This window comes from Ylistrum balloti, unplaced genomic scaffold, assembly GCF_031769215.1.
Source record: "Ylistrum balloti isolate Yb309-2 unplaced genomic scaffold, AGI_CSIRO_Ybal_v1 Utg369668, whole genome shotgun sequence".
Taxonomy (NCBI): Eukaryota; Metazoa; Mollusca; class Bivalvia; order Pectinida; family Pectinidae; genus Ylistrum; species Ylistrum balloti.
In genome coordinates, this window is record NW_026781915.1 from 529,243 (window position 1) to 673,421 (window position 144,179).

Genomic DNA, 144,179 nt, shown 5'->3' on the forward strand with positions numbered 1-144,179 from the left:
GACAAAAGTATACAGGAATCACCTTTGCCATATGTAATACACCTTTTAGATACAAAGTTAGTTTTTTTTTAATTACATAAACTTGCGCCATCACTGATACTGTACTGTGGATAGTTCTGATTATGTAGATGTAGGATTTAAACAGCAGGAATTTCATTATCTATTGTAAATACCAGTGTTATTAACAAAACCAAATAACATCGTTTCCTTGTTGATTGAGAGTGTAGTCGTTCATTCGTTTGATAACAATCAAGCACTTGCCAGACAATTATGGACTACATTGCATTCCCACAACGTATGCACAGTTGTCTCCCTTCCTCTATCATAGAAATTACTTGTAGGATTATTGAAAGCCATATTCTGTGTGCATAGGAGTTGGTTGTTAAAATATAGTGAATTAACTGAAACTAGAATATTAAGTTGATCGAAAATAAATATTGCATTTACCTCCGTTTCTGTTCATGTGGGAGTTAACAATGAAAGTGCTGTTACCCTTTTTCTTTCTGTATGATTAGCATAATATAAATAAAAAAAATGTTTCGAGAACATTTTCATTTTTATTGTGTTCTTTTTTTTAAAAAAAGAATCGTGTTATGAGAAAATATCAGCCAATGTGTACAAATCTTCATTTAATCAAATTGCACATTTGATGCTGTTTTGAATGTCTTATTTGAATTAAATGAATTAAACATATTTGATTTGTAAATTGTTTAAAAAAAGGATCGGGCACAAAAAGGGATGACGTCATTGGAAGTAAAATTATAACAGAGTTTCATGGTTAAAACCTGTTGCTACTTTTTATAAAACGTTGGGCTCGTAAAAAAAAGATTAGAGTTTGTTTCAAGGGACAGTTGATCATTTCCATTAAGGAGAAGATCTAAGTCACAGTGAACTTGTAAATTCATATCATTTAAACGTTGGAAAAGGACATTTCTGTGAACATTATAACGCTGGCATTCAAAGAAAAAGTGATAGACATTTTCACACATCGGTTCATCCGAAATAAGTCGTAATTAAGGGAACTGCAATTATGTCTAAGCTTTGTATGAGTAATGTTTAGTTTAAGGTCACCAATACCAAAGTAAAAAGGATACAAAGGAAGATCGTTAGGTATTAAAGACTTTTTGAAGAAGTTGAGTGAGGCCGATGACCTGATAGAGCTATCAAGTGTATTCCAACTCCGAAGAGTAGACGGCAAGAAAGAAGACATGGTAGTTGAAAGACGAAAGAATGGGATTCTATGATTATTATTCTTTCTCGAAGTATAACGAATTTCATCTTGAACAGTAGAGGAAAGTAAGGAAGATAGATATTCAGGAGTTTTGTTAGTATGCATTTTATATAAATGATGGAGTTTCCTTCTCTTTCTCCAACCAGACAGTGATTCTAAACCAGTTTCAAAAGTTAAAGAATAAATATGTGCATAGGATGGCAGACCTGTGATAATTCTTGCTGCCTCACGTTGGGCCTTTTCTAGCATTTCAGATTCAGAAATTGAGCACCCGTCCCATAATTCATACGCGTATTCTAATACAGGTAAAATAAAAGTTCGATAAATTCTTAAAAGAGCATCTCGCTTTAACACAAATTTCAATTTTCTCAGAACATTATTTTTTTTTCATAACAGAAGAATAGATAATTGGTATATGATCACCCCATTTGGCACTAGAGCTGAAATTTACGCTAAGGTGCCTATAATTATCTGTAAAATCTAAAAACTTACCATCAAACTCTTATTCTAATAATTCATCAATTTCGTTTCTATTAGAAATAAAAAGAACATCAGTTTTATCTGGATTAAAAGATACTAGCCATGCTTTAGCCCATGCATTTAAAGATTCCAGATCATTGTTAAGAATAGTTTGAATTTCGTGACAGGAAGATGAAGAGTATTGAAGAGATGTGTCATCCGCGAAAAGACGAGAGGCTGAATTAAATACATCTGCAATATCATTACTATAAATAAGAAATAATAACGGACTTAGGATAGAACCTTGAGGAACCCCAGCATCAATAAAACCTAAGTTAGATAGATAAATAATTTTTCAACCAGGCCAATAACTCTCCTTCTATACCATAGTATCTTAGCTTAATACACAAACCATTATGCCAAACACGATCAAAAGCTTTTGTTATGTCACAAAAGACTATACATGTATGTGTTTTTTCTTCAAGAGATAAACAAATAGTATGATACATTTCAATCAGCTGAAACAATGTAGAATGGCCAGGTAAAAACCTTATTGTATTTATAGAACAACGAATTTTCAATAAAATAATTGTGGATATGTTTGAATATGACACGTTCAAAAACCTTGCCAACGGTAGAAAGGAGAGATATTGGACGATAATTTGATGGAGAATGTCTTTCACCCTTTTTGAATAGTGGCATAACTAACATATTAAATAATAACTCAAGAGGTTTACAAACTGAATTACAGACATTCTTTAACATATGCTGACTGATTTCATCATGGCCCGAGGCTTTGCCAAGTTTCAATATTTCTAAGACATCTTTAATTTCGGTATAGTTCACTCTGATAGAATTAAACTTTTTATTAATTTTTGGGGCAATGGTGGGGTCTGGGACATTATCCTCATCAATACGACTTATACTACAAAAATAATCTTTAAGTACATCAGCTTTATCCTTATCACTCATAATTATTTCATCCGTCATTGGATCTATGAGAGTTGGAATTGTATCAGATGAACCACTAGATTTCATTAGACGTTTAATTAATATCCAATATGCTTTTGGGTCGGACGAAGAATAGCTATCTATTAGCCCATGGACATTTTCATAAAATATTTGTCTGTAGTACTTCTTCATATTTTTGACCTTATTTCTCTGAGTTTTAAACTGATTGATATCATGTTGTGTTTTTGTCTTTCTAGCTGTTTTAATTAAATTATCTTTTATTCGTATATTTTTTCTGTTCTGTTGTCATCCATGGCTTATCATTTGGTCTGATTGTTACAACTTTCGAAGGTATTGATAATGCTGCAAATTTCATAAAAAAAAGCATTAGTTAAAGTTTCATAAGCAATATCGACTGATTGAGAATTTGTAAAAGCTTCACTCAAGTCAAATTGATTTATAAGATAATTGAATTTACCAAAATCTGCTCGTTTATACAACCAAACTTTACGTTTGTAAACTGATTTAAAAGAAAATGTTAGTTTAACACTAACTGTACAACCAATATGATCGCTAATTGACCTTTCAATATCTATAACATATGAGACTATACAGGAAAGAGATTCACTTAAAAGAACTGGATTAAGTAAACTTGATCTAGTATGACCTACACGAGTGGGTTCTAATATAACATTTGACAAAATGAGGGGATTCATTATATCTACAAAAACATGCGTTGGTGCAACAGTTAATAAATCTACATTGAAATCCCCTGTAATGATAACATTTGATGACATGTAAAACGCATTATGAATAGCTGATCTAAAATTGTCCTAAAATGGTAAAACAGAATTTTCAGGTCTATAAATGGTGCCAACTATATAAGTGATTTGTAGCCAGATGGTTTCATTGCTATTATCATCTCCTTACACTTACATACTGTCTAAAAATAGCCCAAACAGGGACACAGTTGTGACATCTTTTTTGATATCGACATTATAACAGGAAAAAAGTACAACGGAATAAAAGTTTTTGAAAATATATTTTTTTGACATTTATGGTGACAAGGAAGTAAGGAAACCCACACATTCAACAATCTTTGCAGTGTTATATCTTCTTATTGTGTAACACTTTGCATGAGAAATTATATAACGCAGATTTGACAAAATGCTTTATCTCGGGTATTTAAATGAAGAGGGCAATGAAATCTCAGTATGACTGACAAGCATTCTTAAATATACGATATAGGCTGTTTAATTATCTTACATGACTAATGGTACATTCACATTAAAAAATATATTAGTCATAAAATTTGGCAATTTGTTCTATTTTTTGTGTCATTTTTTTTTGTCCAAATTAAACGAAACATATATTTCTCCAAGAGGTTATCTTAATAAGAAAAAAAAACAAACGCTTAAAGCATTTTTATTTATTTAAAATGACAATTGTGGTAAGATGGGCTTACAAATATGTATAAGTTTTCATGGTGAAAACCATGCAATTTTGGTTGAACAGTTAAAAAAAATTGCAATATTCACGAATTTGGACAACATTTCTTTTATTTTGTGCAGATCATGTCAAATGACACAATGATTTTGCTAGAAAAACCCTCATGGTATCGATATTTTCACGACACAAATCTAAAGTTCATCTTCATGATTTTATTAGAATTTACATATAAAACTCTCTCTACCTGCACTGTACTAGTGTAGGAAAAGGAGATTTAATATTTTATTAAATATGAAATATATCAACCATGACAACTCACAATCACAAGGACCATTTTATTGTGACAATTCCTTTTCCTTACGATGGGCAATTCTTCAATATTTTTTCTGAAATGTTTTTTAAAAATGCTAAGCGTATTATGGATATTTATCAGTAATGTTCCTGGCATGATCAGTTCACGAAGATGTTTTTGTGAGGATGTTTCAGAGGTAAAAAGAGTTCTTTCAAGTTGGGGGGGGGACCGGATAATGATTATTGTTTATCGTTTACTTGTTCAAGAGATTATATGTTTAGTCAGAGTTGAAATCTCACTTACCATTTGGATGACCATTCTTGAATTGAAAGAAAGCCATTTTGCTATACATGTATATAAATCAAATGCAATGATTCTTTCCCGGTATCAATGGTTATGGCGTCTGACTGTCTTCATCATTAGCCTTCACATGCCTCTGGGTAGCGGAGCTCGAAGCCTACATCGGACAGTCGCCTGGTACTTACATGGATAGTGTTAAGAAAATGGAACGGATTCTGGAACGTGCTTTGAGGTCTATGTATTAAGACTGCCTGTTTAAGTTGAAATAATCAAATAATTTTAAAAATGTGAAAAGGTTTTTTGTACATGTAAAGATATGACTTCCGAGGTTGTATAGGATCTGATCTCTATCAAACAGCTTTTTTCTTATAATTTCAGACATGAAAGAACAACAGAGGTAATGAGAATAAACGCAATAAGATTTGGACAGAAATCTTCTAATTTAAAACATCTTGAGTGTGGAACAGTCTTCCAAACGAATTCAGGAGGGTGGATAACTAGAAGGTATCCATGAGATGGATGATACCTGGTAGGGTCCAATTCATACCTAATCATTTTTTTCGCAGCATGATTCATAACAGATACATCTCCATTTACAAACACTTAGATTGTAAAATAATCCTTTGCATATTTGTCAATACTTGCTCATTTGGTAGCATTTTTTCGACTCAGTAATTTTCCTTTTTAGAAAAAAACCATTGCGCGACTAATAGTAAGCTCTTTCAACCTGTATGTTTCTAAATAACATCATTTGATCTTCAAAATCCTTCACCAAAAATATTAACTTTTCAGTATGTCGAAGTATCGAGATTTTTGTGCAAGATAACGCAGGTTTCGAGAGATGCAAAGTGATGAAGATTATTGAAAAGCTTTACTGTCGGTCTTTGTGAAATATGAAGCTAGGCGTGTTTGATGTTCTTCGTATATATTGTCTTCATTAGGGAACGTGACAAAACTTAATTGGACCAAGATTTACCTTCCGGAACATCTGGTCTATCCCCCTTGTACTTTTTCATGATTCTACGTGAAATAGCTTTTCATTTCTTCGTCGATTTTGTTTTTAAATCATGATTCTCACTCTTCACCTACATTTGCATGGAAATGCTTACTGAAAAAAAGCTGTTTGTATGTTAATCCGTCACCTGGTTGAATGTCATGCAATTCAATCCCGGAAGAAACATAGCAAATTGATATCATGAATTTAGGTAATAAGTGTCTTTACATGGCAAAATGTATTAATAGTAATACAATCATCGTTGTAATTCAAAGCAACTTTTTACAATACCAAACCATGCATACATTCTAATACATTTTCCCCAAAGAGCATCCATAAGATCAAGTGAAAACTGCAGGGTCTTTTCCTTGGGGGACCATGACTCCGGATCGTGTTCCAGAACTAAGAATCACTTGTTTCAAAAGCGCAATATTTTGACAGAATAACTTGAGGTATCTTTTTCAAAGTCATTGAGATAAAGTAGGTAACAAAATAGCTTCAGTTCTACGTTTTTGTTGTCATGTAATAGAATACTTTCACCAAAAGTAGAAATCCAGATTTATACGATCTGTACAAATCCATGCAAAATCTTTTCTGTTTTCTCTGCAAAGTCCAGACGTGATATCAACATTAGAGTTGTTAACACTGTAATGATATAAAAATAAATATACCCCCTTTCTCTCTCTTCTACTCCTATAGACAATATACTATTGGTATTATTGTTTTTTTTCTCTTCTCACATAGTATGGTAGTTTATGTTCTTAATTTCGATTACGTTTTCTTTAACTGGAGATGGATTTGTGTAAGTTGTAAAACTAGTTTCCATGTATAATTTCAATTACGTGTTTGATGTTACTACTGATGCTATGTAAAGAGAAATTAAATAAAAGTTTATAGTAAAGATAACTGGATGTAATACCATGATGCGTATGGCTTCAAAATTTAGGTCATTAGCATCACTAACGAGTCCTAGAAACAAAATTAAAAAAACAACCAATAAATTGCAGCTTAATTCATTCTTAGCTCTACTGTATTTAACTCTATATATGTAAGCTAATATGGTTTTCACTTGTGTGCGCGTTGTACCTTCTTATGACTTCATATTTCAGCACTTTGTCGTACTTACAAACTGTTGATAAACTCGAACTCCGTGTTATGATACCAATAAAATAAGTTTTTAATGTTTGCATAATTTAGTACCTTTCTTGTTAACACCCTGTAACCAGAAACAGGAAACGAATGTTTCCGTTTCTACAAAGTTGGAAACAATTTTAAAAAAAAAGAGTTGAAAATTGTGTGTAATTTTTTTGCTAATTGGCGTGTTATGTACTCATTATCATATTAATATCTTTGTTCATGTATATTGTACACGCGATGTATTACTAGTACAAAAAAAAAATAATAAAAAAACCAAAATACAACAACAAAATACATTTATATATCAATTAGACCTATAATTAGTTAAAAAAGGAAATTTCTATAGATTTAACAACTTTTACGAGTCACTTATTGTTATTGACAATTTGTTTATCACAACCTTATCCAGTCTATAGTTGTTGCAAAACTTCCTATACGGCGTTTTACTTTCGAGATGATGACTGAGGCTAATGTGACAAATCTGAAATATGCCCCAGCAGTGTCCATTGTCCTGGGACAAGAAAAGTTATGTCCCACTTGTTCTTTACTTTGCTTGGAATAATCGGATTAAGTCTCCGACCAAGTTTTAAATGGTATAAGAATCCGGTTTAATTTCTAGCTGAATGAATGGTACGAAGTGCCGTGTGACCGGGTCATTATAAAATTAGCTTGTCTTTCACAACGGATATGTCTTGCTGTCATGCTAATACAGGAAAGTGGTTCTAATTCCTTGGTAATTTTCACATGACAAAATAATTTTCAAGTGAGTAAGTATGTATCATCTTATAAAAGAAAATCTGAACCATTTACACTAAAATAGACACTTTTCCGATATTCTGTGCATTGATGTAATTTCACCATGCTATGGAAGGAAACCGAAATACCCGGTGACCCCAAAAAGTTTTCACATCCGTTCTGGAATTGAACCCCTGACACCTAGGTTAAAGGCAAATGCGTTACCGGTACCCCACCTGATCATTGTTGAGATGATACAATATTAGACAGGAAAACCCACGTAAGAAACCATATAATACCAAGTGACAATATTTCAAGACAGTTTTAAAGATCACAGATTGATACCGAAGTCACCTTTCTAATATTGTTACTATGATGTGTTTATTGTACTTAGGTAAACTTCAACACCTTTTGATTTGCACTAATTTCTCACAATAACGCGCCTGAAAACGATATGCGAGAATATCGTTGAAAGAATGTCTTGTAAGAATCCTTGAGTAGACTGAGGGTGTAGCAAATCCGATTTATAGTTTTCCTGAAACTGGTATTACATCCGTTTTGAAAAGCATCCATAAAACCATTGTCTTAAATAATCTTAAATATTGTATTAAAAGAAACACTGTGAGAAATGAAGAACGAAATAGTTTTAACAAATTATTTTCTATTCTGTGCAATATAGGGACAGTTCGGTAATATATTCTTATATACAATGTATAGACATACCAGATAAAAACAAATCATAAAATGAATTTGTTTCAAAGGTTTGTTATTGGCCCAAACGTTCGGCGTTTTGGCCGACTGTCCAGGATTGCACCACGACACACCCACGTCTGAAATAATGGGAATATGTGGACAACTGGATGTTTGTACTGCGAGAGACCCCAATCACAGTTCTTCTCAGGTATTCGACAGAAACATAGCTCTGAGACTTTGGAGGAAAGCTAAACGGATGGACAGAGCGTTTGACGACCTGGTAAGTTGTAGAGTATCGAATACATAACGACTAATCATTGTTTCCCTTTGGCCTGTTGCTGCTTGTTTTCAATATTCGTTACTCTGTGAAGAACAAGCTTTGTAATGAACGGGTTAGGCTTAAGCATTGTGTTGGTTATGCAGAATGATAAAATTTATTTGGAAGTTCTGCATTCTTAATAGCAATCTCATCGAGATTTTATTGAAGCGATATGGATCTGAACGAGTTTGATGCTCATTATTTTGCGTGTTGGGTCAGTGTATACGTTGTTCTCATTTGAGAACATAACATTACCAGTACTATGTCACAAGCTATCTATCTGAGCCAGTACGATCATCTCATATTTTTTTCATGGATACAAATGGATTTGTCAAATGTTATACTTTGCTAGTATGGCCGATGTAGTCCTAGCATCATACCATCTCCGACTGAGGAATGTCGCTCATGTATGGAAACACTCCTCCCTCATAATCTACCTTATGAGAACGTCACGGCAAAAGAAGTAAGTATATGAATTGATCAAAGAAGAAAAGTCTTGGCATACACACACATTTGTTTTTGTAATTTACTTTCTTCAGTAAATCCGTTGACATTATCACAAGAGTTTTAGAATGGAGATTTAAAAAAAAGTCAAATAGTTAGATGTTTCATGTTTGTGTGTTTTTATATAGTTTCACGTTATCTGAATGTATATAGTCTAACAACGGCGAGTAAATATTATTCAAAGCTGAAAATCTCTTAAATGAAACATTTGCAACGTTTAGTATCGCACAGAAACGTTTTTGAAAAATACAGCATTTTTTACTGAAATAAACCATTTTCAGAGTGACCTATTCACTTTACGTTATCATGCAGTCTTTGAAAAGAGAGAACCATGGCTCTTTCAAAGCTCCGATTTCAACTAGGTATCTGTAAGAGTGTAAATTAAATACAAAATAGCCAGCGGAGGGACAATGCAAACAGTTTTAAAATAATCATAATGTGTATATATATATTTTGTTTCAGATGAGGGATAGTTTATTAACAGATTATACAGTATTAGGAAAGGTCGTGGGAGCCCTCACGCGCATGCACGAAGGTTGTTCGCGATATCTGTATGTCCACCATCATATCACTAGGGCTGAAATTGCGACGAAACAGCTCATGTGTGAGATCGGTGTGTCCCTTCCAAGTGTCGGGGGTGATCAACCCTGTGGCCCTCTGTATCCTTTACTGACCTCATGGTGTCATACAAACAACTGTTTTGATTGGTATGATCGCAACTTTCTAGTTATGGACAAGCTCATCGATACCTCACAAGCCGTGAAGAGCAAGTATACCCATTTATTGTCAAGCCACGTGATATACGATGCGAAATAAGGTCGCAGGTATTTCAGCTGTACACGAATGAGGAGCAAACAGTTTCGATGTGTCGTTTCAACATGTAATGCTTGTTCTGTACATTAACTTATAAGGATTACTTTATACAAGGAATAATGACATGTCAAAACAATTGCATCTAGGCCAATTGTTTTGGTGAAATCTTATTTGCTTTCTATTTTTCGACTTAGGTTCCTAAAGCATACTACCTCCAGCACTTGGTCGAATTAATGCCATCGTTGTATTAAACTTACACACTTTGCTATGATTATGTATTTTATACCATATTGAAGTTTATGTATCAATATATACGTGTTTTTTTATCACAAATACTTATCTTATATGTTGAATTGATATCGTCACTGGGCGGTATCTTTTTCTGTATCCTTTATTTCCACTGGATAACGTTTATTTTTTTTATTGAATGATACCTTTTTACGTGTTACTATTTTCATTGGATGCTAACTTGTCACGTATTATAATTGCCATGATAACTGTTTACGTTTTATTATTTTCACTGGATGATAACCTTTTACGTATCTTTCATTGGATGATAACTGTTTACGTTTTATTATTTTCACTGGATGATAACCTTTTACGTATCTTTCATTGGATGATAACTGTTTACGTTTTATTATTTTCACTGGATGATAACTTTTTACGTATCTTTCATTGGATGATAACTGTTTACGTTTTATTATTTTCACTGGATGATAACTTTTTACGTATCTTTCATTGGGATAACTGTTTACGTTTTATTATTTTCACTGGATGATAACTTTTTACGTATCTTTCATTGATGATAACTGTTTACGTTTTATTATTTTCACTGGATGATAACTTTTTACGTATCTTTCATTGGATGATAACTGTTTACGTTTTATTATTTTCACTGGATGATAACTTTTTACGTATCTTTCATTGGATGATAACTGTTTACGTTTTATTATTTTCACTGGATGATAACTTTTTACGTATCTTTCATTGGATGATAACTGTTTACGTTTTATTATTTTCACTGGATGATAACTTTTTACGTATCTTTCATTGGATGATAACTGTTTACGTTTTATTATTTTCACTGGATGATAACCTTTTACGTATCTTTCATTGGATGATAACTGTTTACGTTTTATTATTTTCACTGGATGATGACCTTTTACGTTTTATTATTTTCATTGGATGATACCTTGCCACGTATTATTATTTTTTCATATACGGATCCTTTTGTCAGTTTCTATTTTACCTCATTTTTCGTGGACAATATCGGCCTATTATAGCATGTCTTTTTGATATAATAAATGTAATTATAAAGCAAATGTGTTTGACTCTAAGTACTAGATGAATAACACTACTTTGAGTATCAAATGATTTGATTTGATTTTTCAAATGTTTTGTTGACAAAGACATCGTTGTATAGGAACAATCACGAAGGACATGTCCCAACAAAGGAGGGCTGTCATTTAACAGACATCAACCACACTGTCATCATCCACATTGTCATTAATTCTTTCAATAACATAAATACATGTATCTACACATAAACATACATTATATTGGCTATAACAATTTACAAAACTTTTAATTAATTTATTCAATGAAATTTTCAAATGTATCCTCATCACCAAATCTTTTTTCTATACTACTAACCACCATTCCAATTACTATCAAAACTGGGTTACACTCTTCTTGTGATACTGTTTACTCAAGAAATGGAGTTAATAGTGTGTGGATTTTGAAGAATTCCAGAGAACTTTTGACCAATCTTTAACACCCTCTTCTAAAAACATTTCTTCTATAATAACATTTTATATTTACACACTGTACACAACCTTACCCCATTCTAAACGGAAGAGGCGCCTTCGTTCTCTTGTTATGAGAGCTTGCTTCTCCAAGAAAGGTGAACGGCGGTATAAATATGTAGCTGTGAACTATACAGAAGCGTATTTCGTAAAACTTACGTCAAAATCAAAGAAGTAATATACGGAGGACAAAATAATCATTGAGTTTTTTGTTGACAACGTCTTCGTCGAGTTTGGTGGAAAGACTTTGAAAATCCTTTAATTCCACCTTCAGATATATTGATGACGTCTTGTCTTAAAATTATAAGAAAATTTATTGACTGCGTCCATCGTATATATCCATCAGAAATGGAAGTCAAAGATACGACAGACTCTTCTACGGCAGCTGCTTATCTCGATCGTTTTCCTACAACGAAGCCAACATGGACAGTTGTACGATAAACGTGATGATTTAAATTTCCCTATTGTGAATTTTCCATTTCTGGTTCCTAACACAAGAGTTCAAAAGATGCAGGCCGGTGAAATTTATGGGAAAGTTTTATGGTCGCCATAGTGATCTCATTGAGAAATATTCTGTTTCTTTGTGGGATATGAAGCTGGACGTATTTGATGCTCGTTAATTTGCCTGCTGGGTACGTTGTTGTATATCTTGTTTTCATTTGAGAACGTGACATTACTTACTGGGATTGACCACGGTTTACATAGCGGATGTCGTCGATGAAGCAGAAAACGCTTACTCTTCCGAAACACCTGGTCTTATTCTCCGTGTTAATATTTCTTTTGTTAATATTAGGCCCTAGTTTTATGGAATTTGAGTTTGAAGTATGATGATGTTGCCATGTTGGTATTTTCTGGATGCTTTTTTTTCAACAGAATCTAGAAGTATCTTGAAATTCACATTCCAATTAACAGACGGGATTTCACGATATCTAGGACCCTTCATGAAAAGCTCTCGTACTTAACATTTTGAATAATGGTTAAATCACAAGTTACCATGTGCCCAGTTAGACCATAGTTACAAGTAGATGTAGATCAAGAACAAGGTGACGGAGGACAAGTTCTTATGTTATCTACATTCAGTTGGATGCCTTGAGTAACTATAGCAAATTACAGGTTTTTTTTCTGCTTTGAAAGTATGGCGGTATTTAGCCTGAACAGACTTCTGGTATAAAATATTGCTGATGTTTATTATTATTATTTTCATACTTGTTTATACTGAAATACATTATGCAAATTGATAATAGTTATAAAAATAAAGACAAAATATAAATAAATCTTTATATAAAAATGAATGAACACACAAAAGTAACATTCCGGAGCAATTCTTCGGATTGGCAATGTCATTTGAATAGAAGTTCTTAAACGACAGGAAGTAGAATTCATATTCACATACTATATACCCTAACATGATATATGGATAATTCAAATATAGCTTTCCCGTTAGGGTATATATCAGCGTCATTATTGGACAACAAATGCTCTATTCTAATATGACGATGCTATGATTTACGTGTTGGTTTTAACTCGATATAACAAAAGGTCTAACGTTTTAAAGCAATGTTATTATCACATATATTCTTCTCATATAATAATTGTATTGTAACAAAAAAGAAAAATACTACCGAAAAAGTACATATCATGTATCATATCAAGTTTTTAAAATTAATTATTTAATTTTAATTGTGCTTTATTGGAATATTACTTGTGAATAATTTTTTCCAAAACTAAAGTATCTGGAGATTGAGCCTTGCTGACGTTCTACATATCACATCTTATTCTAATTAAGAATGACACCTGCACATAATATGCATTTACATGAATATTTATTTTAACATTTGATTCCAATGATCTGCATCCATATGGATTCTTAACTTCACTGAGGATTTCTAGTAGAACAAAATGTTGCATTTTGAGGTGATTTCCCTTTTTATTTAGTTGTATTTGCTATTTTTAACCCTCAAGACTACTATGTTGACATGCTGTTCGATGTTTGCGTTTACTCACACAAATCAATAATTACAACAAAAACACAAAGAATGTAATCTTGTTTAAAATTATAAGCAGATGAAAACAAATACTAGTCATATGGCATTTTAGGACCCAATCAATTGATCACGTACTTGTCAAGATACAAGAATCTTTTTTCTAATTTTATTGAATGTCGTTTTGTTCAGTAGAGCTGTTTCTCTGTCTTTCTATACTGATATGACCTAGACCGTCAGACAGATGTCAAACAACAACATACCTGAATAATATACAGAAGAACATGTACATAAACTGTGTAAAGGATCTCTTATTTTTGTTGTATTTATTACAGCTTTCACCCTTGCTTTAGATTGATAGCAAAACTAAGACAATTAAAACCTTCATTTTGATGGTGAGGAAGCAATTACAAATATTTCCGATTGAAAAAAGAAACAGGGGGGAAGTGCCAATTCTATAAAAGTAAGGACTTACCTCTTTGTGAAAAGAAAAGAAAACAAGAAACTTTCCACGATAACTTCAGTAACATTTTTGTATCATAGGTTTGGTATACACATAAATTACCAGTGATATTTCGGAGTACAACATTATTCAAATTGTCATTGGTCAGAAACGCTGATCAATTCAGTCCCACTTGAAAGCAGGAAAAAATGTCAAAGGGTGACATTGACCCTGGAGTATAAACCTGTGACTCATTAGTTCACTCATTGTTACAAATACCTATTGGGATTATGGTAAAGTACAACTACTACAATCGCGTGACAATTATTCACAAGTTGAATACAAAGCCATAAAGCAAACAGTCACAGTATTGGTTTCATGGGTAAAGAAAGAGGTATTTAACTTTCTTTAGGGTAGTTTCTATTGCTATACAAATTACTGAGTGCATAGCAATTACTTCTTCGATTCCATTGGCATCTAAAGGAAAATGGCTTGTAACAAAATAGAAAGGCGTGTTATTATTCGTGGGATTAGAGATGACTAGTTCTACTGGGAATAACCACAGGGTTTCCAATTTTAGGAAAGTTTTCCCCAGTTTTCTTTATAAAAGCATTGCGTTCTGAAGAATCAGATACATTAGTAAGTACAGTGTAGTGATCTAGAACATGACAACATTTAGTCGTAAGTAACCTAGTTATCCCATTGCAATGTATCATTTCATTATCAGCCAGTGTGATAAATATTTGTACCAGCTTGACATTAGAAACTTATATATTTTTAATCATCTCTAGCTTTTCCGATGATAATATAACTCACGCATTTGTGACCAATTATAGCGGTGCTCTCTATAGTCACTGAGTCAGGTTTTCTTGTTAGGACACAGCTGAAGAGAAGATTGAATGCGTTGGTTTTCAATCAAGTTATTTGTCTGTGTTCTCTAATTTAGTGTGTAAAATAATTATGTATAAATATTTCGTACCAGGTAACAGTACTAAAAGATAAAGGATCAGGTAAGGCATTTAATTCAAATTGGCGACATCATGTTGTCACTTGGAACGTCAAATCATCTTATGTTTTTCATTTTGAAAAGAAACAGGAAGAAAAGTGTTGGTGTTAAGTATCATATACAATACTATTAGTGCGCCAAATACTTTCAAATAGAGGACACGCTTTTAAGGAACAAATGACAAATTGTGGGTTTCATACTTCAGTCCTAAAGAGTGTTTTACATCAGAGTAAGAAAAAATACAGACTAGGTTTGGCATTTATCTGCTAAATCATGGTAACATCTTTATCACTCTTCTTCATTTAACAGAGTTTTAGGTTTTGTCTTGTTATTCATAATAAGCCTTTGTAATGTGTAACCACAATATACATATGACTTACTGTGGTTCCTAGGATTATTGATGGATGGTTTGATGTAGAGTTTTAGTTCAATATTGTAAAATTTACGGAATCTAGAAATATTTCGACGATCAAGTGTTGTGACTTTTTTTTTATCGAAGATTCCTGTAAACTATCGTATAGAAAAAATATGCATATCATACAGGTATGTTCCATCTTCACAGTATGGTTGGCTTGCCTGTGCGTGGCGTCATATTTGCTGCCGTCGATGGGAGAACTTTCTCCTGCGTTTTCCGATCTTAACATTGGCACCAAGAACATTTGTGGAGAAAATGTCCCTCCTCAGTATCCAGCCGACATCGATTTCCCATTCCATGAGGTCGTTATCCCGCCATCATTCAGACGGAACATCCATCGTCTAGAGAGGAAGGCACTCCAGCTGAAGCACAGTGTGACGAGCTTGCTTCGTCTATATGTAAGTTTATTGTGAAAAGCATCATATTTGGTTTGGTTTTCTATGAGATCAAAATACATTTAAATGAAACATAATAATAACAATTATATGATTGTGAACAGCAAGATGACCGTATTTGACGTGAATAAAACAATTTTGGTGCTATTTTAAGGAAGCTGAATTTATCTTAGTTCTTCCAGATGTAGATTTTTTATTTCATCCTCTGCGTATCTGCCTTTCCCTAGTTTTCCCTTGTATTTTTCATTGCCATTAACTTTCAAACAATTGAATTTTGACCGTTTTGTAAACTTTCCTCGCCTAGATAGTTTACTGTTTTTTCTCGGTTAGTATCAATCCTACCGAATGATTAAAATCGTGAGTAATCACCACTCTCTGATATTACAGGAGGAAGACAGACTATCCAGATCTGCTGATATCGATGAGATAACATACTTTCCACCGTGTTTTCAACTCATCAACAGAACCAGTTTTGTTGTGATGTCGGAGTTGTCTCCCTTCACGGTAAGTGTAAACTGAATATTTCATTTGTACATATTTTGGCATTGTTTCATCTATTTTAAGTTCGAATGAAAATTTTATTCACATGTTGGCATTTTTGTATTTATATAAATACTTATTAAATGGGTTTGATAAGGACTTGAATATTCACGGGACAATAACAGATCTAACAATGGTTTATTGAAACACACGCAGTCTAACCAGATTTTATATAGTATACACAGGGAATCTAACAAGGTTTTATATAATATACCCAGAAAAACTAACAAGGTTTGATATACCCTGAGAATCTAATAAGGTTTTATATACCCTGGGAATCTAATAAGGATTAATATACCCTGATAATCTAATAAGGTTTTATATACCCTGATAATCTAATAAGGTTTTATATACCCTGATAATCTAATAAGGTTTTATATACTCTGATAATCTAATAAGGTTTTGTATACCCTGATAATCTAATAAGGTTTTGTGTACCCTGATAATCTAATAAGGTTTTGTATACCCTGATAATCTAATAAGGTTTTATATACCCTGATAATCTAATAAGGATTTATATACCCTGGGAATCTAATAAGGTTTTATATACCTTGGGAATCTAATAAGGTTTTGTATACCCTGATAATCTAATAAGGTTTTATATACTCTGGGAATCTAATAAGGATTCATATCCCCTGAGAATCTAATAAGGATTCATAACGTCTAATCAAGATTTATATACTCTGGGAATCTGATAAGGGTTTACATAATCGCACTGTTACTTTCTTTAATTAGATAAGTGACAGTGTCATTTTTCACAAAGGGCCGAGGAAGCATATATCCTGGGGAACTGGGAAAGTAGACAAGGTTTCTAAAAAGGGTTTTAAAATTATCCAGGAACGCTACGCGGGGTTTATATATTCGGGGAAAATTATGTAATTAATAAAATTCAATTTCTCTTACTTTTATTTTATTATTTCTATATAAATGTATTTCAAAATAAAAAACATAACAAAATGGCAGAAATCAGATATATGTAGTAGCATCCCAAAACATTATTTTTTTATATTTATTGGAAAATTTAAATGTTTTAATGAAAATCAAAATTTTCGATAAACTTAATTCTAGCAAAGGTACTTTTCCTCACACCGCTGACTTCAATTTTGTCAAGTTTTAGTAACACTTTTTTCTTTCAGTTCATGAACTTGATGTTTTTAAGGAAAACACTCGCCATACAAGTTTATTTTTCTGCTTAACTAATGAGTCGTCTTGAACGGAAGAGAAAATTTCACTCTCGTTTCTTGAGGTTTTAATAGGATTTTAACATCTTTCTGTTATATACGCCTTTGTGTTACAGATATATCGATCACTGAAACGGGACTTTCATACTATGACAGACTTCCTTGGTATGTTGGAACTTATGAAAGAGGACGAAGCAACTTTCGAAAATTCCGAGTTAATTCTGAACTTTCTTCAGATAGAAATCAACACAAAGAGTCTTCTCTGTGAACTTTCTTTCTCCATTTCTGCCCTAGAAAGTTCCGTCCCCTCCACAGTGGTTAGGCTTCGTCTAGACAAATGGTGCGTTGCTGAGGGAGCAGACGACTGTTGGCGCTGTAACAGAGATTCCATGATACTGAGTATGATTGATAAGCTGTGTTTTACACTTCGAGATAAATACAGACACATCAGGAGAAACATATTCTAGTGGCGGGAAAGGTCCATCCAGATATATATATTTTTTTATTGTTGAAAGTCATTCTAAGCAAGGAACAATATACAACAATAAACTACTGGTAAATTTGAAATGGCGCTGTCTGCTGGTTAAAGTCAAGTGTATAGATCAGATCCGATTCTGGTGACAGGGTTGGAGTCATTTTAATTCTCTAAGTTACATACCTTGTACTACCCGGTTATCATTGATATTCGGGATTAAATAGATAACATTTGCGCCAAACATTGAAGAATGTGTGTACGGGTATTTGAAAGAGTTGTTTCATTTTATTTGTCAGAGGCTCGGTTGAATTTTTGTTTTTGTTTTCTTTAATCTTGATCTCGTTTCAAATACACGTGAAATCACGTGAATGTAATTATAATCTGTATTGTAGAGTATATAAGTATTTACTATAATAATTGGCTATATAAAAGTTTGTACAACTATTGAATGCATGTCTATATTAAATCCTTTACAACTTCAGCTTATATCTTGAAGTTTGTCTATCTATATTACATAGATTTGGACAGAAGATGGTGCATGTAACGAGTTTACATTTATTCTACATTGAGATATTTATAAATAGAGAAAACATATCTTTACAATTTAGAACGTCTTTTGAGTCAGTTTGCTGGCTCTAACTTAGGTTTGTTGGTTTATATTGAAGATTATACAGTATATGTGTGTCACTATTTGGTATACAGACATACACTGAATCACGTACGTGTAACTTTTGAGAATTTTCAGCATGCACAGAACGTATAACACAAATCTTAGTCATAGAATAATATTTTCAAGAAGCGTGAAACATGATGAGAACGACGGGAATATAAAAGATAGCATCCAAGTCAAACATACTGACCAAACATCCCAAACATAATTAATGATGACATAATTCTGGAGTAAACACAGAACTGACGATGTAGCAGTGATGGTGAGCAAAGATATTACCGATAACGTTAGAAGTTTTGTAAACAAAGAATTTTAGTCTGCATGAAATTATTTGACCTGGATTATTTCCAAAACAAAAAGTGCAATTTATTTTAAGCGATTAAGCATTTCTTATGGCAAGGAATTTAGGCAGACTTGTTTAACGACTCCTAAATACTGAACACACCAGTGCATATGTAAACTGATACTCATGCAGAGTAGTCTCCCCTGGATGCTGAAGAAGAATTATTGCCAACAGTAATTCAAGGGTATAAGGGCATAGCAGAATGGCGGAGGAACTCGAAGACTCGGATATGGAACAGTTAACGCTGGTGGGTTTCTTTTAAAATCACTATCAATTATCATTACATGTCAGCCAAGAAATGTAAGGAAATTGTTTAGAAACAATTCAAAAACATTTGAAAATATGTGGCACAAGCAGTATGTATCAGACTACGCCTAAACAAGTGAACGGGATGCTGCGTCCACCAGCGTCAATGCTATACTGCGCAGTTGAAGCGAGGAACGACGAAGAACGATCACGTGTGCTCTTTGTTATTGTTTACATTTTATATATAGGTTATTTCTGTAAAGCACGTGCTGACTTCTGCGTACCTCACTCGTGATTTTTTTTGCTCCGTTTCATCACCAACATGTATGATTACGGCACGCTGAGTCAAGTATTAAACATCTTGACGATTTTTAGGTTTGATCGAAGGTAACATCTACAAGAATATGTAAATGAATATAATCCCGACCAAAATAATTCACCCTTCAAATTAATAGTTAGTGGACGGGCCATAGTCCGTTTCATTTATTTTTGGATATTCAAACAAAAATTCACTATGCATTCAGCATTGGTTTCTGACCGGTATATCGGGCCATCGTTTGGAATGACCGTGTAAGACCACGGGTGGACATTCGCTCGAGATTTTATCTTCAGTCTCGGTATCTTGTTTCAGAAAGCAACAGTGTAAACTGTAAAATCCTAGCCAGTAACACTAAACCTTTGATGTTAGCTTCTATTACTCCGCGAACCGGCCGGGGATGAACAGTATGATCCTCGTGATGATAACATGAATGAACAGTATCTATTTGATCTCTCGGGTGATCCACATTATATTAAAATGAGTGATACCATTCTATTACTGTAAACACTGTAGATTGTTTCGTGAAAACACCAGTGAGATAATATGATGTTAAATATCGGTGATATAACCATTGTAATTCAGATAGAAGTAAGATCAGTGCAGACGTTGCAATCAATTAGACCTGAGAATCTGTTGAAGTCTAAGTGGAGATGGGCCTGTCCTGGTCTGTATCACAGGGGCCTGGGAATATGTTACAGTCTAAGTGGAGATGGGCCTGTCCTGGTCTGTATCACAGGGGCCTGGGAATATGTTACAGTCTAAGTGGAGATGGGCCTGTCCTGGTCTGTATCACAGGGGCCTTGGAATATGTTACAGTCTAAGTGGAGATGGGCCTGTCCTGGTCTGTATCACAGGGGCCTTGGAATATGTTACAGTCTAAGTGATGATGGACCTGTTCTGGTCTGTATCACAGGGGCCTGGAAATATGTTACTGTCTAAGTAAAGATGGGCCTGTCCTGGTTGGTTTGTATCACAGGGGCCTGGGAATCTGTTACAGTCGATCACAATAACCAGAGAATCTGTCACAGTTTAAGTGAAGATAGACTTGTCTTGATATTTATGACAAGGATCTGATTATCCACTACACTCCAAGTGAAGCTGGGCTTATACATCACAAAGTAGGGCCACTTGTACTGAATGTCACTCTAAAATTTCTTTCTCTCACAACATTCTTATAACGAACCACTCTATTCGGCTAGACAGTCAGACAACAGATTACCAGCTACTACAAAAAAAGTCAATCTTAAATCTGAAGAGGTCCGAATCTTTCCAAAACATGCAGGAAATAAAAACTAATGACATTTTCGTCGTTTACCAACAAGTAGGAAAGCAAATTCAGGAACTTTCAGCAAACGGCTGTATATCTTCGTTCGTAAGTTGCTGAGCAATATGGCTGGTTGCCAAAGACGCATATTCCGGACATAAACACGGATGTATGGTAATGTGGGTTGAATATGAAAAAGAGGTCGAAGTGGTGTCCCCAAATCAAAGCCGGCACCATATGTATCTCCGAAACAAGTGACGTTTTGTTTACAAATAACTTTACAGAACGCGAAAAAGTGAAGTGCGCGCGGGTATGCATTCATTGTATATAAACTTGTACACGGGCACGTACAGACCAGTGTATGTAGACTGCTGTAGTAGACGGTAGTAGATAGATACAGGCATGCTGTCTTCAGATCTGTACCATGTGAGTACTATACTCAATCCATTTTTGTTTTTTTTTTATTTATATAATTTTTTTTAAAATTTTTGCTTTTTCAAAAAAGAGTTTTCAAAACGATATTATGTTTGTTAGATGTGTCAGATATATAATTCACAAAATCTTCGATTTAACAGTGATCGTACAGTGTATTACGGAATCTATTGCGTTATACATACATGTTCGACACGTTCATAAGCATCAGTAGAACTCGGATTTCTTGTTCTCTCCTTCATCAACTACTGAAATCCGTTAACAATGCAAACGGTAAAGGTTTACCCATATAGTAACTAACCTTCACTTCTAGCAAAACAGTAACTAACCATGACCTCTACCAGTACAGTACTTAACCCTCAGTTCTACCAGTACAGTAACTAACCTTCACATCTACTAGTACAGTAACTAACCCTCACTTCTACCAGTACAGTAACTAACCCTCACTTCTACCAGTACAGTAACTAACCCTCACTTCTGCCAGTACAGAAACTAACCTTCACTTCTACCAGTACAGTAACTAACCCTCACTTCTACCAGTACAGTAACTAACCCTCACTTCTACCAGTACAGTAACTAACCCTCACTTCTACCAGTACAGTAACTAACCTTCACTTCTACCAGTACAGTAACTAACCTTCACTTCTACCAGTACAGTAACTAACCCTCACTTCTACCAGTACAGTAACTAACCCTCACTTCTACCAGTACAGTAACTAACCTTCACTTCTACCGGTACAGTAACTAACCCTCACTTCTACCAGTACAGTAACTAACCATGACCTCTACCAGTACAGTAACTAACCCTCACTTCTGCCAGTACAGTAACTAACCTTCACTTCTACCGGTACAGTAACTAACCCTCACTTCTACCAGTACAGTACTTAACCCTCAGTTCTACCAGTTCAGTACTTAACCCCCAGTTCCACCAGTTCAGTAACTAACCCTAATTTATATCAGTACAGTAACTAACCCTCACTTCTACCAGTACAGTACCTAACCCTCACTTCTACCAGTACAGTAACTAACCCTCACTTCTACCAGTACAGTAACTAACCTTCACTTCTACAAGTACTGTAACTAACCTTCACTTCTACCAGTACAGTAACTAACCCTCACTTCTACCAGTACAGTAACTAACCTTCACTTCTGCCAGTACAGTAACTAACCTTCACTTCTACCAGTACAGTAACTAACTCTCACTTCTACCAGTACAGCACTTAACCCTCAGTTCCACCAGTTCAGTAACTAACCCTAATTTTTATAAGTACAGTAACTAACCCTCACTTCTACCAGTACAGTACCTAACCCTTACTTCTACCAGTCCAGTAACTACCCTTACTTCTACCAGTACACCAACTAACCCTAATTTTATCAGTACAGTAACTAACCTTCACTTCTACAAGTACTGTAACTAACCTTCACTTCTACCAGTACAGTAACTAACCTTCACTTCTACCAGTACAGTAACTAACCCTCACTTCTACAGGAATTCACTTTCGCTACTATATGGACAGACACTCGTACTCTCTTACACCTTCATAACATTTACCCTCATAGTAACTCACGCTCACTTTCCCTCACTTGTTACTGTCATCACTCCTCCCCATTGTAACTTAACATCGCTGCTTCCTTAACGTAACTCACCCCCATTTCTTCCCCATTGTAACTAACCGTACCGTCATTCATCCTTACTTCTACCAGTACAGTAATTCACACACATACATTTCTATCCTCTATTCAACTCACCAGTATGTTTACCAATTCATTTACTCACTATTAGTCCTACCAGCACAGTATACCGTCGTCTTTTCCATTTTATCAGTAACTTATCATATCTCCATCATGTTCCTCCAGCACGAAAATTAGTCATGATCTTGGCGTCAAGAATAACAATCCGTAAAGAAAGGACCCCGTCTGATAAAAACATGCATTTGACACGGTACCTGGCCCCTAGGTGTACACCGAGATATGTTTCGGTCAAGACGTCTGTAGCATGGCTACAAGTATTATAAAAGGCATTTGATTTGTATTATTTCCAATTTCGTCTTCTAAGAATGAAGTTATTTAATTTCAACCTCATATACTTTCAGTATCTCCGACTTTTTGGCTTCGACAAGAATAGAGAACCGGAACTAGAGGAAGTGGAAGATGAATACGGCTGGGCTCACCTACCTGACATTCTGCTGGAGGACATCTTCGCTATGTTGACCCCCAAAGCCCGCCATCAGGCGTCGCGTGTGTGTAAATCATGGTACAAGACATTTTACTCTCCGCGCGTCTGGGAGACATTTCTTTTCGAAGAAGGAACTCTCACGAGACGACGATATAACTTGTTCAAAGGATTCACTCGTGAGTTGTGTCCAAGAAAGGCACAAAACTGTCTCAATAGTGTCGGGACGCTTTTTAAAAAGATCATTATTTGTCCGATCAGTGACTTTTATAATCTTCTTTTCTTGGGTGTCCTCAGCTCATTTCTCTCGTTCTTTGAAGAATTTCCTATTCCCCTGCTGCACACTTTCCAGTTTACGTTTGCTTGCGAAAGTCGCGGTATCAATGGAAACATGGTGTTCGGAACCGGCGGGCAAATCCTCCAAGAACTCAACACACTGATAGCCTGTATCAAGAACCTCAAAACCTTGAGTATCAATCAACTTTTGCTTGCGGAGGAGGACGTACCTGGCTTGTTTGAGGCCGCTCTTAAATACAATACCGAATCTATTCGCTTTCTTGAGATCATCAACTGTGCAAAAGCTGACACTCCAATTCCACAATTGGCAAGATTCGATTGTCTTCAGCGTCTCACTGTGAGTAATCAGCACGTTGATGACGAGGTAGCGATCCTATTGGCGGGAACAGGGCTCTCTGACCTTCGTCTTGTTCAGGATAAGTACACGTGCGCCACAGAGCCTGTTTCAGCAGACGCCTGGCGTATCATCAAAGATATGGCACCGTTCCTTAAGGTCACGCTAGAAATTCGTGGAAAGTGTAAAAACTCACTGTTGCTTCAGCCACATGCACCTGTGACTAGTATCGTTTACGACACGCCCTACTACAAAATTTCGCATGCAGATGCAATGGACTTTGTCCACTTCTACAGTAAAACTCTTGAACTGTTTATCCAGAAAGGAATCCCGCGTGTCCATGGCCCCAGATCATTCCACGAAAGAGGAGATTCTTCTTTTGTAATGATGGTGAAAAATTGTCCGAAGCTCAAAACCCTCATCATCAATGAACGCATATCAACGGCAACTGTTCTCTTGCTCTCGCACGAGGGAAGGTCATTGGAGACGTTCCTCGTACGGGCAAACGCCATTATCAAGCGGTCGGACTGGCCACGCGATCGAGACTGGTCTGAGGAATTTTACATGAAATTAAGAACTAATGCACGCTGTTATAATCGGATGGAAAACGAAGTTGCGCAGAAACACGATTGGAAATGGCGGCCTTTGACGGACAGGGAGTTTAAAAATATGATGTAAAATATCAGGTTTGAAAGCGTCGGATTAACGAGTTCAAGTGTGGTGCAGGACATTTTTGTTTTATACATATTTTTTAATGATTTACAAGTCAGTTTCGAATATTATATAAAAATTCATAATGACTTATTTGATGTGCCTATTCGTCCAACCGTCATACTGACCTATTTTCACACTTGTCTGCTACAGTACTCTCGAGAGACCGTGCTGATTCACTCGTGCGAATATGGATGTTGTGATCTTTCTCTGATTTTTGCATGTTATGTTGTAAGAGATCATTTTTATGCTGGAGCCATGTTGTATTTATATTTGCCTCGTTTTGATAAAAAAAATGTCTTAAGTTGTCTTTTGAGATCAGTTTATTGAACGGCGTTAATATGTTACTTAAGAGTTGCCAGTACAGTGGTGAAAACAATCTAGAATTGACAACATTTGTGCTCTTAATGCCAAATTTTCCTGGCTGAAGTTTAAGTTACACTTTCAAATCAGTCGAAACTATGTTTGGAATGCAGCGTTAAACTTAATGGAGACATACTACCCTCTGGTATCTAAAGAGCTAATACGCCGTACATCAATCTTACTTTGGAATTCTTTTTGGTCAGATTGGCGGTTTTACCAATTACTTCTACACCATGTTTACTGGTTCACTAAAAATGATTTTTTTTTTTACTCAACGTTTAAGTCGTACTTAATAAAGGACTTATCCAGGACTTAGAAAATTGCTATAATTAAGTATTATGTGTACCCGATACAGGACCCGACAAAAAAAGATTTGGTTTCAAATGTAGATGGTTTTGTTTAATACATAAAGCTTTATCAATGGTGTTACCACAACAATTGATTAAGTAGAGAATGGACAGTAAATTACAGTGAATTGATGATTTTAAAGTGTTTCCTCATACACAAACTCACTAAAATTCCACTCTTTAACATTTGTAGTGCTTAAAAGCTGTTCTAGTTTAAATACCGATTTTTTACCCCTAATAGTACGAGAATAGCAAAATATGCATATGCATTCACGTCTAGCTATATTTACATAACACTGCTTCAATTCATGGGCTATGTGCTAAAAAACTCATTTTTTTTGTAAATTCATAAACAAATAGTGTTTCGATTCTATCATTCTTTATCACAAAATCGGCGAGGTTTGACTTTAAATAGATGTGGTATTATGCGCTCAATGAAGAGATTCGTTGTACTTTTCCTCGAAAGAAATAAAGATTTTGATATTTTAGAAAAGTTAAAATGATATAAATAATTAATTGACGAATGCGTGTTGAACTGATATAAACTACACAAAGATATCAGAGAGCCTGACACACGTTCCCGATAAGAATTGCTGTTATTAGCTTTTAGTACCTAGACTCAAATTCACAAATCCTTCATTTTTTCTGTTAAAATTATAATATCACAGAAATGATCTGTACACATTTAAAACTTGGATTTCTGTCTTAGATGACAAGGAAAAAATCAACAACGCGACTGACTGATCCGCAAGACGACGTTTTCAAAAGCTACATAATTCCTTATCATCTTTGACTGCAGTCAGCCAGACATCAAGAATATCTGGAGATATGGGGAGGATATACTGTTATACATTATAAATATCTGGTGATATGGGGAGATGGGGAGGATATACTGTCATACATTAATATCTGGTGATATGGGGAGGATATACTGTCATACATTAATATCTGGCGACATGGAGAGGATATACTGTCATACATTAAGAATATCTCGTGATATGTAGAGTATATACTATCATCGTTAAGAATATCTTGTGATATGGGGAGGATATACTGTCATACATTAATAATATCTGGTGACACGGAGAGCATATACTGTCATACATAAATATCTGGCGACATGGAGAGGATATACTGTCATACATTAAGAATATCTGGTGATATGGATCCGATATACTGTCATACATAAAGAATATCTGGTGATATGGGAGAGGATATACTATCATACATTAATATCTGGCGACATGGAGAGGTTATACTGTCATACATTAAGAATATCTGGTGATATGGGGAGGATATACTGTCATACATTAAGAATATCTTGTTATATGGAGAGCGTATACCCCGAAGTTATTTCGACTTAATGAAATTTCACCGCTCTATAATTGTTTGCGTGTTAGCGCAATGATGAATTCGTATATCCACAATAACTTATATGCGAACAACACAACGAAGCTGAAATTAGCGCAATCATGTATTAGCTTGATACTTTCAGTGCGAAAAGAGCCAAACTAAGATGTACAACTTGGTCTCCTGTCAGAGTATCTACTAATACTTGTAAAGATAATGGCCATTCGGGTTTATATGACATTGCCATAAGCTATAAAAACTTCAGAAATTAATTCCAGCGTCGTTCAACAATTGTGAGCGTAAGTCATTGAAACAAAAATGATAAAACACGAAGCATTGGTTCCTCCGCAGAATATATCTAAATGCGACAGGGAACGCCACAAGACGGGCCTTATCAGTGTGTGATTCGAATGATTTTCCTGCAACTATTGCCCATGCTGACGGAATACAACGCCATAGCACATTTTAATAATTTACTTCTAGGACTTGCTAGTGTCAGTGATGCTAGGTCCTAATTTTTAAAGCCTAGGAGGCCACCGAGGAAAATCCAAAGTGATAGAAATAAAATCCAAATCTAGTTTCATTAGGGACACCGTTACACAGATTTATACCTTTCACTTTTTCGGCCTGAAAAAATGACCCCACCGTCATCGATAGTAGGCTGTTCAAATCGCCTTGCGTCCGTGGTCCTTGGTCCGTCGTTAGTCCATAAACAATGGTTGTTATTTACGTATTTCTTGAGAAGCACATTGTACTGGTTTGATCTTTCTCAAATTTCATGTAAAGTACCTCCTTGGTCCCCTGTTTTGCCTTTTGATTTTGAGATTGATTTTAAAACAAAATGGCTGATAGGCGGACATTTTGAATTTCGACAATGAAATAATGTTATAGCTATTTCTAGAATTTTTGGATGGATCTTTCTCATTTTCATATATAGATTATCCTTATTCTCTGGTTGTGACCTTTTCATTCTGGGACTGATTAGAAAAAACAAAATGACCGTTAGATGACGATATTGAATTTAAGAGTTAAAGATCATTAGCGTTATTTTTGAAGAGGAATTTTCAAATTTCATATAATTAAACTGCAAAAACAGACGAAAGAAGAGAAATAGGAAAGTTATCACTTTAAAAAACAAACAAAGATAAAAGAAAAAAGGAGTCACTTTGATTGGGAATATTGGATATTTTACCAAAACTAAAACTAACAACAGAATCTTCGTTTGACGGTATTGTGGTCGAACTGAGGTGTGCATTTGATGAAATTGATCTTGACTGTTAACTGATTACTACAGACATGTTGAAAATGTCCTTCTTATGTGTATTTTCTCGTTACATTTAGATCTGTTCCCCGGCCGAATAGAATATTTTCGCTACGGTATTGATGGAGAGGTCTATACCGAAGCACCAGTTTTTACGATCTGTGTTAAACTTTCACATACCACTATGAATAGTCATCAGTTGTCGTCTCTATTTTATCATTTTTTTTACTTGAAAGTCTAATGAAATATTTGACGGACGTAAGATTTTGTCAAAGCATGCTGTTATTGAATATATCAATTTAAGATGATACTGACGACACATAAATTCACTTGAACATTCTTTGACATCCGGAATTTCTTCTGTTCCGTTCCGACTCCATTTTATTTATTAGTCACCTACCGGTAAAAATAATGGCGGGCACCTCATGTTCTTGGGAAAATATGAGATGGTATTGCCGTTCAGTGTTGGAAGATTAACGGTTACATTGCCTTGGTCAAGACTGGACAAACTACTCAAAGAAGTTTTACACTATTATTGACTTCCCTTGGTAAGTGTATGTTTTACATTTCGTTACTTTCACATTGAATGATTGTGATGGCCATCCTATTTTCTTATTTAAAAAAAATAAAAATCATCATTTGGATTTTCTTTCTATGTCGTCAACCCCCGGGCCATCTTCAGCTGTTTGATATTGTGCCACAAGGATGGGTTAAAACAATGAAGAAAGATACTAAATCATATGTTATTTAAGTACATAAGTAGATTTTGTTAGTTAGACGGATCAAAGTTCTGCAACAGTACAGCGGTTGAGGAGAGTTAAAATTATTTTCCAATGCACAACAAAAGACTTACTAGGAACCTATGCTATCGTTCGTGAAAATTATAAAATTACTACTGAGTAATGAGCATCGTTCCTAGGATGCAATGTTAACGTCAAGCCCTTTCACTAAAATTAGATTTAATACAATATTTAAACATTGTTTTCTATGCGAGTCTTTAGTCTATTAAGGTTGTCAGATTTATATAAAAGATGTGGTATTTTATCATCACAAGGGGTAAAGATTCATGATAATCTCTGTTGCATTGCAGACTTATAAATAAACAATGGATCACATATTTCTGTGTTTTTTAGTATGACTACTTTGATTAATCAAACCCTGTCTCCTTTATTCCAGCTAAGAGGATACAAACATTTCACCATATATTTGAAATACAAAAGGTTTCATTCCCTTCTTTTTTCCAACCAAAAACAAGAACATAGAAACATATCTGAATAACTACATCTGTAATTGTAATACCTCCACTAGGATTTGAACATGGATCCTTTAGCTTACTACTTTTATGCTCACCCAGTCAAGCTGAAGAGAAGTTCTCACTGGCCATGTGGTATATTTTAGCTAATATTTACCAGGGTTTACAACAATGCTTATAGGGCATGGCTAAGAGTTATTCATGAGTCTCTTCATGATGGGCACTAATCAATGAAACTAAAGTAATTTATTTCAATGCGTCAGCAAGAATTAAAATGCATGACCTCTGTCTTACTAGCTGCAATTCCCTGCTTGCCTAGGGGGAAAAAATCTATTTTACTTTATCGGTTGAGCATCAGAATAGTAAGCCAGAGGTCCCAGATTTAAATCATATTTGGGGCATTGAAATAAATGAATACATCCGGTACTCTTCACATTATATAATTATTTGCCATATAGAGGTTATTCTATCAAAATCACATCTCAGCATTTAATTTAATCAATTATGCCTTTATATTTGATATGAAATGCCACATCATGGTAAGGTCAAAGTATATATAAGGAGGTATAAGTGTATGCTATAAATATTGATAGGACGATGATTGGATGTAATTGATCTTCTAATTGTTTAACCTTATCTGATGCAATGATTGATTGTTATTTTTTCACAAATCATGATCATTACCTTAATATTTTCTTGTATTTTAGCAAAATTAAAATTCATATTATGGATAATAAAGATGAAAATTGCCAATAATATTCATTCTTAAGTTAAATTTAGGTAATTGAAGCATTTTAGGTTGAAGTTACAAAAAAAAAAGAAAATATCTTTGGCTCAGAGAATCATACACTTTTCCAAAATATTGAACACACAGTTTGTTGCTTCTGTAATCAATTAACTATATCGAAAAGTTGATTTTAACTGATAACTGATTATGAATTTAACTGATTACCCACTTGTAATGAAACTTGCTGCATCATATCAGTTTGAAGAAAAGGTGAAATGTACTGCACAGTAATGGTCCATAGTGAAGCAAAAATTCTTGAATTAAACATTAGATAATTGTAACATCAAGTTTATATGATGTAAACAATGTTTTTGCATTGCTACAGAAAGTTTATGAATTTAACTTTAAATACTTTGGTATCATGATTTGATATATGGACCTATAGAGATGGAAGCATTAGTCATTTTTTAAAATTATTGTTCTGATAAGTACACAACAAATGTTGTTTATATATTTATTATCATGTTCATAGGGAAATGGCTTCTTTCATGGCATCAGGGGTGATGTCTCCTCCAAGTCACCAAGATGTGATGGACAGTGCTGGGAGACTTTTGGACAAGCATATGCAAGATGACAGAAGCTATCTTGATCTTTCAGATCAGCTCAAAGTTCCTGTTCATAGTAAGAAACTTTAATTAGATTAAACAATAAGAGAATACCGAATGAATGTTTATCAGAATCATTTTAGAATAATTAAGCATTAAATTTACATAAAGATACACAGACTTACTGTCACAGTTCTGTTTCTAAAAATGTTAGATAAGATTAAGAATTGTTAGCATGGGAAAAAAATCATGCATACATGTATGTAAACATTTTATTGATAGACCAGCCCTGTGTCAGTGGTCTGAATGAATTGGACTATCCGAGTTTACCTGAAGCCAGAGTTGGATTGGAATGTCTGCCAGAGATCAGCAACGTCAAGCTGGTTCCTCTCCCTCCGGAACTCATGGAACAGTTTGGACGTATCCTTTATAGCATTTTTTGATACAATCTTTTTTTATATACAGTGTGATGTAGTTCAGCTTGCAGTTGTAAACATTATGAATAAGAACAAGAAAAATGTCCAGTTGGAGAAATTTCCAGATAACCAACATCCTTTTAAATTCATTTGTGTTGAGATTCATCTTCTAGGCTTCAGGAGAATACATAGTGGTATACAGAAGTATCTCCAAAAGTAGTAAACAAATAAAGTAACAAAAAAGGAGAGCACCAGCTCCTGAAGCCAGGTAGGCCAATAGTACATTCTGTTTTCTTTTACAGCTAGTTGCCAATTGTTAACATGAAAAAAGAAAATTCCAAAAAAATTAAGACTGATTTAATGCAAAAAGGTAAATATTACATATGCAAATATATTAGCAGAATTTGTATCTCAGCATTATTTTTTCTAGATAAATTTATTTTAATTAATATCAGTGAAAACCTCTGAAAGAAGAATCAGATATATCTCTTCAGAGACACAAATATTCATCAGTGTATTTTGACTCTTGTGACCATGGTGTCACACATTAAATTAAGAACCTTATTACTGTTTCCCAAATGCTGAACCAGTTTCTGCTGATGGGGAAGTTCAAATTTTCTGTGATAATTTAGTGGGCAGTGATATAGATTTGGTTGATATCTGTTGTCCTTGATTGTGGTGAAGGTATGCAATGTAATTGTATGATGGGCCTATTTCCTGATGTGGAACGAGCTTGGCTGGCTATTGATAGTGATATCTTTGTCTGGAGATATGAAGATGGGTAAGTTGGTCTTTAATATATGAACATATTTTACGTTATCCAAAATCTTTAGAAACCCAGCATTAATATAAAATACTGCATTGAGTCTAAAAACGTTCTGACCTTAATGGTTTCATTGTTTGAAATGTCTGTGTGATGCTCAATAAACATGAAATTAAACAGGATAATGAAAGATGTAAATATATCGGGTACTGATTCCAAAAATTGGGAACTTCATTAAGCAAATTAGTCTTTATGTATATGTCATTGATATTTTTTGTTTGTTTTTGCAGAAGTGACCTTGCTTACTTTGATGGACTGAGTGAAACCATTCTTAGTGTAGCATTAGTCAAACCCAAAGTTGGTAAGATATGCAAATTATGTGAGGTGGAATAACTATTGAATGGATGGCTTTTAAGTTAAATATACATAGATGATTTTTATTACTTCAGTTGTATGTGGCTGACGATAGCATGTGTTTGACATCAAGCACTAACAAATGCTGAGTTTTAAAACAAAAAAAAATCTTTGGGGAATGGAGCTTGATGTCAACAAATTTGTTACTTAGAATGGTGTCTGAAAACTGGTATAGAATTTAGATAATGACTGTTTATGCTAGTTGTTGACTGGTTATTATCAGAATCACACTGAATATCAAAGTCTCTAGGTCAAAGGGGAAGATCACAGATATCAAAATTGTATTCCTTTTCAGGCAAATAGTTTGTTTTATTTGTTTTGAAATATATTTTTAATTATCATACCTTATGAGGATGTGTGAAGGCCTATGACTTCTTTTGTTGCAGGAATCTTCCAGCCTCACATCCAGTATCTTTTGTGCTTGGCCACACACGTGGATATTGTTCTGCTTGGGGTCAGTTTCTCAGCACCAAGGGAGGGTAAGTATTCCCATCGAGTGAATGGAGATTGTTATGATATTACGGTAAAGGTAACCCACAAAAAGTGCCTACAACGAGCAAAATGTTCTTCATTTCGTGACAGAATAAGTAGACAAGTAGATAGACCACACCACCATTTGGTCTACAGGCTGAAGTTGAATGGTATAAATAAGCAGATATGTGATGCATTGGAAATTCATTTCCCCTTTGCTGTTAAGAACTATACACACAATGACTTAGTAACTAGAGGTTACTCATATGTATGAGTTTGTCATTAAACTTAAACTTTAAAAAGTGTTGGCTTTCCCAATGCATTATATCAGTACATGTTGTAATGATAATACATAAAGCCCACAGATGGGACACAATTATGTGAAAGTAGCAACACATAAACATTGACACATATAGCCTAAAGGCATCTATTTCTACCACAATAAAGAAGCTGTTCCAAGGATGAATTATCTTGTCCTGTGCTGAAAACTTTTGTGTATGACATCACTCGAGGTGTAATGATATGACCTTTAGTGAAATGTTGTAAAGATGCAAAACTGGCCATTTCAGAAATACCTGGAAATAAAAAAACTTGTTACAAATTGTAACTTGTGATAAATTGGTTTGTTATCCCCTAATGAAAACCAAATTATTACAAAAACAATAGTGAACTGGTTATTGCTGGTATTAATTTCCATGAGAGCGTGACACGTCCCTTTAAGTCAAAGTTCATCCTGTTAGCCAATCATAACATGCTAAACTGAAGTACTACCATGTATCATATGCATACATATACAGTAGTTGGAATGTTTAATTGATGCCTTGGTAGTTGAATAAAATCCACCTATTGTGATAGAAATTGTAATTAATGATTGTGTTTTAACAGGGATATCAGCGGAGCTAGGGAATGGTGAGATGCACCTCTTACCAGAACCACTCTTCTCCATTCCCACGGACAACACATACATCATGAACATCATTGGGTCTGACAATGGCCGAATATTTATGGCGGGCAAGGATGGTTGTCTATATGAGCTGGCTTATCAGGTAAGGTTCTGTAATTATCATGCACTTGGATATAGCAATGTACAAGATAAATTTTAGGAGTATTGCATATTAAAATTGATTTGATCTGTTTAAGAGTTTTGGTCCTCAATCAAAGTTTGATACTAATATTCTCCTAATTTGCTGTATCTTTCATGGATGGTTGGAACATGGCATACTCAAGTACATATATATTTAATACAAAATTGAGAGTTAATTCCAAGGTGACTTGCCTTGATATCAAATGTTGTTTCCATTGCTGATTCATTTGTTAATCAGACATGATAATACCATGCTTTTTTTTTTAAACTCTCATGATCTAAGAGTTTGTCAATAGTGTATATAGTTGATGAAAGTAGAATTTTTGTGAGATATTCTCTTCTAATTGGTATTGGGTTTTTTTAAGACATATCCTTATTGATTAATTTATTGTGGGTATCTATTGCAAAAACAATAAACTTATGAAAATATGTGAACCCAGTATTACTAATATGTATGAACATTTTGAAATAATGGATCTGTTTCCTGGATGTTTTAGGCAGATGATGGATGGTTTAGTCGGAAGTGTCGTAAAATTAACCACTCAACCAGCACTTTGTCCTTCCTCATCCCATCCTTCCTCAACTTCTCCTTTAGTGAAGATGGTAAATACTTTTAACACATGTACTTCATATAAAAGTTGAAATTAATTCTTTCAAGTTTGATGTGAACTGAAACATTTTGAAGACTATGCAGAAAGGAAGGTCTGTATTTTATGTCTGATTTTTCTCTTTTAATTACAGATATAAATAGATCTTGATCTCACTTTTTATCACATTGGTATGGATCAGTGTTTTGTAGTTAACAAAAAAGTTTAAATCATGCAAATTTTTACATTTCTTCAAATATGGTTTTATATCAACATGGTTATTTAATCATGCAGATACATTCTGAATATTTAATTGTTAAAATTGAATTTTTTAAGGTGTGTGATAATAGTTACAAATGTATCCCACACTAAATATTGGCACTCATGTTGGTTTTGAAATGTTTGATATAGATTCATCCTTTCTGAACAAATTTCTGAAAATGAAGCATTGAAGTAACTTTGTTCCCCACAGATCCACTTGTACAGCTTAGCCTGGATCAGTCTCGACACATCCTGTATGCACGGTCAGAGAAAGGAACTATACAGGTCAGTGTCATATCTTTGAAGGAATGGAAAATATCTCTATATTTATTGAAATATGTCATTTCTATTAGCAGGTACTGATCAGATTTCAATTTAGAATATGCAATGGTTTCATTTGTGTATAATCAAGCACTAAGGGTGATTTTTAAGCCTGCTAGTTACAAGAAACTATGAGCGTATGCTCTGATTCCAACTGCAATTTTTATGAAATTGGAGTAAGATTTTGAAACCCTTTTAAGATCATAGGTATTCACTCCACTATCCCCTCCTATTTGGCAAATGAAATCAGAAGTCTTGATGTTATGACAATTTTGATACTGATTTTGCTTTGTAATTCTTCAAAATTTTACCCTTTCTTGAACTTAACTGTATTCTCACACTTTCATGTATTTCAGGTGTTTGACTTGGGACAGGATGGTAACAGTATGGGTAGAGTAACAGCCATCCCTTTACAGACCATAGTACACAATGCATGGCACATAGCAAGGTCAGACATTCATCATTAAGAAAATAAAAAAAACAGAATGCAACATTGTGATGTTGATGTGAGCATGGAGATACTATTTTTACACTCATCATTTTATGGGTAGTGTGGGCATATAGTGTTATCAATATCTGTTTTTTTGTGTCTCATCTTTAATTATTATTATCAATCTAGCAACTTTACTGGTGATAAAGTATACCCTAGTTTGTCAGAATATACTGTATTTAAGATACTATTTGTTCCAACAGCGTACATAAGAGAACAAATTTGTACATATAATGGAGGACGGAGTCCTTAAATATGCTCAACCAGATGTTAAACTACAACTAAATTACTGAAGTATTGATAATGTATTTATTTGTCATGATTTATTTCAGGACGATAGAAAGGTCCAACTTCAAACCACTGGTTCACATTAGTGCAATAACACGACAAGAATCTGCCAATATACACTTAGTGGCAGTAACTCAGTCAGGTATGTACAGATTTTACATCACAAAGGTATGATGTTGTTTTTCATTAGATTGTTTTTTGTCTGATAACGTCTTTTTTCTCTTTTCAAATTTGTAATTTCGTTATGAACTATGGTCCACTGGTAATGTTTGTGAACATATTGTAAAAACATGGTGATAAAACAATTTGGTTTCAAGTAAATATAAATTTTTACAGGTGATTTTTTTTTACTATGATTAATTTTTTAAGTTCTCACAAACTTATAAAGACCATTTATAATTTTAATGAAATATGGGTTAGTGTCTGGTTTTTGTATCATAACCTGAGACTGGTTATCATAAACATATTAATTGTCACCATCTTAAATTGACTATGTAGGCGTGCGTCTATATTTCTCCACTAACAACTTTGGGAACAACAAAGGACGTCCATGCATGCTGACACTGGTCCATGTACGTCTACCGCCAGGGTTTTCAGCAACAGCAGGCATTCAGAAACCCAGTAATATCCACACAGCTTATCATAAAAACGGTGAGATGAGTTGCATGTTTATGCCTACTGCATATTGTTAGATAGACATCAGGTTCTACAAGGAAAACATGACCATGGCTGTTTATTGGTCAAGATAAAGAGCAGAGTATCACATATCCATATTCAGACATATGTTCTTTTAATTAGACTCTAATAGTTTTACTCCTAGAGACACACAATGAATATTACTTAGTGCAACACGTATGTTTAACCCCTATGTCATAGTTATATTATTTGAAATGTTGTCTTTCCGGAAATACATAGTACAATTTTATTTGAGTATCTAAGATTACTAGATTCATAATTTTGCCTGACTGTTATCTCTTAAAATGCTTGTCAAATTTTTTTTTTCTAAATTAATCTGGGATCTGTTAATCATTTTATATGCTTATATTAAAATTCTTCTGAAGGAGAATTATATATGTTGCTTTATTTTATTAAATGTCATATTACGAAATAAATCATTTTTAGAATTATGGTATTTTTCACATTTGATCCATATAACCATAATATTTTTATGCTGTACTAAGAAAGAGGCAAGAAAATGGAATTCTTTTGTTTATTTTGGTTCAGGTACATTATTACTGGTGTCATCACAATCAGAGGAGAGTGATGCCATGTGGACCATCAGTGGAGATTCCTTCCCCTTCCAGAACCAGCTCATGGAGGCCCAGGTATAACAAACATCACAGAATTGGATTTCAGATATAACAAGCCTTTAGCAGTTATGAATATTGATAAACACAATACCCATTGACACTATGTATCTGTTGAATAAAAGATTTAGAATTTATTTTTTCTTGAAAATGGTAATCATTTCATCGTTTTTTTCTCACTACAGACAACAATTCCTGTTAATGGTAGGACATGGGCTGTGTGTGAGATTCCTTCACCTGCTTTAGAACCTGGTATATTCCGACAAGCCAAGCCGGGAGCTCTTAAAGCTGACCCACCTGCAGTAGTTACACAACACACAGAGCTTCCCAGGAGGTTTGTCCTCCTCACAGCACAGGTATATATGTAAAATCTAACATGTCTATAGATATCCAAATGTCAGGTATTCTACGTTTATTCATATTAACTCATTTTGTCATTTCTAATCAAAACACACACAGCCATTTACAGTTTCCAACAATATGTTCTTTTATCAGAAAATGATAAATCAAACTCAATATCTAACAGTGTGCTGTTTTCTTCTAAAGATGAAAGTTGTTACTTCTACCAGTTTTTTGCCATTTAGGTATAAAATGCATTGGAAAATAATTTTTCATATTTACCGAATTAATACAGATGTAAGTGTAATGTTTAGAATGTAAACATTTCTGCTTTGAATTTTCATTTGAACATAGCTGAAACCACAACAAGCACTGATTATTCCCTGCATGCAAAATATTTATTGGTTTATTATTATTAGCATGTAATTATAATTAGCATGTAAGTTTTCATTTTTCTGATAATGTTCATTTGTTGTGGCATTTATTTACAGGGGAGCCACATCCTTAGCAAATTGCGACCTGTGGATCAGCTTAGACAACTCTTGATAGACTGCCAGGGACCTGATGCAGAGGAAGTGAAGGGGTTCTTCAGGCTCCATAGGGTAAACCTTAATTATTCTCAATATCATAAATCTGCTAATTTCAGCACAAGTGTCAATGAAAACTAGGATGGAATAAGTACTGGGTTGATAATTGACAAATGACCTTTGTATTGTAGATTGAGCAAGCTTGTGCCACATGTCTGATCCTTGCCTGCTCCCGCCTTGCAGCTGACCAACCTGTAAGTCTTTTTACAGTAGATTCACCTGTGTGTTTAAGGTACAATTTAGTCATCAAATAAGAATGATGACAGTTATGTAGGCCACTGATTCCCCATGAAATCACATTGTACAAATCTATGGAAGTTACCATTAATTGACAGTTATCCTACCATTAATTCCACAATAAAAAAGTCAAATATCAAGGAATGATAATTTGAACATTACAAGTTGACCCATTAAAATATTTCCATTTGAATAACTGTCAGAATCCATTAGGTGTTTTAATTGGTTCATTGCTAATTAATGGGATATTAATGTTCCCTGATAATTTAACTTTAAGGGAGTCCACCAGCTGTTCTTGAATATTTTCCCAATGAATGTTCACACTATTCATAACAAATAAGAAAGTCTTAGACCAATGTTTACTTTGGTCCGTTTTCTTTCTTGCAAAAGCTAGTGTTAATTTTAGGTATGTTAGACATCAAGGCATGAAACCTACAAAAAAAATTTGTAATATGAAGCCTATACACAGATTCAGGTATCACTTTAAGGATGTCTTAATTCACTATTTTGTACTTGTAACTGGAATGTTGTTTTGAAGTTCTTGTCTATTTGCGAGAAGTTAGATGACTAATGTATGACTGGTCATCTTGCTTAAGCTTCACACTGTGGAACTACTGATTGTTAGCTAAACTAACTACCTAGCCTTATTAAAGAATAATCAGAAATATACATTAGAAATTTAAAAATAAATTGATTTTTGTCAATATCTCAGATTAAAATTGTTCACAAGAATGGAAATGTACTCGTATTAGGAGCAAGAATGAAGTATACCAAGAAATACATGAGACTGTAGTTAGGATCTTTTATATATAATTATGTCATATAAAAACAAATCTGTCCCTTAGTACATGGCTGATATTTTGATACATTCTCTTAAGAAATCTGTTGCTTTTGTATTGTAGATAGCCAACTGGGCTACAATGGCCTTCTTTATGTATGGTGGTGAAGCCCAGTACAACTATGGAGGTGGAGGTATGGGGATGGATCGCTCGCTGATGGCCAGTAATATTGGACCCTCTGGTAAGTGTTATACATGTATTCTACATCTAAAAAAAATGAAAAAAATATTTATAGATCTATTTATCTTTTAATAAATGCATAGCAGGTTGTAATTCCACTCCAGTTATAATTTGATTGAAAGGAATAGAATTTAAATAAATCAAATAGTGAAATTACACACTATTAGTATTTAATTGTCCTGTAATAAGCCCGTCCCTTGACTTTGAGTAAGATGTAATGTGTTTGTTCCTTGGGCTTATTGCAGGACATATATACAATGATAAATTTTTTGTGATCCAGATCCTCACAAGGTGTTATAGTAAATGCATGAATGAGTCGTTGATTTCAATAGGGCACCACCTTACTGTGACCTCTACGACAGTAGTATTGTACAATAGTAAACACATAGATGAGAAAAAGTTCATTTCAATAAGACTCCACCCCACTGTGACCTCTACACCACTAATAGTATCCAATAGTAAACACATAGATGAGAAAATGGTTGTTGATTTCAATAGGACTCCATCCTACTGTGACCTCTACACCAGCACCAGGCATGGGTCATGGATACTTCCATCCTTCCCTCACCCCAGGACCAAATATGGGACAAGATGTCCTTTTTTCTGGCAAACACAATGGAATCTGCCTTTACCTCTCAAGGATTCTAAGGTATTTTTTTTTATTTGTGTATTAGTATCAAAATTTGTTGAAATTTATAGAGGTTGTTATTGTGCTCAAATTAAGTGTTCTGGACCGTTTTAAGTTCACTTCACTACAATTACAGTTTTTTCTATGACCATGTTATAGAATATTTGATGAAATAGTTATTTTTAACAACAATTGTATATGATTTGTAGATATTGGACAAACTTTATTTTAATATACATCACAAGAAAAGGTGAATATATGTAAACATATAATATGCTGTTCTGTTGTGTTAGGTGTATATGGGAAACGGCTGTTGCCACTGACTTCCCTTACAATACTCCCCAGGGTATTCTAAATTATGTAAGTATTTATATTCATTTAATTCAAACTTTTCTATTGCCGAATTTCTTTCTCATTATTTGCTATGATTTTGACTCAGAGAAAACAAAGGATGCTAGTTTTAAGTCTCTGTTTTTTTATGTGATATTTTCCTTAAAGGAAAAAAGGAAATGACAAATAAGTTGAAGCCATTATATATAAAACTTAGTACACATGAATTGAAGTGACTATTCTGTCCCTGTACATTAATAACAGTACAATGTATTATACCATCCACCTAGTTATATGTTTGGCAATTACATAGTAAAATCTATGTTTGTTGTAAATTAAGGTTTCCAGATAAAATATTGATAGAAATTGTATTTGAAATATGAGTTTTGGTCCATAAACACTTGTGAATATTATGCATTGTTATCCTCCTTTAATTATCAAGAAAACTATATGTGTTGTAATATAGTCTATAAAATTCATCATTAAAGAGATATGTTATCTATATAATTTTCAGCAAATGAATATCTCATACTTTTTCAGCTTACATGTTCATTCACTACCGAGGAGTTAACACAGATCCTAGAGAACATTCGTGGTCTTTCAGATTTTGTAGATTTCAATTCAAGATATGAAACAGGACCATCAGACAGGTATGGGAAATGAAAACGACAAATGATTTACAATATATGAGGATATTCTTTAATATTTAATAGACAAAGTAATTTTTCCAAGAATAATAGAATATTGGAAATAATAATGTGTTACCTTGTAAACTTGCCATTTAACTATTTGTTGGTGCTCCATCCACTTTCAATCAGTATCTTATAATTACATTAAACAACTTCCAAAGCTACAACATATGATGTTTAATCATATTTTGGTGAAAGCATACATAGGCATTTTGGATCTCGAGTTGTATCAAAAGATTTTGGTGGTAATATACCAGTAAACAGCCAGTCAAGTTCAAGTTTCACTGATAACTGAATGTCCCTTGAGCTCTTCTTCCAGACAGCTTGGCAGGTATTAACCTTCCAAATTATAAAATGACTGATTCCAACCATTACATCTCATAATCTTGTTAATGTGTATCTTAACTACTTAAGAAACATTTTAAAGTTTAAAAAGGTGTAATAAATCAATTTTGAAATATTTGTTATCATGAAGTTATTGCTGTTAGAAAGTTAAATGAGTTCAGCTGTTGTATTAGAACACATGTTACTGAACTGCTTTTTCCTGTTTTACAGTAACTTGCCACCAGTGCCATTTTCATCACATTTGATGGGCCCTGTGGATGATCAGTTAAGGAAAACACTTCAAGGTGAGAAGCTAGCCAAATGCAATTATCACCAGTGTTCTGAAGAAAAACAAGAAAATACATCGAGATATTAAATGGTGTTGTAATGTTGTAAACTTGTATATTATTCCAGCAAAACCATTTCTTTTTCCAAACCTCTAATTATGATAGTGTAGCCTAATAAGTCTTATCTCCACTTTGGAATTGTTTTCATCTGAGAATTTTAACTTCAGGTATACCGTTTACCTTTGATCTGTATCTGGGAATGTTAATGTAATAATTTGTCACTTTACCTATGTACTGAAGGAATGTTTATGTAAGAATTTGTCCTTTTACCTATGTTCTGTAGGAATGTTAATGTAAGAATTTGTCATTTTACCTATGTTTTGTAGGAATGTTTACCGATTTGTAAGAATTTGTCATTTTACCTATATACTGAAGGAATGTTTATGTTCCTATTACCTATGTTTTGTAGGAATGTTTATGTTTACCTATGTTTTGTAGGAGAAGCCCAGAAGATGGAGAAGATATCACTGCAGCACATTCAAGACCTTATCCATCGTGTAGAGGAGGTGTTGGGGCTTCTGAAGATACTTGTTGACCATCAATTCCATATAGTTGCCAATCAGTTATCTAAGGTTATCTTACACATTCAACTCTTTTTATTTTTGTGTCATCTCCCTAGATTAGGGTATAGGCGTAATATAATATTTATAGATAGCTATGGTATATGTAAACAATGACACATCACCACACAGGATTCTTACCATCAGAAAGGATTTCATGCCTGTTTTCAGACCTTCCATATCTTATGATGAAACAATGAACTGTTTTCTGTATTTGTTAATACGACGTATCAATAATTTTGTTTAACTGGAGAAAACTGATGATAGCACCCTTTTACACAATCTAGCTTTGCGGTTCTTAATAAGATATACACTTTCAATGAATGAATAGTTTCTTTTTGTTGTACTGATTGTGTAAACAGTTGAACTAGAATTTGTCTTTTGTGTTCCAGGACCAACAGAATCAGTTGAGAACCATGATGTTCAAACATCTTGTTGTCAGTGGCAAAGATGTAAGTTTATACTCCATGAAGCTATTAATGTACAGCACATCTGTTTGATGATCAGATCGTTAGTGTATAAGTATTCATTCGGATGTGTATACTGCTTAAAAAATGTTAAATGTAGATGAACACATAACAAACACCTTGGAGTATGACCTAACAGTGGTGGTTTTGTCTTAGAAATCTGCCCATCAGTGCAATCAGTACTTTGATTCCAAAAATAACTGACTGAAAAGTTTTGATGGAAAATCAATTTTATTCATGTAAAGTTTCTTCAAATCCAAGATTCAAATTTCTTGACTGATGAGCTAAGTAACAGTGCAGTGGAAATGCCTTCTGTAACATTTTTATTCAGATTGTGAGTTCTCTGGAATACCAGCGTCCAGATTATTTAGGATCCATTTTACTTTATCCTGTTCTTGTAGCTAACATTGTTGGGACATTTTACCGATCCTTTTGTATTTAAATCATGTGTAAAAAAACTTCACCTGTCGAAATTGTATCTTTAGTAAAATTTTGTTATCCTGGTGTAAGATGTACATACACAAATATACTTATATTTTGATATTAGAAGACACAGCAATTTGAGAAATATGAAATTGGACCAAATTGTCAAAAATTGACATGAAAACTCATACAGCTTATTTCTTTTCTGAAATAGATCTGCAGTTCATTGATAACTTGTCTCATTAACCGTTACCTTGATGACAATGCTACAATAGATGCTATCAACAACAAGCTTCGAGAAATCTGTCCCTCTCTATACAGCAGTGATGATGCCACTTGTTCAAAGGTGAGTCTTATAATTATGATCTTGTTTCTGTAGAATCCTACTTTTATTGATGAATTATGTGAAGATATGAATAACTACAAGCCCATTTCACAGAGATCTTGCTAGAATTTTTTTAGTTTTTTTGTCAAGTGTTGTTTCTCTCACACATGGAGATGATTTATAAAACCAACAAGAGGTTTTCTAATGCAGTCTGCATACAGACATCTACTTGTCCAATGAAATGCTGAAACATTTATACTTAACAGGCTAGTGAACTACTGCAAGCTGCCCGAGTGAATCAGAACCAAGCTGAAAAGAAACGCCAGCTTGGGGAGGCTTTGAAGGTAAAACCCTACATTTGTAAATATAACTTTGTATGCTGTAAAAAATTTTTCTGGGTTTGTTGATGGTAACAATACTTTACAACAAACAGTTACTATGTTGAATGTAAAAAGTGATGGTAATTTTGTCATGAGTGTTGTACTCAAGATACTTGAAAATGTCACCTGCAGGTGAATATCAACATTGAAAAGCCATACTTATAAAAAATTAGCTACAAATATGGCAAATTATTGAATTTGGGTGAATTAATGAAATAATGGTATGGCACGCCCATATTGTGCTAACTAGGCAACATTTTGTGGACACTAATTGGTAAAATCACAATTGATGTAATGCTTCCAGTGTTTACCTTTTCAAAATTTTGGAAAGAGACTCATTGCTTTTTCAGTTAACATCATTCTTTTTTGTGTTTTGTTACAGTGAGTACTCTTTAGTCATAATCTCAAGTGTCATGCAGCTACTTTCCCATATCAAATATGAAAGGTTGTCAAATATTGTGACATTAGTTAAGGTAAAACTAGAGTTGTTTCCCTTACAGCTGTATAAAGAGGTATCCCAGCCCCTTCAGCTGACCGTGGTATGTAGCCAGTTTGCCAATGTTCATTACTATGATGGAATTGTGGACCTATGTTTGACCCTGGCACACAAGCGAGACCCCCAGCACCTAGCTCTTCACTTCTACAGGAGTGGAGAACCTCCAGAAGATCTACAAGGCATGTCAGCCTACATGTCTAGGTTAGTTTTTAAACATTCACATATAAGACTTTGAAAAATCACGGAACTTGTGTTAATATGGTTGTTGATTCTGCAGTAAATTTCATCTGACATTACCTTTTCTTTGATTTGACATTGATATATGGCTAATTGAAATACCAATCACACATTTACACAAATTTTGTTTTAAGTCATTAAACTTAAGTTTTGCCTATCAGTAATTTATTTGAATACTTTAATTCATTAGACATTGAAGTCAGTATAATATTTGAGTTTTATGAGTACGTTTGATAAACATTAATTGTAATTCATAAATTGATATTGATGTCACAGGATGGAATGCTATAACTGTATTACTGGGACACTTGGCTTCCTGTCCACAACAAGCACCTCGTTTCCACAAGCTCCAAAAGTTCCTGGGCCACCCCCAACCCCTGACCCCAGTAGACTCTCCCCCCAGGAGGCTGATCAGTTTGTAAGTGGTTTGACAACTTCCTATACCACCCAGCTAAGCTTACAAAGTCAAAATTAGTATACAAGTTGTACCATATTTGTTTATAAAACTTTAAAAAGTTAATGTCCTTATTGTTAACACACAAATGTTTCAGATCTTGATGCTGTTTACTGTAAGAAATTTTTTAAAAAATCCTTCTTTTGTATCTTGATAAAACTTGACCCTTCCAGTGTTGAAAGCAGACCTTCAAATGCCACTTATGTCTACAGTATATACTTATGTGGCTTTCATTGTAAACCTTGTAATCAAAGGGAAAACAAAATGTTACAGAAATTCTTTGTATTACTAATATATAATCATGTTTTAAGTCACGTTATCCTTTGGTTTAAAGCTCTTTGATAATGTTAGTTATCAGTGCATAGTAAGTGAACATTGTTTATATATCTACCTACAGAAGTCTGACATATTCCGGCTGGCCCTGAAGAGCGATGATGAACTGTTCCATGTGGCCCTGTATGATTGGTTGTATAGCATGAATCAGACAGAGAAACTACTGGAGGTAAATTCTTCATTTAACACACATTTTTATAAGAAAATGTGAGCCTGTTCTTCTCTAATTTCCTTGAAGTTGATATAGATTTATCTATTTCTAGATTAGCTGAGTCTTTTACACCCAATAATTGGATCTAAACCCCAGGACAAAAATTTTTGAGATGCTAAGCAGGAAGCTTGCTGAGTGTCTGAATACTAAAGATGCTTTCCTTGATGGATGCAATCACCCGAACTCTCTCTCTCCTGAATTTGGGTGAATGATCACCTTTTCAACCTTAATGTTTCTGTTTATAGTTTGAATATAATATTGCTGTAATTCCTTTCTGCATGTGAAAATTTGTTCATTGTTTCTTAGGTGTTCAGAAGTACAGAAATATTTTGATGTTGGAAACAACCATTTTTTTGATAATATTACAAGGAATCCATGGGAAGGGCTCTTGATGTAAATTATCTTTGTTTTCTAGATCCAAAGTACGAGCAGATTAATCTTGATTATCATGTGAATTTTTTGTTCAGATTCAGTCACCATTCCTGGAACCTTATCTGAAAAGGAAAACAGGCTACCAGTCGGAAGCTGTTGGGGCATTAGACATGTTATGGAAATATTATGAAAAAAGTCGCAACTTTCCTGCAGCTGCCAAAATCTTGTCCAGACTAGCAGAAAGGCATGGGTAAGATGGCATATTATTGTAATATTTTCAGTTCACTCTAAAATTTGGTTTGAAGATACAGGTAAAATTTATCATTAAAAATTTCATGCATATTTTTTTTACAGCTGATTCATATAAGGGCGAAGTTTTGTTATAGTTAATAGCGATCAAGATCAAGTTAAACATGTTATTCAAACACATCATAATAATGCAGTTTTTATTTTTTTGCCTTTTAGAACTGATGTAAGACTCCAACAAAGGATAGAGTATCTATCCAGAGCTATCATGTGTGCCAAAAGTTCTACATCTCGCACTAGTTCTGCTGCTGAGGGCGAATTCCTGCATGAACTGGAAGAGAAGATGGAGGTAAGGTGTTTACTGACATAGTAATTTGTTGTAGTATACATATGAGGTATAGATTGTATGTTGTGAAAAAAAACCCAAAAATATTGGAATTTTTTATTTATTTGAAAAGATTTCTTGAAGATCAAATATGTATATTTTCAGAAAAATGTATAGCAAGCATTTAACAAATTGATGAATATTATTACTGTATATGAGGAAAAAACTTGCCCATATTTTTTTGCCCTGCCTTAGAACTATTGATTTTTGCCCAGTACCTAACCTGTCCTAATTTCCATAAAGACATGTATTTCAGCTCAAGCATCAAATTTTAGACCACCATTTAATCTCCTCCAGTGGGCGAAACAAATTGAAGTTCAACTGCTGTGAAAGTTTCCTGTATTCAATGCACAAGCATGACTGAGAATATTCTAGTCCTGTTTGGCTGTTACAATAGTGGAAAATAATTTCATGCTTTCCATTAAGATTCGTAGACATTATTCACAATGTATCCCTGGAATTCTTATTGAATTATTGTGTATAAAACTTCCAAGGTTTACAAGAATGTTAATGTATATGTTGTCTTTGATAGGTTGGCAGACTCCAACTTCAGGTTCAGAATGCTTTGAGTAAAATAAGAGATCGCAACCAACAGAATATCTCTGAAGCCCTGAGTCGACTGGATTCTGATCTGCTAGACCTAACACTAGTATGTATGCTCTATGTAACACCATAGTTATAGAAAGCAGGGTGTAAATGTCTAGTAATCATCATTATACAAAAATGTTGGTTTTTGCCTTGTTTTAAGGGTAGCCTGACCTCTGTATTTCACTAAAATGTTCTTTTTTTAGACAAACCATGGTAACAGTTTAACTGGTCAGTGCCCCACTTAAATATAAAGAGGTTTTCACTCATATCAACCAATCCATATGTTTGCATTTCTGGCATATCTTCCATCTCTCACCTACACCTACTAAATTTTACACCTATTTTTGGATGCTAGCATTTCATACTGTAAGGAAAATTGGGTATTATACTAAAGTATACTTATAGGTAGCAGCCTCTAAATGCATATTACATACATAAACTTTCGTCTTAATTAACCTGCTTTTGTGTTTCAGTTGTATGAGGAGTTTGCAGACAAATATGACTTGTCTGAGTGTAAATTGGCCATTATCCACTGTGCTGGGTTGTTTGATGCAGCTTTAGTTGAAAATCTCTGGCAGAGCATTATTGATAAAGGTAGGCCTTATGCTTGTGGTAGCACATCAAAGTCACTTAAGCCTTAGATTGGCATTGGAAAACTGGACTGTTGTCTTATACTTTAGCTTATCAGTGAAAAACCAGACTGGTATGTTTTAGCTTATCAGCAGAAAACAAGTCTAGTGTGTTATGCTTTAGCTCATCTAGGTAAACAAGACTGGTATCTGTTGCTTTAGCTTATCAGGAGAAAATAAGGCTAGTGTCTACTGCCTTTGGCAAAGTGTCCTAGATGAATTAAAGCCAATTTCTCAAAATGTATCAAGAGAATCATTGACAAATTCAGAATTGTATAGTTTAAAGATGGCCTTCAATGGATTTACAAATCTGTTACAGAATAGATCCCATATTAACACATTGATTTTGATGGTACTTTGCCATTTATATGAACTTATATATGTATGCTCAACCATGCATAACCTTCATGATTTACATTTATATGTATATCCTTCACACTTGATTAGTAAAATTTCATTTAGTTCTGAGTTGTGATTGAATTATCATATGTTGCTTTGACGTTCCCTGCATTATCAAATCAGAATCGTACATGATTTTTCGAAATGTTTTTTCTTTTGTAGAAGTAGATGGTACCATGAAGATGACTACGCCTATGAGAATCACTAACATCAGAAACAAGATGGAACCAATTGGAAAGCAGTACATGAAGACAGAACGATACTTCCCCTTAGGTAGGAAATTCTATGAGATTGTCACTAAAATAACTACTATAATGTCAATGGCATAGATTTCAGCATCATTAGTTCTTCAGGTGCTCAAATATTGTTAAATACTTGACTTGATTTTATCTTTATGTAAATATAATTCATATTGTTTGGTAAAAATTATTTATATGGTACGAGCTTTTGCAAGGAATTCTGTATTGTATCTTGTGAAACAGAGGAATTTTCATTTGTGATACGAAATTTAAGAGTTTACAAACTGTTAAACTATGCTATTAAGGTGTCATAGCTAATAAAAGGTTGTACCCACATTCTTAGAGGTTTTTATTTTTTTTCTTTTCTTAATATATTCAGTATCACGATTTCTGTTTCATGACACTTGATAACTACTTTTAACATATGTATTCAATATTGCTTATCTCAGGTGACCATCAAGCTGCTAGGTCTCTTGTTTACTTCTGTAGCACTTTTCTTACAAATGTTGTGATAAATTTTGGATTGATGCATTATATTTTTGTCTGTTTAGCATTTCTGGTGAAGTATATAGAACAGCGGAGTTGTGAGCTTGACTTCACAGCATCCTGGGTGTATGAGATGATGCTGGAGATTGGTGTGCCTCCTCCTAAACTGCTGGAGATTTATGACCGAATGTTCAAATCACGGGTATGTCTTATCTGTTAAAGATCTCAGCTCAATATCATTTTATGCTTTTCTTGAAGTCCTGATGAATGAAAACTGCAATATATATTTGTGAAATACTAAAAATTAATGTAACAAGATGTAACAAGATAATTGATGATGTAATTTTGAATGAAATACAGAGATTTCTTGAAAAATGCCATTTTCACTTCATAAGTTCTGTTGATGAATTCTTTTATTGAAAACATCGGTATGATACATGGTCACATGCATGTAATAATGCTTTGTTTACCTGTACATTTAATGTAGACCCCTGTTACATTTATTTCAGGATCCATATTGGCAGACTATTCAAAAGCCCCTACACTTGTTGGATGTCTTGTCAAATCTGTTAGCACATCTCACAGCGAACCCATCCCTTATACCTGTTTATGAAAGGTGAGATTGCATGTCTATTCAGAAATAAATGACAAGTTTTGAACTTAACCATGAAACATGATGACAAAAAAGGTAAATGATTTTACTGTGGAGTTCAGAGTTTTGCTATGTAGAGTGTTCAGTTTTCCCTGTACAGATATTAGTCACAAAATATTTGTGTTACATAGGTTTTAGTAATGCCCTAACATACCAATTTGCTATTTTGTAGACGACCGTTTTCAACGCTGTGTCTGGACTTTGTGGCCACATATTTAGTGGAGCTACAGACGATGAGGATGACGGATCACCACCGCCGACTTGTTGGACTGTTCAAACGCTTACAAGCCGAACTTGAGAGACTGTGATGAAGAGTGTGAAAAATAGGAAGAACAATCAATGGCTGAGCTAACAAGTGCCTGTGATGAAATAATCTTTATGTTGAAATACAAACGAAGTATTCATTTATTAAAGAAGAAAGATTCCATTCTCTTAGATCTAACTGATTGAAGTATTGCCTTCGGGCCTGTTACCTTCAAAGACAAGGAAACATGGAATCATTAATAGTATTTCTCCTAGGAAGGTCCAGAAAAGTGGAAATTATGAAAGGGATATGTGTGTTCTGCTCTGCTGACATTTTGTACAGTAGGCCATTGGATTTTGTGATGATTCAGAAACTTTGAAGCAATTGAAACCAGTCCAGAGGCAGAAAACTTTATACAAATGGTGTGTGAATGATTGAAATAGACAAGGTGAATGATAATAGATGTTGTGACAAGAAATCATGCAAACTACTCAATTTTGTGAAATTTAAGTTGCTGAATGACATTCATTCTCCTGGAATAATCTGCAAATGTTTGTCTTTATTCAGACATTGAAATAATATTGTTTTGTCCAACACCTGATCATAGAAAACTATTCGTTGAAAGCAAATGTTGATATAAAAAAAGAAGACACAATGTAGACAATCTTAAACACAGATTAAAGAATCATTGTATTACATTCAGTTAATGTGGCGACTTTCAACTAGACCCAGCAGTTGAAAATCATGATATGAAAATTAAGGGTGCAACAACAAAAGTTGTAATTTCTTGATAATAAATATAAACTAAGTAAATGTTCTTTTCATCATATCGAAATGAAATGTCGATCTACGTTGTTCATTTATTTTCATTTTGTGAATAAATTAATTTCACAAGACTAATGGAATCTGTTCAATTTCAATATCACTAACTAGAGTGAATGAATGTGACATATTACCTGGGAGTATTATGATGTTATAATGACATCGAAAATAGTAGATATGGGTTCCACTGTCATCAGGAGATGGTAGATTTATTTGTGAATGCTCATAAATACTGAGGTAAAATTTGTTTGTATTTCAACTCTGCAGCAATAGATTTGATAGGTTTCAATAAATAGTAACTGACCTTGACTTTAGTAACTGACCTTGATTTTAGTAACTGACCTTGACTTTAGTAACTGACCTTGACTCTGACCCAAGAACCATGTAGCACACTAATCCTAGACTTTGCTGTAGTTTACCAGTGTATAAAATTTAATCACAATCTTTAAAGAAATGAAGTCTCCAGAGTGATGACAGTGGTTTTGATTGTGGCTCAATAAAACCGATAAAGGTAACGAACACTATGGAACAGTCTTCAATTGGCCTTAAAAACAATTTTGTAGGGTAAGGTCTTCAATGTTCTACAGGAATTCATACATATTGAAGTTATACATAAATGTAGCTAATATATGACCTTAAAAAATATCTTGACAAAATAATGAATGTCATTTAGAAATCACTATTAGGATTGATTATACAACAGTAAACCACACCTTGTTTACTTCTGTTTATTTCCTTCTTATGGATTAACAAAGAATACTCAAAATGACTCCAATTATTTTCATATTAAAACAAGACATAATACGTAATAGTTCAAATTACATGTTAAATTTTGCTGCATACTTTTTTTTTTTAGTAATTTAAACAAGAGATCCCAGAGGGATATTGGCGCCCACCATTTGAGGATCTGTTTTGAGTTCTTGAAGATTTGTTTATTTTTTTTTTTGTTTGTTACAGGTGTTGTAAATGTTCATGAACTGGTCTTCATTGAATGTACTCAATGATGGCACAAGATATTTTTATTAAGCACCTATTAGCAAATATCATTTGAAAAAGATCCCAAAGTATTATTAGATAGCAGTCAGTTACAGGTGGATAATGGAAAATATGCTTGTGCTGTATTATTGTCGACATCCAAGATGGCTGCCTGTGAGTCCAAAAAAGGTACAATGCACAACTAGGGACCAAGGGAAACCAATATCTATGAAATATCAGAAGTATCCATCCAGTACTTCCTCAGATATAGCAGTAACAAGATTTTACTCTCAAAATCCAAGATGGCTGCCTGTCAGCCATCTTGATTTCGGATCAGTCCAAAAAGGTATAATGCACAACTTGGAACCAAAGAGAACCAAAGGGAACCTGCATATGAAATTTGAGAAAGATCCATCCAGTACTTTCCAAGAAATAGCAGTAACAAACTTTTACATTCAAAATCCAAGATGGCCACCTGTCTGCCATCTTGAATTCGAATCAGTCCAAAAAAGGTACAATGCACAACTAGGGACCAAGGGGAAACTGCATATGAAATTTGAGAAAGATCCATCCAGTACTTTCCAAGAAATAGCAGTAACAAACTTTTACATCAAAAATCCAAGATGGCTGCCTGTCGGCCATCATGAATTCGAATCAGTTCAAAAAAGGTACAATGCACAACTAGGGACCAAGGGGAAACTGCATATCAAATTTGAGAAAGATCCATCCAGTACTTTTCCAGAAATAGTGGTAACAAACTTTTACTTCCAAAATCCAAGATGGCTGCCTGTCGACCATCTTGAATGCGAATCAGTTCAAAAAAGGTACAATGCACAACTAGGGACCAAGGGGAACCTGCATATCAAATTTGAGAAAGATCCATCCAGTACTTTTCCAGAAATAGCGGTAAAAAGAATTGTTTACGGACGGACGGACGGACCACGGACGCAGGGCGATTTAAAATAACCCACTATCTATTAGATGGTGGGCTAAAAATAGGTGATGTATTTGTGCTATGAACTGGAATATAAATGATATTCTATGTCCATGACTTAGATCTTATTAATTAATAAGTTGATATCAATTTGACTCGTGCTCAAAGTTACAAAGTTCAGTATCTAGTTCGCATGCATATTCTATTGTCTCATGTATGCATGGCAGGGCATACTTTGTTATGAAAGTTGTGTACGAAATAGAATTCTGTTTATACTGTTAACTTAGAATCCTTACAATGATACACAAATGGAATGCAGTACTAAAGGACTGTTTTGTTTAAAATTGGTTCGAGTTTGCTCTGCAATTCTGATGGCTTGAATACTCCATGTTCTGTAATGATTCCCCCAGTGATGAGTTCAGCTGGTGTGACATCAAACGCAGGATTCCAGCAATGTATACCTGGATTGTCAACAGTTTAAAAGTAAGTTTAATAGTGACTGTTAATGCAGCACCTATTGAAGCATTTATTCGCATACCAACTTTTAAATGAAAAATACATTTTTGGTAAAAGAAGAAACTAATTTTGAATTTTAATGTTTTAATAGTTTACAATATTTGTTTATAACATGAGAATTCATTCTGCCTGCCCAAACAGGAAAACTTTATCAAAATTGTCAAAATGGAATTGTACCTGAATCATTAAATTTATGTATGTGTTAAAATGCAAAAATAACAATATGGAAGAAATGTAATACTGTGCTTATAGTGTATAGATACCAGATCTCTACTTCAATGTCACAACATATGTTCCAGGGAAAGTGTTTTCTCTTTATATAACTGTTTTGGAATATGTGATAATTAAATCAAAGGATGTTATATGTAAATTTGTATAGTAACAAAGTTCACCAATTTTGAGACTTGTTCAATTGGTTATATCTGTGATCTCTTTGATAGAAAATAAAATGTACGGGGCAGGACCAATCAGTCTTAAACCTTTATACATTTTGGAAGGTCATTTTTCTTTCCTGTAACTTGTGCAAGTATTTGATAGGAACTTAATGGAAATTGTGATGAATACTAACAAAGCCTGCGATTCTTACCTGGAGCAGCTATAGGTACATTTTGGATTTTTGTTAGCTCCTCAGCTGGTCTCTCTTCAATAATTATGTCAGCTCCAGTCTGTTTACTGGAATCATATGAAGTGGTAGGACAAGCAACATAGAACAACACGTTGTGATACTTGGCACTGATGGCGAGTTGGTAGGTCCCAATCTTGTTTGCTGTGTCCCCATTAGCTACTACTCGATCAGCTCCTACAACCACTGCAGATATCTTCTTACGCTCCATCAGCATGGCAGCCATGCTATCACATATTAGAGTGGCTGGTATTTTTTCATACACAAGTTCATAGGCTGTCAGTCGAGCACCCTGGTTGTAAGGTCGAGTTTCTGTACAGTAAGCATGATCCAGATTGCCATCCTCATGAAGAGCTCGAATCACACCTAAATAATAGTGTAAAGATTAGGCATTGGGACTGTGTATCTCACAGAAACTGTATTAAAAGTCTTGTACATGTACAATAACAAAAAGAGTATGCTTTCAGAAGCTGTGAACACAGCTTCCTATTGGCATCTATAACTGTATGAACTTTGATTTCATGAAAGATGAGAAATACATAAAGTGAGGAAACATGGATCTTAAATCTTGTTGATACAAATATCAAACTTCAATTTCATTTCATTTGATTATCCATAAAAATTTCATAAAACTCATCACTATTTTACATCAACATCATATCCATCTCTTAAAAAAAAAGAAAATGTCTGATATATTTAATGCCTTTGCTTTCAGGCAAATTAGTATCATTGTTTTGAGCTAATTTCAATTAATAGTAACCTTTATATAGAAACTCTGAGACAGAAATTCACTGAAGGCATTTTTCCTGCATCTATACAAATTTCCATCCCTTTTAAGAAAGGATGTTGTAGGATATATTTGGTTGAATCCTTTTATCTGTACAATAGAAGAATCCTTTCTCTCGATGCTTCACAACAATTAAGTTAAAATCCAATATGGAATTTTGACTATTAGAATTTTAAAGAACACTAAGCTCATATGGCTATGTTGTTCACTTAGATATTTCTGCACCTCCAAACATTTTTGTACACTATTTTTTTGCAATGTATTTCCTCCTTTTTCTTCCTGATTGAGCCCCATCCCTCTGCCCGAGGAGGGTCTAGTCATCTATTTATACTACCATGATACAATTTTCCCCTTTATCAAAGGATACTCAAGACCAAATTTGGTAAAAATATCTTTATCCCAACTTTAACAAAAAATGGATTTCAAATATTTACCTCTATTTTGCACACCCTGGTTTTGTATATACAATTCTTGGTGGAAATTGTTTAGCAAGACATTTAACCCAAGTAACACTTGATAGCATGTGACAGACCTCTGGCATGCTGTTCATTGAGGTAGTCACCACCTACTACAAGAAGACCCTTCTTCAAAAGATCCTGGCTGACCACACCAGGAGGGCACATAAACCAAACAACAAATTTATCAGATTGTTTCCCATCCATAAGATAAATCTTTTTGTATTCAACTTTATGCAATTGTCAAAATTTAATGCCTGGGTCTCACCTAGAGCAGTGCCATATCCTGCTGTTGCCAGGGAACCAGTGTTGCAATGTGTGAGGACACAAGCTTTATTATGTGAGCAGCGCTCCATGATGTCTCCAGCACCGTACTTTGCCAGTGCAATATTGTCACTGCGGTCAGAGAGAAGCATTTTTTCAATTTCTTTAATGATTCTGAAATACAATGACACTCCAGTAATACAGTGATATCAAATTTTCTCAATTGTCAAACACTTATAACAAGAGCTTTATAGGGATCATTGCGCCCACAGTTGTTTAATCTTTACATGCTCTTTGAAAGCTTGATCTTTTCCCATCTTTTATCTTCTCTTCTCTGTTTTTGCTCTTAGTGATAAGAAATTTGAACATTCCTTTGCAGAAAAAGCGATGATAATCTTTTAACTTTCAAATCCATGATAGACCTCTGGAAGCTATTTTATTTTTCCTGATATCAGGTAAGTCCCAAAATCAAACGGACACTAATGGATCAAGGGAAACCTACACATAAAATCTGAGGAAGATCTATACTGTAGTTCTCAAGAAATAGGGATAACAAACATTCAAAGTCAAAATCCAAGATGGCTGCCTGTCGGCCATTTTATTTTCCTGATCAGACCCAAAAATCACTTGGGAGCAACCAGGGACAAAGGGGCCTCTACATTTGAAATTTGAAAAAGATCCATCCAAAATTTCTGAAGAAAGAGTGATGATAGTTTTGCAAAGTCAAAATCCAAGATGGCCACCTGGTGGTTGTTTTGTTTTTCTGATCAGTCCCAAAATTGAACTGGCACAAAAGCAACAGGGAAACCTACATATGAAATTTGAGAAATATCAATCCAGTAATTCTGAAGAAGAAGTGATAACAAAAATTGTTTATGGACAAAGGGACCATGGATGTAGGGCATTTGAATAGCCTGCCATCTGATGATGGTGGGCTAAAAATTAAATGCAAGTATTGTTTTTTACTATTCAGAGGAGTACATCCTTAAGAACAAATTAATGAAAATGAGTATCAGAGGAACTTTAGGAATATTCTTAAAACCTTTGGAGTCTCTTGTGAATTTTGTATATGTATTTTTGTAGTCATGTTAATGATATTACAGTAGAAATATGTCAAAATAAAGATTGAAAAAGGGAAAAGAATCATGTTTCAACATATCAAATATATGTATAAACTTTCTGACAAATACTTATGCTTGAGCTATGAAAGTAAGGCAAATTTCACCAAGTCTGATACTGAATTTTTCATATCAACTATAAACACTGTATGTTACTAATATGTGTATGGAAGATAATCTAGGGTTCAAACTTTTAAAGAATTGAATTTTTTTTTTATAAAATGTGCTTACTATGATAACTTGTGAGTTTCATTGACATCAATTCAAAACACAGTTCATGACAATAAATTTTAAAAAGGTTAGTAACTATGTAATTAAGTGGTTTCAGATGCTGACTTTAGTACAATGCATATGTTCTTTATATTACTGATGTATGCACCATGTTTCATAATCTGAGTTTATATGTAAGCAAACATAATATTCTAAACAAGGCCAATAACTCTGTAAATCAGTTGTTGTGAACCTTCAGACATGAAGAGGATGGCAAGGCGAACTGATAGACAAAGCAGCAACTATCTACTTCCCTAAAAATTTTAGGGAGCATGAAGAACTAAGACCAACATGTCTTTTTTGGCATATCATTGAAATTTATCTAGCACATTAATAACCTTACATAAGATAACTAACCTTTAAATTGTTTGAATATATGAAACTCAAAGCCAGACTTTAAACAAATAGAACCTCAAAATCAATATGTCCAGAAGTAGTGAATTGGTATTTTTTTGTTGAGAAATTACTTTTCTTATCACATTTTCTTACGTCATTTTGAAGTCTTCAACAGCTAGGTCTCCATTTTCAAGCAGTGTGGTAACTCTCTGTTTGAACAATACAGCAGAGGAACCCATGTTGACTGCTGTTGGTCTTGCAGTTACAAGATAGTCAAGTTTTTCACAGATAAAGTTTCCCAGCTTCTCTGATGAGGTGAAGTCTGTTTTCAGCATTTCAACAGCCAGGCTCAGACATCCAACAATAGCTATAGCTGGGGCTCCTCTTACCTTCCAACACAAAACAATGTTTCGGTTGTATTCTACCTTACTCATTTCCGTTGTCTAATTATGTAATTTTCATCATAATCTGTGAAACAGTTACATGTACCCCTCTCCTCAAATACCTGTACCTAGCAAAGGACCAAATTCTATTATTCAAAATAACTTTAAACCGTTAATATATATTGGCAATTCCGCCTTATTACATTTAATTAATATTGTATCAGAAAGTAGTTATTTGCCTTGTTTGTAAGTTAAAAGTAAAGTTTCAAATATCCTCCCGATTAGTTCATTATTTGGATTTCAAACTCCTTTAAAATAGTTTACAAGTTCATCAGCGAAATACTACTAAAACCGATGTAATTTGTTTAAGTCCTGTTTTAGCTTAATATCCTGCTCCTATCGCAAATGAAATTTTGGACATAATAACAGGAATTTTACATTTTTTCTGCAATGATTTATGTTAAATACATTCTAATCGCTCAGTTGATGGAGCACATGATTACTTCTTAAAGCAGTTGGAGGATTCTCACTACAAAAGTTTTATTTAAGCCGTCGTGTTTTTTTAGTGGTTGCGTTTTGAGTCTTGCAAAAAAATTACATGTCAAGTACCATGACCTCAGACACATTTTAATTATCAAAGCATGAAGTTTATGTAAACACTAATGGATATGCCCAAAAATACCCCTCACACGATACACTTACGTGAGTACATCAAGAGTAAATGTTGACATATAACTGCAATACGAAAGTGAAACTATAAACTATAACCCTAGCTATTAACACAGATTTACCTGCATCTTCTTGATAACTTGCCATCCATCGTTGGTGTTTTTAACCTCTATGTATTCTGTTTGCAATGGGAGAAGGAGCTGGTCTAGAATACTTAGTTTCCCCCTTGAGTATTTGATGGCTTCAAGAGTCATGTTTTAAGTTTGGGTCTCCAGTCCGTTGCAAAGTTGTTCAAATGTCAGAGAAGAAGGTCGTTGTTGTCTTCTCTTTTAATCTGAAGTAGTGTCAAGAAGCACCTCAATCAGGTAAAACAGCTAACGGTGTTATCTCCACTTGCATCCAACGTTCCACAACGATACTCTGTTATCGCCACCACGTGTTGGCTATCTGGATCTTGTTAGCGTTTGAATCAAATGCCGATTATTGTTCATTCCTTTTATTTATCGCGTTCTAATGACTGAACCGTTTTGACCACATATAGATCCAAAATAATCACATGCAGCCTATATTTCTACACATATTTAGTTGATATCAAATATTTCATACTATCCCGAGACTGCGATAATTAAAATGCAGTCCGATTCTTGTGATGAAAACACGGCCCGAACTCGCATGGTAACCGTAGGGTTTGCACCTTCAAATATAAATACAAGCGTAAAAGCAACATTGAATTGTTTGTTGTTGTTTATTTAAATGGCGGGAGAACTCGTTGATTTGCGATTGGAATTACAGTCACTGTTATCAAAACTTCTACGAGACGATATTAGTGACAGTCAGCTAAGCAACCTGATTGATTTATCTCGACATGGAATCAGCAAAGTGTTGGAAAGACTTTTGAATTATCTTGAGAAAGCTCATGTCAGTAAATAATTGATATTTATTTAGGTAAAAACGTAATATAAATACAACATTAACATTTTAAGCTCAGCCTCAGGTAATTGTGGACTCGATTTCAATAGCACTTAAAATATAAGGCTAGTGTGTGGGTTATTATTTTTAAGTGCTATTGAATTCGAGTCCATTAGTATGTGTGCTCCAATGGGCTTCCCAAGTAAAGATCTTAATTTTTAGAAGATTAAGTGTTATTAAACATAAGCATTATTAGGGAATATGGTTTGCTGTAATGGTATACATAAAATAAGACCATGTTATAATATATAACAGTAAAAGATGAAGTTATGTCAAATAAAGATAATGATTATGTCTGTATATGATAGCTAAACTCGGCAATGAATGGTAATATAACTGATAAGGTGATGTAATTCTCACAGTTATTGTATAACATAAGATGGTGTTATGCCTTATACATAAAAATACCATTATACCTATATGTAGATCAGACAACAGGTGGGTTGGGCCAGTCCCTACCAACCTATTCACTTCTAATTGAAGTGTATCTCTAAGTGTACTGTAATATTCATATCAAAATTGAACTTGTCAATAAAATAAAGATTGTGAGTTATAGTAAAATAAATCTTGTACCACAGTTAATCATGGTAGTTATTAACCTGTTCTGTTTCTTTGTACAAAATGTTTTACACGCTCGATCTTCTAACTGTTATGTAATCTAACTATACCTTATTTACTTCTGTACTGTAGTTTGTGTCGACTTTGCAATGACTGGCCTGACCAGAGCTATTTTGTCGGGCAGTGAGAAAAGACTCATTTTGTAACAAAAATAATACTAATAAATATACTAATAAATAAAGTGACATATCACAAAACTTACATAAGTGGATAAGAAAAAAAAACTCAGCTTTTTAATGTCATCTACAGGGTTTCCCATAAGAGCCGGTCGCCGGCCAATTTGACCGGCTACTTTGATCATTTGGCCGCCTACACCTGTCCAGTTCCGTAATAATGGTCCCTACACGACTATACGTACACAGCAGGCCAGCCTCCTACTTTCACTACACAGCCTACTACTAACAAAATTATGGAAAACCCTGCATCTATTTAAATATGATTTCTGCAATATTTTGGTCTGAAAGTGGTATACAACATAGTGTGGGATTTCAATTGTAAACAGCTTAAGCATGCATTTTTTTTTTTTTTTTTTGTAAACTTCAAACTCAACAGAAATTATTTGTCACAAATGTTAGCACAATCAGTTTGAAGATATTAAGCTTTCTACTACTGTATTTTTTTTAAAAAGATTTTATTTGTAAGAACTTAAACACAGCAAGGTTTAAAATTTCTTCTCTAATTGGCTCTATTGTTACAAAAGATATATATTGGCAGTTTCTTATCCCTGTTTATCATATATCCCTGTTAAATGGTTCTGCACTTAAGTGACATGTACTGCATTGAGTAATGGATTTGTTACTCAAATATGGGGTAATTGAAAATAGAAACACATCATTCCTTTTAAACATTTGCATGAAAAAAGTATGGGATTGACCTTTTCAAATTTCATATACATGTACCCAGTTGTCACTAATAGTGCCCATTCACTTTCAAGCCAGATTTGATAAAAAATGGCTTACAAGTGGCAATCTTTAATTCTGACAACTAAAAATTTTGTGATTGCCATTGCTTAAGAAGTACTGGATGGATTTTACTAAAACTCTTTTGTAGGTTCCCTTTGGCACTTAGTTATTGTCTATGTAAGTTTCCCCTATTAAATGATGTTACCATACAATCAACTCACCTGTCAATAAAACATCAAAACCAAATAAGGGGAGAGAAAAGATGGGAAAATGTGCTCAGCCAGGTTCTCTTGATCAGTGTTCATTGTAAACGTACTGGATAGTCCTCTTCTGGATGTATTCTATTGCTGAGACTAAGTCTAATGTTTACCTGGGTAATAATCCACATTTGAAAGGTGGTTGAACTAGTTAGACATTACTATTTTGAACTTGTTACCAATGTCCAGCCTTCAATGATGCACAGGATAGAAGTTATAGAAGTAGCCATAATCACAAATTACAGTTAGATGGCAGGCCAGGTACAGCTCAAGGGCTATATAATCTGTTTTGTTAAAATGAAAAGCCACATGAAAGATATTTTGAAATTTAGTTATAGACTCTCTTAATCATTATTCTCATGAGCAGAAAATAAAACAAATGTAACATACCCATAGGTTTATGTTTTTAAAATTAAAAAGCTGTACGATGAAAATTTAGCAGGTCATAGCTGTTTTCTTTTCCAGGATGTGGAGAAATGTTTAACTGAGCTACCTGATATTGGACAGTTGTTAGGAAGATTATGTGGAAATCATGCTGTACGAGGAAATAAGCTGTTGTACCAATCTACAATGAAGTGTGTCTTGTCAGTGTATCGAATAGAGCCGTCATCACCCCTAGAACAGAAAGCGAAGGATTGGGCACTGGTAGGATTTGAGATACATGTATATGATACATTTATGGCAGTGTTGGTTTGAATCAATTCATTTAATGTATTTGATAGAGTAAGCAACCCACTTCTATTTTCTTGTGGGACATATTTTTTAGGTGTTTCAAGGTTCTCTCTGATATGTGTACTTACTATGCTTTCACATTATCATATTGACTACTCACTGGCTAAAAGCTTGCATTAAAAATTGATTGTAGAGAAACTTTAAATGTGCATTCAGCTTTAAATATGATTTCTAAAATTGCTACGAAACCATATCACTTGTAATTATTAAGGTAAATGAAATGTGTATTTTCTGTTTCCCTAAAATTGATGCAATTTTCCTATGGACGTGAAGAATTTTATAGGCAATATCATATATGTATACTGTTGTAACCAGGTGATTGGTATTAAGTAAAGTGTTTTGCTGCTCACTATGTCTGTACAGAGAATATTATGGAATCAGTAATGGATTTCAATAAATTTATTCTCATAATAGTTTTATTTACTGCAATAATACTACAGTCTTATCAGTTTATCAGGTAGTTACAGACGAATGTCATCCAAAGTTTACATTTATTCATACACAGTAGACTGATACACATTCCGCAGTCAAATTGTTGAGAAACAGACTTGCTTATTCTTAGTTTATCAATACATGTATTTAAAGTCTTTTAATTGTGATGTAAAAAGAAATCTAATATGATAATTCTTAGGATTTTTTTATTTTAATTTTTTGTTGTATTTTCTTATTAATTTTTTTATTGCAGGCACAGTTACAAAGCACTTTGAAGAAAAAGCCAAATCACACCTTTCCTATCTGTAGTCTGGGAATTTCCCATACTAAAGTTACTGAACATTACATTGAAAAGGTAATGTACTTTGAATTAAGAATCACATGAACTTCTGCAAGGTGTTGCCATATATTGCCTGATAGGTAATATTTTCTCGAGATAATTCTTCTCAAAAATTGCTTGAAAAATATTCACTAAATTTGGTTAAGGGGATTGCAAAATAGATTACTTTGGTTTGTAAAATTGACAGGACTAGAAGCTGGTCAACTGTGACATCACCCAGATATCACTAGTTACATCAACATGTCTTCTGACCCAGTTACACCAGTTACAGTATGTGGTTGTTTTCTGACCCCAGTTTCACCAGTTACAGTAACTAGTTGTCTTCTGACTCCAGTTGCACTTGTTACAGTAAGTGGTTCTTTTCTGACTCCAGTTACACCAGTTACAGTAAGTGGTTGTCTTCTGACCTTATTACACCAGTTACAGTAACTGGTTGTCTTTTGATTCCAGATACAGTAACTGGTTACAACAGTAACGTTATAGTAACTGGTTGTCTTCTAACTGCAGTTACACCAGTTACAGTAACTGGTTGTCTTCTAACTGCAGTTACACCAGTTACAGTAACTGGTTGTCTTCTAACTGCAGTTACACCAGTTACAGTAACTGGTTGTCTTCTGGCCCAAGTTACACCAGTTACAGTAACTGGTTGTCTTCTAACTGCAGTTACACCAGTTACAGTAACTGGTTGCCTCTGACACCTAAGACTGGTTGCTCAGATTTTGCTAATGCTTTATTTCGCAAAACTTACCTCTGAAGACATATTCATGAATACATGATTTCGGAATTCTGATTTAGAAATTACTTCAAATTTGCAAATGATGAGCTATTAGGACTCTTCAAGGCTCCAATATTGGTAACTGAAGCATCAATGATGCTATCTTGAGTTTTTTTTTTGTACAAATAATTATGAGGATTTGAATTTGTGAATTACTTTCCTCCTGACTAACGTGAAAATAAAACCCATGCAAAATATACGTGATTGATAGTTTTTCTTTATTTCCACCAGTTTTGGTAAAATAAAATGATAATTTGAATATGTCCTTTTTTAGAAAAAAAACTTTATATTCTGTATTGTATGGTATTCTGTAAAGTAATTTTGGCTTGATAAATTTTGCCATTAATGTTTTTCTGTTTTAATTTAATAAAGCAGGTTAGCAATCATCAGCTGTAGTCTTGACAACCATAAGATTCTTTTATAGCTGATATCAGATACCTCACTGTGAAAATTATTTCCTGTCCATAAGATTCTTTTATGGCTGATATCAGATACCTCAACACAGAGAAGATAAAAAACTCTGCATTATGAAAAAAGTAATGCAGAGTTATCTGGTCTTGTGAGCAGAGATTCATTGTTATGTCATTAGTTTGCATCAGAAAATTACATTGTTTTCTCACAAATGAGATGAAGTTACTCTTACAATCAAATACCTCCTCACAAGAGAAGATAACTCTGCATTATAAAAAGACAGTATGAAAGATCCCCAGTACTCTCAGTTTTCAGTACCAAAAACGCTTTTTGATTGATTGCTCAAGGTATTAATTAGTACCTATCAGACTCAGCCCATTCGAAATTTCAAGGAAGCTTCGTTAGGGATTCCACTAATTGTTTTCTGATGGATACAGTATTACTTATGTATGATGCACATTTCAGTTGTCAACTAGAGTGTTACCAGCCCTGAAGGAACGCATTGGTGAGGTTCGTGTGAAATGTTTAGAAAATGGCACTCATATACCGGGTGAGGTGTATACAGATGGGGCTGCTTTACAACAGATTGTAGACCTACTGTTATCAGTACCACAGTCAGATGAGTATCTGGACATATGGACAGATGTTTTGTGGATCCTGTCTGTCTTTGGACCTGAGGTACCATGGGTGCAGGACATTTATCAGAAGATCACATCAAATCTTCATCACAGTAATATGAATGGTATGTCTTGTTTCACAAACCATGTTTCCAAAACATTTACTGACTCTTTCCAGATAATATCACACCATGTGCTTTAGGAGCAATAAACCCAGTTAATGAAAAAAGTCCATGTTTGCTAAATTTTTTTTTATGCAAGAATTTTGAAAGTAATTTGAAAAAGAATTTATAGAACTGTAAATGCTGTTAATTGCAAGAAAATAACTGTTTTGTGAAAAGTTATTAATGTCATGTTGAAGATAAAATCCTAGTAAAGAAATGCTTCAGTTTTTATGATCTGGTTTCTAGATGAAAATGGCAATATTAAATTAAGTAAGACCGGATATAGACTACTTTGGCAGAGTTACCTCCCTTCTTTGGAGTCCACAGTTCTTGACATTCTTGATCAGACCTGTAAAGTCAGACTGCCTTCTTCCGTAAAGCATGTACTCAGAAAAAAATTTCTTGTAAGTATTGAAATCTTTTTTACATTTATGTGCTTAGTTGGCAAGACTGTAATGTATACTCTAAGAAACATCTAATGAAGACCCTCTTGATCTCTCAGTTGACAATCTAATGCTGGTCAAAAAATTTACCTCTTGTTGAAATAGTAACAGAAGAAATTTTCAGTAAAGCTAAACTTAGATACACCTCCCTTATCAATTCTATTATTCAGTTCCTCAAATGTTACATTGTAGCTAGAGATATGCTCAGAAGAACCTCTGTTGTTGAAGATTGTTTGTCAGATGCTACAAGAACTGATGAGGCATGCAGGAGCTAACAGTGAGATTGTGTGGGTTATAGCAGTCTTTTATCAACTTCTTCAAGAGCAATGCTTTCTGGCTGGGAATTATGTATGTATACCCTATAAAACTAGTCTGATAGAGTTATTATATTTTTACAGGAACCAGAGAGAATGTGATGAAAATCAATACAGAAAATAAAATGAATTTATACTTGTAAGTTAGAACACTATTTCTTTTCAGTATTCAACAATATTATACATGTTATGGTATGAGAAAACATGCCTATATTGGTTCCTTTCCCAAATTCTTTAGTATATTCATGCAACATTTCTCTACATATGAATCTAGCATGATCAGAAACCTTGCAGTCTATTCAAACTGAACAAAGTCCATCCACGTCCATGCATCTGTCTGTCTGGGAAGAGGTTTTCACCAGGATTTAGAAAATATCATGCCAATAAGGATAATCAACTTCGCATAATTTTTCCTTCTTGTAAAAGGAAGAAATTAAGTTACTGATATTCAGAGTCATGGGTTAAAGGTCAAGATCAATTTTAGCCATTTAGTAAAATCAGTCCTGTTTTAACAGCTGTGTATTTTATATTGAAAGCTTTTGTCCTTGAAATTTTAAGATGAACATTCAGATTAAGATTGGGAAAAAAAAGAAACAATGATCAGTGTCATTTAATTTGATGTGTGATTTCTTTACTCCTCGTTGAATAAAAGAGCAAGATTGCCTTGTTCTGGAATCTGTTATTTTGATACAAGTCAACTTATCCAGGTGTATGTATAGAATGGGGTTGTTTCCCCTTAGACTGTAAATGATACAAGGAAATGGGTAACATGAATGTGTTATTGAGCTACATTTATAAGTTGTTTAGCTGTTTCTTGTTGGAGATCATAAATGTACATGTATGTCATCATTGTTATCTATAACTCCAACAAAATATTAGTTGTTTACTGAAAAACCACTTGATTTTCTATTAATTACAGTTTTTTTTTGGCAGGAAAAAGTAGAAAAAAGCTCCTGTGTATAAGAATGAGTTATATTTGATATATCATTATGATGTTATTCTTAGCTACAAGACACCATATTACAAATTATTCACAAATTTACTTGAAAGTCTATTGATAATGAAATTTATCCTTAATGTATATGTACTACGTGTGTTAATACATGTGCTGTCTACCTTCGTGAAACGTTAACTATGGTACTATTACCGGTATGCAAGGCATTTTCAAAATAAAAATGTTTCGTTTTATTATATCCCCTATCCCAACCCCAACCCAGCAATGTGATAATGCTTGCTAAATTAGATAATTTTGCCAGGGTATGTTTGTTCCACTTTGATTTTGATGACAAGTTTTCTGTATTAATTTCAGAACTTTCCAATGTTAGCTTTGTATCCCAAACATTTGAATGTGATTTCAGCAATACTTTCTGGATTTCAAACTGGTAAGAAAATATTATTTTATCTTTCGCAATATTTATCACTTGAAAAAATGCAATTAATTTTCAAAAAGAAAATAATGAAAAATAAAGGATTCTCAACACAAAAACAATAAAAAAAAAGAATGCTTCACATTTTAAAATTTCTTTTTTAACTGTTTTTGTGTGTTAACCTATAAAATGTTTTGTAGATGAGGGTGTTGATGTGTTTGGGTACATACCTATAAAATATATTGGAGATGGTGTTGATGCATTCAGGTACTGACCTATATAATGTTTTGTAGATGAGGGTGTTGATGTGTTTGGGTACATACCTATAAAATATATTGGAGATGGTGTTGATGCATTCAGGTACTGACCTATATAATGTTTTGTAGATGAGGGTGTTGATGTGTTTGGGTACATACCTATAAAATATATTGGAGATGGTGTTGATGCATTCAGGTACTGACCTATGTAATGTTTTGTAGGTGAGGGTGTGGTTATGTATGAGTACTTACCTATGAAATGTATTTTAGATGAAGATGTGGATATGTGTGCAGACACTGTGTGTAGAATTGTTGCCTGTTTAGAAGACCAGCAACAGTTGTTAGGTGGACGAGTAACATTACACAACGGCATGTTATATCACCGACACTTGTATCTGATGACGATCAGAATCTGTCTGTGCTGCCATAAAAAGGTAAGCCATAACACGGTCATAACATGATTCTTGGCTTTATTTGAAGGAGAAAGCATTCAAACAAATTAATTTGTAGATGTCCTAACATGAAATCCTGATGTGATATCTCTTAATATGAAATTTTTCAAATTTTATCAGCTTAATCTTGTGAAAGATATACGATTGACTTCACTGGAATGAGACTACAATAATCACAATGCAGATTAGTAATATTAAACTTGTAATTGTCAGTACAATGATACTGAAGACAATGACATATTATGCACAGGCCTGATGTTGTAGATGATAACTAAGAGCTGTTAGCTTCAAATTTCTTTCTTGCATGCAAAATTGATAAATTAGTTGAGTTTTTTTTGTTTTACTTTTTTTTTTTTGCAGTTTGTAGAGGGATGTTCTTCATTGCTGTCTTGGATTTTGGATCCAGTTCAAAGGGAAATTCAAAGGGAGACAAAAGTATGCTATATTTTCTATTAGAGATTATTAGCAACCAGTCAATGTATACTTTTTTTATATAATTTTCTGTGTTAAGAAACAAATTGAAGGCATTTCAATACCTACATTATGGTAACTGTCATCCCAGACACCTGGAGAATATTAAGTTAGAGTTATTGTGCAACTGATAAACAAGTTCACTATGTCAGTTATTAAGATGTACATTGATTGTACATCATCAGCAATTTTCAGAAAATTGTGCTTTCAATTATAGCACAACGGGGTCGAATTTGCTGAAATGTTGTCTTAATGAAACTTGCTAAAAGGGCATAACAGGTAGACAAATTATACGAATAAACTAAAGGAACCCTACTCTGAAGCTATTGTGTTTGTTTAATGATCTTACACTATGACTAAATTGCCCTGCATACCTCCAGGTATTTATTTAAGGAGTAAAGGACACTAGTAACTATGCGATTAAATACGACAGTGTTTACTCTATCTCTTTTGTCTTAGAAAGCAATCAATATATACAAAGAAATTCTTGATTTATATTCCTGTAGTATACTCGAAATTTTCCCTCTTATTGTAGGATTTTTCTTTTTTTTTTTTGTCAGAAATATGACCAATTTATGCTACATTTTTTATATCAGTTTTAATTTTCATGCCTTCCACTTCTTTATGTTGGGCATATAGAGTTACTCATGTCTGTCCATCTGTCCAACTGTGGGGCATCACGTCACCTTGAATGACGTCTTGTTTGGAATTATATATCCTGAGAATATGTCAACAGATTTATTTAATATTTATGCCAAATTATTATAACAGCAAGTTCTACACCTTACTGCATCAAGGTGGTCATCGGTCAAGGTCAAAGGGTCAAAGGTCACATTTGACGACTTCTGAAGGGTCATTGAACATTTATGCTTGCATGCACAGGAGCAGGGACATTTAAGCTACAAAGAAATTTTCAAATTCCTTTATATCTTAAGTAGTATGCAGTTTTATAGCTTCAGTCAAGGAAAACTCTTAATTTTCTAAGAACTGTTGTTGTTTTTTCCTTCCAGCTAATATTAAACCGCTGTATTCAGGCTTTGCGGTCTCTGATGACCAAAGTCAGTTTGGAGGATACAGACCTACTGTATGTGATAGAGACAGAACAAAACACATCTGATGCAATAAAGACAGTCATTGGTCACCTAGTTATGATGTTTCTATATAAAGCCAGTGCTGGAATGCATGTCTTTAAGAAGGTTCTTTCAAAGGTAAAACAATTTGACTATCATCTAAATTATGTAGTTATGTAGTACAGTACAGTGTCTTTGAGTCTGCTGCAATTAAAAACTGTTAAACAGACATGTTAACATACATTTAAGCATGCCACCATATCTGTGGTTTTTTAGGTCACCTGAGATAAAGTCTCATGGTGACCTATTGCATTCACCTTCATCCAGTATTGTGCATCTGTAAACATTTTAACATTTTCGATCCAATTTCAATATTTTGCAGAAACCTTCCCTGGCCTACAATGAACCAAAATTGTGAATAATACAGTCCCTACCTCACAGGGGCCTGAGGGGCGGGGCCAAAAGTGGTCAAATTGACTTTGATTTCAAAAATCCCAGATATGGTAGAATCAAATCTTCTTCATGAATGGATACTTCCTAGGTGCTTTACAAAAAATTGTGAATTTCATAGCCCTAGGGTCTCAAATTTCCCTGTGGGGAGGGGGTAAAGTTTACTATAGTTTATATAGAAAAACTAGATTTTTGAGCATAATTTGTTTAATTTCCATTGGAAATATTTCAAACTTGGCTAGAATTATGAGGGAAGGAAGATGGAGTGATGGTATGCCTATAGTCATTCTAGCTGACCCCCAGGGGCTGATTGGCAGGGCCAAAAGAGGTCAGATTAACTTAAATTTCAAAAATCTTCTTCTCAGCACCCAGATATGGTAGAATCAAATGTTCTTCATGCATCTTAATGTGCTTTAATTACCAAAATGAGTCACATTTCTTCCTGGGGAGTACTTTACTGTAATTTGACATTTTTGAGCATAATGTTGGTTGTTTCCCACTGGAAATAATTTTGTGGGAATGATCAGTATAGGATGACAGTTTTGATGGTATGCATGTATTGACACTGGCTTACTATAATCAGTGTCAAAGTTTCTGTTTCATTATACTTGATAACTATCCTTTAACCCTTATTTGATATTGCTTATCTCAGGCGACCATCAAGGCCGCTTGGTTACAAATTCAATAACATGTGATGATTGAGATGCCAAAAATTTATTTTAATTCTTACTTGTTGAAAACTGCATTAGAATCATTTTGCTTTTGTGAAGCAGGCAATAATGAAATAGAAACACCTAATGAAAAACTAAGACTTTTAGATATTTTACCTTTAATATTTAAAAAAATAATAATAATGATTTCAGCGATTCATTATTAAGTACATAAAAGAAAAATTCTTTATGGAAGTAGATTAATCTAGAATTTTGGGGATGAACAGCTATTGTGGAAAAAGGGCATTTTTGGACTATTTTAGAAATGGAAAAATTTCGGACAGCTTTTTTAGTCTTAATTCAAAAGAGGTATAGGATCAAAGATATATGGCATACATGCAGATTACATGAATAAAATAAGGACAATTTTGTTGAAGTTAGAATAATATTTCTTTTTCATGATGACATGATGTGAAAATATGTAAAGTGAAAATATACTTATTGACTCTGTACTAGCTACATGTCTTTAGCTCACCTAGTTGGATGGACAGGCATGCTTATAGGCAGCATCTGCAATCTGCCAACTTTTTCTCTTAGGAGGAGAGCAAGTTCTTTCAAGTCCTACTCCTCCTGTAGAAATTATAGGATTTTGCCCAAATTTGATCCAAAGCATTCTTGGATATAGGGGAATCAATTTTGTATACATGGCGGGTCTTTGCCCTTTTCAGAGGTAACGTCAGGGCTCAAAAAGGGTACCTTAAATAAGATCCCACTAGTCTTGTAGGAATGATAGGATTTTGAACAAAAGTTTCAAAATGGCCTATGAAGCAAATACAAAGGCTTGTATCTGCTAATGGTAGCCTCTGTGGTCCTATGTTTACAAATAGGCATATAAGTCCAAACATGTACATATGCAAGAGTGTAGCACTGTTTTTGTGCAAAAAAAAAAGAAAAAAAACCACAGTGTTTTTGGACAATGCTACATCATTTTTTCATTTTTTAAAGAACACTAAACATGAACATGCCGATAACAACATGTTTTATATCATATATGCAAAGCAAGAAGTCACAGTTTTGGATATATTGGGAACAGGAGATAAAAAATATGATGGATTTTGAGATAGAGCATCCTCTTTTATCATGAAGCAAAATTTTCTGAAGGTCAAAAATACAGCTTCCTGTTAGAGTCCATTAGTAATTATGAGCTAAAAAATAATCTTCAAACAGTATCAAATAAATTGCACCAAAATAGTGATTAGGAGTTTTATGCAATATAATTAAAATTGATTGAAAATATTGCTATGTTTTTTGTTAGAAAAAAAAGCAATGGGTAAAATCTGTTTTGGATTGAAGTATTGTAAAGTGAACTGAAATAAAATGTTTACACTTGGTTTTTATTAGTACAAAGGGACTGTCACCTACACTAATAACCCACTAAAGTGAAATTTTAACTTTGAAAATGGCTGTCACGTTCCCTGATAACCACAAAAAATTAAATGTTCTTACAACTGCTAAATCAATATTAGAACAGGAATGCTGAATGATTGATTGAAGTTGGTTTATGCATCAAACCACCTAATCTGGAATCCTGTAAGTTTTCTTCATCCTAGAATCTGATTGACCATGTCAGTGTTGGTCTACATCGTACAGTAATATAGTTTTAATTGACCAAGTCGACCGTACCTAACGCCTATAAAATGATGGTGCTCTATCCTTTGCATGTTGCTTTTGTGTTCTAAGATATATGGGTCCTCGTATTGCATTAAGACAGGCTGTTACTATTCTACTGGGTGCCTCGATGACATCAATGAAATAGTTGGAACCAAGTTGTGTTTTGAAAAAACAGCCATTGCTGGAATTGTCCATGATAGGACTCCACTACCTATCTGGATTTAGTTATTGGTCTATCAAGGATAGCTTGTAGGTTGTCATGTTGAGTCTGCCCAGGTTTAGAGGGCATATTTGTTGTCAAACCACGTGATTCCAAATCTGACTAAACATCCCTAAACCTTCAATCAACAAGGACGTTGTCTCTCTCCATCCAGGAGAGACTATCCACAGTGACTTTTGTAATAGTTGCATCATTATCGCTTCCAGGAAGAGGTCCCACTGCGTCTAGAATGTAATCATCAGGCAGGGCTATGCTTATGAATTTCAAGTAGTTCTGCTTCTTCTGGTTACAGTAGGAGATTCTGTGGAGCTTGTAATCAGAACTCGTAGGAATAAAGATATATGTACTGTTAAGTATGACAGTTGCCAAGTGGCCAAAAAATTGTTTCTGAGAACACAGTGTTGTGCTCCAGAATATTTTCTCATGTAAGATGTTGATGTCCAAGGAACAAAGGAACAATGCTTATTTCTAATGCTTTTACTATGGAATGAAATGTTTTCGATATGCTGGAAAATGACACGTTAAAAAGAGTTGAACACTGTTTCCATGATATGTCCGTCTTCATTTTTATCCAGAACAACATTAGCGAATCCTCATGGTCTGGAGTGTAAATACCAGTGCCAACAGGCGATGAGCAATCAGAAAGAATTTTTAGAAACTGTGTTCTTGTCCAACTAGTGCAGGCTTTACAATCTGTATGATTCAGACAAAAGAAACGTAGAGTTAAAGAAGAAATCTCCTAAAGATCATTGATGATGTCCTTTGATCTGGAAGGTAGCTGGGATGTCAACATTTCTCTTTCATGAGTGCGTACATCAACGTTAGGTTAACATCTTTCCCTATGAGATGATGTGAACAAATAAGTGAGGACTAAGGACACCACAATTTGTGATGAAAGATGTGTTGGTGTTTTGCATGCTTGGACAATATGGTCGAGTCTTGCCATAAAATAGATCCTCTGTTGATAATAGTGGGATGTTTCGCCATCACCAACGTTTTGACCCTTCAGGTTGTGGTATTTTTTTCTGATAATTCTTAAAACACCCAGCACACATACCAATCTCTTGATCATCAGTAAAGTTATTGCCATCTGCTTGTAAAACATCAAACAGCTAATTGTGCTGGGGAAGTCTTATATTTCTTGCAGATTTCTTGGTTTTAATGTCTCTCCTAAAGACATCTTTACCAGCCACACCCACACATCTACCTCTCTTTGTGAGAACGGTACTGTATTAAGTGTGTCAAAGTCTCATTCCTAGTAAAAATGTAGAAAATACTGTCAAAAGAACAATTGATGATATGCCGATGTATAGGGTATATAAGACATTATTAGAGGATTTGGATAGTTACCATTGGTCATATAATATATTGTATTTAACGTCCTAATTATAATTGACAGATATAGTCATTCAAGGACACGTCAGCATTACTTGTATGTGTGTTAGGAGTTGTATACATTAGGAAAGGCACATGTGTACAGGAAGGTGTCCAGTGTAACTAAGTGGTTGCCTATGTTCATTATGGTTCATCAAGTCATTGGGGTGATATACATCAAAGCCAAAAATGAACACTTTGCACAAATGGTGAAGTTTCATTCTTTAGGCAGGATTAGTGTAAGAGATAAAGCTATCAATATGCTAAATAATTTTGAATGGACTGAATATGGAAGACATTCCAAAATGTCATTTGTTCACAAGAGCTTGATGTTTTTCCCACAAAATGCTTGAAAAAATCAATGATATCGGCGTTATACCTACTGTTGTAGTATTTTTGCTGTTTAGTTTATGGCTCAAATTTATTTGGTTAAGATTATTAGTTATTTTTTTATCTGTTTTGTGACAATCAGTGTTCATAGTTTAGTAATTTAGTTAGGTAATTAGTTAATAAGGCAAGTGCATTATCAATTAATTTGGATGAAATGTAAAGCTAAGGGAACTAACTTTGATCACACAAAGCAATGTAACGATGAGTGGTCTCAAATGTAAAAAAATCTTTAGACCGACCTCTATGGGAAATTAGCATTGCTGGAAACCCCTCCTTTGGTCTAAGGCTTTCTTGGTTAAGGGAAATCAGTTCTGTAAAAGTGGTGGATCCTGGCCTCTTGGGACAGGAGGAATGGGGCTTTTAAAATCTTTCTTCCATACAAGGATATTGTCCAAGTTTGGTCCGAAGCAATTTTCATGAATAATGAATCTGACTTCTGTTTGACCGCAAGGCTGAGACCCAATAGATGATAAAATGATTGGTCATATTTGAAATTCTTTGTTAAGTGCAGAATAGCTGAATTATTCAGGTTAACGATGTAGGCTCCTTGGGCCTCTTTGCACAATGCCATTTATTACCTTTGTGATATGAACTTTTTCTAATGAACACATATATTTAATCCGACAGGTATCGCTGGCAGAAACTCCTTTAGATAAACTGGTATACATGATGATAGCCCAAGAGGAACTGGATGTTAGGCTTACAGACTGGTCACCATGCCGACAGAAAAAATACTGTAACATAGTACAAGAGTATTTACACCAGGCGTCTTGTGATAATTTAAACACTGTTTCTGGAGAAATCTCTATGGCAACAACAAAATTTCTTCAAAAGTACTGCACAAAGTTATAACATTTTTGATGTTCTTTGGATTAAATAATTTTTCCAAAGACCAAAGAACAAAAAAGTTCAAATACACAAAGTCATTTTTTTCCTACTGGTATATCATGGTGAGCATTTTTCCTGAATTGATATTTGTGACCACTTCTCTGTCTTCTGAACTCTTGTCATGAGCAGATTAAAGATGAGTGATTTTAAAGTGTACCCTGAGTGTTTTGCTATATTTAGCTATAAAATACTTCATATAAAAACCTTCAATAAGAGGTGAAGAAAGTGCGAATGATATGGCCCTATTGTTTTGATGAATTACCAAAATTTAGATGAGTTAAGATCTGCAGATGATTTAGAAGATTTATCCCCTCTCAGTGAAGTTGGTGAATATGAAAATAAGTTCTGTTTATCCCATTTTTGGTCCATGTGTCAGATTAAGAAAATGTGTTCAATCCATGTCTGAAAAAAAAAAAAAAAATGTTTTACTAGCGTGAGTGTTGCAGCTCGTAATGTTTAATGGGATACATGTTGCATATGTTGACGGCCAATCATCTGTTGACAAAATAATGGATGATTCTTTCAAATGATAAATAAAAATAAAATCATTACAGAAGAAATGTGTGACTTTATGTAATGTGCTGATTTTGTGGGCTGTACCTGAAGATGGAAAGTGTTTCATTATTATGCTTTTTAGCATCTCCATTTGGATTTGGATTAAACTTCGCAAAATTATACTGCTAGTATTATATCACAGACACTGTTACAGAAATAGTTGTCATGCCAGTAAGTTGCTTTACTGGACTGAACAATATCTTCGCAACACTCATCACCCAAAGAGCTACATGAGCAGTGTCTTCTTCTCAAAAACCAGCAGACTAGGTTACTGGGATGAAGCCTGAGAAAGTTTATGAAAAGAATGGACCGACCCTTATTCAAGGTCACAAGGTTCTAATTTAAAATGTTAAAATTACTTCTTTTGACTGTCTAAAAGGCGCAGAAGCATCATGTTTGGGTTATAGATACATATGATGAAGCTGAAAAAGTTTCGCAAAAAGAAATGACAGTGACTTTTATTCAAGGTCATAGGGGTCAAATTTGGTAAAGTCTTTAAACCACTTCATCTAACTTACAGTAAGTGAAATTGTCATTTAAATTGTTTCAGCTTGAAGAAATAAATATTAATGATTGACTGAGCTATAGATACTGCTTTCACATATATTTAACATTAATTTTCTTGTTATTCAACATTTTTCATTATCTATGCAGAATTATCAGATGGTTGGCTATTCAAATTGCCCTGCATCCTTGGTCCTCCGGCCATCCGTTAACAATTTTTGTTATTGCTTTCATTACTTGAGAAGTATTGGATGGCTCTTTCTCAAATTGCATATATAGATATGGTTTGGTCCCTAGTTGTGCCCGTTTGATTTTTGGACCGATAAATAAAACGAAATGGCTGAAATGCAGCCATTTTGGATTTTTCAATGAAGTTTGTTATGGCTATTTCTTGAAAACTAATATAAAGATCTCTCTTACATTTCGTATGTAGGTTCCCCTTGGTCTCTAGTTGTGCCTGTTCAATTTTGGAACTATCAGAAAAATGAAAATGGCAGACAGATGGCCATCTTGAATTTTAACTTTGAAAGTTTGTTATTGCTCTTTCTTCAGAAGTACTTGATGGATCTTTCTTAAATTTCCTATGTAGGTTCCTATTTGTCCCTAGTTGTGCCCATTTGATTTTGGAACTGATCAGAAAAAATGAAATAGCTGACAGGCAGCCATCTTGGATTTTGAATTTACAGTTTTGTTATCTCTATTTCTTGATAACATACAGATCTTTCTCAGATTTCATATGTAGGTTCCTTAGTTGTGCCTGTTTGATTTTGAGACTGATCAGAATAACAAAATGGCAGACAGACAACCATCTTAGATTTTGACTTTGAAAGTTTGTTATCACTATTTCTTAGAACTACTATATAAATCTTTCTCAAATTTCATGTATAGGTTCCTTTTGGTCCCTAGTTGTGCCTGTGTGAGTTTGGAACTGATCAGAAAAACAAAATGCTCGAAAGGCAATCATCTTCGATTTCACCTTGTAAAGATTGTTGTCCCTCTTTCTTTAGAAATACTGAATGGATATCTCAAATTTCATAGGTATGTTCCTTTTGGTCTCACCTTGTTCTCATTTGATTTTGGGATTGATCAGATGGAACAAAATGGCTTCCAAGCAGGTGAAGATTTTCGTTGCTGTTTCTGCAAAGGAATGTTCGAACACATAACGATCAAACAATGGTGGGCACCAAGATCTTTCTGGGATTTCTTGTTAGGTCAACTGTTTAACATTTTCAACTTTTGCAGAAACCTTCCCAGGTTAAGAGAACCATAATTGTGAATTATACAGTCCCCGACTCACTGGGGCCTGAGGGGCAGGGCCAAAAATGGGGAGGGGGGAGTTTGCTGTAGTTTATATAGGGAAATCACATTTTTGAACATCATTTGTTTATCTTTTATTGGAATTATTTCAAACCTGGATATAATTATAAGTTTAAGATAACATTTTAATGAGTTGCATATACGGATCCTGACTGATCCCCAGAGGCTGATTGGCAAGACCAAAAGAGGGTCAAATTGACAGAAGTTTCAAAAATTTTCTTTCCATATCCAAGTTATGGAAGAATCAATTACTCTTCATGGATTGAAAGGCCTTCAGATGCTTTACCAAAATTGTAAATTTCATTACTCCAGGGTCTCGCATTTCCCCTTGGGGGAAGGGGGAGTTTACTGTAGTTTATATAGGAAAATATAAACTGAAAAAATGCTAAAAGTGCAAAAATACTGCTAATTCCAATCTAACACTTCAACTTTATAGAAGGAATTTATTTCTTAACACCTGTCTTAAAATCAACAACACTGTCAGGTACTACTTACCTCTCCTTTCTTCGTACCTATAAATAAAACCAGTGACACGGATTATAAGTGACTTTGTCCTGTTTTATGAAATGTTTTATAGGATAAATGCAGGTTATAAGCAAATGAATTTTTGAGGTCTACTTACACTGAAATACTTCAAAATTTAAATACTAACACCCTGTGATAAAATTTTCAATGCTAATTATATCTTCTTTCAAGAGTATGAAACATGATACTTTAAAAAGCATTTTAGTGAACACGATTTCGCAGTCGTTCACATGAGAGAATTTGTGGTAAGTAATTTTTTCTTGATTTTAAAGAGAAGTATCATCAAATCTTTTCAATGTCCACCCATAATTAACAGGCCAAACTTACAACAAGCTATAATTTGCTTCTTACAACCCGGTGAAGCATGTGGAAATGAATTAAGTGCAAAATGCGTTGCCGGAAATTGAATTATTGACAAGTGAATATGGGGCCCAAGAGAGGAAATCTGTAGAAATGATTTGATTTTAGCCAAATTTGGTCAGAAGTGGATCTTGGGGAGGGCCCCTTAGGGTTTGAGGGGAGGGGCTAAATATGGGAAATGTTGTTGAAAACAGTTTAGGTCCTCATCTCATAACATTGTTTAGTATGGCTGGGCATAGAGATAAACACAATTGTGATGTAAGAATTGGCCTTGGGTTTTGCCTTAATCATAGAAACTAAGCTTCATGGTATTATCTTTAAATCAGTTGAGATCTCCACCCCTAAACCATATATGACAACACTTAGCATCAAGAGATAAACATATTCACAATGTAAGAACTGGCCCTTGGGTATGGCTCCACCCCTCTTGACTTATTTCTGGGTGATATCTTTGAAACAGTTGAAGCCCCTACCCCATAACCATATATATTTAGAATTGCTTGGCATCAAAAGATAAACACATTTGAAATATAAGAATTTGCCCTTGGGTGTTGCATACCTCAAGGGATATTATTTCTGGGTCATATTTTTTGGTCACTTGAGACACAGTCTCATGGTGACCTAATGCAATCACCATTATCCGGCACTGTGCATCCATTAATAATTTAACATTTTTTACTTCTCAAAAACTCCTGATCTGATTATTATAAAACTTTGCAGAAACCTTCCCAGGCCTAAGATAAATCAAAATCGTGAATTTTAAGTCCCCACAACACAGGGGTCTGAGGGTCAAGGCCGAAAGTGGTCAAATTGACTTGTTTCCTCATGGGGAGGGGGTAAAGCTGACTGTAGTTTATAGAGAAAAAATAGATTTTTGAGCATAATTTATTTAATTTCCATTTGAAATATTTCATACTTAGCTGGAATTACGAGTGAAGGATGACAAATTGATGAAAATTAATCCTGGCTGACCCCAAGGGGCTGATGAGCGGGGCCAAAAGGGGTCAAATTTACTTCAATTCCAAAAATCTTCTCAACACTAAGATATGGTAGAATCAAATGCTCTTGATGGATGGAATCATCTTAAGGTGACTAATCAAAATTGTGAATTTCACGGCCCCAGGGTCTCACATTTCCCAGTATGGAGGAGTAAAGTTTGCTAAAATTCATAGAGGAAAGTCACATTTTTGAACATTATTTATAAATAGTTCAAACTGATATAGAATTATAAGTTTAAGATAATAGTTTAATGAGATTGACATATTGACCTTGACTGATGCCAACCTGATAACCATATGTATACGAACTGTCACTGGGAATCAAAGAGAAAGACACTAATGAAAGAAGAATTTACACATTGGTATTGCCTCGTCAAAGAGGTTAAGTGACTGAGCTTTAATTTGGAAATATTTGAAATACTTAACCTATAGGCATGTATAACAGTGCTGGGCCTTAAGATCCAGGTGTCAATACAGGCTCCATGGGCCTCTGGACCCCAGGGTCTCATTTTTCCCCTGGGGAGGGGGTAATATTTAATGTACTTTATATAGGAAAATTACAGTATGTTTTGCTCCCTCCCCAGCCTATAGCCATGTTCCTTGCATAAACTTGCCGTTTAAATGACTTCTCAAGAATCAATAGGCTCAGCGTGCTGAGATTGGCCTGTAGCATGATGTGGTGAATGGGTACCAAATTTGTTCCCATTGTTGACCCACTTTTAAGGTCACAGAATTTAAATATGGCAAAATTTTTTGAAACAGTTGTGATCCCCACTGAACAACTAGAGCATTGCTTAGCATCAGGAGATAAAACACAATCATACCTTATAATTTGTTCTAGGGTCTGGTCCCATCCCAGGACAGCATTTTTGGACATCAAGAGAATAACAACTGATCTCTGTCCATATCCCTAGGGAATTTGAAACTGTATCTGTGGGATGAGGCTCAACAGGGAAATTTTTTTCCTTCTATAGATGTGCAAAGTTTTGCAGTATTGAATTAAATATCCAGGTGAGTGATACAGGCCCTCTGGGGTGCTTGTTATGCTTGATATGTAGTTGTCCCATGGTCCCTTGTTAGCACCACACTGTTTTGAGAAAAATTGAAAAAAAAGGATATTCAGTAGCATAGTGCAAAGGCACTCTCACCTTTCAACTAGGTGAATTGGGTTTTACTCCCCTATTGAAAATGAAAAGGTTAACTGCCTAACTTCATACTCAGCACAGTAATACCCCTTGAACTCTGTAATGCTATTGTATTGTGGTAGTTATTGTTTATTACATGTACAGTGTATTGTAATATCATAAGTGGCATTGAAGGGATCATTCTAAGATTTCCTTTTTTGCTGTACATTTTTTTATTTTGGGACTACCAATGTAGTATGATAAGGTGAAGGCCACGGTTCTTTTACCATTATGGTGGAATGAACCTAAAGCGCCATGTCATGATAAAGTGAAGCCACTCTATATTGTGTTTCCAATTGATTTTTCTTCACTAAATTTTTTATCACTTTATTTAGTTATGTTCCTCCACACATGATAAAACAAACAAAAAAAAAAAAAAACAGCAAAGGTTGGGAAATTTAGGGTGAGATAGGTCCATGGTAAAGTGAAACTTTTCACTATTTTCTTACTTATGAACTTTTTTCACTATCTTTTTTTTTTCTAATCACATAAATAACAAAATTGTGTCTGGGGTGGGGAAGAGGGGGTTGTCATTTCACCATGTCTATTTGGTCTAGGTCTCGTATCAATTACAATGTTTTTATCAGCTTATCAAAAATGCTTGTGCTGCATATCACTATTGGCATCAGAGTTTCTTGTATAAGCTTAATATGACTCGTGTCATGTATTTCAGGTTACCTGACAGGCGTGTTTCAAAATGTTGCCATTGTCAAGAAGTGTGGTAAAAGTTGACCCTGTATCATCTTGGGTAGCGAAGGCACAGATATTATGCTTGTCTTCCAGAATACAGGCAAAGGAAAGGCTCAGAATGAAAGATGTTCAACATCTCTGTAAAATTATGCCAAAACGGGATGAAATCTATAAGCTGAATTTCAATCCTGTGGACTTAAATGAACATGAAAGTTCAGCCATGATTTTGAAAGAAAGTGCAAGTGATTTAGGGAGAAATGATAATGTGGCCCATGCATTAGCAATAACAATTACCATGAAAGCACCACAAGAATTCTTTGTTGAATTATTTGATAGTGCTAATAAATGCATTTCCATATCTATCAAACAGCAATTGATGGGAATATTACCCGTAGGTAGTAAAGTCTGTGTTCATCATGTTCAAGTGCAGAACCAGGGACGGAGAAATGACACTGATTGTGCATATTTCGCTTTAGCATTCATTACACATTTGGTGGAGGGCAAGAGAAATGAACTGGAGACAATGATTTTTGAAAAAGACAAAATGCATGGACACCTACTAAGTTGCTGCGAAAGAGAAGAAATATCAGAATTCCCAACTCTGCGGGATGATAGAGCAGTTGAAAGAAAATCACTTCCCGATCACGAGTTCATTGTCTAGTCTTATGTTTAACCTTCTTTATGCAATCAAGTTACTAGAGATTAATTTAAGATAAAAAAATATGTGATTGATTGATGAGGGATGAATCATCAAATTACCAGTGATAAATCTATCTTGGTGCTATTGGAAACACTTGTAGTAATGGATGTAAAATATACCCGTAAACATAAATGTATTACTACAAGATATATGTTTTTTTTATATCATTCTCGTTAATGTATTTTCATATTTTTTAGAATTATTAATTCCTAGTCAAAAATTTCTTTTTGGTTCAGTTCATAAATTTTTTTTTAATTTGCTTCTATTTGTTTTTAAGTGTATATTATCATTTACAATACTCTTGTCATCACTTCTAGTCTTTCATGTTTTATAGTTTATTTGATGTAAAATAAGATCTTTTTATTATGTTAATTTTGAAGTGTTCTCTGACTCCAATGCTTGCCAGGGGGAATGTTACATGATGAAATTTGTTGGTTAAGTGTTTTAATATTAGCAATGGAGGCTAAACAGTTTGAAATACATGCATTTTTCCATTTGATCAAATGTTTTGCTAACAGATTTGATACTGTTAGTGCATATAATTGTTCTCGTATCTATACTCAAGGGATTAAGATATGCAGGAAAACGTAATTTGCAATATATCGTTCAGAAAACACAATCAATTTCAATTTCAGATTATAGAGAGTCATTGGTTTTGCAGTTTGTTCTGTATGGAAAAATATTTAACATTATACTCAACGTCTTGCCTAGAATCATCTTCATTGCTTACCCTGTGTTTCTTTATCCCTTGAGTATATTTTAAAAAATGTTACTTGTTAAAGCCTTTGTGTTATCTATGACAAAAATATGTGGAATGATAGAACATATATCCAACTGAGGATAGAACATACAATACAATAGTGCTCTAATGTGATGGGTGTCAGACATTTACAGACTGGTTTGTCAAAGCCACAGATCATAAGACTTGTTAACTTAAATCCATCTTGTTCTTCAGAAATTGCAGGATATTGTCCAAATTGGTCTGAAACATTCTTGAGTGAACGGAAACCGGTTTTGTATAAATTGTGGGTCCGACCCTCCTGAGACTAGAGGAGTAAGGCCTTAGGGTGGAAATATTGTAAATTCCTTTTCCTAAAAATTGCTGCTAGTCATGAATGGCTGAGTGGATTTAAATCTTATTGGTCTGAAGCATCCTTGGATGAAAGGAAAATAACTTTGTATAAACATGAGGGAAGGCCTAGAGACTGGGCTTAGTGGAGAATATTCATCTTAAGGAATTACTGGATATTGTCCTTACTTGGTCTGAAGCAAGTCTGGGTGAAGGGAAAGGAGGGTATTTTCCCGAACTATTTATATATCTATAACTTAATGATGAGGAACTTTCTGACTTTATTCCATTATCTCATCTATTGTACTAGTCATAGCCTTATAGTGAGTGTGACGTCATGGCTTAGTATAACAGACGGTGGTACATCGTAACTAAGTATATCTATTCGTTTTTCATTAATTAATTGTAACACAGCACAATAAAAATATTTCTTGATTATTGTAAGTCCAGCGATAGTCTTTCTGTCTAGTTGGGTTTTTTTTATCAAATTATACATATATTTTTTATTATTACAAAGGGACATTATGAACTATGTATATTTTCATCGATGATGTCAAATTGTAACTAATTTGAAATCAATTTTATACAAAGGGATGAATGAACTATTAAAAGTTAATATGTAAGATTAAATTATCAAAAATTGTGCTAGATATAAGTCAGATGTTTCATCATAATGCCTTTGCTAATTTATTACTGACATCTACTGTGAACAATTTTGTTTTGACCAGTGGCCAGAGGCTTTCTGTCGTTGTTGATCTACTACACATGTTCATGTATTAATATGTTCCCTGATTAAATAAGTCATTACCTGAAGCCTGTCTAAGCAATTTGTGGGAAGGTCAGTGTAACCTTACCTCGTTGTAAACAGTCAAATTTATTGTGATTTATATGTGTAAGACCATGTCCATAACTCAAAATATTACTCAATCCTAGGTTACCTGTAAGCTAATGTGTAATAGTACTTAATCAGTTTATTAACAAGGCTAGTATAAATACGACCACTACATCTCAATAAACCTTCAACACCCGAACAGCGTTTGGACTTCTTCATCTCCACTCATCACAACAAGAAACAAAGTATCATTTTATCTGCTAAAATATTCCAAACTCTTTTAATAATTTTCTTCTTTTTTTCTCTCTTTTTTGTCTTTTTCAAATTTTTTATGATACTTAAGAATAATAAGATATGACACATATACTAACATTCACACATAAGACTCATTATCATCATCTGGACAAATATTCCTGCTGATCTTACCTGTTGTGATTCAATAAACATGAATATTAGTGACCACAATCCTGTGTATGTTGTAAAGAAGCCATAAAAAAATATTGAAAATGAATCCAGAGATGTAAATACTATAAAAGTACAGATGTACAAAAACTTTCAGTGAAAGAACCTTCCAAAATGACCTTGATGAAGACAACAAAAAACCTTTATACACCAGAAAACACAAAACAAAGATATTTAATTGCAATATAAAACAAGAGATCCCAGAGGGATCTTGGCGCCCACCATTTGAGGATCTGTTTTCAGTTCTTGAAGATTTGTTTATTTTTTTGTTTTTGTTACAGGTTTTGTAAATGTTCATGAACTGGTCTTCATTGAATGTACTCAATGATGGCAAAAGATATTTTTATAGGGATATAGTGATAAAATGAACACCCTTTATTAAGTTGTATACTTATTAAATTCAAAATGGATGATGATGGTGATGATGATGATGATGATGATGATGATGATGATGATGGTGATGATGATGGTGATGATGATGATGATGATGATGGTGATGATGATGATGATGATGATGATGATGATGATGATGATGATGATGATGATGATGATGATGATGATGATGATGAAATGATGCACATGTACAAGAGCGCAACAAGTATAATAAAAGTTCAAAGTTTTTTAAAACTATTTTTTTTTGTTTGTTTTTTCAATTTTCAATTTTCAATTTTATTTTATTACATTAATGTTTTTGTAACACCAACACTTAAATATTAAGAATTATTGACATTTTTAATAATTAATTCTTCTGTTACTTCTCATGTGTCAACCCATATGCCATTAACTCAATTCATTGCATAGTTAAGTATACATACCCTAAACAGTGTATTTATCAATGTTTACTTAATTTAGAAAATCTGATACTTGAGAATGACTGATCATGTAGGTAAGAAATAGCCATAAAACAATTACTCGCTGTTCAAATCCAAGATGGAGAGCTATAGGCTATTTTGTTTTTCAGATCATTCTAAATATGGGACAATGCTTAACTAGGTACCAAGAGGAAGCTAAATATGAAATTTGAGAAGGATCCTGTCACAGCCATAACAAACTACTGTATTACTTTTGACATCCAAGATGGCTGCCTGGGGGCCACCTTGATTTCAAATCAGTCCAAAAAAGGTACAATGCACAATTAGGGACCAAGGGAAACCAATACCTATGAAATATCAGAAGGATCCATCCAGTGCTTCCTCAGAAATAGCGGTAACATGATTTTACTCTCAAAATCCAAGATGGCTGCCTGTCAGCCATCTTGATTTCGGATCAGTCCAAAAAAGGTAAAATGCACAATTAGGGACCAAGGGGAACCTGCATATGAAATTTGAGAAAGATCCATCAAGTATTTTCCCAGAAATAGTGATAACAAACTTTTACTTTCAAAATCCAAGATGGACGTCTGTGGGCCATCTTGAATTCGAATCAGTCCAAAAAAGGTACACTGCACAACTAAGGATTAAGGGGAAGCTTCATATGAAATTTGACAAAGATCCATCCAGTACTTTCTCAGAAATAGCGGTAACAAACTTTTATTTTCAAAACAGATGGACGGACGCAGGGTGATTTGAATACCCCACCATCTGATTATGGTGGGCTAATGAATGAACACAAAAATGTATAGACTTACAAGTTTGTTGATGGCTTCCACTTCCTACACAATTCACGTCAAAATATAGATTTTTCTTTTCACTATTTCTAAAGTTTGAAATATTTTGAACAACATGATGATCCTTAATAACATTAACAAGAGCATCAAGATGTTAAGCTTTATTGAAACATCTAGTTTGATAAATATGATGTTAAATTAGAATTAAGATATCAACTGAACTGGCATGTGTTGATATGATTCCAAATAGAAACGATTATCAATGCAATACACGAATATCAAGAAGATTTTCAAATTCTTGTGATAACCCTAGCATTTCTTTACATTTCCATAAGCAGTGAATTTATGTTTCTAGTTCATTATTACAAAAGGTGAACCAGGAGAATTCTTTATTTTAAAAAGAAAGGTGTTTGTGACCTGGATATTGTATGTAATTCTGACCTGAAATCACTGCAGGCTTTTTGAGACTTTAGAGGGAATTTCAAAATTCTTTTTCCATTTTAGTAATTGAAGAAGAAAAAAGAGTTTCGCCATCTGTGCACACCTGTAGGCACTGGTGCTGATGAATGAGACATTTTGAACCTTATTTTATATCTGTAAGATATTTCCAAAAGCTGTGGTATAAAAGGTTGGGATGGATCTTTAACCAAGTTATCAAGTGAAAATATAACTGCATTAAACCAGTGTTGGTAAAAAATAGATTTATTAACAAATTGTATAGCATTATTGTACCAGAATAGAGTTTTCAAAATAGAATCATGATTTATTAAATGCTTCATAAAGAGTGATGATTTCTTCTTTTTTTTTCCCAGCCATGAAATTCATCTTTCCAGAATTTATTAGAACAGATGGAGCTACATAAATAAAAGCATTTCCACAATTTTGCAACTTCTGGTCTATCATAGTGTTTATGAACACAGTCTATTTTCCGTCTGACTTGAAAAACCCGTGAATCCTCCCAAGAGATTCCATGAAAGCTTAAACATCAATCATTTTTAAACCTCCATCCAAATAATATTGAATGACAACATCTCTTTCAAGGTCATCTGACCTACAGCCATTGTGCTTGTCTGTCGTAGTCAACCGTCCGCCATGCATAAACTTTTGACATTTTAAGCTTCTTCTTAGGTTCAACCAGTAGGGTTGAACTCCAACTTGCATGAAATGATCCTGAGATGGTCCTGACCATGTGTTGTTATTTTTTAGGTATGTCTGAAATCCAAGATGGCCAAGTTCTTCTTAAGTTCCACAAGTGACATTGAGCTAAAAATTGGTGGGATTGTTAAGGAAAGGCAGTCAACAAAGCATTGTTATTTTTTTACCTTGTCAAAACTTTGACATGGCAGCCAGGGAAGCCATAAGGAAACATGATTACCCAATGATGGTTTTCCTATGCAGCACCAATATCAAACTTCTTAAGTTTCATCAGTGGAATTGAGTTTCAACTTTCCTGTCCAAAGATAGGTAACACTTGTTACAATCAGCTACTCCTCACCAAAACTACCATCTGCACCATGGAAAACAGCTTCTTATTAAGATTTCATTCACAGTAGAAAAAATAAGCCTTCTCCCTGCTGAAAGTGTTTGTAGTCCCATGATTAAGGATGTGGGCCTCTTGTTATGTGTCCCTTCTTTCCAAAGAAAATAAAAAATAATGAGGTGTTCAGTAAAACAGTAAATAAGCAGTTGAGCTTAGATATCATCATTGAATTTATGACATTAAATTTGCTAATAGGAGTCCAATTCCACTTTTTTTATGCATTAATGTAAGACTTGAGTTTAACTAAATTTTTATTAATTCAATTTAGGGATTTCAGCTAAGTCAACATAAAAGTCATTTCCTAGAAAAATTGAACCTGAATTTTACCAAATGTAGGTTTAATTCTGGTAAAAAAGTTTCTTTGCTGTACATTTTACTACCAAACCATGCAACATTTGTCTCGTCAGTACTGCCTATAACACCTCACTGTTCGGATTTGCACTGTCTTCTAATACTTCTACCTCCCTCTTCCGTTCATTTCCTTTAGGTTCTGCTGTGCTTTCTTATGGGATGCATATAAAATAGTTTTGTCTCTGATTTTCATTAACAAAGTTTCTAAAAACAACAGATCGTAAATTATAAACTGAATTAAACTATCTGGAATCAAAAGAGGATTGTGGTTGAATACAGGAAGACAATATTGAAGCTTAACACTTTTGATCAAATTCTTGATTATTTCCAAATATTCCTGTACATATGATAGAAAGTTATTAAATTTCCAAAAGCCTTTGCCTTTCTTAAAATCATGAAATTTTATTTGTAATTAAAGGGAGGGAATGCCCTGATCTATAATCAGGTTCAATACATGACTTGTCAATGGGAATAATTTTCACAGATATAAGAAATAAATAAAGTCTGGCTTGTCTTCTGCAGTTCCTTTTTCTGCCAAGAAAATCATCCAATGTCTGGGTGATGTTCCCTATATATATATATATATATCAATAAGCCCAAGATGTTCCTTAAATTCTAAAACCTTTTTCCATTGATGTGCTATTATTAATGCTTTGGTAATTATCATAATCTTTATCTGGGCACATAACAAGATTAAAATCTCCACATGAAATATTATTGTAATTTCCAAAATCTGTTAATAATATCTAAAACTAAATTGAAAATATCTGCCCTATCTTGGTAGGATAATAAAGAGTTATAAGTGTTGTTCTACGACCCTCAATTTCAATATCAATAGCTAAGAGCTACTGTTTGGAAAAATTGCAGTATTACGTGCATTGGATCTAAAGGAACTGAAGTAGCAATTGTAACCCCAAACAACGTTTTCTTGTTGCAGTGTAAATTGGGTAACAATATACATGACAGCCTATGTCTTTTACATAAGAGAAAACATCTTTCCTTTTGATTTTTTCCCAAAGACCTTGATAATCTGCCGAAAAACACAGGTATTCTTCTCATGTTAAATTATCGGTAGAAAAACAAAATTCAAACTCTGAATTTCCCAGTAACAATACAGAAAGAGAAGAAAGAAGTTTTCGTATAAAAGCTTATCAATAGGTCAAAGACAAATGGTCACCGTTCACCAAATCAGAAATAACACTTCAGCCTTGTCCTATGGTCCTGACCAGAAGTTAGAATAATAATGCTGATGAAAAAGTTTATGTTAAACAAACACTTAAAATATATTTGAAGAATAACGAGCGCCCAAGTGAGTAAGATCAACTAGACACTTTATCTGAAATTTGGAACCGGCCACAAGCACAAATGTGGAAAAAAATGATAATAAATGATGAAATAAAGAAGTGATATCAAATATCATTTGGGCTAAATGAAGGAAGAGTAAGAAAGGTCTAGATCTGTATATGTGTTGTGATATGAAAAGGATGAAAAGTACATCTTAATACAGGAACAATAGTGAAAGTTGACAGTACCACTAAAAGTACAGTGGAAACAGAGAAAGGGAGATAATTATAACTTTTACATCTACATAATAAATAAATACATAAATGTATACATATGAGGAAAAAATCATACACTGATCATGTATATTTAATCATTCAGCTTACCTTTGTATGTGTAATGTCTATAAGAATATATACTATGTAAAGGATGAATGTATTTAGACTGGATTTCAGGGCAATTCCAATAGTTTAAGGTGTGGTATCCATGGTAACTAAGAAGGAAAGTATGAGTTTTTGAATTTTGGATAAATTCTCTGTTTTGATGATTTTTACTCAATAATGTGTGTGTATTTCTCATAGATTGGGCATACAATCATGTTAATATTGTCATAAAATCACATTTCCGTAGTTACAGCTGTAAAAAATACTATTTTTCGAACAATATTGTAATGTCATAGGGTTTCTAATATCACACTTGAAGAAGGCTAGGGGGCAGTAAGCATAGGTGTTTGTGATGTCATACACATGACATTTAAGAATATCTAATGTCATATCACTGTTAATTACTTTCGAGAAATGTGTCAGATGCTAATTTGAAGTTTTTGTGGGATTTCTAGCCTTCACTATGACATCACAGTGCATTGGTGAAGCCATCATTAGCAATTGATGATGTCATAGTACTGATGACATTAGCCGTTACCATGACATCATAACATCAGACTTCATATATGTAGTATCAATCTGCTTTTCAGTTATCTAAATTCACAGAAGCACAAACTACTCGATTCAGTTTCAATTGAAACTTTATTCAAGTAAATTTAAGACTTATTGAGGTTTTAATTTTCAAATTACCTCCCTTTCTTCCAAATTTGAGAGCAGAATTGGTCAAAACACATGATGCGGGAAAATCTATATTACTCGATAGCTATTCGAGATACACAGTAAAGCGATATATCGATTTGTTCGTCTGATCGTTTTCTAGACACTCAGAGGGATTTTAATGAAATTAAAAAAACTAATTGTGATGTTTATAGCTTATTAATAAAAATTAATCTATTTAAAATGTGCTTCACTATGTTTGATTAAGTTTAAACCTTTCCATAATTGCTATAAATACATGAAAAACACACTGAAACTTGTTCATAATGATTTTATTTTAATTTCATCAGGGGTGCATAAAGGGAGGTAATTTGGGTGCTCTTGTGGGTGAGAATTTCAGCTGTTTTCAAAAGGCTTGGTATCAGTTGGAAAACTGTTCTACAGTAGGTAACAGGTATAGAATAAGTCAGTAACAACTTTAGAATGTATTTAGACTGGATTTCAGGGCAATTCCAATAGTTTAAGGTGTGGTATCCATGGTAACTAAGAAATAAAGTATGAGTTTTTGAATTTTTGATAAATTCTCTGTTTTGATGATTTTTAATCAATAATGTTTGTGTATTTCTCATAGATTAGGCATACAATCATGTTAATATTGTCATAAAATTACATTTCCATAGTTACAGCTGTAAAAAATACTATTTTTCAAACAATATTGTAATGTCATAGGGTTTCTAATATCACACTTGAAGAAGGGTGTGGGGGCAGTAAGCATAGGTGTTTGTGATGTCATACACATGACATTTAAGAATATCTAATGTCATATCACTGTTAATTACTTTCGAGAAATGTGTCAGATGCTAATTTGAAGTTTTTGTGGGATTTCTAGCCGACCGACTGACCGATGACGGACACGGCGCTTATCGAATATATTTTGTGGTCCGTCCCTTCGAAATCATTCAAAAAATTCCATGTTTGTGTCGAACATTCAGACGCCACGTTGTCTCAGCCGTAACGGTGTCAACAGGCCTACATGCACAATGTAATTTCACGGTATCGATCCACCTAATCCTTTTGTTTATACAGGTGCACAGGTAATTATCTCATTTAACCAAGAACTATGCAATCAAAAAGCCATTGAAATAAAACATCTCATGTTTACTTTTTGCCTGTGAGTTGTTGTTTTATTTGAGTGAAAATGATAACATTTGAGTGGAAGTGTCATAAGGGGCTATAAATTATGGTGAAAATTTGGGATTACAGACTTTCTTAATGACTGTGTGTATGATGGAAACCGAGAGTCTTTCTTAGTGACTGTGGTCCGATATTTTTCTGCGTGTTATAGGAAATACCCAGTGTAACGTGTGTCTTTTGTTCAATCTTGTATGCATTATCCACGTGTTTGTGACAATGATGATTACAGTAACTGTCATTAATCTACTATTTATTTGTATTTTGATAAAAAATAATTGTTATTATAAAATAGAGATATTTTCTTGTTCTTTTCATTAATACCTTGCTATCAGACACAATCGGCGAAAATAGGGTCAGTTTAAATATACAATGTCTCAACTACAGGTGATAGACAAAAACACGGTTGAGTCGAACCATCGGATAAGTCGAAAATTTTACTTGGTCCCATCGACTTTGACTTATCCGAGGTTTACTGTAGATTAAAATGTGAATTAAATCTAGTTTTTTTTCCTGTGGAAGAAACATGGAGTAGCTAGTGATGTCAATGAACCTGATCCTGTGATGTGGACACAAGCAGCAGTGACCTCATAATATTTGGGAGGACTAATTAACTGACAATCATTGAAATACAAGAGGACAGGGTACCAAGGAGGATTTTGTATACACATATGTGACTCTATGGATTATATCTTACATTTTCAACATCAGTTTCGTGCAGGTTTTAATAGTAACACTGAAGAACATTTATATTCTTGATGTTACCTGGTTATATTCCAAAAGGCATCATTTCATAATTCCTTTCATAAAACAAATAAAATTATCTGTAAATTTTACCTGTTCATAATTCGAAAAGAATGTATGTAGATCCAGTAAAAATCATAGCAGCCATAAGGCATTTGTATATTTTGTTTATTAAATTTGTTAAATTCAAATTATTGTTGTTTTTTTAATTGTTTCTATTGTCATTGATTCTTTCAATCTCTACCTACTTTGCTTCCCTGCTACATTTGCTTCTATGTTGTACGTTACTGTTTGAAAAATTATTAAAAAAATTCATTCATGGCTGTATAAGAAAATAACAGTTCCATGATTGTTCTAATCCAGCTAACTGCGTAGGTAGATAATGTAGCAATTCCATTATTGTTCTAATCCAGCTAGCTGTATAAGTAGATAATGTAACAATTCCATGATTGTTCTCATCCAGCTAGCTGTATAGGTATATAACAACACAACTCCATGATTGTTCTTATCCAGCTAGCTGTATAAGTAGATAATATAACAATTCCATGATTGTTCTAATCCAGCTAGCTGTATATGTAGATAATGTAACAATGCCATGATTGTTCTAATCCAGCTAGCTGTATAAGTAGATAAGATGATGATTCCATGATTGGTCTAATACAGCTAACTGCATAGATAGATAATATAACCATTCCATGATTGTTCTAATCCAGCTAACTGTATAGGTATATAACAACACAATTCCATGGTTGCATTAGCCCAACTCCTTTAACCATACAATTACTTGAAGGTTGGCTATGATACACTTGTACATAGATGGATAATTATATATATACAGGAAATGTATTAAGTTGCCATTGATTGCTTCCTCAGAAACATATCATGAGGAAATGAAACCAAATGAATGAAACATCTTCAACATCCAAGAGTTTTGCTTTCAATATTAGGTGAATTGTGTACTCTGTATCTTTGGAATATGTAAAGCAAAAAGTAACATTAAATTATTATAGCTGGTGACCAGCTTACAAAATATTTTAAGAAAGGTCCATCACATTTCATACAGAGCAACTTGGAGGAAATTGTAAACCTCTTGCCAAATGACACAGGATGTTCAATGATAATTGGAACCACCACATGAACCTTGGGTCTTCAACTGAGGTATATAGCACCAGATAAATTTAATGATCAACTGGAGACACCACAGCGAAAAAACTACCATATCATGACTGTACATTAGCACATATGTCTATCTATACTCCAACATTACCACAAACTCACAAAAATACACGTGGTACATTTCAAAATCATGTGAAGACATTACATTTAGATAGAATTCACAACTAATACTTATTTGTAAATCAATACTAAAAATGTCAATTTTCTTTCAACAGAAAAATCAAGGACAAAATTTATTACTGTGGCATAAATGAACTTGTACAATTTTTCCACATTAATTCCACTCAAAAGAACTACATACAGACTGTACCAACTTACAAATTGCAAAATGTACAAGTTCATCCACACTCAAAAGAAAATCATACAAAATCTTTAATATGATTTGTATTGTTATAGACCATCCCCTACCCAGTGGTACACAAAGACTCTACAGCATTATTTTTATAAAGATTGGAGACATAGTGACCAAATAATCAAACAAAATTGCAGTCAGAAATTTGTCTGCAAAAATTTCAAACCATTAGTTTCTGATAGTGGCAGTGTAATCGTTAGTTTTCTACTCTGTGTTTTCGCATTATTACAGTTAAGAAAACATTTCATGCATTAATGCAATATTCATATTTACACAAATATTTGTTATAAACAGAATCATTTGATTATAATCCACAATGGTAATTTCCATATTGAAAAAAAAAAAAGAAATTATGACCGATATTTTGTTTCAGCAGATTTCACATACATTAAAACGGTAGTGTAGCCTTTCATTTAATTTCTATAGCATAAAAGCATTTCAAATGATAATTTCTCTAATACAAAACAATCAATAAAATTTTAAAATAAACTGAATTTTTAAAGAAACATAAACACACCTACACACAGCTTTGTCTTCCTATATCTGTAAAATAAATTTGTGAAAGTTTTACTTGCATTTCCAAATACATTTCACATATCTTCTCATACTAATACTTCATTCCATTAAGGCTGTATGCTGCCTTACATAGATAATTAAAAGCAGATTTATCTCCCTTCTCATCAATTTTTTGTTTTGTTATTGCTAATATGTCATTATTCCACAAGAAATGTGATGAAGTTATTCACACCAGAGACAGAAGTGTATAAAAGCCATCAGACTATTTTGTTCTTTTAAACAGAAAACTGAAGTTGGTTTGTGTCATTACACAATTATTCTAACCTTCTGCCATTATCTCGTTTATTTGATTTGGAATAGGAGCGAAAAAATCCTTTTTCATCTTTTTTAAATACTGATGGCAATTTCTACTCCAATCATCCATTCAAAGAATCTTTGAAGGTGGACATCACATATAGTACATATCTCCTACATTGTACAGCTGCTGCTGACGTATTTACAGCTAGATGTCTAGTAACTCATTATTGCATATAAATTTCCTGCTTTTAGTGTGGGATAATGTTATATTGATATTAAGGAATTATTCTATTCAGATTTAAATTAATAAGGTTAAAGGTAAACAAGTATATTTGAATTTTAATTGAAAAAGAAATAGATTTATCTCCCCTTACAGAAATAATGGGGAAACTAACCAAATGTAACTAAATGCATACTAGTAAAATACAATATGAATATTTGTTTGATAGTGAAGTATTTTGTTGTTCAAAGAAAAAAAAATAGAAGCAGAAGGTTAGTTTTTAAATAGTATCAACACAGACATTAAACCCTGTCAATCAATAAATCATTGTTAAGCATATTTGTAAAAATGAATCAAAACTTATTTCAAGAAATGCTGGTAATAAAACCAGACAGTAGTAATAAATTGGTTTAAAAACAAAAGTAGACAATACCATTTGCAACTTCAGTGAAATCCAACATTTTTAAAGTTCAACTTGCTTTAATTTTTTCAAAGATTTAGAGGCAATACGAATAATATCAACAGCTAAATGCCCCTGTTTGAGACACGCCTGTCAGCACAGAACAATTTTATCCTTCAATTTTTTTATGGTGCAATGGCCTGAATACATTTATTTCATCTTAACAGTTAACATGTGTACATTACGTATAAAAAAATTATTTTTACATAACTTTACACAATATAAAACTACCCTGAACCACTGTATTTCATACTTTCAAAAACATTAAAGTATATCTGTTCAACATGATAATGAATCAAACATTTACTTCATAGCACAAAAGCAAACTTCAAACTGAAAAACAAACCTAGGTTGCATTGTTCTGTTGAAAATGAATGTGCCTTTCACCAATTTGGTTTAGATTACTCTATTTGAAGACATGCAATGATGTCAACTTTCCCAACTGCAATCTCAGATGCACACAGAATTGTAGCCTTAGCATCAATAATAAATAGCTGAAGCTGGTTGAAGTACAATCCTGCTTGATGGACATGTAGACCTTCATTCAAGTATTATCTGCTATAAGTATGGAATGCTGGAATCTGATCAGTAGATGTCATGAAAAATGTCAAAAAGTGATCAGAAGTGTGAATCCCATTATCAGGACTGGACATTAGGATAACAACTGCATTAAAATTGTTCTAAAAGCTATAAAAAAAGCCTTTCATTATTTGATTTTGATCACTAAAACTTTATCGAGTATACAATACAGAATTTGATGATATTATCCCATGATTATGATATAAACTGAATTTGTGAAATTGAAGTCTCAAGATGATCTTGTTGTTTGTTTGCTTTGATTTTTTTTAAATTTTTTTTTTATTTTGACCCTTTTACCTAAAGCGAGGACCACCTGTATAAAGAGATCACCTCTATTGAGGGACCACCTGTGTGAACAGACCACTTATTAGTCCACTTCATGTTAAGTTTTAGCACTACACTGCCATAGTACTGATTCATAGTCCAAGAAAAACTTGTAATTAAAGTAACACTAAAACACATCATATTTCCATACCTACAAGACAATTGTACACTTCACAGAATTTTGTTTCTTTGTAATGTTAACTGGACTTTGGATATGCTGGGGATTTTTTGGTTAGACCTAAAATTAGGAATTATATGCTCCCCACCCGCAGAGCTCTCAGCAGGGGACTGAAATTTATCAAATTGATTCAAATTTCAGGGATGGAAGGATTAAAGATGATTTACTAAAATGTGAATTTTTTGCCCTTAGGGTTTCACATTTCCCCTTGGGAAGGAATTTACTACAATTTATACAGGAATATTATCTTTATCTCCTTCTGCCTTTCTCTGTATTTCTGTTCATGTTATAGCATCTCTGTATTATCTATAAATTCCAGCTATGTCATTGACTTTTTACATTTACAAACAAGAAAATTGGTCTCATCATTGAATATTATGACACTATTGCCAATCATGGTGTTCAGGGTCTCCAACCCACAATATGACAATGGGAGAATGGAAATCATTTTCAAAATTGTCCTCTTTGTAATAAAATCAACATGACCCTGTAATTGAACTATTAACTGAGGTAGATGATTAATGACCCTGGTGTCTTAATTTATAACAGACAGGTTTGACAAGTCACCATCAAAATATTACATAACTGATTTAGATACATTTATCTTCCAAATATCTTTTACTTTAGAGATTTTCCAGTCATTGAAAATTCAAAAAGTATTTTTTAAAAAAAAAAAAAAGGATATACAAATCCAGAAGAAATCAAATTAAATCTGTGCATTTTCCACTCTGACATTCAGCAAACTCATACATGAAACTACTACCCATTGTGCTTCTTAAGCTAACAGTTATTGTATAAACATTTTCCTATATTTTCTATTGATGCACTTAAATTGTTGCCAAATTTGAAATATTACGTGTTTAAAATTTTCTTAAAGAAAACTGTAATGGCTAGTTATGAGTTATCTCCCCTCTGTCAATATTGATGTTGTCAGAAACTACAAAAGGATATCAGCTAGAAGCTATGTATTTTTAACAGCAATAAAAAATGCAACACTATACACAAATTCTAAATTTTTAGATGGCTTCATGTTTTCTTGACATTTTTCCAAACATGTAAAATTCTTAAATATTCCCCTGTTGACATCAAATCAAAAGAATGATTTCATTTCTATATTATTCCTTTTTTGTCCTCCAAGATTACATAAAAAGAATAAATACAATTAAAACACAGTTAACATTAAAGAAGAGTTGTATAAATGTACAAAGCAAATCATAATAGTGTAATTGAGTAGTTTTAAATATTTGATACAGAAATCTTAAATTTACAAGTCTGAAATATTCCAAATCTTCTTTCAACATTTCACAGCTGGAAGTACTCCCAAGAAAGTATTTGCTAAGTCAAAGTCTGACAAATTATTCAACCACGTCATGAAATGTATGCCCAACTTATCAAATAAGTGACACCTTAATTCATCTCAAATATCAAAATTTCCATAGCAGTGACAAATAATATATGTAATAGAATCATCGCACAACATACCGCAGTAGTGACACAATTCCTCATGGTTCAAAATGCAAGAGCTTACACATATTTTTAAAACGCACTGTATATAAATATTGAGAATACTTTACTGCTAATTTCCGTGAGAGATGTGTTTTAAGCTGAAGATGGATAAACTCTGAAAAAATTGTTGTCATAGAGAATGATATTACGTATGAATAAGGTAGAACCTGGATTAAGGGTCAATTATGCATATCAAGTGAGTTACAACTACACATTTACAAAGGAGATCATTCTTATACAATAAAAATGGTGGATGAAAAAACTTAGTGCTTGCTGCTAAAGCAGTATCAATTTGAAAATTGAGGGAAAACTTTTTAATATCTATGATGTCAAATCCTAAAGTCAACAATAAAAATTCTTTAAGAAACATTTGTTATGGTATTAGATACACTTGTCTTGTCGAAAATGTTCTCCTACTTAATAGATACATGCTAAAACTAAGGGTTTTCTGAAAATTTAGTTATTTTGCCAATGCTAGTTAAAAAAAAATAAAACATTATGATTTAATGTTGATTATCAGGAGTAAATTAGTTCATGTATTTGGTTTTTAGGTCACCTGAGCCGAAGGATTTGTCTTTGTCTTGCGTCATGCGCCATGTGTTGTGCGTCGTTAACTTTTCACATATTCGACTTCTTCTCAAGAACCACTGAATGGATTTTGACCAAACTTGGCACAAAGCATCCCCATGGGAAGCAGCTTCAAGTTTGTGAAGAAAAAGGGCGTGGCCCCAATTGGGGCCCCAGGAGGGGGAAAAAGGGGGTAAAATTAGGTAAATCTTTAAAAATCTTCTTCTCATGAACCAACAGTCAGATTAAGTTCATATTTGATATTTGGGGTCCTTATGGCAAGGTCTACAAAGTTTGCGAATGAAAAAAAATCGGGTCAAAACGGCCCCACTAGGGGGCGCTCAAAAGGGTCAAAAATTCAACTTTGATCGATTTCAACCAAATTTGGTAGAAAGCATCCCTTAGTGAAGACCATATGAAATTATGTTGAAAAAAGTGATAATGTCCCCTTTGGGGCCCATAAGGGGTGTAAAAGGGGCCATATGTAAAAACCTTTTTTAAATGACTTCTTCTTAAGAACCAGCGGATGGATTTTGACCAAACTTGGCACAAAGCATCCCCATGGGAAGCCGCTTCAAGTTTGCGAAGAAAAAGGGCGTGGCCCCAATAGGGGCCCCAGGAGGGGGAAAAATTAGGAACGAATGTTCTACACAAGGTCCTGGCAAGTGTTTTAACTTTTTGGGGTGATTCAAAATCCAAGATGGCCACCCTGGCCTCTGTTGGCTAAGACATTTTGAACTTCCTCTCAAGAACCACTGGGTGGATCATGTTCAAACTTGGTACAGATGTTTTACACACGGTCCTGCACAAGTGTTGTTACATTTTTGCAACATTTTAAAATCCCCAGATTATTGACATATATTCCTCAGGTGATCGTTAAGGCCCCTTGGGCCTCTTGTTTAATAATAAATTCAAACTTTTCTGGTAGTCTGTTCTGAATAAAGTAAAACTTTAGGAGCAACGTATTACGTGTAAAGTGGGTGAGAAATTCTATCAGCGGATGCGAGGCATTATAAGGATCATATCATAACGGGCTTGAAAGTCAAATTTAATGTTTGATCGATAATGCTAATGAGAAGTGGAGATTATTGAAATAAATCTATTACATAGCCAATGGGACATTTTACCGGAAGTCTTGTATAAGAGGAAGTGTAATCTTTGTAAGGTGTAGAAAATATTGGGAAGAAACTGTCAGGATGGGGTAAATAGTACAAGTAGTTAATAAGTGTATGGTATTAGGTCTCAACTTTACTAATCACTCATGGTATTAATAAAGTTTGCTAATGTGTATTAGAACATAATGTACTATAGACCACGTCAGTGTGTAAAACTCACAAATTCACGAAGATCATGTATGTATTATTGTCCGTCTGACCGAAACGGACTCGACCCTATTTCCGAAAAGACTGACCGACAAATGACATATGACGCCTACCGACCGACTGACCGACTACGGACTCGACGCCTACCGACCGACTGACCGACTACGGATTTTGGAAGTACCGAAAGTTTGTTACCGACTACTGGAAAAGTACCGACCGACTGACCGATTTCATACGGAGGTTCGACGCCTACCGACCGACTGACCGCATTGTACGGACTCGACGCCTACCGACCGACTGATTCAAGATGGCCGACAGGTGACCACTGGACGGACACGACGCCTACCGACCGACTGACCGACAACGGACTCGACGCCTACCGACCGATTGACAGACAACGGAGTCTACGGCTACCGACCGACTGACCGACGACGGACTCGACTACGGACTGACGCCTACCGACCGACTGACCGACTACGGACTCGACGCCTACACTGACCGACTGACCGACTACGGACTCGACGCCTAAAATCGACCGACTGACCGACTACGGACTCGACGCCTACCGACCGACTGACCGACTACGGACTCGACGCCTACCGACCGACTGACCGACAACGGACTCGACGCCTACCGACCGACTGACCGACTACGGACACGACGCCTACCGACCGACTGACCGACGAAGGACTCGACGCCTACCGACCAACTGACCGACTACTGACTCGACGCCTACCGACCGACGACGGACTCGACGCCTACCGACCGACTGACCGACGACGGACTCGACGCCTACTGACCGACTGACCGACTACGGACTCGACGCCTTTCGACCGACTGACCGACGACGGACTCGACGCCTACCGACCGACTGACCGACGACGGACTCGACGCCTACCGACCGACTGACCGACGACGGACTCGACGCCTACCGACCGACTGACCGACGACGGACTCGACGCCTACCGACCGACTGACTGACGACCGACTCGACGCCTACCGACCGACTGACCGACTACGGACTCGACGCCTACCGACCGGCTGACCGACTACGGACTCGACGCCTACCGACCGACTGACCGACGGCGGACACGACGCCTACCGACCGACTGACCGACTACGGACTCGACGCCTACCGACCGACTGACCGACTACGGACTCGACGCCTACCGACCGACTGACCGACTACGGACACGACGCCTACCGACCGACTGACCGACTACGGACACGACGCCTACCGACCGACTGACCGACGACGGACACGACGCCTACCGACCGACTGACCGACGACGGACTCGACGCCTACCGACCGACTGACCGACTACGGACTCGACGCCTACCGACCGACTGACCGACTACGGACACGACGCCTACCGACCGACTGACCGACTACGGACACGACGCCTACCGACCGACTGACCGACGACGGACTCGACGCCTACCGACCGACTGACCGACTACGGACACGACGCCTACCGACCGACTGACCGACTACGGACTCGACGCCTACCGACCGACTGACCGCCTGACCGACTACGGACACGACGCCTACCGACCGACTGACCGACCGACCGACCACGGACACGACGCCTTTCGTCCGACTGACCGACTACGGACTCGACGCCTACCGACCGACTGATCGACTACGGACTCGACGCCTACCGACCGACTGACCGACTACGGACTCGACGCCTACCGACCGACTGACCGACTACGGACACGACGCCTACCGACCGACTGACCGACTACGGACTCGACGCCTACCGACCGACTGACCGACTACGGACTCGACGCCTACCGACCGACTGACCGACTACGGACTCGACGCCTACCGACCGACTGACCGACTACGGACTCGACGCCTACCGACCGACTGACCGACTACGGACAGGATGCCTACCGACCGACTGACCGACGACTGACACGAAACCTTTCGACCGACTGACCGATAACGGACTCGACGCCTACCGACCGACTGACCGACTACGGACACGACGCCTACCGACCGACTGACCGACTACGGACTCGACGCCTACCGACCGACTGACCGACTACGGACTCGACGCCTACCGACCGACTGACCGAATACGGACACGACGCCTGCCGACCGACTGACCGACGACGGACACGACGCCTACCGACCGACTGACCGACGACGGACTCGACGCCTACCGACCGACTGACCGACTACGGACTCGACGCCTACCGACCGACTGACCGACGACGGACTCGACGCCTACCGACCGACTGACCGACTACGGACTCGACGCCTACCGACCGACTGACCGACGACGGACTCGACGCCTACCGACCGACTGACCGACTACGGACTCGACGTCTACCGACCGACTGATCGACGACGGACTCGACGCCTACCGACCGACTGACCGATTACGGACTCGACGCCTACCGACCGACTGACCGACTACGGACACGACGCCTACCGACCGACTGACCGACTACGGACTCGACGCCTACCGACCGACTGACCGACGACGGACACGACGCCTACCGACCGACTGACCGACTACGGACTCGACGCCTACCGACCGACTGACCGACTACGGACTCGACGCCTACCGACCGACTGACCGACTACGGACTCGACGCCTACCGACCGACTGACCAACTACGGACTCCACGTCTACCGACCGACTGACCGACGACGGAATCGACGCCTACCGACCGACTGACCGACTACGGACTCGACGCCTACCGACCGACTGACCGACTACGGACACGACGCCTACCGACCGACTGACCGATTTCGGACTCGACGCCTACCGACCGACTGAACGACGACGGACTCGACGCCTACCGACCGACTGACCGACTACGGACTCGACGCCTACCGACCGACTGACCGACGACGGACTCGACGCCTACCGACCGACTGACCGACAACGGACTCGACGCCTACCGACCGACTGACCGACTACGGACACGACGCCTACCGACCGACTGACCGACGACGGACTCGACGCCTACCGACCGACTGACCGACTACGGACTCGACGCCTACCGACCGACTGACCGACCGACCGACCACGGACACGACGCCTTTCGTCCGACTGACCGACTACGGACTCGACGCGTACCGACCGACTGACCGACGACGGATACGACGCCTACCGACCGACTGACCGACTACGGACTCGACGCCTACCGACCGACTGACCGACTACGGACTCGACGCCTACCGACCGACTGACCGACTACGGACTCGACGCCTACCGACCGACTGACCGACGACGGACTCGACGCCTACCGACCGACTGACCGACTACGGACTCGACGCCTACCGACCGACCGACCGACTACGGACACGACGCCTACCGACCGACTGATCGATTACGGACTCGACGCCTACCGACCGACTGACCGACTACGGACTCGACGCCTACCGACCGACTGACCGACTACGGACTCGACGCCTACCGACCGACTGACCGACTACGGACTCGACGCCTACCGACCGACTGACCGACGACGGACTCGACGCCTACCGACCGACTGACCGACTACGGACTCGACGCCTACCGACCGACTGACCGACGACGGACACGACGCCTACCGACCGACTGACCGACTACGGACTCGACGCCTACCGACCGACTGACCGACTACGGACTCGACGCCTACCGACCGACTGACCGACTACGGACTCGACGCCTACCGACCGACTGACCGACTACGGACTCGACGACTACCGACCGACTGACCGACGACGGACTCGACGCCTACCGACCGACTGACCGACTACGGACTCGACGCCTACCGACCGACTGACCGACTACGGACTCGACGCCTACCGACCGACTGACCGACTACGGACTCGACGCCTACCGACCGACTGACCGACAACGGACTCGACGCCAACCGACCGACTGACCGACTACGGACTGGACGCCTACCAACCGACTGACCGACTACGGACACGACGCCTACCGACCGACTGACCGACTACGGACTCGACGTCTACCGACCGACTGATCGACGACGGACTCGACGCCTACCGACCGACTGACCGACTACGGACACGACGCCTACCGACCGACTGACCGACTAGAGACTCGACGCCTACCGACCGACTGACCGTACGGTGGTCGACGACCGACTGGTCGGTGAGTCGACGACCGACGTCCTACCGATCGGACTCGTGGTCGGTGACTGGGCGGACGTACGGACTGACGGTACCGACCGGTACCGGCGGGACGTCGGGTCAAAACGTCGGTGAGTCGGTGGGGACTCGACGTCTTACAGACGACAAAGACGATAGCTATCGACCGGTCGGTGAATCGGTGGGAGGGCGTCGGGTCTGTGGTCGGTAAGTCGTTGGGCGGGGGTCCGGTCTGTGGTCGGTGAATCGGTGGGCGGGCGTCGGGTCTGTGGTCGGTGAGTTGGTGGGCGGGCGTCGGGTCTGTGGTCGGTGAGTCGGTGGGCGGGCGTCGGGTCTGTGGTCGGTGAGTCGGTGGGCGGGCGTCGGGTCTGTGGTCGGTGAGTCGGTGGGCGGGCGTCGGTCTGTGGTCGGTGAGTCGGTGGGCGGGCGTCGGATCTGCGGTCGGTGAGTCGGTGGGCGGGCTTCGAGTCTGTTGTCGGTGAGTCGGTGGGTGGGCTTCGGGTCTGTTGTCGGTGAGTCGGTGGGCGGGCGTCGGGTCTGTGGTCGGTGAGTCGGTGGACGGGCGTCGGGTCTGTGGTCGGTGAGTAGGTGGGCGGGCGTCGGGTCTGTTTTCGGTGAGTAGGTGGGCGGACGTCGGGTCTGTGGTCGGTGAATCGGTTGGCGGGCGTCGTTTCTGTTGTCGGTGAGTCGGTGGGCGGGCGTCGTGTCTGTGGTCGGTGAGTCGGTGGGCGGGCGTCGGGTCTGTGGTCGGTTAGTCGGTGGGCGGGCGTCTTGGCTGTTTTCGGTGAGTCGGTGGGCGGGCGTCTTGGCTGTTGTCGGTGAGTCGGTGGGCGGGCGTCATGGCTGTTGTCGGAGAGTCGGTGGGCGGGCTTCGGGTCTGTCGTCGGTGAGTCGGTGGGCGGGCGTCGTGTCTGTGGTTGGTTAGTCGGTGGGTGGGCGTCGGGTCTGTGGTTGGTTAGTCGGTGGGCGGGCGTCGGGTCTGTGGTCGGTGAGTCGGTGGGCGGGATTCGGGTCTGTGGTCGGTGAGTCGGTGGGCAGGCGTCGGGTCTGTTATCGGTTAGTCGGTGGGTGGGATTCGGGTCTGTGGTCGGTGAGTCGGTGGGCGGGCTTCGAGTCTGTGGTCGGTGAGTCGGTGGGCGGGCGTCGGGTCTGTGGTCGGTGAGTCGGTGGGCGGGCGTCGGGTCTGTGGTTGGTGAGTCGGTGGGCGGGCTTCGGTTCTGTGGTCGGTGAATCGGTGGGCGCGGGGTCGGGTCTGTGGTCGGTGAGTCGGTGGGTGGGCGTCGGGTGAGTGGTAGTCGGCGAGTCGGTGGGCGAGCGTCTTGCCTGTGGCCGGTGAGTCGGTGAGCGGTCGTCTTGGCTGTTGTCGGTGAGTCGGTGGGCGGGCGTCTTGGCTGTTGTCGGTGAGTCGGTGGGCGGGCGTCGGGTCTGTGGTCGGTGAGTCGGTGGGCGGGCTTCGGGTCTGTGGTCGGTGAGTCGGTGGGCGGGCGTCGGGTCTGTGGTCGGTGAATCGGTGGGCGGGCGTCTTGGCTGTTGTCGGTGAGTCGGTGGGCGGGCTTCGGGTCTGTGGTCGGTGAGTCGGTGGGCGGGCTTCGGGTCTGTGGTCGGTGAGTCGGTGGGCGGGCGTCGGGTCTGTGGTCGGTGAGTCGGTGAGCGGGCGTCTTGGCTGTTGTCGGTGAATCGGTGGGTGGGCGTCGGGTCTGTGGTCGGTGAGTCGGTGGGCGTGTGTCGGATCTGTGGTCGGTGAGTCGGTGGGTGGGCTTCGGGTCTGTTATCGGTGAGTCGGTGGGCTAGCGTCGGGTCTGTTATCGGTGAGTCGGTGGGCGGACGTCTGGTGTGTGGTCGGTGAGTCGGTGGGTGGGCGTTGGGTCTGTGGTCTGTGAGTCGTTGAGCGGGCGTCTTGGCTGTTGTCGGTGAGTCGGTGGGCGGGCTTCGGGTCTGTATTCGGTGAGTCGGTGGGCGGGCGTCGGGTCTGTGGTCGGTGAGTCGGTGAGCGGGCGTCTTGGCTGTTGTTGATGAGTCGGTGGGCGGGCTTTGGGTTTTTCGTCGGTGAGTCGATGGGCGGGCGTCGGGTCTGTGGTCGGTAAGTCGGTGAGCGGGCGTCGGGTCTGTTGTCGGTGAGTCGGTGGGCGGGCGTCGGGTGTGTGGTCGGTGAGTCGGTGGACGGGCGTCGGGTCTGTGGTCGGTGAGTAGGTAGGCGGACGTCGGGTCTGTGGTCGGTGAGTCGGTGGGCGGGTGTCGGGTTTGTGGTCGGTGAGTCGGTGGTCGGGCCTCGGGTCTGTGGTCGGTGAACCGGTGGGCGGGCCTCAGGTCTGTTGTCGGTGAGTCGGTGGGATGGCTTCGGGTCTTTGGTCGGTGAGTCGGTGGACGGGCGTCGGGTCTGTGAATCGATGGGCGGGCATCGGGTTTGTGGTCGGTGAGTTGGTGGGCGGTCCTCGGGTCTATGGTCGGTGAGTCGGTGGGCCGGCCTCGGGTGTGTGGTCGGTGAATCGGTGGGCGGGCGTCGTGTCTGTGGTCGGTGAGTCGGTGGGCGGGCGTCGGGTCTGTGGTCAGTGAGTCGGTGAGCGGGCGTCTTGGCTGTTGTTGATGAGTCGGTGGGCGGGCTTCGGGTTTTTCGTCGGTGAGTCGATGGGCGGGCGTCGGGTCTTCGGTCGGTGAGTCGGTGGGCAGGCGTCGGGTCGGTGAGTCGGTGGGCGGGCGTCGGGTTTGTGGTCGGTGAGTCGGTGGGCGGTCCTCGGGTCTATGGTCGGTGAGTCGGTGGGCCGGCCTCGGGTGTGTGGTCGGTGAATCGGTGGGCGGGCGTCGTGTCTTTGGTCGGTGAGTCGGTGGGCGGGCGTAGGGTCTGTGGTCGGTGAGTAGGTGGGCTGGCGTCGTGTCTGTTGTCGGTGAGTCGGTGAGCTGGCGTCGGGTCTGTTGTCGGAGAGTCGGTGGGCGTGCGTCGGATGTGTGGTCGGTGAGTCGGTGGGCGGGCGTCGGTTCTGTGGTCGGTGAGTCGGTGGGCGGGCAACGGATTTGTGGTCGGTGAATCGGTGGGCGGTCGTCGGTTCTGTGGTCGGTTAATCGGTGGGCGGTCGTCGGGTTTGTGGTCGGTGAGTCGGTGGGCGGGCGTCGGATCTGTGGTCGGTGAGTCGGTGGGCGGGCGTCGGATCTGTGGTCGGTGAATCGGTGGGAGGGCGTCGGGTCTGTGGTCGGTGAGTCGGTGGGCGGGTCTTTTGTCGGTGAGTCGGTAGGCGGGCGTCGGGTCTGTGTTCGGTGAGGCGGTGGGCTGGCGTCGGGTCTGTGGTCGGTGGGCGGGCTTTCGGGTCTGTGGTCGGTGAGTCGGTGGGCGGGCGTCGGGTCGGTTGTCGTTGAGTCGTTGGGCGGGTGTCGGGTCTGTTTTCGGTGAGTCATTGGGCTGTCGTCTGGTCTGTGGTCGGTGAGTCGTTGGCGGGCGTCGGGTCTGTGATCGGTGAATCGGTGGGCAGGCAGGTGTCGGGTCTGTGGTCGGTGAGTCGTTAGGCGGGCTTCGGGTCCATGGTCGGTGAGTAGGTGGTCTGGCTTCGGGTCTATGGTCTTTAAATCGGTGGGAGGGGGTCGGTTCTGTGGTCGGTGAGTCGGTTGGCGGGCGTCGGGTCTGTTGTCGGTGAGTCGGTGGGCGGGCATCAGGTCTGGTCGGTGAGTCGGTGGGCGGGCGTCGGGTGTGTGGTCGATGAGTCGGTGGGCGTTTATCAGCAATTCCATCTAGCTGTTTTTACGTACTAACATTTTTAACAGGGTAAGAGACATTGCAGTTTTAATTAAGCAATACTTTATTTTTATTTATGTTTACAATGTGTTTTATGTACTGTATCATTTTATCTCATCATTGTGCTTTTTTCTTTTATCTGTTCAATAATTATTTTATTATCACCTTGTTTTCTATTTTACATGTCATATTTTGGTTCCCATCACATACCTAAACATATCAATGGTCCAGGTTGTCTAGTAATGAGTTGAGCATATTAGGTTTTTTACTCTTTTAATTATTTGCATATTTTTTAATTCATTCTTAAATATGTCCTTCACATTTATTATTTCTTGCTTTTGTTCGCTCAAATGGTAAACTTTATATATTGTAAAACCTATTAAACATAATATTGTATTGATTTCATTACAGTTCTTTTGGTATATCTTGTATCCATATCTAATATATTTCAATTTCTTCATATCAGTTCTATAACCAAATTTTTCAAATATTTTTATAGCAAAATCCCATAGATCTTTAAAGTATTCGTATTCAATAAAATAGTGATTATAATCTTCAGTAACATTACAGAACTTACATACATTATTTTTTCTATTTTCCATCTTTTCAACAAAACATTGCAAGGTATAATGTAATGAAAAAGTTTCCATTTAAATACTTTATAACGGTTATTTTTCATTGTATTAAAATTAAAATCAAACATATATTTGTGTATTTCAGTTTTCTCAGGCCTGAACTTTTCTTTCCACATATTCAAGCAGTAGCTTTTTAAAAATTTCCTTTTTACGGCCTTATTGTATAAATCTTTGTTTTTCAAACAAAACAAATTGATTTTTGTTCCCCTCATGTTTATCGTTATTCGTTTATCCAATTTAATTTTTGTTTTACGCGATTGTTCAGATAGCAATATTTCTTTCCATTCTTTTGGTATTGCTTTCTTCACCCTTGTTGTTTCCACAATCCAATTTCGTTTATCTTTTAGTTTCATGTAAATGATATTTTCGTCAATTTGTCCTTGTCTGTTTATTATATCTTCTACAAAAACTATGCCACTATCCGTCCAAGTTTTGTTTATTAGTGATTTCCGTATGCGTATATCTCCGTTACACCATATAATAGAGTTTCTTATATCTCTATAACTGTTTTTTACTTTAATTGAACCTTTAATCTTAACCCACGATTTTAAAATGTCATAATAAAAATCAAACAGGTCCCTGTTCACGTTTTCTATATCTGTTAAATGTGCAATATTCATTTTGAAAATAAGTAAGTCCTTTCCATATTTTTCATACTGTAGGTTTGGAATAATTTTCCAATTAGCCACCTTTCCATCATTTAATCTTTTGACCCAGCTAATTCATAATATATCTATATGAGATTCAATGTCTTACTTTTAGCCCCCCTTGATTATAATTTCCAATCATAGTTCTTCGTTTTACTTTGTCTAATTTTCCTTCCCATATGAAATCATAAATCTTTTGTTCAAGTTCTTTTATCTGTTTACTCGAGACAGTTTGTGTACTGGCGTGATACGTAATTTTTGGTATGAGAAGGGATTGCACTATCAGAACTCTCCCTATTAAAGTTAATTTTCTTCTTTTCCAGTTTTTCATTAATGCGTCAATTGTTACCATTTTACTTTCCCAGTTCATGTTATTGCAAACTTTCTTATTTGTACCGAAATACACCCCTAATGACTTAATTTCGTTTCGTGACCACTTGATATTTTCTTAAAGCTTACCCCTGTTTTTATTACAGCCTAGCCATAAACCTTCTGTTTTCCCTCTATTCAAACTTAGTCCAGATAATTTCCCAAACTCTTCTATTATATTTAAGGCAGTCAATATGTCTCTATATTTCAAAAACAGTGTCGTGTCATCTGCCAGCTGTGAGATCTTTATTTTCTTATTACATATGTTAAATCCCGATATGTTTTCATTATTTCTTATTCTACAAGCCATTATCTCGACAGCTATTACAAAAAGTAGACATGAGAGTGGACACCCCTGTCGAATTCCTTTTGTTATTTCGTAATCTGGAGTTATCCAGTTATTATTTTTTACACATCCCCTGATATTAGAATAAAACGTTTTAACCCAGTCCTTAAAAGAATTACCAAAACCAAATTTTGTCAAACAAGAAAACGTGAAATCCCACTCAATTGTGTCAAAGGCTTTTTTGAAGTCTATGAAAATTATGGATGCATCTAAATTTTTTCCGAATAATCAATTATGTCTTGTATTTGCCTAATATTATATCCGATAAATCTATTTTTCATATATCCGCTTTGGTCTGTGTGAATAATTTTTGGAATAACATTTTTTAGTCTAGTCGCTAATACATATGCTGCTATCTTATAATCAATATTTAAAAGGGTTATCGGTCTCCAATTTTCGAGATTCAGTATATCATTTTTTTTATAAATTAATGAAACTAAGCCTACTCTTTGTGTTTCACTCAATTCTTTCTGTTCATACGCTTCATTTAAAGATTCGGTAACTATGTGTCCAAGCTTATCCCTAAACGTCTGATAAAATTCTACACTTAATCCGTCCATTCCTGGGCTTTTATTTAATTTCATCTTATGTACAGCTTTTGTACTTTCTTCCAAAGTAATATACCCAGCACATTTTTTACTCTCAGTTTCTGTTAGCTTAGCTTCTATTTCAGTATTATTCATATACTCATCAATGTCATTTATATTTGGGTTAGCAGACTGATACAATTTTTCATAGAAAACGTGTATGGATTTTAATACATCACTTGGTTCAGAAACTACCTGGCCTGTTTCGTTTTTTATACTTCTAATGACACTTCTTGATTGCCTGCTTTTTTCTAAACTAAAAAAATATTTAGTATTTTTTTCACCTTGTTCTAACCACTTTTGTCTTGCCCTTATCTGTGCCCCTTTTGCTTTCTGGTCGTATAAATGTTCTAACTCTGTTTCAAAAGTAACTATCTCATTTGTTTCTTTCAAAGATATATTACTTTTGCCATTCAAAAAGCTCAGTTTATTTTCTAATCTGTTGATAGTAGACTTTCTTTCCTGAGACTTTTCTACAAAATTCTATTGTTTCATTTTTTATGATTGCTTTGCAATAGTCCCAAGTCTGTCTTTTATTTATATGTCCTTTTTTAGTTCCTTCCAATGTTTGTTCGATACATTGTTGCATGTGTTTGATATAATCTTTGTCTTCCAAAATACTGTTATTTAATTTCCAAATTCTTGACCCAGATTTATTACTAGTTTCTAATAATATTTTCATTGATATAGCTTGGTGGTCAGTACATCGAATTTGTGCTGGCCTAATATCTACACTTCTTATTGCATTTGTAAAATTGTCTTCGATTAAAAAGTAATCAATTCTACTTGCTAATATTCTACCCTTTCTCCATGTATATTGATTTTTGATTCTATTCTCATTCTCCATATATCTACTAGTTTGTATGATTGCTTTAATTTCTTTAACCCGTATGTACTTCTTATTTTAGTGTTTTCTGAAGTACTCTTTCTATCTACTTCACTTTGTACTTCGTTAAAGTCCCCACCAATTATTAGGAATCCCATTTTGAAATCTTCAATCTCTGCTATTAATTTCTTGAAACATATATTACGATTTTTTTCATCATTTGGTGCGTATATATTTACTATAGTTATAATTGTTTTTTCTACCTCCAAATTCATTAATATAAATCGCCCGTCTTCCGATACTTTAAAATTCACCACCTTTTGAGTTAATGGCTTTTTAATAATTATAGATACTCCTCGACTTTTACTACTCCCATAACTGTTATAAAAATTACCAAACTCGTGATATTCTTTGTAAATTGTTTCACTCATTTCTTTCGTAAAATGTGTCTCTTGCAGAAGCACAATATTAGACTTCTGATTTTTAATCCATTCATAAAACCTCCATCTTTTATTTTTATCTCGTATTTCCAGATTCAGGTGTAAATTTCATAGCCATTTCGATGTCATGAATAGATAGAAGCACGTCATATATGACGTCATACTTGGATTGTTTTACTTCTGGAAACACTAGGAAGTGTTAACTGTTGTTCCACAGTCTCATTTACACCGGCATAACTGTAATTTATAACAAGAATAATATTTTATTCTATTAACATTATAACATGATAATCAATGATAGGTTTACCTCTATTTAAAGTATAACTCAGTCAATGTCAGTTGTTTCAAGATTTCAAGATTTTTTATTACTCTCTGACACACATACGCATGTAACAAGAGGTCATACAATATTTAAATCAGACATAACAGGGAGAGTAGATAGTACACATTAAAGTTCAACATAATCTCATATATTCAGTATCATTTCATGGGCAAATTTAGTAGTATTTTATGGACAGATTAAGTATTATTTCATGGACAAATTCAGCAATAAAATTTAAACAGATTCAGTATTATCAAGGACAGATTGAGCAATATTTCATAGAAAGATTCAATAGTATTCCATGGACAGATTCTGTGTTATCATGGACACAATCAGAATTATCATGGACACAGTCATTATTTACATGAGTAAATTTAACATTAACTATAATGAAATTAAAAAGTTACAAACACCAATTATATAACAGATTATAATTTACACATCATCGGCATCATGAACATCAATCATCATCATCATCATCATCATCATCATCATCATTAGAGCATCATCATCATCATCATCATCATCATCATCATCATCATCATCATCATCACATATGACATCATCATCAACAACATCATCATCATCATCATCATCATCATCATCATCATCATCATCATCATCATCTTCGTCGTCGTCAATAATAAGGATTATTAATATTTGTTTACATCAAGTTATCACCAATTTATATATCTACAGCGTATGGTATTTTGCTACTTTACTTCCGCTTATTTCTTTAAAATAACATTCAGTTTCACAAGAAATGTACAGACATTTTTAGTTACTCTTTTATTACATATTGTAAACATTCCTTTCATTTTATCAATATTTGGGTTTGTGTAATAATATTTTGGGATAAATTTTTCTCTAATCTGGCGTATGGATTCTTTTTGACATTCATACAAATAACGAAATTCATCTCCTAGTTCATTACCATTACACAAAGTACAAAATCTTTCATCTCTAGGAATCCCCATCCAGCGGCCAGTTTCCATGGGTAATGGGAAGTTTGATGTACGAAATTTACAAAACACAGCCCGATCCCTCCTATTCAATTGAATTTAATAATTTTCAAAACCAAAATTAGATTTAAAGAATAAATAATTATATCCCCTACTACTTGTTTCTATGTCAGAATACCACTTTTGTATAAACTGATCATTAAGTTTTTGTTTTACAATATGTTGAAGTTTTTGTAGTTCTAGACTAGTCACTTGTTGGGTTGTCCATATATATGACAACCCTAGGTAACTTAATGTAGTTTTGATGAAATTTAACCATCTTGAATGAGATTCACCTGTTTCATGCATTGCATGTATAATATTGTATAGCTGACTCGACACTTTACCATTTCCTGTTATTAGTTTGTGCCAAAATAAAATCATTCTACTTTTAATAGTATTTTCTAACGGAAAACGTCCTGATTCCCCATATACCATATAATTTGGTGTAGATTTTTTTTAATTAAGAACTTTTTTTTAATGAATTTCAGATGTATTGTTTCAAGAAGGCTAATATTTTCAAAACCCCATATCTCTGACCCATACAATAGTATAGGCAAAATTAAAGTGTCAAACAGTTTAAACTGTAGATCAACTGGTAAGGTGATATTTCTTATTTTTCTATATAAAGCAAATAATGCTTTCTGGGCTTGATCAGCTAGCTTCTTTCTTGCCTTAGCAAAGTTTCCATTGTAGTTGAACAATAGCCCTAGGTACAGGTATGAATCTAATACCTCGATTTCTATTCCGTAAAGCATAAATGTATTATTAATTTTCGATTTTCGTTTTGAAAAGACAACTCTTTTAGACTTATTTATGTTAACATGCAACTTCCATGTTTTACAGCAATTACCAAATACATCTAAAGCTTTCTGCAGTCCCTCGGGTGATTCTGCCAATACAACAGTGTCATCCGCATATAATAAAATAAACAATTTTAGGTATATTCCAATACAGTTTTGACTTAAATTATCAATATTTTGGAGACATTTCACATCATTATCAATCAGAAGCTGCTCTAAATCATTCAAATAAATCGAAAATAAAAAAGGTGATAAATGTTCCCCTTGTTTTAAACCGATATTGCATGTGAAGAACTGTGTCTGCTCATTCCCATTTTTTACGCATGACTTAGTATCAGTATATAAGTTATAAATAACATTTAATATTTTGCCTTTAATATTGCTTTTTATCAATTTTTTTCCAAAGACCAGCTCTCCACACTGTATCAAAGGCTTTTTTAAAGTCAATGAATGAACAATATAATTTTTTATTTTAGGAGAAATACATTGATATCAGTGTTTGCATTATAAATATATTTTCTGTAGTACAATATCCTTTTCTAAACCCAGCTTGACTTCCATGAATAAGATTTACTTGATCAGATAAATTATTCAACCTATCATTTAATATTGATGTAAAAAGTTTTCCCAAGCAAGATACTAAAGTTATTGCTCTATAGTTGTCAAGGTCATTAATGTCACCCTTGTTTTTATAGATTGGTTTAATTAACCCCACAGTCCATGACTTAGGTACTATACCAGTATCTAAAATAGTGTTAAAAAGTTTGACATATATATCTATAAACTTTTAATATTTAATATGTTCATTCAGGATATCGTCTATCCCACATGCTTTATTATTACTAAGATTTTGGACAGATTTCCTTATCTCGATCTCAGTTATTGGGCCATTTAAAACATGATCATACATACTTTCATCTGTTGTGGGTAACAAATCTTCTTCGTCGCTATAATCAGTATTCAGATTTTAAAAATAATTAAAAATTTCATCAATATTTTTATCTATTTTTACATTTTTCTTGGCACAATCTATTTTATTCAGGAGTTCCCAAAACTTTTTCGGGTCACTTGTTGAGGTTTTCCTTATTTCTCCCTCCATTTTTTCTTGAAAGCTCATATAACATCTTTTCATAGTATTACGATATTCTTTACCTTTCCTTTTCAATCTTTTTCTATTTAAATTACACTTTATCATTTTATAGTTACGCTTCGCGAGATTAAACTCTCGTCTTTTTTAGCGCATTCTTGTGAAAACCATTGTTTATCCTTGTGTTTCTTAGCAGTACAAGATTTGTAGGCATATTTTTTAACACCAAAATCTGATTTACATGTATCAGAAAAAATGTTTATTTCAAGTATAACTTCATCCATCTCAGTTTGATTTGAAATATCATCCATAGATTGCAATAAACCAGCCAGTCTAGCAGTTTCATTTCCTTCAATGTAATTTAAAAAATCTTCCCTGATGTTTTGTGCCAACAGAGAGGGCACTGTGCTACAGACTGTTGGTTTTTCCATTCGGGAAACAGGACGACTCCGAGGGCCGATAGGCGCGCCCCCTCGGACGGACGGTAAATCGCGCTACACCAAGGCACCGCAGTCCCTCCCAGGTCTCGCGCTGTCGGTAGCCAAAGTAGCCATTGACTACTTTTATTTTCAATTGGCTACTCAAAATACAAAGTGGCTACTAAATTGGCTATTGTGTTTTTTTTAACCCCTCACAATACGATAATAAAGCCCACAAAAGTGCTCTGTGAAGTCGGTGTACTTTCGTGTCCACGTGTGTATTGTAGGCCTACTAGCTGACACGCTTACATAATCCGGGGATCCTGCGGCAGAGGCAGTGCCGTCACAGTTGAGCGCACCCGATCATGTCTCTGTTAGACTAATTATTGGAAGTTTTAAACGACAATACATATTATAATTGGTGTTAAACTTGTTATGGCTGAGATAATTGGATAACCCATGGCCATCGGTCCGTGTTCAAACCGAGTGGGGATTCCGCACATTCACATGTCACTTAAACGCTTGAATATGTGTATTCAGCCAACCTGAAGAAGCGCTTTAATGATTCAGAATGACATAAGCATGGCGAAAAAGTCTACTTACTTACCTAGTTATGGTTACTTATGGTTATATTCCAGCACAGGTCTCTAAACGAGCTCCTCTTTGCCGGATTCCGAAATGTATCTTTCTAAAGCACTTCTTTTATGACTTCCGGAGGTTGATATGGTAGATTTAAAATCATCGTATAAAATATTCTGGCTTTCCCAAAACTTCTCTAGTCTGTTTTTAAACGTATTGAGCGACTCCGCTCTCACAACACACTCTGGCAAGTCGTTCCACAGGGGGATGGATCTCTGTACAAAGGAGTTCCTCCGAAGGATACTGTTGGACCTTTCCTGGAATATTTTCAGTGTGTTTCCCCTCCCACTAGTTCTGGATGTTGTATTTTTCCAAAGCTTCACCATACTTGTATGATCTATATTGTATTTCCCACTGGTCAGTTTGTATAATTCAATCATGTCTCCCCTTTTCCTTCTGTAACTCAAAGTAGGTAATTTCAGCTTTTTTAATCTTTCTGGGTATGACAAGTCTTTCATTCCTGGTAGTTGTCTTGTTGCTCTTCTTTGAACTGCCTCAATTTGCTCTATATGCTTCATTCTGTATGGAGCCCAAACAGAGCTAGCGTATTCAAGGTGGGTTCTTACCATCGATTTGTATAGGGGAGTGAATGTTTCTGCATCCATAAAGTGGAAAGTTCTTCTGAGCATAGCAAATATCGATGTTGCCTTTTTACATTTTTCACTAATATGGGTATCAAAGCTCAGCTCATTATCTATGATTACTCCTATGTCCTTCTCTTCTACCACTTGCTCTAGATCTAGATCTGTCTACGATAGGATGACTGTTTCTGGTATCACAACAGATAAAAACGATCGGCTTTTGTCTTTTGTGGGTAATGACGGTGTTAGAAATCACAGCCTTACTAATTATCCCAAAGCACGCGTGTTGTTTCGTTACGTAGTGAGTAGGCCTATCTACTACCAGCAGACTGTACGCAATGTAAACATGACGGGCTACATTTTTACCCTGACAGGTGTACTACAGTGACATTCGTTTACAATACTTAACAGTAACTCTAGTGATTTCTGTACAAGAACAATGCAAATACAGAAATAAATTCAAGGACAGCTAGTGTATTTCAAACAGGTGTAGGTAATGACGGTGTTAGAAATCACAGCCTTACTAATTATCCCAAAACATGCATGTTGTTTCGTTACGTAGTGAGTAGGCCTATCTACTACCAGCAGACTGTACGCAATGTAAACATGACGGGCTACATTTTTACCCTGACAGGTGTACTACAGTGACATTTGTTTACAATACTAAACAGTAACTCTAGTGATTTCTGTACAAGAACAATGCAAATACAGAAATAAATTCAAGGACAGCTAGTGTATTTCAAACAAGTGTCAATACAGAAAAATGTAACTTATTTAATGAGAGTGTAATTAATTAAAGTAAACTTGTTTTGTTATTTATATTGGTTATGTATTGTAAAGTATTATTCATTGGTGCTTTGTAATAAAGAAGTTTAAAATTAAAATTTTTCCATAATGTAAGATTAATTAGATATAGTTGATTCAATTTCTCAAAAGGGCTTCAATCAAACGTTACGTGCCAATATGCCAAGGCTACTCTCTGACAAAATTGGCTACTAAAAATCACACTTGGCTATCTTTTTGGCTACTGATGATTTTGGTTCAGGGTGAGCCCTGCCCTCCCCAAGGCCTTGGAGGGAAAAGATGTATCTTGACCGGTCAAGTACATGTACGGTTGATGAAAAACTAACTGATAGTGACATGTCTGATACAGATACCAGTAGTTTATCAAGTGACAGTGAATCACCTGACATTAGCTGTGAAGAACAAACTAAGTTTATGTATTACCCTGTGAATTTCACTTCCATAAAGGTTGCTGCCCTTTTAGATTCTGGCTCCAGTATAAATGTTACGTCAAAGTCTTTTTTTGATGATTTACCTCAAGCTTGTAAAAATTCTGTTACTGTTTCAGACAAATCTATATATGTTGCCAATAAAAATGTGGCTCATGTATATGGTACAGCCAAAGTCAAGGGTAGCACACCTTATGGAAAACATACTTTTCATGTTCATTTGCTCACAAATACTTCTCACCCTTTTCTCATTGGTACTGGTTATATGAAGAGTAAAGGTATTGTGATTGATTTTTGTAAGGGCACATATTCTGCTTTAGTTACAGCCAAGAAAATGGTCAAAGTCAAAAGTGTCCAGTCTATTGAAGTACCACCCAATGCAGAAATGGTCATTCAGGGCAAAATACCCAAAAAATGTTAATGGGTTTGCAAGGTGTTTCTCATGCAACTAAATGTTTGTTGGAGTCTGGTCTCCTACTCGCAACATCAGTCACTACCATTCCTTGTCATCGCATTATTCCTGTCTGGTTAGTAAATCCTACTATTGCCCCTATTTCTATAACTAAAGGCATGGTGATTGTTGATTTTGTGATGTTGGATGACGATTACTGTATTTTACCAATGAAAAGTGTTGGAACAGAATCTTGTAACAATGTAGATATACAAGCAAATCAAAGTACTGTACTGAGGGTGGTTGTGGTTCAAATGTAAATACCGGTTCAGATTTTGAGAAATTTTGTTCACAATTTGCTTTGGGTGATGCTTTATCAGAAACCCAGGTGAAGGACATTTACAAATGTATATATAACAAAGATGTTTTTGTTACTGATACAAATCCAAATTTGGAATATAGTAAACTTGTTAAACATGAAATCCACCTTGTACCTGGTTTTGTGAGCAAGCATCAATCCCCATATCGTTTGCCTCCTGATAAGAAGGAGATTCTCAGAACACAATTAGATGAGTAATTACAACAGGGAGTTATCGCCCCTTGGTACCTATAAATTTTTGAGATTACCTATGGGGTTGAAAACAGCACCAAATAGTTTTCAAATGTTAATGGACAATGTATTGCAGGGTCTTACAGTTAAGTCTGTATTATGTATTTTTTATGTTATCTTGATGTACTCATTACTTCAGCTTCATTTGAACAACATGTTACAGATATTAACAATGTATTGAATAGATTTCGACAAGCAGGCTTAAAGCTAGGACCCAAAAAGTGTCAGTTTGCTGTGGATAAATGTATATTTTTGGGTCACGGGATTTCTCAGCACGGTATCTGCCCACCAGCTGACAGAGTCGAACTGGTTTAGGAAATTTATCCCTACAGTGCTATTTCATCTCCATTACATCTGCTCTTAAAGAAAGGTACAAAGTTTTTGTGGACTGATACCCATACTACTGCGTTTGATGCCCTGAAACAGGCTTTGGTGTCGTCTAAAGCACTAGCATTTCCGCGCTACGACTTGGTATTTCATATTGCTGTAGACACTTCAGTCAAAGGTATAGGTTACATGTTGTACCAGGTTTATGAGGACGGAACGTCACACATCATTCGTTTTGGCTCTAAAGGACTCAATAAATTGCAGCAATCATATGGGCCTACGAAACTTGAACTTTTCGGAGTGGTTACCACAGTCACCGATTGTTCATCTTATGTCAGAGGGATGCATGTTATTGTCGAATGCGACCACCAGGCGCTGCGCCCACTCTTTCAGAACCGACTAAAAGGTGCTATTTACAACAGATGGTTGGCCATCCTTCAACAGTACGACGTGGAAATCAGATATAAACCTGCCACTCAAATGGCTGTACCGGATGCCCTTTCTCGGTGCCACCCTAACAACAAACTTCCGGTTCTGGATTCGAGTCCCAATGACTCTGACCCCTATTTTCCTTCGGTAGCAGAGGAAATTCCTGCTGTTACTCTACCCGAGGGTCAAACTCTTGGTAACTTTTTCCAGGCTCGTCCTCTGGAAGTCAACAACATTGCTATGTCAACATTGCCCAACATTGTACCTGATCCCCTCTATGACTATGATGCGGATAGCGAGGAGGATTTAGCTGAAGCTACACGCAGGAAACGACAAAAGCGTGCACGTTTCAAACGGAATTCAACTGCTCTTCCACGAATGCAGAACAATTTAAAAGTAGACAATTCAACTGTGTCTGCGGAGACTTTACTTCCTGTTACTGTTGTTGACAAAGTCGCGGGAAATGGTTGTCTTCCTGAAAGTGACAGCGGTCATGTGAAAAATGATGAAATGTGTAGTACTGATAGAGACAGGAAAATGTACGAGACAGATACTGTGGTAACCTGTACTGACGAGCATTATCGTCATCCTTATATTGTATCTACCGATAAGGACAATGAAAGTAGTGAAGCTGTACTTCAGTCAACTGATATAGACAGCTTACCTTGTGAGAAATACCTTTATTCTACTGATATAGACAGTTCACCTAATGTCACAAATGTTCAGTCAACTGATATAAACAGTTCAATTGTAGACTTTGATCCAAGTGTACCTAATCATTCATTGGACAGAGATACCTCTATGCATGACTTGGTAACGGGATATTCAGAATCTGATCCGCCTAGAGATATGACCAACACGGACACTACTGGTGATTCCTTGTATGAGACCGTGAATTCTCAGCCATCATTTAACGTGCTTGGGAAGACAAATCTGGAAATGGGTTATCTACAGCGGACTGACCCTGATTACCACAATATATATGGCTACCTACAAGAAGGTACTTTACCAGAATCACAAACTACTGTCTTATCCCTTTACCATGACAGCGTTATGGGAGGTCACGGTGGCATCAGCGACACCTTGGATAAAATTAAGGAAAAGAACTTTTTTCCAAAAATGACCAGTATTGTCTCTGACTACACCCGCTCTTGTGTGACATGCCAAAAAAGGAAGCATACTCAAACTCACACTAAGAATGGTATTGTTGCCTACCCTACACCTCGTAAGCCATTCCAGGTATGGCAGGTGGATAGTTTTGGACCCCTCCCTCTTACTCCATCAGGCAAAGCGTGCGTTCTAACAGCAGTTGACATGTTTAGCCATTTCATCTATACAGTACCGATGGCAAGCGATGACTCTCTCACTGTGGCATCCGCATTGTTCTCGCTTTTTACGACATTTGGTGTTGCGATACTTTAATCTCTTACCACGGTACAGAATTTACAGGAGCAGTCACCAGAGAACTTTGTCGTTTACTGGATATAAAGCAGGAGTTCACGCCTAGCTTTGTGCACCACTGTCTAGGTGCTTGTGAGCGATCCCATGCAACCCTTGCTACAAAGCTTACCCCATATATGAACTTGGGTCGTACAAATTGGGAGGATGTCTTGACGTCATTGACTTTTGCAATGAATATGTCTGTGAACAGTTCAACAGGATATTCTGCCTTTGAAGTGTTGTTCGGACAACGACCCAAATATCCACTTGCTTCCAATATTCCCCCACCGGGTTTTCAAACATTACCATCAACCATGCGTGCCTTCATGAAATCAAAAGAACAACAACTAAAGCTCATTCGAGACGAAATGAAATCTAATGTTCTTCGCGCTCAAGCTGGCATGTTGGAAAGAGCCAATGCTAAAACAAAACCTCTGGTGCTCTCAGAACATGATTATGTATTTCTCCATAAACCCCCATCCAGTGTTGGACAGAAACTTCAGTGTCAGTATGCTGGGCCATATGTTGTTCAGACCATTTACTCACCCCACTTAGTGATTTTGCGGGATCCAGTTACAAAACAAACTTTACCTACACCTATTCATGTGGATCGGTTAAAAGTCGCTTATGTTCGTGAGCCCACCCCAGATTCATTCTTCACAGTGACTACCTCAACTCGGTCGGTAGCAACAGGGGATGCTAGTGTGCAAACTACAAATGTCACTAACGATTTATTCACATCTACCTCTTCTGACCTGTCGTTGGATCAGCACTCATCTGAGGATGCCATCCCAAACCTCTCTGCTAGTGATTCTGTAGAACAAGATCCACCACCAAAGGTACGCCCTACTTGTGTTCGTCAAAAACCTATACGTTTTCGCGATAGTGACCATGTGACTCCTTTAGAGGATACTTGTTTTTCGCTCTCCTCTGATAGTGATGGGTACCACAAAATCAAACGTGTTCTTGCTCAATAGCATGAAGATGGTGGTACTAAGTACTTCGTACAATTGTGTGGAGAACCAGCTCAAAACGCCATTTGGGTTGGACCGTCATCTCTAAACCAAAAAGCCCTCAAGGCTATACAAGTGAAACCTCCACCCTTTGTATAGATACAATTCATATGTACTTCTAAGGGAATTATGATACAAATACTCATTAACTTTGAAATGATATATGCAAACTTGTTACTTTCAAAACATTATGCAAGTATCCATTGACTTAGAGTTATTCAATTACATTTGCGTTTAATCCACTTGCAAATTGTTATAGTTCAGTGTAATGATACTGATAATATTGACTGATCTGATTGATGTATGAACCATAGATTGTCATCTACATTAATTAGATTCTTTTTTTTTCCTTGATTAGATTACATTGTTTCAATTGAATGTTTTGGTGATTGATTGGTTATGTAATTCTATGTACGCTAGTAAAAAGAAATCCTTATTTTCCCATGGCAGATAGCCTACTAGTCTACTAATAATTAAGAGTTTGCTGCTCAATAGTAATGGAATATTAATTGTTTTTCCCTTTCATTGTATTTCTATAAAACTCATATTTGGCTTGACATCAAAGTTTTCATTTTACATGGAATTTTACATGCAATATCAAATATCTGCACCTTTATTATAACTTCTTAGATTGACATCTCTTCGTACTTTATTATGTTGGAATTTTATATCCAGAAAAATATGGTTTTGGAAAGTATGGAACATTTTTGTGAGGTGTGTGCGAGTCTGTAGATTCTAGGTACCAGATTGTACAAGTATGTATGTCAGTGTGTTTCTGGTTCATAATAATTGGTATGCCATATATCTTATCTAATTATCTTAGTATGTGTGAAGAGTTTCCACATCTCGCTGGTAATGGAATGATCGTGTGTGGTCCATATTCCATATATTCCTATACATTACATAATATTTCATGGTACAATGTAAATCGGATGTCGTTGAAGTAAGGAGCTCAATTTGTACATGTGTGTATCTAATATGGCCTATATTTTACAAATCCTGACCCGAATTAATTAACAAAAGATATGACTTGTTTTTCATAGAATTATTTTTTCGAATTAATTTCCAAATTGTTTAATGTGTATTTAAATTTTTCTTATATGATTTTTGGTAGTTCTTTGGTTCCCAATTTTTGTAAAACATCCACAAAGAACTACCAAAAATCATATAAGAACAATGTGTATACACACAACATCCCCCCCCCCTCCAAAACAAAATTGGTTCCCAATTTTTGTAAAACATCCACAATTTTGTAATTGGTTCCCAATTTTTGTAAAACATTCACAATTTTGTTTTGGAGGGGGGAGGGGGGGATGTTGTGTGTATGTGTACATGTGTGTATCTAATATGGCCTATATTTTACAAATCCTGACCCGAATTAATTAACAAAGATATGACTTGTTTTTCATAGAATTATTTTTTCGAATTAATTACCAAATTGTTTAATGTGTATTTAAATTTTTCTTATACGATTTTTGGTAGTTCTTTGGTTCCCAATTTTTGTAAAACATCCACAAAGAACTACCAAAAATCATATAAGAACAATGTGTATACACACAACATCCCCCCCCCCCCCCCCCCTCCAAAACAAAATTGGTTCCCAATTTTTGTAAAACATCCACAATTTTGTAATTGGTTCCCAATTTTTGTAAAATATCCACAATTTTGTTTTGGAGGGGGGATGTTGTGTGTATACACATTGTTACATGGATGAAGCGTAAACCATCCACAGTTGGTGGAAGGGAGATAATTCACAAATGATGTATACTCTGTAACTTCCCTTTGTGGAACTCTTTAAAGACAAAAAAGAAAATAAAAGGTTATCACTGAAAGGAAGATGTTGTGTCATGTCGTTACCATCCTCTCACTGCCCTTTATATCCTTGACAAATTCCCTACACATGTCAAACCACACCGGGGTTTCATCCATATTAGCGATATGGCTATCGGGGTATTCTCGTAGCCGACGCATTCTTAAAACGAAATTAAAAAAACTGTCAACACGATCATCTATTAATGAAACTTCATGTTGTGCCACATGCGTAGATCGCCTGAACGAAATGATATGTCTCTTTTTGAATTTAGAAAACCATCCATATGAGGCTTTGAAGGATTGACTACCATTTGCCTTATGCATACGCAGGGCCTCAAACCGCAATGCTTTCCCAGTCACTCGTATTCCGGCCTCCCGTCTGTCCTGTAGCCATCTCATCAGATTTTTGTCAATATCTTCATATCTGACATGCCTCCCACCTCCTTTACAGCGTTTAGATGTTTTAGAAAGATTTTAAAATTTTTCTTTGTTTTGACACCAGTCCTGCACTTGTTTTCTGTCAACACGAAACACTTTCGCGGTTGCATGTTTACCCTTCTCCTTTGTGAAGACGATTACTTTAAGCTTGAAAGCAGTGTTGTAATTTCGTTTTGTCCCAGACATTGCTATCAGGTATGTGGGATTTAATAAGAAACAGACTGGCTTATATACCGCTGTTTTTTTATTTTGTTATGCAAACTAGTCCTACAAGTGATGATGAACATTGTACGTTTTTGACTGAAGCTGACACGATTGACATCATGTCATTTCATACAAGAATTCAGGTTATCAGAATGCAATTGACAATGTTTAAAGCTACAACGATGTTGGAATTACTGCAATTTTCAAATGCATTCTTAGCTGAGTAATTTGTTTGTTTGTTAAACAATGTTTTTAAGTGGCAGCCATGGCATGTCACGACCAACAAATTATGAAATTTTGTGTTCTATTAATCGCCCCGTCTGAAAAATTTCACGCCCCCGGGGCGTTTATTGGTACCATACGGTAGGTGTTTGTGATGTCATACACATGACATTTAAGAATATCTAATGATTACTATTTGGGCAGTCTGCAATCGGTGTCTTTACAGGAAGTGAAATTTTCATAGTGTTTACATGTGGTCATGTTATGAAGAATTTCCGAGTTGGAATTTGCTGAAATGTAAGTACTTTGTTACCATGACAGTGTTGTTGATTGTAAGATAGGTGTTTAGAATTTAGAAAGTTGTAGTGTTAGGTTAGAATTAGCAGTATTTTTGCATTTTTAGCATTTTTTCAGTAGGTAACCATGATAATCAAATATCAGAAATCAGAGGAATTTTTTTTTTTTACACAAATTTCATCTCTCTACTGTTAAAGTAATTGTTATGTAGTTTATAGATATATATATATACATGTAATTATGTATTTTTCATAACCAATCTGCTATACCTGTATATCTCAAACATAATTTCAGGAAAAATGCAAATTAACTGTTTCCTGCTAACTTATACACATTAAAAAAAATTAATCTATTTAAAATGTGCTTTACTATGTATTTTTTTAATATAATATATATTTACTATGTATACTATGTAAAAAGTTAATGACAGTGAACCTTTAAGGCCTATGGGCCTCTTCTTTTAAATGGATATCTTTTCAATGTTTATATTATATGCAATTTTCTTGCCTTGCGTATTTGTCCTGTGCAGTTGTATATGGTACCTACTTACAGAACTATGCTGCTGTACATTAATGATTTAACAAAACTTTGATTACCCGCAATATGTGGTGTGAAAAACAATCTTGGCATAGTTGGGGTTATACTTGTCATCCCCTTGATGACTCAATGGTAATTGTGACAGTTTGGTTCAAAATCTACCCCAATACAGGTTAACAAAGTATATACAGAAAGAAATAACTAAAACACAAAATTTCAATTTCAGCTTTATAATAAAATCACATTTTGCGTCATTACATTTTGTGAACCATGTATTTCTTGTATGTATACTGGTCGAATCTTTTGATTTTTAGGTTAGGTGTGAAAGTCTTCAGTTTTTACAAGGTATGAATTGAACAATTTAGTAAATGTTTCATAATTTTTCTAAAGCTGAATTTCTAAAATACATTGTTTTATGATATTATACTTCTAAGATTTGTCAAACGAGATTATTGGAAGTGCTTTATAAATAATGTAAAATGTTGCCAAATTTTAGACTTGGAGGGTTTGTAAGTATGGTACACATCTGATAATGACTACATGCCTTAGACAATAAGAAATTTATAGAATACATTTATTTACATGATGAAACCTACTAAATCACAATACTTATATTCTGGACACTTGACATTCAGGAAACCATAGTTGTGTTCAGAGTTACAATTTTTTTTTCATGCATTTATTTGGAAATGAATTATGTAAAATGAAGATTTCATTGTGCATATCATACACTAACTCTCTAACAATAGGTTTCCTGACTTATCAATTCATAAAATGTTTAAGTTCTAACAAAATGTACATTGTGATAGTATATTAAGTTAACTTTTAAACAGAAAAGTAATTTTGCAGGAAATCAATCAGCTTCAATACATTTGAGATTATATTCATCACAGCTCTGTCATGATCCATATACCGTAAACATCTTTCTCTATTTTTCACTATGTATGGGATGTACACAAAACTATTTTTTCACAACACGTATATTGATTTCTTCATGAAATTTGTAATATAAAATCTAAATTTTCATCTCTAGTTAAAAAAAAATACTAATTTTCGCTGACCCTGAGACGGATTAACCAGTTAACTACCATTTCTCATAATAAAATATTAAATGGCACATGTACACTCTTTCATCCATTTACTAATGTAATTGAACATTACAGAAATATGTCATGTCCTTGGTTGACTCTGTTCTCATCAATCTGTTTGAGTCGGGCAGCTTCAATGCTGCTGAAAGTTGGCAAGCCATGTGGAAGTTCCAACAGGTGTGGTTCTTTATCCATAATTCTGTCAGCTTCCTCTGAAATGCATCAACATTCAGTTAAGGCTAAATCACATATTGTCCTGACATTAAACAATAACCACAGAACCATATAGGTATGGGAAATGTTTAAACTTGTCAGTAATTGTACCATCACTAGCAGTTTACAAGGCTAAATAAGGATATATCCAGCTCCTTTATCATCTAACCTCAGGATCAATGCAAACAAGCCTTAACTGTCCTGTTGTGTGATATTACATTTAGAAAGTCTGGCACTAGAAAATTCAATGTCTTAAAAATGCAGCTACTTTCAGTTCATATCACTGGCATAGATTTGGCTCAAGCTGCAATGTTGTTTCCACTTACATTACTAACTTGTCAGATGTCACTCTCTAATTCTGACTAACTTGTAACCATATCACCTGTTACATGTCACTTACCTCCTATTCTGATTAACAAGTCATCATATCCCCATGATACTTGTCACTTACCTCTAATTCTGACTAACTTGTAACTATATACCCTTGAACATGTCACTTACCTCCTACTCTGATTAACAAGTCATCATATCCCCATGATACTTGTCACTTACTCCAATTCTGACTAACTTGTCACCATAACCCCCTGGTACAAGTCACTTACCTCTAATTCTGACTAACTTGTCACCATAACCCCCTGGTACAAGTCACTTACCTCTAATTCTGGCTAACCTGTCACCAAATTCCCTCTGGTACATGTCATTTACCTCTTATTCTGACAAAAAAGTCATCACATTCCCCCTGGTACAAGTCACTTACCTCTAATTCTGACTAACCTGTCACCATAACCCCCTGGTACAAGTCACTTACCTCTAATTCTGACTAACTTGTCACCATAGGCCATATCTCCCTGGTACATGAAGACGAAAGTCAAAGGCAGTAGTGGTGCAATTACTCCTGGGTTCCTCTTTTTCATGAATCTGTCAGTATGAAACATAACATATATTTTCTTGAGTTATGCCACATGTATCATGTAACATATACATGAATTGCTGTATCACCAGTTGTGACTGGGATAAAACCAAGGATTTTCATTTTTTTTTCTCTTCTCACTTTCATCTTAAAATTCAAAAGACTTACATCAAGTGAGCTTATTACAAACAACTTTTCTCACTGCAGAATAAAGATAAGATACGGTATGCTAAATTACCTGACTTATCAAAATACTGAATCATGCTTTGATAAGATTGTTTGAAATAACTATTTTTTAAAAATAACATTAATTTCCCATTATTGTATACATCAGTCTTGAATATCCAGACAGTGAAATATAATTTTTTGTTATTACATATAGATGTGAACAATATTTTGACCAAACCCTTTGCGTATTCACATGATGTCACAGCACGGAAGAAAGAGCAGAAATAAACATGGTTTCCATATAAAATTATCTACTGAGCCCTGAAACATGCAGCTATAAAATGCAATAATTTGTGCCTAATCCTTTTTCTTATGTTGAACAAATAACATGTATTTAAATCCAAACAAACCAAATACAGAATTTTCACAGTCAGGATTTTGAAGTTCACATGATTAAGGCAAGGGAGTGCAGATATCTCGCTGTCACTCAAATTACACACAGACCAACAAGCACCATTATATATATACCTGAGGACAGGGACACCCAAAAATACCTTCTCCTACTAGTATATACCTACATATTGCATCATATACATTGTGATCCCACAGAGTTACTTCCATTTGTTTCATTCTGTCAATGGTAAAACTGAAAAACCTGATGGCCAATGAGGGCTTAGAATGATCACATAGTGAATAGTAACATACAGTGTATTGATATACAGGGTTGGCAAAATAATAAGAAGAATTATCGTTCATAGATATTCATTGAAAAAGTTGAAACAGTTTACTGGAAACATCATCTTGTATGTGTCTACTAAGTCCTAATTCTTCACCTGAACCTCAGCAGTCCTGAAACAGCAGCTAGTATATCATACAGAACTTTTCTGATGCAAGTACTGTCTCTTTTTCATCATCCTTCATGAAATAGTTAAAAACTTCTCGATATTGATACCCATATCATGTATATTACAAATGGTTATATTTAGAAAAACGCTTCCTGATCTCACTATGAGATGTCCACGCACATGGAAGTAGCTAATTAGAAATACCCTCCCCAATACTCCAGGGGTTATCATCACTTTCTGCTCTGCACCCCTGGAACATTTCATGGCAAAATCGAAAGCACAAGCAAGCCAAAGTATTCTGATTTGTGTAGAACAGGTTTAGCTCCTTTGAAGACTACAAAGAAGCAATATCCAACTTCTAAACCCTACAACACAACTGTCACATGACCTCAAGATCTGTTTGATGTACAGGGTGTAGAGAGCGATAGTGAGTTTACCTCCTAGAGTATTAAAGATGATATTTCCAATTCTCACTATGTAATGCCAATGTACATTGTAGTAGTCAACTAAAAACTCACTTCCCATTCTCAATATTTTAAACATTTTTTACACATTTGTTCCCTGTAACCTCGAATGTAGGTTAAGGTCAATTTTGTAAACAACTTAATTGACGTTCAAACCAGCATATCACAGGCTCAACAACAGCACCCTGAGCCTTTTGGTTATTTAAGAAGTTGTCTACAGGGAAAAGTTGACAACAAACTAAAGGATACACCACACCATGGCAAATGAGCTAATAAATACATGTATACTTTTTGGAAAAACAGGCTTCAGGCATTGCTATTTTTTTTTGTATATTTCATTTTGTTTTATCACATTCAGCAGTCTATTTCTTAAACCAGGAAAATTTTTCACAATTTTTCCACCACCTTGCACTTTTTGGCCATGCGTTATACACAAACATTCAATATTTCCATATACATTGTGCCAGTTTCTAAGAGCCTGACAAAAGGATTTGTACAGATAATTACCAGGTCTAAATAAGATCAGCCTTACCCAGCTATGCCACCAACACAAGCAAAGCCATAGAAAACAGCAAAGAAATGAAACATGTCCCGGGCTCTAGCAACCTGTGCAGCCATCATTCTCTCCCTCATCAGGTTATTCATCTGTAGCATACGCTCTTGCTACAAATGTAATAAAGTCACAGGTACATTTCCCTTGTAAGAGTAGAGATACAAGGTACAGAACTAGTAACATAACACACATCTTGTGCTTTTAAGGTTGGGATCTATGTCCTTTTGTCTATCTACATTACAAGAATATAAGGTATGTTGACAGACTTCAGCGCTTGACTTTTTTCTGTAGCCTTTAATTGATAAGTGTTTTGAGCTGAAGCTTCCACATAAGAAATAGATCTGATCAAAGTATGTCATTTATTTTATTGATTTTTTTTCATAAACTTACAGCTAAAGATACATTTAGGTTATTATATATCAATAATTTTTTCTTGTTGTACAGGTTGTGATGCATTTACTACAAGTGCAGAGAAAGATATTTAGTTGGAAAATATGACAATTGTGATGCATTTACTACAAGTGCAGAGAAAGATATTTATTTGGAAAATATGACAATTGTGATGCATTTACTACAAGTGCAGAGAACGATATTTAGTTGGAAAATATGACAATTGTGATGCATTTACTACAAGTGCAGAGAAAGATATTTCGTTGGAAAATATGACAATTGTGATGCATTTACTACAAGTGCAGAGAAAGATATTTCGTTGGAAAATATGACAATTGTGATGCATGTACTAAATATTGCAGTGATATTTGGAATGTGGGTATGTAACACAAGTCAAGAAAGAGGGTCATCTTCAGTTGACTTTCTGTAAGATTTACATTTACCTGAATTCGTTGCGTCTTCAGCATGAATTCTTGCTGCTTTTTCATGTTCTCATCCATGGCTTTCCCAATAGTAGACCCCATTTTGTAAAGTATTCTACAAAAATAAATAAATGAATAAAAAAAAAATTATAAACAGAAAAAATCCTAATGAAACTGAAACTACATACATTGTAAATGTTCACTTCTCAGGATAATTCAAATGCCATACAGCTTTATCAAAACAAATTCTTATGTCCTCCCTTCTCTGTTTGCTTGTAATTTCCTTCATGAAAAGCTCTCATAATCTTGATCAGCTATGAATGTGCTGTTCTACATAGGCAATTTCCAGTCTGTAATGTGACAGTAACAAAGTTAAGAATAAATGACTGAAAGCTGGTGTTCCCATAGTCTAGGAAAGATAAAAGATAACGACACGTGTAATCATCACGAATAAGTTCCGATATAAATTGTGGAAGAAGCAACATCCGGCTGTTATTTCTCCATTAGTAGTTTCTGGTTCTAATTGATGTTGATACTCCATTCATTTTATTTTCCATAAAACTGAAAAAAATGGTTCAGTCATGCAACGTTTAGATATATCAATAATGTCAAAACGAGTTTCCTCTATCGGTGATAAAGGTACATTATGACAACTGCTTAGCAATGTTACTATGCCCGCGGTTAGCCTTTGACACTGCAAACGTTACACTAACGTTCTGAACCTAAATAAACAATATTTACATAATCAAAATAATAATTGTATAATTAGAACTCGACATCGTTTCATTTTACCTTTAGAAAAGAAAACGCTTATAAACTGCAACCTCTGTGTACTTTATTCCTACTCGACCTACAATCCTGTCCTTCGATCTGTTCGCCGTCCTATAAAATTACCCGGAAACTACTTTTGTAAACAATAGTTCAAGGTCTGTAGACTGCTTACATTGAAGGCTCACAACAAGCGCCAGTCGTGTGTAGACTGACCGGAAGTTTGGAATCGATGGACATTCTCTCTGCAAAAGATGTTTGTTTACCACCTCAGTTCATTTCAAGAAAACCAACACTGTGGGAATATATATGTTGCATTGTATTCCATATTAACTAATAACTATACGTGTTTTTTATAAGTCTGGTCACGAAAGTATATTGATGTTAGCGAAAACCCAATATACGCCCTGTACAAAGTGGCATCATACAGTAACTTCAGCAGCCCCCTTCAAAAGGATGTGACGGACAGTTACAAAGAAGGACGCCATTTATTTCCAACTGTTGTATTTGAAATGAGACTTGGAATCACAGTTCCATTAATCTTGCAGTGCATCGTATTTTTAGGTAACTACTTAATGTCTGCTTCTTCAAAAGCTTTATAGATTGAGAATATCCTCGGTTTAGAAGTTAACACTGAATGTCTTCATTAGTTCAAACACGATCACAACTTGGGTCTGGTGATCCTGCTCGTCATATTGTCTTGCTTGTCATCTGAATTCCGATAATCAATCAAAAGATTTATACTCAAAACTTACATCTGTTAATTCACCACGATCAGTAATATTTCAGTGTTTGTATGTAATGGTGACATTTTAGGAAAGTCTTACACACAGTACAGGTTAAGTTACCTTGGAGGATTCTTTGGACTTTGTTAAGCTTATTTAGATATGTATAATCTCTTTATGCACTTCAAAGGTCAGCATTAATATGCTGATGAGATATAAGATAAAACAGAATATATGCTAATTTAGTGTGAATTAAAAGTATTCAATTATTCAATGTTAGAAAAAAAGGATCTTATAATCTAAATGATAATAACTTTATGAATAATGGAACCTCAAATCAAATCAATTAACAGCATAATCAGAGTAATAATGAAAGAAAGAAACAAGTTTTGGTGGCAACAGCTGTAAGATAAGTTTTATAGTTTTATAGTTGTCATAGGTAAAAAATAGGTAATTGGGGAATTCCAATTTTAACAGGTTCTCTAGTTGAAAGTCTAGTATGCATTGTTTCTTTTTGGTTAAAATAAACGATAAGGGAAATTCACTATTCTCAGTCATATCCATATGTAGATAAGTTACAATCATTATATGGTGGACAGATCCATAGTACATTGTCTGTTCCTAAACAACCTTGCCATTGTTATTTTTTGAGAAGTAATGGAAGAAAGAACATTTCTCAAGCTTTAAGGATTCCCTTGGACCCATGCTTATCCAGTTTTGAATCTGACCAGAAAAACTGAATACCTGGCAGGTGCCCATCTTAGAGTTTGACAGTTAGAGTTTGTTATCACTATTTCTTGAGAAGTACTGAAATGATATTTCAGAACCTTGGCATTTTCATTTGTAGGTCACCAGTTGAGTCAGTTAAAGTTTGAGTATGTTGGGGAAACAAAATGGCTAATTTGGATTTTGACAGTTGAAGTTCCTTGAATAAGAAGTACTAGGCCCTTGTTGTTATGTTCAGGTGATTTTGAGACTGGTGAGCAAAGGTTCCTACTTGTTCCCTTTTCATTTTGAGACTGATCAGTAAAACAAAATAACTAACAAGCAGACATCTTTGATGTTGACATTTAAAATTTGTTAGGTAAGAGTAAAGATCAGTCTTGTATAGAACTAAAAAAAGATCATTCCTGGTGGGCATCAAGATTCCAATGAGTTCTTTTTTTGATTATAACCAATTTAACCATAGGGAATTAGAATGGCACTTACTTTGATGATATATTTCATATTCCTTTAATGAGATATTCATGTTGTATGATACTTCCATGACGTTGTAAAATTGCAACAAAATATTCAAATAAAAATGTATACCAAGGTACATGAAGTTACGTTATAAAGGATATTGGTTGTAAAAACATCTTAACAAAGATCTTTGGAATTTGGAATTTTCACTTATATGTCAAAAACTATCATTAGATTATGAAGGTGCAAATTTATGATGGTGAAAGAACTGAATAGGGACATTTTACTTGTGTGACCCACTAAAAATGTATGCTAAGTCTTATGATGTTATGAACTATCATTCTGATATATTAAGTTGATGATTGTCAGTATTTAGAATCTGTCAATGAATTTTTCAAAAATAAAAGTACTACAGTTGTACATTCATATGCAATATAAAGTGATATATTATTGGCTTAATCTTCCAAAAATTGATGATTCTGTAAATTACATGCATGATCAAAATGGATAGAAAGTTTTCATAGCTCACATGCCTGGATTGTAATTATAATCAACATTATAAATTGTAAAACACATATGTATTGTTACAGGTGCCTGTATGCTGGTATATACTGTGACACTTCCAGGGCTTCACATGGAGATGGAAAGTGTTTGTATAGATGGAGCAGCCATATTAGTATCGCTACATGCTCTCACTCCTACACCAGTGTCATGTACTGTCTGGTACAAGGATCTGGACCAAAGTCAATCAATGGCTGATAAAACTGAACTCATAATGGTCACAGAGAATAATGTCACACTAAGCAATCTTAGGAAGACCACAAACTATCTCGTTCATGTGATTTGTGATGATAATGAATCACTTCTGAAGACTGTATCAACAGGTAAAATATAACTATGTTGATATCATTTCCATTTCATAGTTTCAATCTGATGAAATGACCCTGGCTATCAGCAGGATGGCAAACCTAGCAAACAGTTAAACAAAAATATTTACAGAAAATGTTTTGTAAGTGCTCTTTAGGTTGGGGTGGGATAGAAATTAGTGTCTTGACACTTGTTTCAATTTCATCAAACTTAGTCATCCTTCGTAATAGCCTGAACACTCTGGAGTGACCTCAGTCATTACATATAAACATCATTTTACCCAGGTAAATTTGACTTTTTACTTCACAGGTAAATGTCAGCCAGATCTGGGACCAGAAACAAAAAGAGAAGATGAGCCTAATGTTACTTACAAGGAGCAGGCCATATTTTCATCCTCAGCTGTGGACATTGTGCTAGGTCTTATGTTTAGTGTGGCAGCCATTATAACAATTAGCATGACAGCCTATTATATGTATCGCAAATATCAACGCAGAAGACGGCTTCAACAGTTTCTTAGGTTTGTGTATAACATATTTGCTTAAAATCAACATTATCAATGGATGGAGATCATATGATAGCAGTTCTAATGTTTGAAGAAAATTCTTTATTTCATAACAAGATTTTGCATGAAAAAAAACATTGGTGTGATCAGTCAATTTGGCATCAACCTTTATCCTTTAAGCTATTTTTCTTTTAATAATTAGAGAAGAAGTTCAAGAATATGATAATGTGCTAGTAGTAGGCTGTGATGAAAGGCTTACTACTTGCATTTTGTTAAATTGAACAAAAATAAGTAAGTGTATGAAAAGAATCTCCTTAGATAATTTATTTTTGATAAATATTTCAAGTCAAAACTTCTTCTACATGATGAAAATATTATTTATATAATACAATTATACATGGATAATGTGCCAGAATTTTGAAATACTATTTCTTCTTTAATAAGTTCTGTTTCTGTTTTAGTACTCCTCACACAGACCCATTTGAAAGTCTTCAGAGTTACATGGAGGAGGATTCCTGATCAAGGGAGAAAACTCCTGCTCAACTTACATCACACAAAGCTCGCCACTATCTTGGAAAAGCAACAGCAAGGTCTTGAAAATTCACAGAATCCAAAGTCCATTGAGGATGTATATCAATGATGTCAGAACACAAGATCTATGTCAAAAGACTTTCTGTAAATGCTGAAGTAATATCTATTCATTGAAATTCCAAGTTTTAGTTAAATTATCATAAAACACAAGGGTACCGATGTCACTCATATTTCCAGTGTGATCTCACAATGTGAGACTACCTTTAGTAATTTGTTCAACCAACTTAATTTAAATATAGCTTGAGTAGCAAAGTTCATCACCTTGGTCTCTGAGGTGTTAATAAGTGTAACATAATACCTTTTTTATGAAGAAAGAGTTGTTTGGTATCCCATACATTTTGTTAACCAGAAATATTCATTGTGTAGTCATCTTTATCTTTCGTTATTGTCCTGATTACAATTTTTTTTGTGCTTGCTAATTTGACCAACTTTGTTAACTCTAGGGAAATAACATGTTACAAGCCTATCATGTCTGTGATGCCCATACATATATGGATATCACTTCAGCATTGTTGAATTATTTTACTAAACTTACTTACCAAACAATTATAGCAATTTTTAAGTCTGAACATGAGATATCCACACAGGCTGTATTGACTACAATGGATATACATGTATTCTATATGACACAGCCTTGATTCCTTGCTATTGATACAGTGTATCTAGAAGAGATCTGTAATTGTTTTATTTGGTCAAAAATTGAGAATTTCTCTGCTGTACATAGTTATGCTATCATTGACTGACAGATTTAGCAATATATGAATCCACAGGAGTATAGTTCTTCTGTGTGACAGTAAATGGGAAGTGTCCCTTGGATGACTGATATATATATAGTGCGGGCTTTGTGTGATGCTGTCTCCACTGCCTTCATACTGACTATGCCAAATAGATATATAGACTGTCTTATCTTACAACCACTGTATGCGCAGGTGTATGATTGGCACTCTGTAGAAATTTTATTGACGTCCAACATTGTAGAGAATTGCTACAAGCAGCTTTGTGATTTGTATAATACTTATCTGCCATTAGAGAGGTTAATAGTCCAACAACGAAATGCTCATTATATGTTAGAGAGTGGCTCCTTACATGTAGTAAGATATTTTAGAATTGTTATGATTTCTGTACATTGTGGAGAATTGTCGCTAAAGTCTCTGTAATTTGTACAATGCCAATCTGCTATAAATCATTTTATTCCAATCAATTTTTTGATTGGTTGCTGTCAACCTCAGCTTGACGGTTAAGTTGTTACAATCTGAGTGAACATTTTAGATCTAATCATGTACTAAATCTGTCAATATATAGTTATGTCCTGTGTTTATGGTACCTTCTAGTCTCTGGTTATCCCAGACGTGTTTTTGGCTGTAATATTTTAGGTCATCTTTTCGTGGAAGGTAGTGTAATTTGTTGTTATAGTATTGGTATTGCTGTGCTTCTACAGAGGTGGGGAGCAAAACGATTATAATGTACAGTGAAAGGATGTTGTTACTGGCTATATTATTAACATTGACTAGTGAGGGATATTAGCCTGGAGGGTTTCCATTATAACCCGTAAGCCTAATCTGCCCACTAAAGCACATCAAACAAGAATGTATTGATATATTTACAGTACTGTATAGTACAGACTTAATTTTCTTGGACTGAGTGAAACACTGGTCTGTGACTTCAAGTTAATTTGAAAAGAAGGTGTATTTGTTTAACCAAGTGGTTTTTGAGACTCGCATCCTGGACTCGTCCTTTTCCTGCGGGACTCACTCAAATTATGAGAACCCGCTATATCTCCTTGTAACTGAACACATTAAAATTTTGGTAATGGTGCTCTGGACTCACAAAAAAAATCCTACAAAAATTGCTGTTAACCACGAATGAGACATTTTTTGTTAAAAATAATGCTGTTCTAGGTATGTACAGTTTACAATTTCTTTCAGTTTATCAAGTTTCTTTGTACAGTTTGTAGTACCAGTCACCTACCTACAAAGTAGAAATAATTTGATAACTTGCCACGTGAAATGTTTCACATTGTGTTTTGTGTAAAACCTAACTTAGTGGGATAAATTCTCTATGTGGTCATATAAATAATTGTTTTACTGCGGGAATAAGGCATTAGGTAAAACCTTGGGATGCTCTCAGAATTATTTTCCTTATCTATACTTAAAAGCTGCCTTTCCATGGTGGATCAGTATTTCATTGAATCAGATTTCAGTTATTTCCTATTGAGATAGTGTACTGTTAACATACTTAATTTGGTGAAATCAAATGCAGTAACTTTTTGGCCAATTAGTACAATGGTGAATTTTATATCATCAATAGTAATTGCTAAAACATATAGAAATGGCAAGTAGTGCTTTTATATTTTAGCAATGCTTTCAGCACAGAAAATGCTAGGTTTGTTATCTTTAATGACTGAAAGATCTGATATGTACACCTGAAATACTATAACCTTGCTGGAACATGGCATATTTGGCAAATCTTTAAAAGAAAAAAATTAAGGGAGATTTTAAACCAATAGTGCTACTAATACTGTTGACAGTATTAGAAGCTACATATCAGTGCAATGTAGAAGTTTTTTTATGTAAGTGTAGAAAAGTTTGTGATATTTCAATGTAACATTTAATGTATATATTTGATTTGTGTAGTACTGGTTTTACCTTGTCACTTTTCCTTTGATAGATGAAAAGTTCTGTTTGATTGGTTGAATTCTTCCTACTACAGAAGATCGACATAGTTTGTTTTAACAGGGTAACAATATTAATGTATGATAGAGTACATAACCAGAATGAACATTTGTTGAAATGCAAGGAGTACCATGTACATATATTTAAATGTTTTATAGAAAATGTTTCTATGCCTTACTTTACATAGAAAAACTTTCATAACAGTTTTTACTTTCACCTTTTTGTGAATAAAGTGAAAATATAATTGTGGCTGTAGTTTTGGGATAGAGCTGAGATATATAATGCTTTTAGAGCAAATGTAACACATGGCAAAGACAAATGTTTTTGGAGGAGGGCAAAAATAAAAAATGTTGTGTGGAAGAGACAAGCAGTTTAATATTTGATGTGTTTAGGGAAGTAGAATTTTATCCTAAGATGTATTTTATTGTTCTGATAACTTCTAATAACCGGAGATTGTACACATAAATTGTTTATTGATTATATAACTGGAGATGTAGTTCATTACTATTTAATGATGTTGTTCTAACGTCAAGTCTTTTTATCATTTGTTAGTGTGTCATATGTTTTTATCTTATAATCATTATTTATTTTCTAGTTAGTATTACTATCACGACTATGTACTGCCAAATGTTCTTATAACATTCCTGCCTGATAGACTGACAGAGATTGATCAATGTGTCATAGAAATTAAATGAGATTTTATCACAGAAGTTTTAAGCTACCTATGGGTCAGTTTTCTTTTACAAGAATATTTTTTATTATTATCTTCTTAAATTGAAAGAAAATTCTGTAGTTGTACTTCATATAATAGATCAGAGAAGCCATGTGATACCACTGCTATCATCCATGCACATTTTATTTTGATCTGCTTGTAGTTTTAGCAACAACATATTGTCATAAACAAATTTTTTCCTTTGAAATATCAATTTTACTTGTTCTTCAACCATTCTAAATATGTAGTACCACTGAAATGACGAGTATGCCACCTTTATAATACAACATTTATCCTGTGGCAATGATTACAATCAGTAGATAAAGGTCCGTCTGTCTGTCTGAAAACAATTTTTATCGCTATTTCTTGAGAAGTACTGGATGGATCTTTCTGAAATTGCTTATAGAGGTTCCTTTTGGTCCCTAGTTGTGTCCATCTAATTTTGGGACTGATCAGAAAAACAAAATGGCCGACAGACGAACATCTTAGATGTTGACTTTGAAAGTTTTTTATCGCAATTCTTGAGAACTACAGCATAGATCTTTTCCAGATTTCTTGTGTATGCTTGACTTAATCCCTGGTTTGCCTGTTTGATTTTGGTACTGATCAGAAAATATCCAAATGGCCCAGAAGCGACCATCTTGGGTTCTGACTTCGAAAGTTTGTTATCACTATTTCTTGAGAACTACTGTGTAGATCTTTTTCAAATTTCATGTATAGGGTTCTTAAGGTCCCAAGTCGTGCCTATTTGAGTTTGTGACTGACCAGGGGGGAAAAAAGGCTGACAGGAAGCGATCTTGGATTTTGCCTAGTAAAGATTATTATTGCTATCTCGTAAGAAGTACTGAATGGATATTTCTCAAATTTCATACATATGTTCCCTTTGGTCTCTCCTTGTGCTCGTTTGTTTTTGAACTGATCAGAAGAAACAACATGACTTCTAATTAATCTGTGTTTAAAGAAGTCTTCACTGGTCTGTCAGTATTCTAGTTACACCATACACAGACCCTGACTATTGTAGGCATTAAATCAACTGACATCAAAAAACTTACTGTGTAACTGAATTGCATTTGGAACTTGTAGGAGATGTGTAATGTTTTGTGTGAAATTTTAGTTTTAAGGATCATATGATCAGTAGAAATGGTGTCATATCTTTTAAAGAGTTTTATACCATTTTCCAAAGTTTTGAAGATTATCTTCTTTATTGACTAATGCTTATGTGCCATTTTCTTTCAGATGACAGTCAGTATAAATTATTGAATTAAAAAGGGCCATTATTTTATCGATATTGATATTTGTATGTACAGCGAAATTGAAAATATCAGTTTAAAACATACATGTTTGTTGAAGATTTAGCATATTACTTTGTCAGATAAGTCACAAAAAAACTGACTGTGTCAATGTACATTTATGTTTGTCTTCTGGTGACCTGTGGCCTTCTTACTGATAAATAATTATGTGTTTACAATTCTAGTATGTTGAAATAGATGTTTTGCAACCGTGAAAATATACACAATATATGAAATGTCAATCAAACTGCAATGTAAGTGAAATTTGACTGATTATGTTATTGTAATTCTTTGAATTTCTTTTTTCGTTTTCTCTATTGTTATCCCGGCTGGGTATATTTTTTTGTGAATCTGATAACTGATAGAAAAATAATGGCGCAGTAGTCGGGGAGAAACCTACACACCATTAAAATTATAGGGAAAAAAATTCAGAAGTTTTTGGCTTGTTTTCTTGACATCATTACTGATATGCTTTGAAATTAGATTAGATTACTTACAGGAATACATATATATCTATTTGACATCTTGCTTTTCTTTGTAAATCCGTGTTTACTTTAATCGATTTTTGTTTCAATATATCGTTTCAAATTGATATTAAAAATAATTTGTATTGCTGCTGTCTGTTCCACTCAACTGGTAAAGTCAGATTTTGGTGTTTGCATAATTTTGTAGCACTTTTTAAAACAATACCTCTAACCTGGTTCTTGCCTATTTTTTTCAGGAAAATTCTAATTCAAGTTTTGATTAAATTTTCAATGCATTTTATCTTTTATCTACAACTACTGAAGAACTTCATTCCTTATATATCATATTTGAAGATGATTCTCTTTTCACATTTAAATTTTTTAAAAGTTATTTTAGACACTACAATGTTAGATAGTTTTGCGGCTTCGGAATATACTAGCAACATAGAAATAATTTAAAACCCTATTAATACACTGTGTACATGTCCACTGAAAACTGACTTAGAATATACAATACATATCTTAGTGTACTGCTTCTCTGTCTAGTGTCCAGGTAAAACTGAAAATGCCTGGAATGTAAATACTTACCTTAGTGAACAGCTACTGTCAGTTTAAACTGATAACACTGTTATATCAGATGTCAGTAAAGACAGGTAAGGGTTTTATCAGATGTCAGTATAGACAGACAGCATTACTGTTCTGGACCTAAGACAGGTAATACTATCGTAATGGATATCAGTTTAGAAAGGTAACTGTTATACAAAATGTCAGTTTAGAGTGGTTAAGATATTGTTCCAGATGTCAGTTTACATAGATAACACTACTGTTCAGACTATCATTTCAGACCCATCAAACTATTGTATTAGATGTTCGTTTCGACAGGTAACACTGTTAAACTGGATGACTATAGTTACACTATTTTTTCTAGATATAAGTCAAGACAGGTAATAGTGAAATTCAAGATATCAATTTAGACATGTGATACCATTATACCAGATGTCTGTTTAGACAGGTGATTATGCTATTATACCAGATGTCGAATTAGATGGGTGATACTGTTATACCAGATGTCGAATTAGATGGGTGATACTGTTATACCAGATGTCGAATTAGATGGGTGATACTATTATACCAGATGTCCGTCTAGACAGGTGATACTGTTATACCAGATGTCCGTTTAGACAGGTGATACTATTATACCAGATGTATGTCTAGACAGGTGATACTGTTATACCAGATGTCCGTTAAGACAGGTGATACTATTATACCAGATGTTCGTTAAGACAGGTGATACTATTATACCAGATGTCCGTTTAGACCGGTGATACTATTATACCAGATGTTCGTTAAGACAGGTGATACTATTATACCAGATGTATGTTTAGACAGGTGATACTGTTATACCAGATGTCCGTTTAGACAGGTGATACTATTATACCAGATGTCTGTTTAGACAGGTGATACTGTTATACCAGATGTCCGTTTAAACAGGTGATATTATTATACCAGATGTATGTTTAGACAGGTGATACTATTATACCAGATGTATGTTTAGACAGTTGATTCCATTATACCAGATGTCCGTTTAGACAGGTAATACTATTATACCAGATGTATGTTTAGACAGGTGATACTATTATACCAGATGTCCGTTTAGACAGGTGATACTATTATACCAGATGTATGTTTAGACAGGTGATACTGTTATACCAGATGTCCGTTTAGACAGGTGATACTATTATACCAGATGTATGTTTAGACAGGTGATACTATTATACCAGATGTCCGTTTAGACAGGTGATACTATTATACCAGATGTATGTTTAGACAGGTGATACTGTTATACCAGATGTCCGTTTAGACAGGTGATACTATTATACCAGATGTATGTTTAGACAGGTGATACTATTATACTAGATGTCCGTTTAGACAGGTGATACTATTATACCAGATGTATGTTTAGACAGGTGATACTGTTATACCAGATGTCCGTTTAGACAGGTGATACTATTATACCAGATGTATGTTTAGACAGGTGATACTATTATACCAGATGTTCGTTAAGACAGGTGATACTATTATACCAGATGTATGTTTAGACAGGTGATACTATTATACCAGATGTTCGTTAAGACAGAAACAAATGTAGACATATTCTTCAATTATACGATATTCTGCAAGTTTAATTTTGTTTTCTAATTTTTCCATAAATAACGTAATCGTCATCTACAACAGTTATCCGAAGGGTTCTGACTATCTATCCTCATTTTTTTTTGTCTTGGTCGCGGTCGATGCTTGAGCGGGAAGAAAGGACTTAAGGGTATCAGAGAGTCATGGTCAATCCTGGTGAAAGTACATGTACTTTACAAACACTACTAGAGAGTTGTCAGATGGTTACCTGGGCTTAGAACGAAAACAATGTAATGTGGAGAAAATACGCGAAGTCTTCCAACTTTCCCTGCATATTGTCTTGAAGCTTCCAAACTTAGTGATAAATATCATTCTAGTCTTCAAAAAAAAATACAAATGTTGAAATTACGCATTGTAAACAGGTGAAGGAGCCCTTTGTTCGAAAGCTTGGATAGACTGAAGAACAGTATCTTGGTCAGTGAAACAATTTCGTCAACTTGTCACTTCTCTCTATTGCGATTATAAACTAAGACGTTTTAGTCAGTCATAAAATCTGCCACAACATATGGATTGATATCCCAGTTTTTGCTCGGATGTTGACAATGCTTTCACTTACTCCCAGACATCATTGTTAAAGATAGGAAATAGATACTGTATTGCACGCTATTTATCGGGCTCAATCCCATTCTGGTACTGAGGAAAACATCAGGTTCCGGTTCTGTGCCATTGGACCTTGTAGTACACCCTTTCCTTAGCCTTGAGTAAAACACTTCTCTGATCACGTGGCTTTAGACCGTGAACAGGACCAAGAACATCGTCCATGACGTACATGAACTTAAAGGAATACAGGCCCTATGAAATTGAAATTCAGGTTCAAAGATGTACACAGTTCTATTGACAGTGAAAGGAATTATTTGATACTCTTGTGATTAATTTATCGAGACAATGGATTATTCAAAATATCGATTATTTGTAATAGAACACGTGATATTTATTGTTCATTTTATTGTGAAGTTTGCTGTTGTACTTCGTATTTATTTAGTTATCGTGCTTATACCCATATAGCACGTCGATATATGCCCTCGTTTTGTTATTAAACACATTTTTAAAGCTCTGAGAAGGTGACCTGGTATTGAAAACAAGGGATACTTTATTTATATAACTTGAGTGTTAGAATCAAAGGGAATATGGTTAGATTTTAACAGTTTATCTTTGACTCAATAATTTCTTTGTTCGTGTGGTAGTTTTGTCCACAGATCGATTTTGTTGACGGTAGGGCTTAATATGTCTGGACTCCCGGAGATGGCCTAGCCAATCGGCACTATTGCCTGATAAGAACAATCTACAGCGATAACTAATACTTATATAGGTATTCCTGATCAATGTTTTCGGTGCAAATATATATAGTCTGTAAATATTTGTATTTGTTAGAACAATGAGTACACCAAATTGTACCATTGAGTACTTATAAGTTAACCTGTGGTATGTACATGTCGGTCTATTTCTATCCTTATAATTGTTTGTTGTAGATAATGTCTCCCCAACAGTCAATATTTCCCGCTAACGTGTCAGTATCTCAACAGGTTGTAGTTTGTTAGTTTTATTGATAGTTTTTACAAAAGAAAATTTAAAGCTCTGACACTCGATAATTTCGTTATTGACAGGCTATAATAATTACTCGTGGGCGTTTGTGCTTGCACACCGAACCCTTTGGGGATCAACGACCCCTAAATAATGGCGGTCTTTGGGAGGTAGTGGCGCGAGAAGAACTAAGGGCAACGCTGACGGAGATCAACCAAGACGTGTTAACTATAACGGAAGAGTAATTGTAAGACGTTAATTAGTTACAAAATAAATGTGAATGGACAAACGACGGACTTGCGATATTGACAAATACACATGTATTACTAATCAGGTACCACACTTGGGTGTGAAAACGGATTTATTTCACGTCGGTAGATTAACTTATTGACATTTTAAGTTAACATTTTACGATGTGTATGTTACTTCTGAACAAAATACGTTATAAAAATATTTGACATGTTTCCAATAGCCTGATCTACAGGTCGGAGAAAATAGAGTGTACTGGGAGAGTATTGACTCAAGTTATGAGTAGGAAAAGCAAACTTTTCAGCAGTAGTCTAGATAAGGTCGCGAACAAGCCTTATCGATAGTCTATTGATTGTAACATGGTGCTCGTCGTTGCCCGGACGTCGTTGATGGACTGCTGGGGCGGCTCGGCGTGTTGGTACTTAGTGTAGTTTCGGGATACGTACCAATGTTGAGAGGCATTATATTTAGGAGTCAAGTATACGTAGACCTACAAACACGTATGTATTCTGTGTGAGTGCGACGTGCAGGAATTTGAAGTACGCATTTCTACTGCAGATATCAACTGACATTCAAAGCCGACAGTTCAAGGAAGAAATCGCATTCAGTATCCCGCTGATTAGGTGTAAACCTATTGAATGATCGCGTGCTGGGTGAACTGATCAGGGAAAGCAATAGCGTGCGTTTAATATATATTTACATTAAGTTGCATTTTATTGCTCAATTCACTGAAGTACATACATAAAAGACAGGCGTCACCACAGTATTTATTGGCTATCGGATATCTCATCGTTGTTGACAGGACAAAACACTGTTGACGTGGTCCCAACTGTCAATACACTTATTGCTGTCCATGCTGTTAAACACTCGTATGTATTGGCCTCGCACCCGACAAGATCAGTAGTTCATGAGGATGGTTTCTAATTAAATTACATCACAACTGGATATATTATATTATAACGTTATATCTTAAGTGGGCGTGTTCTTTTGTGAAGTAATAATTTAACTGGATGTGTTCTATGATAAAGTTATGACTGCACTGGATGTGTTCTATGATAAAGCTATGACTTAACTGGATGTGTTCTATGAAGGAACCTTGAACACGTCGAAACATTTCTGTGTAGTTTCCATGATGGATTTTGAAACTCGAGCGCGTGAGCGTCGCCTCATGGATATAGCGCGCGGGAAACAGTATCTTCGTCAGATAGACAGTTTGGCAGAAAAACAT

At 35.6% G+C, this 144,179-nt stretch overlaps 8 protein-coding genes and 1 long non-coding RNA gene across 10 annotated transcripts in view; 7 read left to right on the plus strand and 2 right to left on the minus strand.

Moving 5' to 3' along the window:
• The first annotated feature begins 8,386 nt into the window (after positions 1–8,386).
• LOC132561093 (uncharacterized) lies at positions 8,387–18,110 on the plus strand. The gene is made up of 6 exons (XM_060225826.1): positions 8,387–8,521; positions 8,913–9,023; positions 9,527–9,599; positions 15,675–15,925; positions 16,310–16,426; positions 17,760–18,110. Exons 1-6 carry the CDS (start codon positions 8,387–8,389, stop codon positions 18,108–18,110), a joined length of 1,038 nt encoding a protein of 345 aa, XP_060081809.1.
• Positions 18,111–19,292: 1,182 nt separating this feature from the next.
• LOC132560310 (uncharacterized) lies at positions 19,293–25,211 on the plus strand. Of its 2 annotated transcripts, none has more exons than XM_060224981.1 (2): positions 19,293–19,378; positions 23,486–25,211. In XM_060224981.1, the coding sequence occupies exons 1-2, from the start codon at positions 19,334–19,336 to the stop codon at positions 24,872–24,874; spliced, it is 1,434 nt and encodes a 477-aa protein (XP_060080964.1). In that variant the 5' UTR covers positions 19,293–19,333; the 3' UTR covers positions 24,875–25,211. The 2 variants fall into 2 exon arrangements, with proteins under 2 accessions (XP_060080964.1, XP_060080972.1); XM_060224989.1 differs by lacking the exon at positions 19,293–19,378 and adding an exon at positions 21,220–21,386.
• Positions 25,212–28,708: 3,497 nt separating this feature from the next.
• LOC132560478 (nuclear pore complex protein Nup155-like) lies at positions 28,709–50,679 on the plus strand. The gene is made up of 36 exons (XM_060225144.1): positions 28,709–28,776; positions 30,740–30,888; positions 31,095–31,232; positions 31,913–32,009; positions 32,282–32,352; positions 32,792–32,884; positions 33,762–33,922; positions 34,458–34,563; positions 35,020–35,093; positions 35,486–35,577; positions 35,952–36,049; positions 36,406–36,558; positions 37,132–37,232; positions 37,400–37,570; positions 38,045–38,155; positions 38,272–38,334; positions 39,280–39,397; positions 39,895–40,045; positions 40,318–40,384; positions 40,895–41,004; positions 41,599–41,672; positions 42,153–42,286; positions 42,667–42,726; positions 43,379–43,510; positions 43,756–43,833; positions 44,370–44,566; positions 44,879–45,020; positions 45,454–45,558; positions 46,068–46,222; positions 46,438–46,567; positions 47,136–47,252; positions 47,665–47,785; positions 48,382–48,492; positions 49,010–49,146; positions 49,454–49,560; positions 49,769–50,679. Exons 2-36 carry the CDS (start codon positions 30,744–30,746, stop codon positions 49,902–49,904), a joined length of 4,056 nt encoding a protein of 1,351 aa, XP_060081127.1. The 5' UTR covers positions 28,709–28,776; positions 30,740–30,743; the 3' UTR covers positions 49,905–50,679.
• Positions 50,680–52,171: 1,492 nt separating this feature from the next.
• On the minus strand, positions 52,172–58,349 carry LOC132561008 (methylthioribose-1-phosphate isomerase-like). The gene is made up of 5 exons (XM_060225728.1): positions 58,114–58,349; positions 57,093–57,328; positions 55,220–55,389; positions 53,674–54,075; positions 52,172–53,032 (listed from the first exon to the last, which is right to left on the minus strand). The coding sequence occupies exons 1-5, from the start codon at positions 58,243–58,245 to the stop codon at positions 52,893–52,895; spliced, it is 1,080 nt and encodes a 359-aa protein (XP_060081711.1). The 5' UTR covers positions 58,246–58,349; the 3' UTR covers positions 52,172–52,892.
• A 395-nt stretch (positions 58,350–58,744) lies between these two features.
• Positions 58,745–74,189, plus strand: LOC132561115 (uncharacterized). The gene is made up of 11 exons (XM_060225848.1): positions 58,745–58,909; positions 61,203–61,382; positions 62,155–62,256; positions 63,893–64,169; positions 64,455–64,612; positions 64,844–64,999; positions 66,275–66,347; positions 66,860–67,023; positions 67,402–67,476; positions 68,523–68,720; positions 73,965–74,189. The coding sequence occupies exons 1-11, from the start codon at positions 58,745–58,747 to the stop codon at positions 74,187–74,189; spliced, it is 1,773 nt and encodes a 590-aa protein (XP_060081831.1).
• A 50,205-nt stretch (positions 74,190–124,394) lies between these two features.
• Positions 124,395–130,100, minus strand: LOC132560367 (plasminogen receptor (KT)-like). Its single transcript, XM_060225041.1, has 5 exons — positions 130,012–130,100; positions 129,241–129,334; positions 128,387–128,517; positions 126,276–126,385; positions 124,395–125,466 (listed from the first exon to the last, which is right to left on the minus strand). Exons 2-5 carry the CDS (start codon positions 129,319–129,321, stop codon positions 125,324–125,326), a joined length of 465 nt encoding a protein of 154 aa, XP_060081024.1. The 5' UTR covers positions 129,322–129,334; positions 130,012–130,100; the 3' UTR covers positions 124,395–125,323.
• A 102-nt stretch (positions 130,101–130,202) lies between these two features.
• On the plus strand, positions 130,203–138,961 carry LOC132560356 (uncharacterized). Its single transcript, XM_060225031.1, has 4 exons — positions 130,203–130,551; positions 132,485–132,778; positions 133,071–133,278; positions 133,725–138,961. The coding sequence occupies exons 1-4, from the start codon at positions 130,500–130,502 to the stop codon at positions 133,780–133,782; spliced, it is 612 nt and encodes a 203-aa protein (XP_060081014.1). The 5' UTR covers positions 130,203–130,499; the 3' UTR covers positions 133,783–138,961.
• Positions 138,962–139,385: 424 nt separating this feature from the next.
• Positions 139,386–141,177, plus strand: LOC132560379 (uncharacterized). Its single transcript, XR_009554651.1, has 2 exons — positions 139,386–140,380; positions 140,483–141,177. It is a non-coding gene; the product is annotated as an uncharacterized LOC132560379 (long non-coding RNA).
• A 2,906-nt stretch (positions 141,178–144,083) lies between these two features.
• LOC132560336 (uncharacterized) overlaps positions 144,084–144,179 on the plus strand; it is a 1,020-nt gene continuing 924 nt past the window's right edge. The window contains exon 1 of the mRNA XM_060225011.1: positions 144,084–144,179. This exon is cut by the window's right edge and continues 924 nt beyond it. Coding sequence (XP_060080994.1) covers positions 144,084–144,179 — 96 coding nt within the window.

What these genes read in the sequence shown, in the direction of transcription:
- LOC132561115 (XM_060225848.1), top strand. Translation starts at nt 58,745, where the DNA reads ATGGCGGGAGAACTCGTTGATTTGCGATTGGAATTACAGTCACTGTTA. An exon ending in AAGCGAAGGATTGGGCACTG is followed by an intron (nt 61,383 to 62,154) that starts GTAGGATTTGAG and finishes TTTTTATTGCAG; the next exon opens with GCACAGTTACAAAGCACTTT. An exon ending in TCATCACAGTAATATGAATG is followed by an intron (nt 64,170 to 64,454) that starts GTATGTCTTGTT and finishes TCTGGTTTCTAG; the next exon opens with ATGAAAATGGCAATATTAAA.
- LOC132561093 (XM_060225826.1), top strand. Translation starts at nt 8,387, where the DNA reads ATGGGAATATGTGGACAACTGGATGTTTGTACTGCGAGAGACCCCAAT. An exon ending in ACAGAGCGTTTGACGACCTG is followed by an intron (nt 8,522 to 8,912) that starts GTAAGTTGTAGA and finishes ATACTTTGCTAG; the next exon opens with TATGGCCGATGTAGTCCTAG. An exon ending in CGAGCTTGCTTCGTCTATAT is followed by an intron (nt 15,926 to 16,309) that starts GTAAGTTTATTG and finishes CTGATATTACAG; the next exon opens with GAGGAAGACAGACTATCCAG.
- LOC132560356 (XM_060225031.1), top strand. Translation starts at nt 130,500, where the DNA reads ATGAGACTTGGAATCACAGTTCCATTAATCTTGCAGTGCATCGTATTT. An exon ending in GCAGTGCATCGTATTTTTAG is followed by an intron (nt 130,552 to 132,484) that starts GTAACTACTTAA and finishes GTATTGTTACAG; the next exon opens with GTGCCTGTATGCTGGTATAT. An exon ending in TCTGAAGACTGTATCAACAG is followed by an intron (nt 132,779 to 133,070) that starts GTAAAATATAAC and finishes TTTACTTCACAG; the next exon opens with GTAAATGTCAGCCAGATCTG.
- LOC132560310 (XM_060224981.1), top strand. Translation starts at nt 19,334, where the DNA reads ATGGCGGAGGAACTCGAAGACTCGGATATGGAACAGTTAACGCTG. An exon ending in ATATGGAACAGTTAACGCTG is followed by an intron (nt 19,379 to 23,485) that starts GTGGGTTTCTTT and finishes ATATACTTTCAG; the next exon opens with TATCTCCGACTTTTTGGCTT.
- LOC132560478 (XM_060225144.1), top strand. Translation starts at nt 30,744, where the DNA reads ATGGCTTCTTTCATGGCATCAGGGGTGATGTCTCCTCCAAGTCACCAA. An exon ending in ATGATGCCACTTGTTCAAAG is followed by an intron (nt 43,511 to 43,755) that starts GTGAGTCTTATA and finishes TATACTTAACAG; the next exon opens with GCTAGTGAACTACTGCAAGC. An exon ending in ATCTGCTAGACCTAACACTA is followed by an intron (nt 47,253 to 47,664) that starts GTATGTATGCTC and finishes TTTGTGTTTCAG; the next exon opens with TTGTATGAGGAGTTTGCAGA.
- LOC132560367 (XM_060225041.1), bottom strand. Translation starts at nt 129,321, where the DNA reads ATGGGGTCTACTATTGGGAAAGCCATGGATGAGAACATGAAAAAGCAG. An exon ending in TGTGTTGGTGGCATAGCTGG is followed by an intron (nt 126,386 to 128,386) that starts GTAAGGCTGATC and finishes TCATACTGACAG; the next exon opens with ATTCATGAAAAAGAGGAACC. An exon ending in CAAGTTAGTCAGAATTAGAG is followed by an intron (nt 125,467 to 126,275) that starts GTAAGTGACTTG and finishes GATGCATTTCAG; the next exon opens with AGGAAGCTGACAGAATTATG.
- LOC132561008 (XM_060225728.1), bottom strand. Translation starts at nt 58,245, where the DNA reads ATGACTCTTGAAGCCATCAAATACTCAAGGGGGAAACTAAGTATTCTA. An exon ending in AGGATATGGCACTGCTCTAG is followed by an intron (nt 54,076 to 55,219) that starts GTGAGACCCAGG and finishes ACTATTATTTAG; the next exon opens with GTGTGATTCGAGCTCTTCAT. An exon ending in TGTACCTATAGCTGCTCCAG is followed by an intron (nt 53,033 to 53,673) that starts GTAAGAATCGCA and finishes TTGACAATCCAG; the next exon opens with GTATACATTGCTGGAATCCT.